Below are 115,526 nucleotides of genomic sequence, written 5' to 3'. Positions count from 1 at the left end.
TCTGTTTACACTCTGGTCAGCAAACACGTGTTGATGGACAGGCAGTCAATGGAGAAGAGACCAAACACAGGAAAGAGATACAAAAAGTGCTTACAAAAAACACAGGTGTAAAAAGAGACAGAGCCATTAAGATGAGGGGAGAGGTGGTGTGATATAAATCTATATCATTATTTTTCTCCTTACAACACTTATGCAGCAAACTATCATTGTTGAATATCCTAAACGCTACAATTACAAATGTACATGATGAGAATTTTCAAAGACTGGTTCAAAATGCCGTTTACTGATCCGTCGAGTTGAAAATGTCTTGTACAGAAAGACACTGAACACTAGAGGGCAAGAGAGATTCATGACCAATATGAGAATCTAACAGAATAGTGTACAAGACAAACTGCAAGCTAATATTATTAAGCTGAACTTGTTAGTTTTGCCAGACTATTTCTAAAACCTCCCCTGAACCCTTAGAATGTTTAAAGGAATAGTTCACCACAAAAATGATGTGGTTCACCACAGAAATGACAAAAAATCATTTATTAATATTTACTCACTCATATCATCCACCTTATTCTTTAATGCGAAAGCAAGCCTATGTACGAGCCCCTATTGTGTTCATTAGCCGCTATAGGGTAATAATGAGAAGAATAACAAGGCGCAGTAAACGGTAAAACTGTTTTCACTACAAACCAGTGTTCATAATTAAGACAATACATTGAAATAATATAGTAAGACACACCAATTTGTAATATAAAGCAGCAAAACGAGTTTTGTACAGCTAAAAATTAGCCAAAGGCAGTTGAGAACGGAAACCAGGTCCATAACATTTACAAAATGGCCGAGGTGGATAGCTGTATTGATAAAACGCAAAACTAAACGTCTTTAGCCCCAATAAAGCATAAACTGTCTGAATCGTTCCCTAACCTTTATATAGTGCACTAGTACTAATTCTGTGAATGAGAGACCGATTTCATCAGCTTCAGCGTATATATTTATAGTGAAAGGGGCGGGATGCTTCGTATTCTAGAGAGCATTTGATTGGACAGAACGTTTGATGAGAAGTTGAAGTGCAGGATAATGTCATTGGTAGTGACTAAGTTTTGAATGCTTAGTGTTGCCAAGTCCGCAATTTTCCCCCGTAATTGGGCTACTTTAACACTAGCTGCGTTTCCATTACAGATTTGCACAAAACTTCGGTGTTATTTTATAAATGTTGATTAAAAAGTATTGCGTAATGACGGCGTTTCCATTAACCGGTGTTATGCGACTGAAACGTAATTTTTCTCTCTCGTAATAAGTCAAAGCAATTTTTGTGTGATTTTGGTTATATTTAATCGAATGTTATCTGTAAATGCTGAAAAAACGTTTCCATTGCTGTTTTGCAAAATATTCCTTTTTTGAATTGCTTGAAAAACCACCTCATGCAAGCGTAGAATCTTTTTTGCGATATATGGGAGTTTTTGCGCAATTGACGCAGCTACTGTTGATTTAAAGTGACCCCAATAATGTGATATTTAGCCCCCGGAATACGAATTGTACAGAGGAACCCTGCCACAAGTGTATTTGACTCCACGGAATGCGATTTTTACTGAGGGTACCCTTGAAATGTGATTGGGCTAGTTTTGAGTAATAGCTGGGTGGGTTTTGTTATGAAAACCTGGCAACCCTGAATGCTTATGTCTTCTAAATGCGCATTTTGTCATTGTTTTGGAGCACATTAGCTTATAGATAACCTTAAGGCTGACATATTTATACTAAAAAAGCCAAAAAACTTTCTTCAGAAGTTCTCCTTTCGCATTCCAAGGGAAAAAATAAAGACATACAGGCAAGAGCAAGGGTGAACTATTCTTTTAAATGCACAACATGGCCGGTTTCTTTACGGATTTAGCCAAAATGCTGCAAATACAGTACACAAGTCTTATGATATGAAACATTTGGGATTACAAGCAACTATGAAAATTAGAAAATACATACTGACCTTTGGCCTTCACATATCAATTTGCAAAGAAATACACAGTCTGTCTTTTCAAAACTTGTCATACACACTATGATACATGTCAGGTCAGTCATTTGTGCTTTGAGGTTTATGTTTCCAGTAAACAGTTACAGTAGCTCTGCATCTACAGTGAAAGACATTGACAGCCACTCAACCGTTACTCATATTCATAGAAAGACATGCTGACGATTTGTTCACAAACTAATAATTGATTACAAGCACCATTCAGATGAGAGAACCGTTTTGGGTTTCATAATATCAGCCAGTCCTATCATAGCATTAATTATGAAAACAGTATGAGGTTATGTAATAATTGTACTGCCAGTACTGACTGACTACCAGAGGAAGCCCAAACTAGTTGAGATGCAAATGCATTGTGCAATAAATGATGATTATTAACATTAAAAATACTGACAGCATGCACAGTGACCCCAAAACACTTGTCACACTTAAAATGCACAAATTATATTGCATTCGATGCAAATATGATGTATATTTGATCTAATTTAATGATGTTTAGTGTGTCTAAATACAGTGATTTTGGGTTCACTGCATACAAATCAAGACTTAAAACTATAAAAAAAAAAAGACTAAAACTGAATCTGACTGTGAAACATGACATAAAACAACTCAGAAAAGCTCTAATTGTGTCTTGTATTTATATTTTACGCTTCCTTTGCTTCTATTTTTGCCTCCTACAGGAGGTCAGCTTGCTTTGTCTTATTTTTTGGGCCGCGCCCGTTTTCCTCCTCTCGGCTCCCTCCTCGGTTTTACTTTGCAAATCCTGTGCGAAGGTAAACAGCACACAATGCCTCCCTCACACACACAAACAGAGCTGGAACTCAGTGAACCTCAACATCTGCCTTGAACTCCCCTTGAATAACTCAAACGCATGGACCACACACCACACCAACAAAATACTGGACCTTTTTGTTTAGATATGTTTTACAGCCACTTGTATGAGAGCGTCTAAATGAGCCAGCTGGAACAATGTGCCAGAACGTCTAATGGAGCGACTGTGTTTTGTCCAGAGATGGGAAGCAGAGAGCCAATTCTCCAATACTACAGAACAGGCTGATTTTGGGTGATTTGGACGTGTTTTAAAGAGGTGAGGAGCAGAGAGGAGGAGTGGGCAAAGTGGCTCTTCTTCATAACACTCTTTCATTTACGAAGACCTGAAAAACACAAACAGACAGAGAGAAATGTTATTAGAGTTAACCAATATATTAGCTTAACAGATTTGGTTAGTATGTTGCTTTTTAATGTAATTTTATTTGGAGTTTATATTATTTTAAGAGGAACTTTTTGAGTTCGAATATGTATGTCAACTGCTGTCCCACAACCAAAAAACATTTAAAAAGCATTTAAGTATTAAAATCTTAGATGTTTACTAAGATCTTTTCATTATCTAATGAAACCCAATAATATTTGAAATATCAGCAAGCTTAATATATATATATATATATATATATATATATATATATATATATAATCATCATTTAGTAGGGAGGTGTCCTGAACCCTAACCCCTAAATTTTAACTTTTGAAAATCATATTGAAATAATTTTTGCGTTTTATTTTTAAATCTACGTTTGTAAAAATATATTTTTTTAAGTGAAGTACAAAAGAATATTTATTTCATATTTTCTTTGTAAACGATGAAACTTAAATGTAAAAAAAGTGTCCCAAATTTTTTAGGCACTACCGAAACATATGTTTTAGTCCATTCGGTGAAGTTTTGGTTGTAACATCATTTTGTTTTTTTCCTTTTCATACTTTTTGGTTCAGTTTGTATATAATGTATATATCAAAAGTCTGGGGTCATTTAAAAAACATTTAAAAAAAATGTGTACTTTTATTCAGCAAGGATGCAAAAAAGATCAAAGGTGACCATAACGACAAATAAATTAATAAATTAAAATAATAAATGTTTCCACAAAATTATTAAGTAGAACAACTGTTTTCAACACTGATCAAAACACAATAATAGCTGCTAAAATTCAGCTTTGCATTACAGGAATAAATTCAATTTATAAATATATTCAAATAAAAGACTTCAATAGTAATAATATTTCACAATATTACTGTTTTATTGTATTTTTAATCAAATAAATGCAGGCCTGGTCTTACGGATCCAGAACTTTCGCACAGTAGTGCATCAAAAAAAAAAAAAAAAAAACACTTTAATAATAACACAATTGATGGATAAATTTTTTGTTAAATGTGTTATAAAGTTTAGCCATCATTTTAAATTAAATGTAAACTTTTCATTCATATTTTGTTCATTTCATATTACCCACCATCTTATTTATTGCCTTATTGGCCTGTTTTCCCACTTTAAATATTGGTATTGGCAAAACCCACTTTCAATTAACCTCTAATTACACTACTAAAAGTTAAAACTTACTTGTGAACACACACACAGACACCTGCTGGGTGATTTATTAAACTACCTGTGATTGTGAAATGCTTGTGTATCTGGAGATAGGACAAGTACTTTCGCTCATTTGCAACTAGTCTGATTAAACTCTCATGAAAAATGTCCCTGGGGCAAATATAATGTGTTTAGCACCTCCATGTGCACATATCGAAACGGCTTCTTCTGCACACACTCATTACAGAGCCTGCATAATTTAAGGCTTATTGAAATGAGGCCAGGACCGGTCTCAGAGGAACCACTCCACTGATCCATATTCCCCACATCAAAAACCAAGATACTGTACGATCCAGGGTATATAGCAGCAGGTAGTGGGAGATTAAGACCCTTTCAGTGCAAAAATCATTTACACAGGGATTTATAGTTCCCCTCTAAGAGATGAACAGGCCTGTCACTCAGAACTTTCTTCTCTGGAGTAAAACATAAGTAGGTCTATAATACCTTGGGCAGTCACATTAATATCAGTGGCAGTTGCTTCAATGGCCTCCTTGAAGCGTGTGACCCGCGTACTGCCATCTTTGCTTGAGGGCATTCGACAGTTCTGAGTAGGCATGGGATGATAACCGGTTTCAAGGTTTACCGCGGTTTGAAAAAAGTCACGGTTTCAAAACCGGAAACAAAAAAAGTTATACCGTTCCTACGATATGCGCATTTTCTGTGTCAAAGTGAAAGCGCAGGACTCCCTAGGTTGTGTGTGTGCGTCCCTGCAGAGAAAACAATGCAGCCCCTCCCCCACCGGTTAGTGCTCAGGCGCGTGTCTGTGTTTGTGCACGTGATCCACAGTCAGTGAGATTCAGCAGTAATATAAGTTCAGGACGGCCAAAGGAGGTGAACCCCCACAACACAGAGTGGGGAATAGCAGACTATATGTACTAATTTTACGTTTCTGTGAACTTTAGCACAACAATTAAGTTAAAGTGAAATCATGTCTTTGCTTTTAAGCCTTCTGTCACGTTAAAGGTGCAGTGTGTAGGTTTTGTGGCATCTAGCGGCGAGATTGTGAATTGCAGCAGAGTACCGCTCACCCCTCCCTTTACAGAACTACGGAAGCCGATACAGGATTTAAATCTCACCTTTTTTTTGACAGCAACGAATAGTGAGATTTCTTTTAAAATGTAATTTAAGGAATTATATTAACGTTATCATTCAATAAAACTATGTTATTGTGAATATTACTTGTTCATCATTGTGTCAGTGTTTTTTTCGCAAGCTGATTCTATGTTAATAAAAACATAATGGTTAATTAAGGTCTTTATGCACCCCTGAAAACATAGTTATTGCACCACTGTCTAGAGATCATCTTAAATATTACACGGGGCACCTTTAACACAAGTGACTGCAATTTAATTTAATTAAGAAGATTCAATTATTTATTTTAATTATTTTGCCTTCTGTTCCATGTTACAAAATGTTCTATATGTTTCCTAAAATAAAATATACTGTAATCCGTTTGGGGAAAAAAAGGTTGTTTTTTTTACCCAGACATTTAAATGTAACATTGTAGAGCAGTGATTACAATACCGTAATACCGTGAAACCGTGATATTTTTATCCAAGGTTATCATACCGTCAGAATCTTATACCGGCCCATGCCTAGTTCTGAGGTAATTTCTTTTAGCCAGTCACCTCAGCCATAACCGTCATGTGACTAATCACTCACAAAAAATATTTAGGAGCACCAGTGCGACTGACCCAATCAGCATATTTGTGTTTGCGCTGAGGGGAGCGTTAAAGGTTTCTACATGTTTTTGCAACATTGAGTAATGTATCACAGATGTATCTGATGAAGCCTTTCATAAATAAAGTGTATAGACAGTTTAAATAATAGATTCATTGTGCAGCATAGAGAGCTTTGTTGTATGGCAAGCCGTTTTAGCCTAAAATATACTAAGCGTTACTTGTCGTAAATGCAATTCCAATTGCAGAGCTCTCTAATTCAATTCTTACTAGTAACAATTTCAATTGCAGAGCTCTCTAATTCAATTCTTCCTAGTAACAATTCCAATTGCAGAGCTCTCTAATTCAATTCTTCCTAGTAACAATTCCAATTGCAGAGCTCTCTAATTCAATTCTTACTAGTAACAATTCCAATTGCAGAGCTCTCTAATTCAATTCTTACTAGTAACAATTCCAATTGCAGAGCTCTCTAGTTCAATTCTTACTAGCAACAATTCCAATTGCAGAGCTCTCTAATTCAATTCTTCCTAGTAACAATTCCAATTGCAGAGCTCTCTAATTCAATTCTTCCTAGTAACAATTCCAATTGCAGAGCTCTCTAGTTCAATTCTTACTAGCAACAATTCCAATTGCAGAGCTCTCTAATTCAATTCTTACTAGTAACAATTCCAATTGCAGAGCAGTCTAATTCAATTCTTACTAGTAACAATTCCAATTGCAGAGCTCTCTAATTAAATTCTTCCTAGTAACAATTCCAATTGCAGAGCTCTCTAATTCAATTCCAGTTGCAGAGCTCTCTAATTCAATTCTTACTAGTAACAATTACAATTGCAGAGCTCTCTAATTCAATCCTTACTAGTAACAATTTCAATTGCAGAGCTCTCTAATTCAATTCCAATTGCAGAGCTCTCTAATTCAATCCTTACTAGTAACAATTCCAATTGCAGAGCTCTCTAATTCAATTCCAATTGCAGAGCTCTCTAATTCAATCCTTACTAGTAACAATTTCAATTGCAGAGCTCTCTAATTCAATTACAATTGCAGAGCTCTCTAATTCAATCCTTACTAGTAACAATTCCAATTGCAGAGCTCTCTAATTCAATTCCAATTGCAGAGCTCTCTAATTCAATCCTTACTAGTAACAATTTCAATTGCAGAGCTCGCTAATTCAATTCCAATTGCAGAGCTCTCTAATTCAATCCTTACTAGTAACAATTCCAATTGCAGAGCTCTCTAATTCAATTACAATTGCAGAGCTCTCTAATTCAATCCTTACTAGTAACAATTTCAATTGCAGAGCTCTCTAATTCAATTACAATTGCAGAGCTCTCTAATTCAATCCTTACTAGTAACAATTCCAATTGCAGAGCTCTCTAATTAAATTCCAATTGCAGAGCTCTCTAATTCAATCCTTACTAGTAACAATTTCAATTGCAGAGCTCGCTAATTCAATTACAATTACAGAGCTCTCTAATTCAATCCTTACTAGTAACAATTCCAATTGCAGAGCTCTCTAATTCAATTCCAATTGCAGAGCTCTCTAATTCAATCCTTACTAGTAACAATTCCAATTGCAGAGCTCTCTAATTCAATCCTTACTAGTAACAATTCCAATTGCAGAGCTCTCTAATTCAATTCCAATTGCAGAGCTCTCTAATTCAATCCTTACTAGTAACAATTCCAATTGCAGAGCTCTCTAATTCAATCCTTACTAGTAACAATTTCAATTGCAGAGCTCTCTAATTCAATCCTTACTAGTAACAATTTCAACTGCAGAGCTCTCTAATTCAATCCCTACTAGTAACATTTTCAATTGCAGAGCTCTCTAATTCAATTCCAATTGCAGAGCTCTCTAATTCAATTACAATTGCAGAGCTCTCTGATTCAATCCTTACTAGTAACATTTTCAATTGCAGAGCTCTCTAATTCAATCCTTACTAGTAACATTTTCAATTGCAGAGCTCTCTAATTCAATTCCAATTGCAGAGCTCTCTAATTCAATTACAATTGCAGAGCTCTCTGATTCAATCCTTACTAGTAACAATTTCAATTGCAGAGCAGTCTAATTCAATTCTTACTAGTAACAATTTCAATTGCAGAGCTCTCTGATTCAATCCTTACTAGTAACAATTTCAATTGCAGAGCAGTCTAATTCAATTCTTACTAGTAACAATTTCAATTGCAGAGCAGTCTAATTCAATACTTACTAGTAACAATTCCAATTGCAGAGCTCTCTAATTCAAATTTTATTAGTAACAATTACAATTAGAGAGCTCTACAAATGATTTTTTTACTAGTCATATGTCTCCATTGACTTCCATTCATTGTTAATTACAGAGCTCTACAACAGAATTTTTACTAATAACAATTACAATTAGAGAGCTCTCTAAATCAAATTGTACTAGTAATAAATCAACTTAGACAGTTCTCTAATTCAGCTACTAATAAGAACTGAATTAGAGAGCTCTTTAATTCAATTACAGAGCCCTGCAATTAAACATATCTTTAATGTGTTTTTTTACTAGTAAATTTGAATTGTAGAGCTCTGTAATTGCATTTTTACTAGTAATAATTAAATTAGAGAACTCTCTAATTAGAATTGTTACTAGTAAAAACTGAATTAGAGAGCTCTGTAATTGGAATTATTACTAGTAAAAATTGATTTATATAGCTTTCTAATTGTAATTCTTACTTAGTAGTGCATTCTCACTACTAAGATGGCGGTGCAGGCACACGCAGCAGCTTCTCTCTCTCCCGACCAAACAGTGTTTTCGTGTTTTTCGTCCTGTAAGTCGCAGTGTTTTTTTACGTCTTCGTCGCGTTTATGTGCCCTTAAGCGCGTTTATAGCTGAACATTTTTGCTCGACATCGGCAGAAACAAAGTTTTTAAGTTGAACTCTGTGGACGCTGAAGAGCTGAATGATCTGGGTCTGCTCCGGAGGCCTACTCAATCACCGACCCCCACTCCTGCACCTCGCCCACAATGGAGGCGCCTCAAGTGGTGTGAGAGGAAGCAGAAGAGGGGTAAGCGCGGAGGTATCCGAGCTAGGCTAGTGGCTAGCCCACACAAACCCGCCATCCCTTCCATCGTTCTGGCCAATGTACGCTCATTAGACAACAAACTGGAGTACATCCGACTACTACGTTCATCTCAAAGGAATGTAAAGGACTGTTGTGTTTTTGTGTTCATGGAAACATGGCTCAGCGACAGTGTCCCGGACCGCGCCATTCAGCTTGACCAGCTGACATGCTATCATGCCGACAGGGTTGTCGTCACGGGGGTAAGACCCGCGGTGGCGGACTTTGTGTTTATATAAATGACGCTTGGTGCCGCGATTCTGTTGTAGTCTGCAAATACTGCTCACCAGTGTTGGAATTTATGGTTATTAAGTGCCGGCCGTTCTATCTACCGAGGGAATATACAGCTATACTGCTGTGTGCTGTGTACATCCCTCCCACCTCCAACAACAGGAGCGAGGCACTAAATGAACTGTATCAGCACATCAGTGAGCAGCAGACAGCTCACTCTGATGCTTTTCTTATCGTGGCTGGGGATTTCAATCATGCAGACTTAAAGAGTGTGTTTCCAAAAATACAACAACACATTGACTTTCCAACACGGGGAAATAACACACTGGACCTTGTTTACACCACCCAGAGAGGAGCTTACAAAGCTTTCCCCCTCCCCCACCTCGGCACCTCTGATCACATCACTGTTATGCTAATGCCCTCTTACAGACCGCTTGTTAAAGTTCCCATATTGTCAAAATCGAAATTTCCTGGCTTTTTTCATGATAACTGAGGTCTAGGGGTTATGTAACTACCACATAAGTTTCAAAACAGTACGTCCACAGCAAACTGTACACAGCCTGAATAAGTAGCCGTTCCTTTTCACGAACCCCCTGTAACTTCCGTAAAAATATGACGTCCGATCTACTCAGTCACCGCCTTTAGTCACCACCCAGAGCAGCAACCACCGTCCCACCCTCCTTTTGTGAAACCCCGACAACTTCGCGTCCATGCCATTGCTAAGCAACAACAACACGAAAACAAGTGGAGAAAACCCTGTTCAGTCGATAGATGTCAAGCTACATCATTAAACAGGCTTCCGAACAACGTTAATATAAGAGACCAGTGGCACGTCAACATCAGCCTCTTTCACACAGCCATTCCGGAAAATACACGGATAATGTGTCCCACGATTTTTTCCGGAAATGCTTAATTAGGTTCATTCACAGTTGTTTTCCGGAATCTGTGTGTGCTTTACACACAACCCGTAAAGACGTGACATTTGGATGTGAGATTTAATGCGACGCGTACATTTCACTAAACTGAAACTAGTGAGGGGCTGCCTGATCGCTGCTTCATTCCACTTGCACGTATTTTTTCCGTTGTGAAGAGTCGTAGGGTAAAGTGCATCATCACTACAACACTGCCTTAATGGCATTTGGTTCTGGCTTTTGTTCACACAGCGCTCGTTCCCGTAATTTTCCGGAATCAGCGCGCATTGTGAAAGGGGCTTTACTAAAGCAACAGTTACGTAGCTTACTGCATTCAGTGTTTGAAAAAGAAAAAAACATTAATGATCATTCTGAAATATCAAGACACCGCAGGCCAGGCTCTGGGCTAGGCTACAGCATACAAGACCATAGTTACTTGTGGTTGGCCTGGCTGTGCGTCACTCAGAAAACAACAGGCCAATCAGAAGAGAGGCTCATGAATATTAATTAGATGGGCCAAAATCGACAGAGCTTGACAGAGCTCCTAAAAAAGGAGCTGTAAAAATATATTGAGATGGATTTTGGCACTTATACCGCAGATATATATTCTTAAGGACATCAACAACAAAAATAATCCTCCAGAAATGTGTACAATATGGGACCTTTAAAGTCACCAAACCGGTTTGTAAGCAGATACAAGTGTGGCCAGAGGGGTCTTCAGAGGCTTTACAGGACTGCTTTGACACCACAGACTGGAATATGTTTAAGCAGGCTGCCACTTACAACAACACCACTGACCTCCAGGAGTACACAGAGACTGTTACAGCCTACATTAACAAATGCACTGAGGATGTAACAGTCACCAAAACCATCACTGTCCGTGCCAACCAAAAGCCATGGATGACAGGGGAGGTCTACAGGCTGCTGAAAGCTCGGAACGCTGCCTACAGAGCTGAAGACGAGGCGAGCCTGAAGACAGCTAGGGCCAACCTTTCCCATGGCATCAGAGAGGCTAAGAGACAGTACTCCAGAGGAATATCTCATCGCTTCAAAGACAGTAGAGACACACGGAGCCTGTGGCGGGGCATACAGACCATCACGGATTACAAGCCCCCTCCACAGACCTGTGACGGCACCATCTCCCTGCTAAACGAGCTGAACACCTTCTTCGCTTGCTTTGAAGTGCAAAACAGCACCACAGCACAGAAGACCCCACCCCCTCCTGATGACCAGGTGATAACTTTGTCCCCAGACAGTGTGAGGAGATCCCTCAGCAGGATCAACGCTCACAAAGCTCCGGGTCCTGACAACATTCCTGGTCGTGTACTGAGAGACTGTGCAGAGGAACTCACTGATGTCTTCACAGACATCTTTAACATCTCACTCTCCCAGGCTGTCGTCCCCACCTGTTTCAAAGCAACCACGATCATTCCGGTACCAAAAAAGTCATCTCCTTCCTGCTTTAATGACTACCGTCCAGTTGAACTTACCCCCATCCTCATGAAGTGCTTTGAACGGCTAGTCATGCAGCACATTAAATCTGTCCTTCCCCCCTCACTGGACCCCTTCCAGTTTGCATATCGGCCCAACCGCTCGACCGATGATGCCATCTCCACTGCACTCCACTCAGCACTCACACATCTGGACAAAAAAAGACTAATATGTCCGAATGCTGTTCATAGACTTCAGTTTAGCATTTAACGCTATAATCCCCCAACAGTTCACACAAAAACTGGTCCAGCTGGGGCTCAACACCTCACTGTGTAACTGGCTGTTGGATTTCCTCACAGGAAGACCACAAGCAGTACGGGTCTGCAGTAACACATCCAGCACCATCATTCTAAACACGGGGGCCCCTCAGGGATGTGTGCTGAGCCCCCTCCTCTTCACTCTGCTGACCCCCGACTGCACTCCGTCACACAGCTCCAACCTCTTCATCAAGGGGATGACATGACTGTGGTGGGTCTCATTAGCAACAGGGATGTGACAAACTACAGAAGCGAGGTGAGCCGCCTGGCCACGTGGTGCGGAGACAACAATCTCTCTCTGAATGTGGAGAAGACAAAGGAGATTGTTGTTGACTTCAGGAGAGTGCACACTCAGCATGCTCCTCTGACCATCAACGGTGCGTCTGTGGAGAGAGTGAGCAGCACCAAGTTCCTGGGTGTGCACATCACTGAGGATCTCTCCTGGACAAACAACACCACTGCACTGTCCAAGAAAGCACAGCAGCGTCTCTACTTCCTCCGCAAACTAAGAAGAGCAAGAGCACCAGCCCCCATCATGTACACATTCTACTGAGGAACCATCGAGAGCATCCTGTCTAGCTGCATCACTGTGTGGTTTGGAGCCTGCAATGCGTCCTGCCACAAAACTCTCCAACGCATAGTCAGAGCAGCTGAGAGGATCATTGGTGTCCCTCTCCCCTTCCTCCAAGACATCTACAGCACACGTCTCACCAAAAAAGCCCTCTGCATAGCAGCCGATCCCACCCACCCAATGCAAAGCTTCTTCAGCCTGCTGCCATCAGGGAGGAGACTGCGGAGTCTCCAGGCCAGGACCAGCAGACTGAAGGACAGCTTCACCCATCAGGTTGTCTGGAAGCTCAACTCTCTCCCTACTCTGCCCCCACTCCCCTCACTCCCCTCTTCTGCCCCACAAACTTTCTGAACTCTGACACACACACACACACACACACACACACACTGACCTGCACCAGTCACTTTGTGCAGCATTGGTCTGCCAACTACCTCACCTACTCATAGACAGTTACAAGACTGCTCTGACACTTTTACACATTACAAGCTCTGTTGCACTATATTGTTTGCATGTTTACATGGTTTGCACTCTCTACCATGTGCCCTTACTTGTATATTGTGTTTTTCATTTTATATATTATGTTTATTTGTATTTATTCATATTTTTTTTAATTCTACCTTTGTATTTAATGTTACTGTTTGCATTTAATGTTACTGTTTGTATTTAATGTTACTAGTATGCACCATGGGTCTGAGAGTAACTCAATTTCAATTCTCTGCATGTCCTGTACATGTGGCAGAATTGACAATAAAGTTGACTTTGACTAATAATTAATTTGTAGAGCTCTGTAATTAAAAATGAATGGAAGTCAGTGGAGACATATGACTAGTAAAAATTTATTTGTAGAGCTCTGTAATTGGAATTGTTACTAATAAGAATTTAATTAGAGAGTTCTCTAATTGGCATTGTTATGAGTAAAAAATGAATTATAGCGCTCTCTAATTGTAGCCTGGCTAACGCCAGACCACGTTATGACTTCGTCATGATTCGTGGTCTGGGAACCACATGTTCATTTTCTCGTATTTTAGGCGTGGTTTACGAATGCCCAGAGCCGTTTATTGGGCGATACGAATGTCTATCAAAAGCGCCTGTGCGTAGCTCATAGCCAATCGTTTCAATTATACCGGATGACGTATGTAGAGCGTATATTTTTTCAAAATAAACTTGCGTTCTAATGTCATTTGTCGCGTCGGGTCGCGCCGCTCGCGTCCAGTGTAGACACGAAAGATAACTTTGTGTCTGCTGCCATGCTGGATCCTTCGGTGAGTCGCATAGAAGGCGTCATCGTCTTGCTGCTCCCTCCCCGTTCTGTGATTGGTTCCCTATCTTAGGTGAAAATTAGGTCCATGGTTTCCAGACTAGACTAGCAGCGTGAATAAAATCGCGCTGCGCAAGGCAGGATGGGGAAACCCAGGCTACTCTAATTGAATTGTTACTAGTAAAAAAACAATTACGACAAGGAACGCTTAGTATATTTTAGGCTAAAACAGCTTGCCATATCGTTGATTATAATAGAACTGTGTGAGATTTCGATGAACTAAGATGAGAGACAGCTCATTAATGATTTTTAAAAGGAGTTTGTAAATGAAATATTGATTTAATACAACAGTTAAACAAGAAGTTAATATTAAGTGACTTACAGTGTCTGACTATAACACTATTGCCTGATTTTGCTCCATTTCATTGTCAAAATAGTTTGAAACGAAGTCACAACTGAGCCGCTGAGAATTTCCATTCGTTTATGAATGAACATGCATTTTTAAATGAATCTAGAGAAATGATTCAATTTCCCATTCATAAAGACAGTCACTTGCTTTATTCCTGAAAGAATCAGCAGTTCAAACGAATCAAAAATTTCTGCCACCTACTGGCAGTTTATATATATATTTATTTATTTATTTATTTATTTTTTGACATAAAAGATTACATACTTTTAATAAAGTTGAAAAATGCCATTACAAAGGTAAAACTAAATTCAATTTAAGGAGTCACCTCCTAATGGGAAGACTCATTTTTGATCAGATTTTTTGATTATTGATTAGAAGGTGCTAAAATTTTGACTGTGCTCCTAAATTTTTTAAGCAAAAAGAAATGTAAGTATAGGGTCCTGACTCAGAAGCCACAGGAAAATGACATTGACTGGTTAATGAATCCACAAAAGCGTGCACACAATCGTTTCGATGTTTTATCCCCGTTTTATTCACTTGTATTATTCAAACTAAATCACAGACATGAGTTATTCTGAGCTTCAAAACATTCTAGCATATGGCCAGACACATTCACACGTCAATAACCCCTGTTCAGTTTTCAGCAGTCTGGCTCGTCCAGCCACAAAAAGCAGCGCTATTATTCTGAAGAAGATGCTAATATTCGAATTGGCACATAACTGATGATAAAAACGAGGATATTTGGCCAAACTTTGTGCCGCTTCCGGCTGCCAGCCTTTAAAACGAGATCTGACCTTAACTGGTTCTGCAGTACATAAACAATTAAAATGCTGTAATAGTTTTAATGTTAAAAATTAAATGAACTGGAAGCACATCAACAGTCTGGCACTTTTTCCATGTTCAACTAGAGAGCTTAAGCAAATAGTAACAAAAAACAATACAAAATTGTCCTAGTTGATATAAAAGCTCCTTAACTGTTCGACTGAGCTTCCCAGAGTTTGACTAATCCCTCACTGGACGAGATCAGAATGCTTGATGAATGGACTAATTAAGAACTTACACTAATTAAAAGAAAACTAACTTTAATTAATGCTTCAGATAAGGGGCAAGCAGGGACATGTGTAAGAGGATCTATTTTACTTAACTCGCACACACAGAGTGTGTTTGATTGGATTCACATTCACACGCACATTTTACTTTTAAATTGGGACATACAACAGACATCCAAATAGTTTTTTATTACAGCTGTGAATTTAACCTATTAAAAATTATGTATTTTATTTATAGTGTGTATATTTGACATTATGAAACCATTGAAACCGTTTTGAAACAGTCATGGTTTGGTCAGTTACTCGAATGTGCGGCCATATTGGCGATACTGGGTGTCTATTTTTATACTACAAACAATGTAATTATGAGTATCCAATTACTTGATTAATCGTCAGATTACGCAATTAATCACCAGAATAATCATAATCGTTAATGACAGCCCTACTTGGAAATGGTACATATTTGTTCCCACTAGAGGTGTGCAATATTGACAAAAAAAAAATCTCAATATTTCCAGGAATTTTATCGATAATGATAATTATTTTGCTGAGTGTGTTATGTGCTTGTATCTTCAGGATTACCATGGACAGCTGACTCCTGCAATGTTTGATATTCTTCATATTCTGTGTGGTGGTCAGTTCACACACTGATAGAAATTAATCTTTTACAATAAGTTTTAATTGATTTTTACCTTTTATGGGCATTTTAACCTTTAAAAAGGCATTTTTGTAAAGGTGTGCATTATCTTTCGAGTCATATTCTTACATTTAATCAGCGAATAATGGCGAATATTGGCTGTAACCAACCAAATGAAATTATTATCAACAAAATTCATCTTTGCAATGCAGAAGAAACACAGAAAATGCATCTGAAGTGGCATTTAGATGCATTTACACACTGTTTATTGCAGGTCATGAATGCATTTAAGCTGCAGTTACAAATGCATAAATAACGTTTTGATATATTAAACATAAAACGTTGAATACTGATATTTGAAATCATTTAAAAAATTAAAGATACTTTAAATGCGGAATTAAAATCACCAGTAGGGCGCAGCAAGTCACTGTAAATAAGTGAGTCGTTGCGATTGAACAGAGTCATTTAAACGGTTGATTCATTCAGGAACGAAACCCCATCAGGTTTCTCAGAGACGCATTATTTGCAATGATTTTTGTTGGCGAAACAGAGTGAAAACAGGCAAAATACTCGATAATGTAAAATCAAACATTGTTAAAACAACAATTACAAAATCATTGCAGACTATATATACAGTACAGACCAAAAGTTTGGACACACCTTTGAACCAAAGTTTTCTTTATTTTCATGACTATGAAAATTGCAGATTCACACTGAAGGCATCAAAACTATGAATTAACACATGTGGAATTATATACATAACAAAAAAGTGAAAATATGTCATATTCTAGGTTCTTCAAAGTAGCCACCTTTTGCTTTGATTACTGCTTTGCTCACTTTTGGCATTCTCTTGATGAGCTTCAAGAGGTAGTCACCTGAAACGGTTTTCACTTCACAGGTGTGCCCTGTCAGGTTTAATAAGTGGGATTTCTTGTTTTGTTTTGATTTTCAGTTGTGTTGTGTAGAAGTATATATAGTATATATAGAATTAAATATTTTATAGAATTAAATATAATTCCACATGTGTTAATTCATCTACAATTTTCAGAGTCATGAAAATACAGAAAACTCTTTGAATGAGAAGGTGTGTCCAAACTTTTGGTCTTTACTGTATATCGCACACTCCTATTTCCCACACACACACAGACACACAGGTACTTACTGATGCACGGGCTTTAACAGAAGATGAGATGGTTTCTCATTGACATGGTAGAGTGGGAATGGGTCAAATCCACCAATAAAATCAACTGAAAACCAAACAAAAGATGAAATTAAAGAATGAAACAAAATGAAACAGGAAAATGAGCCATGAAGAGCACAAATGAAACATGAAATGATAATCACTAAATGTAAAAACCACGAACAGACATAATGCATGACAAAAATATGAATAATGTGAACATTAACAGTGGAACATCGACTATGGCAATTTACATTAAACTATTCAGACATAATTATTAACAATGAACAGTGTGTACATATGAGATGTGATAACACTCACACATTCGTCTAAGTAAACTGAAGTTCAAGTACTTGAACAAGTTTTTTTCTGTGTATCTGTACAAAGCTCTATTTGACTTTACTCTCTCTCACACACATACACATACACACACATAGAGAGACAGACAGAGGAATGAATAACAGGTTTCTGAATGAGTGATTTTCATTATCAGATGTCTGGCCTCATTCAGCCCAGTGTGATAGACTCCACACAGAGAATACAGACACGCATACACACACTCTCACATTCCTAACTTATATACAGCAAAAAAAAAAAGAAAAAAGAAAAAAGGGAGAGACTATCCCCGCGTCCCAATTCCAATACCACCTATTTTAAATATAAATAAGTATGTGAGATTAGTTTGAGCCCCAGAGCACAGTATGTTGAAAAAAGTGTGCAAATGTACCCAAATCCTGTATGATTTCTGCTGGGAGTTTTGAAACATGCATCTGTTACCAACAATTCATTGCACTACATGAGTTAAAGAGATTGCCATCTTTTATTCACCCAATCTCATAAGACTTACATTCTATTGTGAACACAAATGGGCATTCCTGTCCATGTTCCATGTCCTGTCCAAAAATGTTTAATAAAAAAGGTAATGGCTTTAGCTAGACACTAATAAAAAATGGCTTGGTTATTAATGGATCACACATTTTAGTGTATACATGCTGTAAGCGAACATGTGTTTTAGCTGCGAAAGCACAAACACACCTTTCAGTCAATCCATAAAACCGCAACAGACGCAATCTCAGGAGCAATTTCACCTCCATGTTTACGCACATTAAACATAGGCTACAGCAGGCCTGAAAATAGCAGGGCTGGTTTATCAAACGACAGGCTTTGTGCTCATAATGTGTCATTAGTGTTTGCAGGATCCATGGAGCTCCAGAGACCATGAGCTGTGCTGCTATGTGTGGAATGCTGGGAAGGAAGAAGGTATTCCTACTGATGTGAGTAAATGGCAACTTCACACATACTTCATACTTTAAAGGGGACATCAGATGCCCATTTTCCACAAGTTGGCATGATTTTTTAGGGTCTTCATGAAATGTCTTTAACATACTCTTTACCTTTTACCTTGTCAGAAACAGCTCTCACAAGGTTCACAGAGACCTTTTTCGGTGCATGGCTCTTTAAATGATAATGAGCTCTGCTCACCCCGCCCCTCTCTTCCATTTTGTGTGTATTCGGCGGTGCGTTACCATCAGATACAAAACTAATCTACTGCTTCCTCAGTGGCTTTGATGTCAGGAGAAAATGAAAACTCTTATGTTCACTTTTACATCCAAATACAAAACACCCGCACTGCTTACGAGACATTGATGTGGCTACAACTGCTCAAACGCAGAGAAAATGGAGGACGGCATACAATTGGCGGAAGGCGGAAATATGCTAATACTGGAGTTTCCATCAGCAGTCTTGGGCGGGGCCTGAGCAGTATGATAATTGGGACTGTTTAGGTTTTTTGGGGATTTAAAAAAAGGAGTAAATGGATTTTTATCATTGTAGGGTGGTTGTGTTCACACACTGCTAAGTTAATGGCAACTTCACACATCATACTTTAAAGGGGAGATCAGATGCCTATTTTTCAAAGTTGGTATGATTTTTTAGGGTCTTCATGAAATGTCTTTAACATACTCTTTGCCTTTCACCTTGTCAAAAACAGCTCTGTTCACAGAGACCCATTTTGGTGCATGGCTCTTTAAATGATAATGAGCTACTGCTCACCCCGCCCCTCTCTTCCATTCTGAGTGTATTCAGTGGTGCGTTACAGTCAAATACAAAACTAATCTACTGCTTCCTCAGTGGCTTTGATGTCAGGAGAAAATAAAGACTATTATGTTCACTTTTACATCCAAATACAAAACACTTGCATTGCTTATGTTACATTGTTGTCTCTACTACGTACAACTGGCTGAGGGCAGAAATACACTAATACAGGCACAGTTAAACACTAAAAACATTCATTCAAAAGACAAAAAAATATACAATTAACTTTAAATGACAAAAAAAGCAGTGCACTACTAAAATTTGGAAATAGAAAAAAATCTTTTCATGTGCAGATCACTTTTTATGGTGAATAACGTGCCATGTACACAAATGAATCTGAAGTGAGAGGAGGTGGAGAACTGTAGTACAACTGTTCAGAAGACGTTACCCGCTAGGGCGCAATTCTCAAAAGAGACGTGGGTGGAACGAATAGCAGTCACAACGCTGTGAGAATACCTCAGATGAGTGAGAGAAGTTGAGTGCATGTCTGAATGTGTGCAGATCGGAGCCTTGAGAACGCTCTTGCCCTGGTCAGCTGCCTATATTGTCCAGGGATACAGAAATATTTTCATGTTATGGCCAACAATTGCTAAATTATATTAAAATGCATACTATTTGAATTAGTTTGCATAAAGAGATAAAAAAAACAATGTGACACTGGACCACAAAACCAGTCATAGGGGGCCATTTTTTGAGCTGAATAAATAAACATTTGTTAGTATAGGGCAGTATTTCTCTGAGATACATCTAAAATCTGGATTCTGAGGGTGTAAAAAAAAATCTAAATATTGAGAAAATCACTTTTAAAGTTGTCCAAATTAAGTTCGTAGCAATGCATATTACTAATCAAAAATTAAGTTTATGGTATGAAATTTACAAGATATCTTCATGGAATAGGATCTTTACTTAATATCCTAATGATTTTTGGCATAAAAGAAAAATGATAATTTTGAATATATTAGATATACCCGTGCGCCTTAAGACTGGTTTTGTGGTCCAGGGTTACATATTATACTAAAAACTAAAATGAACCTTTTAAATGGCTGACTTTCGAACTATATGTGAATTTAGGCATCACAACATTAGAATGTACATTACAAAAAATTTAAATTATTTGCTAAAGATTAAATTAAACAGTGTTTTAAAGATCAGTCTTCAGTGTCACATGATTCTTTAGAAATCATTCTAATATGAATTGATAATCAAAAAAAAACATTTCTTATAATCATGAATGTTAAACACACTTGTGCTACTTAATATTATTGTGGAAACCCCGATTTTTGTTTTAGGATTCAGTATTTATTTGAAAATGTTTTGTAACATTATAAATGTATTTACTATCACTTTTTTTTATCAATTTAATACATCCTTGCTGAATGGAAGTACTAATTTCTGTCCAAAAATAATCTTACTGACCCAAAATGTTAGTATATTATATAAAATAAATTCTCACTTCAGTCAATAACTGATATGGTATTAATATACAGTTGAAGTCAAATGTTTACATACACCTTGCAGAATCTACAAAATGTTAATTATTTTACCAAAATAAGAGGGATCATACAAAATGCATGTTATTTTTTATTTAGTACTGACCTGAATAAGATATTTCCCATAAAAGATGTTTACATATAGTCCACAAGAGAAAATAATAGTTGAATTTATGAAAATGACCATGTATAAAAGTTTACATGCACTTGATTTCTTAATACTGTGTTGTTACCTTCATGATCCACAGCTGTGTTTTTTGTTTAGTGATAGTTGTTCATGAGTCCCTTGTTTGTCCTGAACAGTTCAACTGCCTGCTGTTCTTTAGAAAAATCCTTCAGGTCCCACAAATTCTTTGGTTTTTCTGCATTTTTGTGTATTTGAACCCTTTCCATCAATGACTGTATGATTTTGAGATCCATCTTTTCACACTGAGGACAACTGAGGGACTCATATGCAACTATTACAGAAGGTTCAAACACTCACTGATGCTCCAGAAGGAAACACAATGCATTAAGAGCCAGGGGGTGAAAACTTTTGAAAAGAATGAAGATCTGTACATTTTTCTTATTTTGATTAAATATAATTTTTTTTTTAAATTTAGTACTGGCTTTCAGAAGCTACAGAAGATATTTGCATGTTTCCCAGGAGACAAAATAAGTTTAAATTTACCCTAATCTTCAAATTTCTTAAAATATCTTACTGCATCATGTTTCCTTCTGGAGCATCAGTGAGTGTTTGAACCTTCTGCAATAGTTGCATATGAGTCCCTCAGTTGTCCTCAGTGTGAAAAGATGGATCTCAAAATCATACAGTCATTGTTGGAAAGAGTTCAAATACACAAAAATGCTGAAAAACCAAAGAATTTGTGGGACCTGAAGGATTTTTCTGAAGAACAGCAGGCAGTTTAACTGTTCAGGATAAATGTTTTGATTCACATTAAAATAAATAAGGCATCTACTCTAACTGTTCCACTGAAAAGTTTAGGGTTAGTCTGAGATAATTTGAATCATCAAACAAGAGACGTCTATAGTGTATAGTATATAGTGTATAGCAGGAGTCTAAACACTGTCAACTTGGCCTTGCATCACAGGTAGAAATCACAGAGCTCACGCAATAAAACGATTCAAGCTCACATTAAAAATTCTCTTTGACTCTATACGGTGTGTGTGCGCCTCTCTGATGCCCCTGTCTCTCTCCTCCACTTCTACCTGTCTCTCTACATACGTACATTGGGGAAGCGTTCAAGCTAACATTCAGCTCTACACTATTTTGACCCACTTTCATAAAAAGCAACTCATTTTTTTTTTTTTTTGTTGAGTCTGCATAGGAATCTGCTCAGCACTGATAACCAACCAGACACTTGAGGTCCCACACACATTCTGTCTCTCCCGTCCCTGTCTCTGATGTGAAGCCAGGTTTGCGTTTTCGTTTGGTAAAAGCAGGTCTGAGAGAGAATCCGGGCTTAGATCAGAACCCAAGAGCCCACGCGTCCCCGGAGATGGTGGTGGGGCCGGTCTGTCCGCCGTGATTAGATTAGATTCACACCGCAGCGAAGTGACTGCTGCTGCTTTTAATGAGCCAGCGATAACAGTGGGACCATGACTACAAACTAATTATGGATGCAAGTCATTTAAAACAGAAAGAAAGAGCCAGAGAGATGAGAAGGAAGGGCGGACAAGGCAGAAGAAGAATCCTTGGATAAAAAATGAAGCCTGACACATTATTATTCAAATCACCTGTAGAGAGAGAGAGAGAGAGAGAGTAGGAAAGAGAGACAGACAGAGAGAGGGAAACTTCAGAGGCAAGGAAGAGCAGTGGAGAAATTAAATCCTCCACTTCAAATGAGCGTGTAAACGAACCACACACAGCTTCGCATGATAGAAAATAGACCCACTGGGCTGCTTACACACACACACACACACACACACACACACACACACACACACACACACACACACACACACAAATATCTCTGTACGTCCAACAGCAATATAGCACGAGAAAAGGGAAAAAGTGCTTCAGCCTACAAATTCAGCCACAAACACTAGTCAACACTCATCTCCTTAGATACATAAAATACATATTTTAGGAGAAGTACAGTGTCTGAGGTGAAGCTGGTGCTTTAATGGTCTGCAATTTACGTTACAAAACCACACTTCATTGCTTTCATGGATGAAAATGCCAGCTTGGCAGTTTAAAGTACCTCAACTATAGCCTAAAAAAAAATAACTTGTTGAAACCATAATTATAAAAACATAATGGTAAAGAGTAGCATTTAACTACATTTATGCTGTACACTTATTGTAATGAAACTAATGTCATGTTTCATGTTTGTTTACTACACTAAAAGATGTATTTTGGATCAAATGATTTATGTGAACTAGGGATGTAATGGTATTTTCAATATTGTGGTATCGCAATGGCAAAACTGTCTCGATATAATTGTGGTCACATGACGATATATATAACGACAGGTCTTCTGGTCAAAAAGTGTAGTTATTAAAATATACTTTAACTTCTTATTCTAACATAAAACTTCTTTAAAGCTGTGTTTTGGGTCATTATGCTTTGACACAATATCTTTCAAACAAACTAAAACCGAAAGCACAATACGGCGTAATCCCTTTATCAAGTCTGTTTTTGTTGTGCGTTTCAAAGCAAAGCGTGTGCTTATTTAGGCGATCAGCTCATGATCCGGTGTTTTCCATGCTTCAAAACGGCTCAGTTCACAGAGAATGCAGTGAACTCGTTTATTGCATTAACGCATGCTTGAGAACACAACAGCCACAAGTTATGCTTTATTTGCATGGCAGATGATTACAGCATTCACTAGATTTGTAGTGTGACTTGTTTTTGCAAGCCTGTTTTCACTGAAGCTGGAGTTTTCCGTCAAAATAAAAGCTCTACTGCCATCAAACACCTAAAACACCAGTGTGAACGTAACTTAGGCTGAGAAAGTATACCACAAATAAAAAGATGGTTGAGTCCCCATTAAATTTCAAGTACAAGTCAATTCACTGACTTTTTAGGAACATGGGTTGGAGCTCCTAATTTTAATCTCTCAAAGTGCATTAGATAGAATAATTTAACTTTAACCCCTTAACTGTCATCGTCCCCTCTGTGGGACGCCCAAGTTCACTTCACCATTTTACAAATAAATCCTAATCTAATCATGATAAACTATATATTACTGGAAAGGTATAAGGCTCCTAAATAGATATTTGTGTTACAAATTATGTAGGAAAAATAATAGATTAATTTATGACAAGAGTGCACCTCAAAAATCTACTTCCTAACAGGAGTTCTGACCTTTGTCACAAACAGACTTCCTCATTGCCTTTTCCCTATCACACTTTAAAAATCATAAGAAATTATATATCAGTTGAAAACTTGAAATCTCAAAATTCATCCTTTGAAAACCATTTTAAAAACAGACATTGCATTAATATTGAAAATATACATCAAAATCATATTACAAAATGTTTTCATTCATGAATTATACAAATTTAAGTTTGAATTCTTCATTTTCACGTCTTTGTTCAAAAACGGGAGTGACCGTTAATAGGCTAAAATGTACAAAATTTAATTTTTTCTCCAAGTCTTCATGTCTTTTTTTTTTGTAAATATCGCAATAATATTGTATTGAGGACTTCATATTGTGATATTATCGTATTGTTACATTCCTAAAATGACCCTGCATAAAGAGCAACGTAACTACCACATTTGAGGCCCAGAAAGGTAGTAAGGACATTGTTAAAATAGTCCATGTGACGTCAGTGGTTCTTTTTGCGCACAAACAAAACAAAAATAACTTTATTCAACAATTTCTTCTCTTCCGTGTCAGTCTTTGCTGCATGGAAGAGAAGAAATTGTTGAATAAAGTCATTATTTTTTGTTTACTTTGACACAAAAAAGTATTCTTGTAGCTTCATAATGTCACATCAACTATTTTATTGATGTCTTTACTACCATTTTGGGTCTTGAACGTTTCAGCTGCATCTTGTGGGTTTGAAACAACAAGAGGCTGAGTCATTAACAACAGAATTCTTATTTTTGGGTGAACTATCCTTTTAAGGTAAATAATGATTTCCTACTTGCTATTGCTGATCAGTAAGAAGGGTACCATCATTCTAGAAAGCATTTAATTGGACAAAAATGTAAGACTGTGTCTATATTTCTTCAACCCAGAAGATAATTTTTTTTTTCCAAATGCTTCAATGTGCTAAAAGTTTATTTTTAAAACTTTTAGAAGTGTAGTTCTGAGGGCACTAGATGCCCTCTGAACTAACAGGCATAAAAGCCACCAAACGGACATTTTGATTTCATGCGCTCTTTAAATCTCCTGGGCTATGAAGCAACCTCGGAGCAATAAAAATTTCTCTCCGCGCACTTACAATCACTTTGATGTTGGTAAATTGGTACAGAGCATATATATAGAGGTCACCCATGCACATGTGCACTATTAAATACAAACATTCACACTGCCTGCTCTCCGTGAATGATGGCACTCAAAGGTCATGGGAAAACAAAAGCAAACAAGAAATAACAGTAAAGGATGAAAGATAAAAGCTGACCAATTCTCTGCAATCTAATCCCTCCTGTACATGAGGTACAGTCCTCCAGGGAACGTTGAGCAGTAGTAAATGTAAAAACGGTATTTCCTACATTAATACAAACTTTAATAGTCAGCGGAGGGCTGGTGTTTGACTCGTTCAAACATGGCAGTGGCTTATCTCATCCCCTGGGCTTCACTCTGGTATGCTCCCACTTAGTAAGGTTGTTAAAGCCTATTCAAGTAACAAATAATCGTTGTGTATATGCACTTGAAACTCAAGTAAATTCCTACGCACCTATTAAATCCAGAAACAAAATTCCAAAGAAGTAGGAATTCCAAAATAAAACAGCACACCTATTACTGCTAACGGTATCTACACAACACTGGCAAGGACTTTCTTTATCTGGCAAACTCTAATCTGATTGGCTGTCTTTGTTGCTACTGGCATCTTCTAAGAATGTTATACACACATTCAGACAAAAACACAACCCAGGCTCACTGGAAAAATGTGCCTATGGTGATATTTCTATAATATATTAGAAAAAATAATAATAAGTTGCTTCTTGCATGTTTCATGACACTTTCAAAGTGGAATGTCCAGTGTCTAGTTTCACTTCTATCCAAAACAAGATGAACGTGAATCTGTTGACTCTGGTAGCATTTTATTACATTGGTTGTTGTATGTATCACAACAGTTTTTTTTATACAATTTTACTAAAAGGTTAATGCTCTATCATAAGCTACAATAAACCTGAATCTAAATCTAATAAAGCAAACTTGAGATAAAAGCACATTTGCAGGTCCAAACATGCCATTTTAGCTTGCTTCTATACATCTTTGAGTTATTTTATTATAACTTGAGGTTCACTGAATTCACAAAGCACTCAACATCACAAAGGCAATGCTGTACCGGGTGCGCTACAGAGCAAGTTTACTATGTCAGAAAAGCCATACATATGGAGCTGGTTATATGGTGCAAACATCAAAATATTAATTTTCAAATCAATATGGTAAAATTGTTTTGAGGTCATAACATAGTACTATGCGAGGAACCATGTGAAAATAAGTCTTTTTTTAATCAATGAAGTAATCCTAATTTATGTGGAAAGAAAGAAAAGTTGTCGCTTTACTGTCAAAAGTGTATCTTTTAGAATAAAACTAATTATATGTAAATTATCTGTGAACCTGGACCACAAAACCAGTCATAAGTGTCAGTTTTTCAAAATTGAGATTTATACATCACCTGAAAGCTGAATAAGCTTCCACTGATGTATATTTGTTAGGATAGGACAATATTTGGCCAAGATTCGACTATTTGAAATTTACAAAATATTTTCATGGAACATGATCTTTACTTAAAATCCTAATGATTTTTAGCATAAAAGAAAAAAATGATCATCTTGACCCATACAATGCGTTTTTGGCTATTGCTGCAAATATACTCATGCTACATAAGAATAGTTTTGAGGTCCAGGGTCACATATGTAGAGCCAAAATGTAACTAGAGGCACGTCGTTTTTCCATTGTGTGTTTGTGGCAAGAAAGTGCTTACAAATTGAAAATCAACTTAAACTTTTAGGAACACTTACAAAAACACCATTTTACAAACTGAGTAATGCAGTGTTTCTCACAAAAATGTATGGGAGCAGTGTGCTCCCCTTTCCATTGATCAAAAAAATGGGTTTTTACATCAACATTTCATATTCTTCAACATTGAAAACTCATACGGTTTAGATATATCTCACAAGACAAATCCAGAAGGACACAGAGCTTTAATTTCCTATATGTTTATGTAAGGCTACAATCAGACAGACATATTTCTTTAATAAAATTGATAGTGTCTGTTTTGGACACATAAACAGAGGAAAGAAAGTGTTGTTTGGACAGACTTGGCATTTTTCTCTTATCACACACACACTTTTTTGACCTGAGGAGACAGACATCAGCCCTCCACACCAGCAGAACTACCCAACCAGACAGATAGGAGAAAAGAGATAAGATACTCACAGCTGTCCTCCTCCTCTGTGATGACACTGATGACGTAGCAAGCGTAGATGAAACCCAGCAGCTGAGGAGGCAAACAAACACGTCAGTGTATCGACAGAGAATGACAGCACAGTCAGTGCAAATAACAGATTGACATCAGACTCCTCTTTTCACCTTTCACTTTCAACTCATGTCTTCACCTTGCATCAATGCATCATTGTTCTGTAGCTAGACTCTTATATTTCTGTGACTGCCTGTGCAAAAGCATCCTCTGTGATTCTAGGGTGATGTGGGTGGTTCTGAGTTGCTATGGTGTTCTGAGCACTTATCACGTTGGTATTTCATTTACTTCATGTTATGGGTGGTTGCTTGGGCATTATTAGGTTGCTAGGGTGTTGCTATGCAGTTGGTGGCCATTTTGAGTCATCTTAGTGGTTACTAGAGTATTTTGAGTAATTGCTAAAGCGTTGCTAGTAGTGGTTGCTAGGGCGTTGCTATGGAGATGCTAGGTGTTCTGAATGATTGTTAGGGCATTGCTATAGAGTTGCTGGGTTTTATGTGTTTTTAATGTGCTGTTTTATGGAGTTGCTAGATGTTCTGAGTAGGGCTGCAACAACTAATCGATAAAATCAATTATTATCGATAATGAAATTCGTCGACAACGATTCTCATTATCGATTAATCGAGTCCGCCCACAGTGTACGTACAACTTCAGAGGATCACGTCAAATTACAGCACTGAATGACGCATTTCTATAGACAAAATGCATCTAAAAATAGTGGAGGAAACAGACTGAGACGCTGCAGGAGAGTTACGTGATCCAAGCTGCCCAAAACATGAGAATTCCTTATTTTAAACTTGAACCTAATAGCGTGGCTTGCCCTGTGAGGCGCTTTGACAGATCCGTTTGCATCCTCAGCATGAAAACTTTCAGATTACATTCATATCCTTATCTGTAAATGTCACAAATTCACACGAGCATTTCCATTTATGCATAAAAGTCCATTCTGGCAGTCTGTGTTAAGTTTAAATCTTTACTGAATGAGCGTCAGGAACACAGACAGGGAGACAATTAACACTCACCGCAAACATTATTCACAAACGTGCGTGTTTATTTGAGTAATTTCGTCAGTGAATAAGCAGCCTACAAAAGCTAAAATAAGAAGTAATACATTTAAATAAGAAAGTAGTTTAAAAAAAGTGTTAAATAGGCTATTAAACAAACATTTGTTGCAAAAATTCCTAACAACCTCGACGGCTCATCAGAATTACTGGCCCGAGTCCGACTGGAACTGTCTTTTTTCTCTTTCTCTTCCCCATTGCACAGCTGCTGTTTTAATAGAGAAGTAATTACGTTTATTTTCATTTCTTTAGTTTATAAAGTTAATTTAGAAATATATTTGGAACACGTTTTGTTTGTGAAATTCAAGTTTTTGTTTTTTAAAGTAACGACCAAGCGGCCAGCGGCAGACACATCAATTTAGCCTTCTCAAGTCGTCACGATTTAAATTAAAATCCATAGATATAAAAAAACTTAAAGCATATCACAATATTAGTTTAACCTAGAAAAATGTGTACTAATAGGCGCATATCCAGTCATTTGTGCTGAGAGTGAAAGCTTTGTAGGACATGGAGGAGCCAGCGCCATGTGAAACTTCATTTTTGCTCATAAATGTAAGAGTAATAAATTTAATTTAAATTATTACTTCACTACTATAAAACGAAATAATTCAAATCGAAAACAAAACTCTTTCATTAGCTATAGGCCTAATCCATAAAGATGCATTTAGGCATTAGGTTGCTAGGTGTTCTGAGTGATTGTTATGGTGTTGCTAGATTTTCTGGGTGTTTTATAGTATGCTGATTTATGGAGGGGTGTTTCTACGGAGTGATTGTTAGGGTGTTGCTATGGAGTTGCTAGGTGTTCTGAGTGATTGTTAGGGTATTGCTATGGAGTTGCTAGGTGTTCTAAGTGATTCTTAGGGTGTTTCTATGGAGTTGCTAGATTGTCTGGGCGTTTTAGTGTGCTGCTTTATGGAGGGTGTTTCTATGGAGTTGCTAAGTGTTCTGAGTGATTGTTAGGGGGTTGCAATGGAGTTGATAGGTGTTCTGAGTGATTGTTATGGTGTTTCTATGGAGTTGCTAGGCGTTCTGAGTGATTGTTAGGGGGTTGCAATGGAGTTGATAGGTGTTCTGAGTGATTGTTATGGTGTTTCTATGGAGTTGCTAGGCGTTCTGAGTGATTGTTAGGGGGTTGCTATGGAGTTGATAGGTGTTCTGAGTGATTGTTATGGTGTTTCTATGGAGTTGCTAGGCGTTCTGAGTGATTGTTAGGGGGTTGCTATGGAGTTGATAGGTGTTCTGAGTGATTGTTAGGGTGTTTCTATGGAGTTTCTAGATCTTCTGGGTGTTTTAGTGTGCTGCTTTATGGAGGGTGTTTCTGTGGAGTTGCTAGGAGTTCTGAGCGATTGTCAGGGTGTTGCTATGGGGTTGCTAGGTGTTCTGAGTGATTGTCAGGGTATTGCTATGGAGTTGCTAGGTGTTCTGAGTGATTCTTATGGTGTTTCTATGGAGTTGCTAGATTTTCTGGGTGTTTTAATGTGCTGCTTTATGGAGGGTGTTTCTGTGGAGTTGCAAGGTTTTATGAGTGATTGCTAGGGCAGTACTATAGAATTGCTAGGGGTTGCCGGTGGGGGGGGGGGGGGTTTCTAAGTGCACTGTTTTATTGAGTTGCTAGGTGTTCTGAGTGATTGCTTGGACGTTGCTATGGAGTTGCTAGGTGTTGTCAGTGACTGCTATGGTTTTGCTATGGAGTTGTTAAGTTTTCTGGGTGTTTTTTAAAATACATTTTTAATCATTTCTAGGGTGTTGCTCTGGAGCTGCTAGGTGCTGTCAATGATTGCTAGGGTGTCGCTAGGTTTTCTGGTTGCTGCTTTATGGAGTTGCTAGGTGTTCTAAGTAATCGCTAAGGCATTGTTATGGAGTTGCTTTATGATGTTACTGTGCTCTGAGTAATTTCTAGGGCATTGTTATGGAGCTCCTAGGTGTTGTCAGTGAGTCGTTAGGTTTGCTGACTGATCGCAAGGGCATTGCTATAGAGTTGCTAGTCGTTCTGAAAGGTTTTTTTTAACATGCTGTTATATGGTTGTTAAGGCACACTTAGGTGCATGCTATGGTGTAGAGAGTGGTCACTAGGGTGTTGTTAGGTGTTCTGGGTGTCATTTGGTGTGCTGCTTTTCCGGTTGCTAGGGTAATCTGGGTAATTACTAGAGCATTGCTTACTGGCCCAAGTCCAAAGAGCCAAACTCTTTGAAGGAGAGATCATTTTTCTACAGGTTTATATTGTCCAGCAAGATAAGAATTGCTAGTGATGTTCTTTATTTGTCATTTTCAATAAAAGCATCCACTAAATTAATAACTGTAAATGTATATGCAAATGTAAAAGATTTGAGGTATCATTCATATTCGTGGGATTAGTTACTCAACAAAGTTTAATACTCAGCATTAGTGGTTCGTTGAAATCCCTAACCATAAGTGTGTGCAGCAGGAATGGCAGGCACATCTAATAAACCATTCATTATGAGAAACACATGGCCGATAATACATTAGTCAAAGAGACATTAGAGAGAGTTTTACAAAGTCCTGTGCCAAGTGAACAGGGGACGCTATGTCTGTGTGTGTGGATGATGGGCATATTGATGGGTATGAGTCTGACAGTGCCACAGTGGCAGATGGCACAGCTCTGCATGAAAACACACACAGGGCAAACTCAAGTCTCAGAGAGTGGCACTATTCCAAACCAATTAATCTGTCATTGGGCAGACTGCCCGCACACACCTACCCTGAAAAAAGAAAAGAAAAAAAGAATGCAGTGTGATTGCATATGAAGGAGCGAGAGAGAAACGGATACTGACAAAATCTTAAATACCTAAATGACAGTCTATGAGGTCCAAGAGAGGCTGTGATAGAGCGGCTGAACAGCTGAACACCACAGTGCAGGTAAAACACACAACTGCTGTGCAGTGCAAAGCTGTTCAGATCTCCAATCAGCTTCTATTACACTGAAGGAGCTGTGAAATACCAACTGCATCAGAGGAAATGTCAACAACCAGACTGCCAACTGCAGGGGAGAGCTAGCTTGATTAGTATGTTGTATTAACCTTGAATCTGTTGCTCTAGGTTGCTGTGTGTACACTGAAGGTTGTGGAGGTCATTTTAAGCCAGTAACAAAACAGTAATATTGTAAAAAAAAAAAATAATAATAATAATAATAAAAATTTATTTAAAGTGTTTGAATCAGGGAATCAGAGGGAGGCAAGTGCCTCCTCAAAATACTGGATGAGAAAACATCCCCAATATTACAAAATATAACATTAAAAACTTTATAAATCACTTGTTTTTCTAAAGAAACTTTGTCTAACAGCGACACCAGCAGGTAAAGTTACAGCAGAAGTTTGCGTCTTTCTCGCCCTCTCTGAGCCCACTGAGTTTTAACAGACTCCCGAAAGAGTGGGGTTAGTTTGGTGGGGAGTAATTGAGAATAAATGGAAGGCAATGTTATGATCGGCTGTGATTGGTTCAAACGATAAATCCCACTTCTTGTGTTTGTTTGCATTGCACCTTTGCACATCAGTCTGAATGAAAAATATAATAGTGTTCATTTAAAAAAAGTAACAACTAGATATAACCACTTTGTTACTTAAAATAAGACTTTAAAATGTCATGAAAACATGACCTGTGATTTATAAGTTGATGAGTTTTTATTGAGTAATCAGCTTGGTGAAATATTTAATAAATCTCTGCGTCTGTGACCAGTATTTACCAAGCTTTGATGACTGATGATCGGAAAAATTCAAAAATAGTTAAAAGTGAACTATTAAAAAGAATAGCTGAACATAAGTTCACAAAACAAATATATTGTTTAAATTGTTACTGCCTTGAGTTATTATTTTGGAATAAATGTAAAATACTTCAAAACACAAATTTGAAGAGATTCACACTTGGCTTTAAAAAATATTGATTACATTGTTAATCTAAAAATCTAATATATATATTTTTTTCTGATAGCGTAAGTAATGTTTATTTAAGAAACAGTGACTGGAAAATACAGTTGTGGCCAAAAGTTTTGACAATTACATAAATATTGGAAATTGGAAAAGTTGCTGCTTAAGTTTTTATAATAGCAATTTGCATATACTCCAGAATGTTATGAAGAGTGATCAGATGAATTGCATAGTCCTTCTTTGTGATGAAAAATAACTTAATCCCGAAAAAAACTTTTCAATGCATTTCATTGCTGTCAATAAAGGACCTGCTGAGATCATTTCAGTAATCGTCTTGTTAACTCAGGTGAGAATGTTGACGAGCACAACGCTGGAGATCATTATGTCAGGCTGATTGGGTTAGAATGGCAGACTTGACATGTTAAAAGGAGAGTGATGCTTGAAATCATTGTTCTTCCATTGTTAACCATGGTGACCTGCAAAGAAACGCGTGCAGCCATCATTGCGTTGCATAAAAATGGCTTCACAGGCAAGGATATTGTGGCTACTAAGATTGCACCTAAATCAACAATTTATAGGATCATCAAGAACTTCAAGGAAAGAGGTTCAATTCTTGTTAAGAAGGCTTCAGGGCATCCAAGAAAGTCCAGCAAGCACCAGGATCGTCTCCTAAAGAGGATTCAGCTGCGGGATCGGAGTGCCACCAGTGCAGAGCTTGCTCAGGAATGGCAGCAGGCAGGTGTGAGCGCATCTGAACGCACAGTGACGCCAAGACTTTTGGAAGATGGCCTGGTGTCAAGAAGGGCAGCAAAGAAGCCACTTCTCTCCAAAAAAAAAAAAAAAAAACATCAGGGACAGATTGATCTTCTGCAAAAAGTATGGCGAATGGACTGCTGAGGACTGGGGCAAAGTCATATTCTCAGATGAAGCCTCTTTCCGATTGTTTGGGGCATCTGGAAAAAGGCTTGTCCGGAGAAGAAAAGGTGAGCGCTACCATCAGTCCTGTGTCATGCCAACAGTAAAGCATCCTGAGACTATTCATGTGTGGGGTTGCTTCTCATCCAAGGGAGTGGGCTCACTCACAATTTTGCCCAAAAACACAGCCATGAATAAAGAATGGTACCAAAACACCCTCCAACAGGCAACTTCTTCCAACAATCCAACATCAGTTTGGTGAAGAACAATGCATTTTCCAGCACGATGGAGCACCGTGCCATAAGGCAAAAGTGATAACTAAGTGGCTCAGGGACCAAAACGTTGAAATTTTGGGTCCATGGCCTGGAAACTCCCCCGATCTTAATCCCATTGAGAACTTGTGGTCAATCCTCAAGAGGCGGGTGGACAAACAAAAACCCACTAATTCTGACAAACTCCAAGAAGTGATTATGAAAGAATGGGTTGCTATCAGTCAGGATTTGGCCCAGATGTTGATTGAGAGCATGCCCAGTCGAATTGCAGAGGTCCTGAAAAAGAAGGGCCAACACTGCAAATACTGACTCTTTGCATAAATGTCATGTAATAATCGATAAAAGCCTTTGAAATGTATGAAGTGCTTGTAATTATATTTCAGTACATCACAGAAACAACTGAAACAAAGATCTAAAAGCAGTTTAGCAGCAAACTTTGTGAAAACTAATATTTGTGTCATTCTCAAAACTTTTGGCCACGACTGTAAATTTACATTTGATTAAAAAAAAATTGAGGATTTTTTTAAATTAAAAACTAAAACTATTTTATATTAAAAAGCACTTTTGATCAATTTAATGCATCCTTGCTCAATATAAGACCCCAAACATTTAAAAGGTACTGTATTTATTATTAATTTTACAAACATATGTGACCCTGGACCACAAAACCAATCTTAAGTAGCACAGGTATATTTGTAGCAATAGCCAAAAATACACAGTATGGGTCAAAATTATAGATTTTTCTTTTATGCCAAAAATCATTAGGATCTTAAGTAAAGATTTTACATGTACATTACCTATCGTAAACATACCAAAACTTAATTTTTGTTTAATAATGTGCATTGCTAAGAACTTAATTTGGACAACTTTTTGCACCCTCAGATTCCATTCAAATAGTTGTGTCTAAGGCAAATATTGTCCTATCCTAACAAACCATACATCAATGGAAAGCATATTTATTTACCTTTGTGGCTGGTTTTGTGGGCTCTTGTAATAATAACTGGCTTACTGTACATTATCACTTGTTCCATACAAGAACAGTGCAGACTGAATCACACACACTTATTATTCAGCTATAAATATTAAATCTTTTGTTGAAGAGCTCTCTTACTCTGCGATCATGAGACAAATGTAACCCAAATTTAATAGATTCAAAACTAATTCTTGCTCAGGGCATCTCAGGCGAAGAATGAAACAGACAGACGGAGCGGCTTTCCACCTGAGACCTGCCCACTCTAAGCTCAGATCTACTGCATGACTTGATATCTCGTTAATTATGGTCATTAAAAAAACATAAGCTATTTAAAAGTCAAGGTCTTAAAGCCACGACCCCCTGTTTCACTGTTTCAGGCCTGCATAATCCTCCTCCTCCTCTGCTGATCTTCATAGTTTCTTGACTCTCTGGTGAAGTGGTGCAAAGTGATGCAGATTTAACCTGTTCTCTCTTCTCTGAAACATAAAGCGACAGAGCTGGCAGGTTGGGTTAGCTGTATTTCGGCTGTGTTTCATGGACTGATCATTCAGGTCAAAGGGTAAAGCTGCTGTAGAGAGACAAGGTTTCTGGGTCAGTGGCCTTCAACTCCCTCAGGGTGTTTCTCATGCTAGCTAATTCAGATTTCAATCTCTCAGTCTAGTCTTTATAATGCCTTTAATATGAACAGAATTATCTCTAAATTGTTTTTGTAATCATTGTGGAATCTGCCTTAAGAACAAACTAATCCTTAAAACTCTAAAAAATGTAATAAGAAACTAAAATGAACTTGGTAAAATGTCTGTGTCTGCACATTTTTGAGCCTGGGATTTCAGCCAATACCAAAGGCAAAGTCTAAGTGCTTGTAAAAATAGTGCCAAACCTCAAAAAGTGCTATAATTTTGCAATTAGAGACTGTTTATACAAAACCGCTTCACTACTTAGTATGTCAAACTACCTGAAAACCTTATTTTCAACAATCGTAGGCTTTCATTCTTCATTTTATCTTATGATGCTTATATCATTTTGAAATCTTTCAAAGAATAACCACAATTTAATTCAGGAACTGACTATTAATTGGTTCAAGTTAAAAAGAAGTTGCTTGTGATGAATCTCTGCAAATTTAGCTACATATACAGAAAGACTCAGAGAGTGAGAGATGTTCTGTCTGTATGAGTGACAGATCAAACGCCGCCTCTATGAACACGACCTGGATCTGTCATCTCAGCGGTTATATAGCGCTTCTGTTTGATCTGGGCTCTGGTACTACACACCTAAATAATGCTCGAGTTGGAGTTCCCTTGGAAATAAAATCTATATTAGGAAGGCCTGAATTTTTTCGTTTCACAGATAACAGAGCAAAGAACGCTTGCAAGAACTTCCATGCCATTTAAAGACAAAAGAGAAGAGAATCCTAACACACAACTCACAATCCTAACTCATAATGAATTGCACTAATAACATCTGTCCTCAATAAGCTATATGTGACCCTGGACCACAAAACCAGTCATAAGGGTCCGAGATACAACTATTTGAAAATCTATAATTTGAGGGTGCAAAAAAAATCTAAATATTGAGAAAATCACCTTTAAAGTTGTCCAAATTAAGTTCTTAGCAATGCATATTACAAATAAAAAAATTAAGTTTTGATATATTTACGGTATGGAATTTTAAAACATTTCTTCATGGAACATAATCTTTACTTAATATCCTAATGATTTTGGCATTTAAAGAAAAAATCGAATTTTGACCCATACAATGTATTTTTGGCTATTGCTACAAATATACCCATGCGACTGGTTTTGTGGTCCAGGGTCACATATGACTTGGCATTTCATTTATCATTGACTGCAGAACAAACAAAAGTGTAATACTTATAAGAAATAGATTTCCTTTTTATAGATTTTTTTAAATTATTATTTTAAAAAGTCTCTTATGCTAATCAAGGCTGCATTTATTTGATAAATACAGTAAAAAAAGAAGAGTCAGAATTGTAATATTGTGAAATATTATTAAAATTTTAAATAACGGTTTTCCATTTAAAAAAAACTTGCGTTGGCAAAGCTGAATTTTCAGCATCATTACTTCAGCCTTCAGTGTCACATGATCCTTTAGAATTCATTCTAATATGTTGATTTATTATAAATGTTGGAAACAGTTGTGCTGTGTCATTTTTTTGGGAACCTGTGATTTTTTTAGGACTCTTTGATTAAAAAGAACAGCATTTATTCAAAACAGAAATCATACTGTTGCTTTTTTTTAAAGAAACGAGTTCCAAAGATTAGTTAAATTGATTAAAAGTGATTGTAAAGACTTACATTATTACAGAAGAAAAAAAACTCTAAAGTTCAGCTAATTTTATTTAATATAAATTTAAACTAATATATTTTCACTAATATATCATCACATCCAATTCACACTTTAGTATATTATGTACACTACCAGTCAAAAGTTTTTGAACAGTAAGATTTGTAGTGTTTTAAAGAAGTCTCTTCTGCTCACCAAGTCTGCATTTATTTGATCCAAAGCACAGCAACAACAATACAATTTTGAAATATTTTTACTATTTAAAATAACTGCTTTCGATTTGAATAAATTATCAAATGTAATTTATTCCTGTGATTTCAAAGCTAATTTTTTTAGCAACATTACTCCAGTCACATGAGCCTTCAGAAATCATTCTAATAATCTGATTTGTTGCTCAAAAAACATTTATTATTATTATGTTGAAAACAGCTGAGTGGAATTTTTTCAGGTTTCTTTGATAAATAGAAAGTTCAGACGAACAGCATTTATCTGAAACAGAAACCTTTTGTAACATTATAAATGTCTTTATCATCACATTTGATCAATTTAAAGCATTAATTTAAAAAACTCCAAGCTTTTAAATAAAGCTTTTTAATTTATATAATGATGATCTTTGGATCTTTCTATGCAAAGAATCCTGAAAAAATGTATTCAACAGTTTTAAATATTGATGACAATAATAATAATAATAAAAATGTTTCTTGAAAAGCAAATCAGCATATTAGAATGATTTCTAAAGGATCGTGTGACACTAAAGACTGGAGTAATTATGCTGAAAATTCAGCTTTGATCACAGGAATAAATTACATTTCTGAAATATATTCAATTAGAAAGCAGTTATTTTAAATAGTAAAAATATTTCACAACATTACTGCTTTTGCTGTATTTTGGATCAAATAAATGCAGGTTTGGTGAGCAGAATAGACTTTCAAAAATATTACAAATCTTTTGACTGGTAGTGTATATTATTTCCATAAGAAGTACTTCTTTAGGAGTAGGTTCAAGTATACCAACAGCTGGAGCATTAGTCCTAAAACTCCACTTCCATTTCTTATTTGCTCTCAAGTAGTGTTATCTACTTTAGCTTCAGCTGGTTGAAGCCGAAGGAGAGAAACAAATAATAAGAGAAACTGCAGTAACACAGACCCAGAAACTATGAATACATGTCTGAAAAACAGACACATATCACAAAAAAACTAATGCTTTGACCCTCCACATAAACATGATGTTTGACAGGTTAATTATGTGCCAATGTCACCCCGCTGTGACAGAAATGAGTCCAGCTGATTGAGTGTGTGTGTATGGTGTATGGCTGTGCCTCTCCATATGTGCACACACACACTTACAGACTCCGTAAACAGCACTTCTGATGTCTCTCTCGCTCTCCTTCAGTCGGCCGGAGGCAGAATTCACAGCCGAATCACATCTGAATCAGAGCACTCACAACAACACTTCACAAAAGTGCTCTCGCCGCAACACACATGCAAACACACTTACAGCTCTTCACACCCACCAGATTGGAAAGCAGGCAAGAATACTCCACCTGTCATGGCCGCCGAACGGCTAAACAAACGGCTCTCAGATGTTTGCAACTGGCCACGTCTAATCAAAAATCCACTTACATTGGTGTATTCATGAAAAGTGATTAAACCACCGCAGGGAACGAAGGGAGACACTTTGAAGTGAAACTTTTCTTAATCATGTTCTCAGACATGCAGTCTGGATGGGCGTAAAACAAGCTGAATTTGTGATAACGCTGCAGAGTTTGAACGTGACCGTTTTTTAAAAGTGTGTTTGGGTGCTGAAGATAAATGAGCGGGAATTCACCCAGGAATCATACATTTTTAAACAGTTGATTTCTTAACGTTTAAAACATTTTAAAAATGCTGCACTTAAATAATTGAAGCCCTATCTTATGCCAATACCCAGAGATGAATTTCTCAGTAGTAGTAGTAGTCATGGTAGTAGCAGTAATTACTAATAGTAGTTCAATTTAAAGGAATAGTATGCTCAAAAATGAAGTCTGCTATTTTATTCTATATCATTCGATTCAAAATTCAAAATATAGAAGAAATCAGAATAAAATTATATTTGTTGGTCAATAGGTTCATAATGAAATTCATTGATGTTCATTTTCATTGTGTACTGGACATTCTGCTAAACATCTTCCTAAATATGGGATGGACTGAGTGAAGAAATGAATCAGAGATGATGTTTGTATCAAAATAGGTGGCGCGGCAGGTCACACGCATCTACTGACCAAGGTGTTTAACAGCTGGTACGATTTTTTTTTTGGAAAGTGTGCAATATTTGTGCTGTAATTGCGAGCTATAAAATCGAATTTTAAGGGGGGAAAAATATAAAATTGCAATTCTGACTTTTTGTCTAAGATTTGCATGATATAAACTCACAATTGTGAGAAAAACAGAATTTCGAGATAAAAACGTGCAATTCTGACTTTTATCTCCGAACTTTGAGATCTAAACTCATAACTGTGAGTTATAAATTCGAATTTTGGGGGGATTGTGTGATATAAAGTCAGAATTAAAAGATAAAAACTTGTAATTCAGACTTTTTTTCTCACAATTCCAACTTTTCTCGCAATTGAGAGTTTGTATCTCGCAATTCCGACTTTTTTCTCAGAATTGTAAAATCTAAACTTGTATTTGCAAGTTATAAAGTCGAATTTTGAGGGGGCAAAGACTTTTCTCAGAATTATAAGATAAAAACTCACAATTCTGACTTCTCACAATTGAGTTTGTATCTCGCAATTATAACTTTTTTTTCTTAGAATTGTGAAATAAACTCTTAATTGTGAGAAATAAAGTCATAATTGCAAGATAAAAACGTTTAATTCTGACTTTATTTTCTATACTATACTTATAACTCGCAATTACGAGTTTAGATTTTGAATTTTTTTTACTTTTTTCCTCACAATTCTGATTTTTTTTCCTCAGAGTTGCGTAATCTAAACTCGTAAACTCAAAACATTTTGACTTTTTTTCCTCACAATTCTGATAAAAAAAAAATTGAATTGTGAGAAAAAAAAAGGCAAAATGTTTCGAGTTTACGAGGTAATTTAAACTCATAATTGCGAGTTATAAAGTAAAATTTTGAGGGGAAAAAGATATAAAGTCACACTCCTGACTTTTTGTCTCAGAATTGCTTGATATAACTCACAAAATCATTAATCATCATACTTTTTTCTCACAAATGCAAGTTTACATCTCGCAATTCAGACTTTTTTCTCAGAATTGTGAACTCTTGTAATTGTGAGTTGTAAAGTTGAATTTTGAGGGGAAAAAATATTAAGTAGTAATTGTGACTTTTTGTCTCAAAATTGCATGATATAGCTCTCAATTGCGAGGAATAAAGTCAGAATTGTGAGATCAAATCTTGTAATTGACTTTTTTCTCAATTGCGAGTTTAAATTGTACAATTCTGAGTTCTTTCTTGCAGTTGCGACTTTTTCTCAGAATTGTGGGATCTAAACTTGTAACAGAGTTATAAGGTCGAATTTTGAGGGGAAAATATAAATATTTAATATAACGTCAAAAACGTTTTTTTTTTAGAATTGCATAATTATTTCTCGCAATTGCAAGTATCACCCAATTATAAGAATAAAAAATTCAGAATGGCAAGATATAAACTCGTTAATGCCAGAAAAGGCATTCAGAATTGCTGGAAACATGTCAAAATTGCGAGATATAAACTCGCAAAAACTTTCTTGCAATTCTGAATGCCTTTTCTGGAATTTACGAGTTTATTAGACTGTTATGTTATGTTGTTATGTCACAATTCAGATTTTTTTTCTCATAATTGCAACTATTTCTCAGAAAAGCAACTTTATTTCTCAGAATTACTAGCAATTGCAGGTTTGTATCATGCAATTCTGAGCAAAAAAGTCAGAATTGTGAGATAAAAAGTTGCAATTACCTTTTTTTTTATTCAGTGGCATAAACAGGCTTCCATAGTTTAAAAACACCAAACACACATACATACACACACACACACACACACACACACACACACACACACACACACACACACACACACACACACACACACACACACACACACACACACACACACACACACACACACACACACACACACACACACACACACACACACACATACACACACACACACACACACACACACACACACACACACACACACACACACAAAAGGCCACACCGCTTTGTGGCTGCAATGCATTATATAAAACTTTGCTACAACAACAACAAACTTTTTTGATATCTAGTGGATTTTCAGTGAGGATTGAATTTTGGGTAAAAAGTTCCTTGAATTTTACAGCCATCAATTGTCGCTCCCTTGGGAAGAGAGCTTGATGGAAAAGGAAGTGATGAATTCCCATACCATCCTGACAAGATATTCCTCTGTGTCTGAAGCAACTGCCTTATCTTGACTTTAGTGTTTTACTGAAGAAAGAAGCCACTGAGATATGAGAGGAAGAGATTTCAGACGAGAAAAAAAGAGGGAAAACAGTGACAGGCAAAGATGGAAGAGGAAGGAACTCATTCACCCACTTATGCTGATAAAACACAAATGGAAAAAGTTCAGCAGAGTCAAAACTGAGATGTTATGACAGCAGTACAGAGTTTTTTTCTCTTTGAAATGTGGTGAGTTACAGAAGGTGCTTAACTTCAAAATATACAGTTGAGGTCAAAAGTTTACATTCCCCTTTCAGAATCTGCAAAATGTTAATTATTTGACCAAAATAAGAGGGATCATACAAAATGCATGTTATTTTTAATTTAGTACTGACCTGAATAAGACATTTCACATAAAAGATGTTTACATATAGTCCACAAGAGAAATAAATAGCTGAATATATAAAAATGACCCCATTCAAAAGTTTAATACTGTTGTTACTTGAATGATCCACAGCTGTTTTTTGCTTGTTTAGTGATAGTTGTTCATGAGTCCCTTGTTTGTCCTGAACAGTTAAACTGTCTGCTGTTCTTCAGAAAAAACCTTCCCACAAATTCTTTAGTTTTTCAGCATTTTTGTGTATTTGAACCTTTTCCAACAATTATTGTATGATTTTGAGATCCATCTTTTCACACTGAGGACAACTGAGGAACTCATATGCAACTATTACAGAAGGTTCAAACACTCACTGATGCTTCAGAAGGAAAAACCATGCATTAAGAGCCAGGGGTGAAAACTTTTGAACAGAATGGAGATGTGTACATTTTTCTTATTTTGCCTAAATATCACATTTTTATTAAGCACTTTCCTTCAGAAGCTGCAGAAGATACTTGCATGTTTCCCAGAAGACAAAATAAGTTACATTTTCCCTGATCTTCAAATTTAATGCTTCGTTTTTCCTTCTGGAGCATCAGTGAGCGTCTGAACCTTCTGTAATAGTTGCGTATGAGTCTCTCAGTTGTCCTCAGTGTGAAAAGATGGATCTCAAAATCATACATTCATTGTTGGAAAGGGTTCAAATACACAAAAATGCTGAAAAACTAAAGAATTTGTGGGAAGGTTTTTTCTGAAGAACAGCAGACAGATTAACTGTTCAGGACAAACATGAGACTCATGAACAACTATCACTAAACAAAAAAAAAACAGCTGTGGATCATTCAGGTAACAACACAGTATTAAGAATCAAGTGTATGTAAACTTTTGAAAATTTCTATAATTTTAATTATTATTTTGTCTTGTGGACTGTATGTAAACATCTTTTATGTAAAATATCTTGTTCAGGTCAGTACTAAATAGAAAATAACATGCATTTTGTATGATCCCTCTTATTTTGGTCAAATAATTAACATTTATTGGAACTTGTAAAATATTGTCCTCATAATAAAATAAAATTTTGTGCACAAATATTTAAAGACGACACTAAAGTGTTAAACAAAAATGCTAAATCAGTCATTGAGGGAAACTCGACAAAGGATAATGAAGGATGAAAAACAGAAGAATGGGTTGCATCTGAAGGGCGAGGTTTATGAGTTCTCCACACAGGTAGCTCCCTTATGAGTTACACTAATGAGAAAAACAGATGGCGCTCTCACACGCACACCTCTCAGTTGTCACAGAGGGAGGGATTTACATGAAGCTCTGCTAATGACTCTTTCAGTTATTCGCTTGTCATCTCTACTGTGTGTCCTGCTCTACTCTCTGACTGTCCTCTTGTGACTCCTGTGATGAAATTCTCAGAAGCGTAAGAACATGACTATTCACTACAGCAGAAGTCTTTTTGATAGTGACCTAGTTTAAAGTCTGCAGTTAAACACACACACACACACACACACACACACACACACACACACACACACACACACACACACACACACACACACACACACACACACACACACACACACACACACACACACACACACACACACACACACACACACACACACACACACACACACACACGTTTAAAAATGTTTATGAAGGATCTGGCCATACTCGCTCACTCTATCGTTTACCCTCTCAAAACAATTTGCCACACAGGTGATAAACCTCTGTTCTCACAATCTTGCACACAAACACCAACTTGTCTTGTTTATGGGTGAATTTCATAAAGTCAAGAAATGTCTGAGTCAAATTTCTCCCAAATAAATAAATAAAAATACATTTTCCTTTGATTTTGTGGAGTAATCTGATTCAACTCTGTGAGACATTCACTTGGCCCTTTAGCTATCTTCTCATTCATCTGAGCATTTTCTTACTTCATTTTCATACTTCAACTGTGATGACAAGACCACAAGCTGAGCACTTTGGGCAATGGAGATAAAAATCTGTATGACTCTCACTAATCTCTGCATTCCCATTGAAGAGGCCTGTAGGAACTTGACTGAAGTGTGTGTTTAAGCATCCGCTTCCTGCAGGACACTTTGTTCAACACTCACCATGAAGTTAGCAGCTCATTGTTGGAGCATGAGCAGATAATCATCACTCTGAAGAAGCTTCTGGCACTCCTAAACCTACAGTAAAACACCGCCACCACCTCCACTAACACTTTTCCACAGATATTCAGTCCTCTGACAAACACTCGATAACAAGCATGAACAGATACAGCTTATATGCAATGGTAAGCAATATGCCTTCAGTCAATGAGCATGAAAATACAAAAGGACTATAATAACATAATATAATATATACTGTAATATAATATAATAATATGTAATACATTTTTGATCATGAAGGCTGCATTATTTAGTCAAAAATACAATAACATGATATACGTTTTTGAAAGAAGTCTCATGCTTATCAAGGCTGCATTTATTTAATCAAAATATAATAAAAACAGAGACGTTGTGAAATATTAGTACAATGTAAAGTAACGCTTTTCTATTTGAATATATTTTAAAATGTCATTTATTTCTGCGATTCAAAGCTGATTCTCCAGAAATCATTCTAAAGTGCTGATTTGCTTCTCAAAGAACATTTCTGATTATTTTCAATGTTGAAAACAGTTGTGCTGCTTCATATTTTTGTGGATTTTTTTTTTTTGATGAATAAAAGTTCAAATGAAAAAAATTGATTTGAAATAGAAATATTTTGTAAAATTAAAAAGCCTTTACTGCCACTTTTGATCAATTTAATGCATCCTTGCTAAATAAAAGTATTAATTTCTTTGGAAAAAAAAAGCAAAAAACAAACAAACATTTGAATGGTATATTATATTATATTATATTATATTATATTATATTATTTAGGGGTGCACATACATTTTTCAGTCTGGTTGATAAATAGTAATAACAGTCATTTTCATTTTTTTTGTACTATTAAAAACAAAATAATAAACTTTGATAAAACTATTTTTCAAAATAAATAAATTCTATAAATATATTATATTTTAAAATCAATCAATAAATAAAATATACATATATTTAAAAATATATATATTAATTAAATAAAAATACAATTATTTTATAGTACACTCAAAATTGCTAATATTTACATTTTCACTTTTTATATAAAATTTTATATATTAGTGCTGCTTCATATTTTTGCGGAAACTGCGACAGAAAGGAAAGTTGAAAAGAATAGCATTTGTAATATTACAAATGTCTTTACTGTCATTTTTGATCTATTTAATGCATCCTTGCTGGAAAAAAAAAAGTATTAATTTCTATTATTTCTATTATATTACATTATATTATTATATATTTAGGGGTGCACATACGTTTTTCAGTCTGGTTCTCATGAGAGACCTACAAAATAAAATAATTAATAATAATAGTATTATTGTTTTTTATATTAAAAACAAAATAATAAATACACTTATAATAAATAAATGATATAAATATATTATAGTTTAAAATATAACAATATAATATACATTTTATATTTTAAAATAAAAAATAGTATTCAATAAAAATACAATTATTTATAGCACATTAAAAAAAATACAATGCTAATATTTACATTTTCACTTTTTATATATAAACATTTTATTTACATAAACTTTTTAATAGGAATTTTTGGATAGGAATTTTTAAAGCTAAAGTCAGCAAGCTTTTCTAATTATTATCAATGTTGAAAACAGTTGCTGCTTCATATTTTTGTGCAAACTGTGACAGAAAGTAAAAAAAACAGCATTTGTAACATTATAAATGTCTTTACTGTCATTTTTGATCAATTTAATGCATCCTTGCTGAAAAAAGTATTAATTTCTATTATTTGTATTATATTACATTTAGGGGGTGCACATACGTTTTTCAGTCTGGTTCTCATTAGAGACCTACAAAATAAAAATAAAATAATTAAAAATAATAATAGTATTATAATTTTTTTATATTAAAAACAAAATAGTAATTAAACTTATAATAAATAAATGACATAAATATGATATTTTTAAATAAATATATAAATATAATATCCATATTATATTTTTAAATAAATAGCATTCAATAAAAAAGCTAATATTTACATTTTTACTTTTTATATATATACACATTTTATTTATATAAACATTTTTTAAATAGGATTTTAACATTTTTAAACCTAAAGTAAGCTTTTCTAATTATTATCAATGTTGAAAACAGTTGTGCTGCTTCATATTTTTGTGTAAACTGCGACTTATTTGAAATATAAATCTTTTGTAACATTAGAAATGTCTTTACTTATCTTTAATTTTTTTGATCATTGAATTGAATGAATTCTTGCTGATTAAAAGTATTACTTTTTTTTTTTTAATTAAAAAAAAAGGAAGAAACTTTTGAACCTAAACCTTTTAATGGTATTATATTATATTATATTATATTATATTATATTATATTTAAGGGTGCACATACATTTTTCAGTCTGGCTCTCATGAGAGACTTAATAAATAAAACAATTAATAATAGCAATAATAGTATTATTTTTAAAATTATTATTATTAAAAACAAAATAACAATATAACTTGAATGAGACTATTTTTTAAATAAATAACTTATATAAATATATTTTGAAATAAATACATCAATATAATATGCATATTATATATTTAAATAAAAAATAGTATTATTGCAATTATTTTATAGCACACTTTCATTTTTTATATATACAAATTTTTGACTTTTTTTAACGAATTTTCAACATTTTCAAACCTAAAATCAACAAGCTTTTTTTAGCAGCTTCCCAGCAAGTATGTATATGCACTGCCTGGGTTTAGTGCACTGCCTAGATTTACATTTTCAGTAAAAATATAAAACATATTCAGTATTACAATTAGTTCATCCAAAATGGTGCATTAACAGTTGTCAACCAAGTCTGTGCATAAATGTATTTGTTTTTTTGATCGTGCATGCACACAAAGACCACTTATGTGCACCCCTGATTATATTATAAATTAAACATTTGTTTGCAGATGCCGCTTTTGCTTTTTGTATCTAATGCAATAATTCAGACATTACAAGTGTGGCTTAAATCCAAATACTTTTGGAGGCCATTACACGCAGTGCATTGAAGTCAATAAAACAAATCCCTTTTCAGAAAATGAGCTCACAGTCCTTCTGCTCGCTGCCTGCTGATTATAATCCACCAAGTTTGCCCAACTAACCCTGGAGCCGAGCCAGACCTCAACTCAAGGGGCCACTTCAGCACAACAGCAGAGCTTCAGGACTCAGGCAGGGGCGCTTTACACATGTACGGTGTGTGGAGACTACACTTTAGACCACTGTGGTTTGAAAAGACTGGTTAAGTGTAGAAAGACAGCCAATGATTTCCTACGATAATGAAAAAGCATTAGGATGGAAGCGCATCTGGAAAAATGCGTATTATGGGACACTTTTAAACTGCACAGGTCTAAATGTAGTGTGTGGAGACCATAAACTAGAGTAAAAAGAGGGTTTGGGACTATTGAAGGATGCATGGCGTGGCATATAATTTGTTTGCCAGTGCATGTGTACATGTTTGGAGTGACTTACAGAGATAAGGATTTGGAAGCTGCTGTGCAGGACTTCAATGTACTGGTACTCCAGCAGGCAGCCCATGATGGATATATAGGACTGTGCGTCTGCACTGCGGTCTGCGCTGGCGGGGATCTCTCTTCGGACACAGCCCGGCCCGTGCTCGCTCCACCAGGAGTGGTGTGCCGAGATGTTAAAGGTCAAGAGATCGCTGTCCTGAAACGAGAGAGAGGAGGAGCTGTCGTCAGCCTCGGCCACATGTCAATATAAAGGATGAGGGAGTGACAGAGAGGCTGCACGCTGTAAAGCATGCATGCATAATTTAACACTGAGCTAACAAAAAAATCTGTTCCATAGACATGAGAGAGGGAGGAAAGACATGCATGCATATAAAAGATGGAGGAAACACACGATCGCTTTCGAAATGCGTTCATTGTTTATTTGTTGTGGTCATATTTGTGTCTGATTTTACACTTGAAACCGTAAAATTGAGTGAAACTGCAGTATGTGCACTGTAAAAAGTTTTCACCAGTTTCAACTTAAAAACTTAAGTTTAGCAGCTGCCTTAAGATTTTAAGTTAAATCAACTTAAGTCATTTAAACTCACAAGTTATATCAACTCATTTTTATTGTAATGAGGCAAAATAACTTAACTTATGGCAGCTGCTAAACTTAAGTTTTTAAGTTGAAACTGGTGAAAACCTTTTACAGCGTGTAAGTTTTTCCAAACAAGTTTTTGTTAAATCTCTTACATTATTTCCCTGAAATCTTTTTTTCCAGCTAAAAAATACAGTGGTTTACTACCAGTTAGAGCCAGGTAATTTATGCCAGTGTATTTTTTGACAATGTAAAATGAATCTACATTGTGAATTTTGTAATGATTTAAATATTTTATTTAGCACTTACGTTTAATTAAAACTATGTAGGTAACATTTATATCCAATTTATTTATACTTTCATTTATACTTTCTTGTTGCAGTGTATCAAATGAATCATTAGCTAAATAAAGTTCCAATTTTTTTACAAGCTCTATGAATTGTTTTTTACTGATCTATTTAAATAAAATAAATCACATAAAATAAATCATAAAGAAACAATGTAAACATTATTGAATAGAAAATTTTTGAATAAAGATTTTTTAAGAGAAGTCTCTCATGTCTATCAAACATGCAGATATTACATGAAAAATAAAGTAAAAACAATATTATTGTGACATTAATTGCTAAATTCTAATATTTATCAATATAACTTTTTTTACATTGAAAAATATTTTTACAATTTAAAATTTAGTATTACAATATAATATAATAAAATAATGTCATACGTTTTTGAAAAAAAAAGCATCTTTTTTGCCCAAGACTGCATTCATTTAACCAAAAATACAATAAAAACAGTAATATTGTGAAATATTAATTACTAAATTGTAATATTTTACAATATTATTTTTTTACATTGATTTTTTTTTTTACAATTTAACATTTAGTAATATAATATAATAATAATAATATAAATTATCTTTTGCCCACCAAGACTGCATTTATTTAAACAAAAATACAATAAAAACTAATATTGAGTTACTAAATTGTAATTTTTATAATATTACATTTTTTACATTGCAAAAATATTTGTACAATTTCAAATTTAGTGTTATAATATAATATTATAAATGTTGCAAGTTTTTGAAAAAAGTCTCTTATGCCCGCCAAGAGTGCATTTATTTAATCAAAAATACAATAAAAACAGTAATATTGTGGCATATTAATCACTAAATTGTAATATTCTAATATTACATTTTTTATGCAAAAATATTTGTACAATTTAAAATGTAGTATTATAATATAATTAATATAATAAAATATAACAATAATATAAATGTCGCAAGTTTTTGAAAAAAGTTTCTTATGCCCACCAAGACTGCATTTATTTAATCAAAAATACAATAAAATTAGTAATATTGAGACATATTATTTACTAAATATTATTGTAATATTTTACATTGACAGTTTTTAACATTGCAAAATATTTTTACAATTTAAATGTATTAATATAATAAATATAATACAACACAATATGATACAAAAAAATATAATATAATAATGTCATACATTTAAAAAAAAGGCTTAAGTCAACCAAGACTGCATTTTATTTAATCAAAAATAAACATTAATTACTAATTACTGATTGTAATATTTGACAATATTAAGTTAACATTGCAAAATATTTTTAGTATTTAAAATTTTGTAATGTACAATATAAAATAATATAAATATTTTTTGAAAAAAGTCTATTATACCCACTGCATTTATGTAATCAATAAAAACAGTAATATTGTAAAATATTAAAATTTAACATAACTGTTTTCTATTTGAATATATTTTCAAATGTATTTTATGCCTGTGATGCAAAGCTGAATTTTCAGCATCATTACTTCAGTCTTCCGAGTCAAAGTGAAAAATACAGTAAAAACAGTAATATTGTGACATATGACTAAACTCTAATATTCTACAATATTACAGCTTTTAACATTGGAAAATATTTATACAATTTAAAATGCTTTATTTTATAATATATTTTAAACATATTTATAATTGGTATTCTGTGCGCATAAGAACTTTTGTAGATTTTTTATTTGAATTGTGTTTAATATTTGTCATATTTTTATATCAATTTTAATAGTAAATAAACATAAACATAAATATAAATATATATAAATATATATATATAAATATGTGTGTATATAAATATATATATATATATATATACACACATACATAAATATTACAAAATATTTCAGCCATCATAAAAGTGTTATGGAGCTTTATGGCCCAGCCCTATCATTTTACGTAATTTATTCAGCAATACTGTCTTTTCAAATGAAGTCAGGTTTTCTGACTCCCGATTCACATATTCCTGCAAACAAAGGGAATACTTATGTAGGCATCTATGCACACAGTCCTTAACCTGAAAACTGCATTTGTGAAAGTGCTGTGAAGCACAAGTGTCACCTTAGAGTTATGCGTCTGTGTTGTTCCTCATATGCTCAGGGATACGTGTACATCAGATGTAATGGATTCTGTCAATCCACACAGTTCTCAGGCTGTATGAGATGAATGACACATGTCAAAAAGAAAACTTACGGAGCTTTCTATGCTTATTAGAGAGGAACTCGTCCTTGACCTCTTTCTGGCTAATGGAGGCAAAGAAGCGTTTGTCCCCTTCATCATCAGCAGGCATTATCATTATACGCGTCACTATATGTCATTGAGAAGATTGTGTGTGTTTGCGTGTTCGAGGAGGGGGTCGATACAGACCGTCCCGTCCCGTATTTAATCACAGCCACAGTGTGACACTGACAGCCACAGCCTGCGGCCATGCATGAGAGGACAACCCCACCAAAACACCTCAATCACGCAGACAGAGAGAGCAAACGAGTGTTTCATAAAGTGCCCAAGCACTTAATATGCCTTTACTCTTTGGTGAAAGTACGTGTCTCATGTTTAGAGAGTTAATATGGTTCTCCGTTATCTGAATGTGAGAGATTAATTTCACGTTCATGTTGTGTCAGAATTATTGTAATCATGAGATGACAACTTGGAGGTTCTTCTCTGAGCGTTTTGAGTCTTCTGAATTATTAGTTTCTATGGCAGCACTGAAAGCCAACATAGACTCAGCAAAATGCTTTAAGCCACCTCATAAAAGATTAAAGATCAAGGAAAGAGCACTGAGTGGTAGACTTCTAAAATGAATATTATTATTATTAAAAGTCACTTTTTTTATTAGCAATTAAAATATGTAAACACTGCAGAGTATTTAGACTGGCAGGCATTTAGGTGCATTTTATTATTTATCTGTTAAAGGGGTCATCGCATGCCTATTTTCCACAAGTTCATATGAATGAAAAATCTGTAATATACTTTGGTTAAAAATTCTCAATAGTAGTGTAAAAACACCCTTTTACCTTGTCAAAATCATCTCTGCAAAATATCAGATCATTTTATTGCATGGGCCCTTTAAATGTAAATGAGCTCTACTGCAGCCCTCTCTGAGCTGTAATGTTTACTTTAGCCGCATTTATCTGTAAAACTTGCCAACAAGCCCATTATTAAGAAAGGCCATTTGCAAAGATGCATAAAATATCCTTATATTCATCTCTGCTGTGGGTGAAGCTGCATCACGAATGATTCACATGAACATAGACGCATATGTAGATCGGGATCAGCGCTTTCCTTTTAAAAACGAAAGTAACGTTGTCCTCTGCCTCTTAAGCGGCTCAGATGTCGGGAGTAAATGACTACTGCTATGTTCATTATTACATCCAACAACAGAACACCTCAATCGCTCAATTAGAGTCTTCCTCTGCACCTGAGTCACACAATGGCGATCATAATTCGGACTGTTTCATCTCGGTGAGGGCGGGTCTAAGGTAAGGAGCTTATGTCAATCAACTGTGTTTCGTCAAAACGACAAGAAGCTGAGAATGACCTGATTTTAAAAAGGGGATATTACTTTTAAAGACAGAAGAAAAAAAAACACAGGGTGGATTTTTCTATCATTGTAGGGTGGTTGTATACACAAACTCCCAACACACATTAATGTTCAAACAACTTGTAAAATGTTCAATTCCTACAATATATTAGAATTTATATAGCATACAGGATGTATAATGGTAATTAAGTAGAACTACAATGAATAGTTATTTAAATACTTCTACCTATTGAGAGACGGACAGATAGACATGACAAACATTGTGAGACTGACAGACATAAATACTTTGCGAGGCTTAGAGAGCGGTGATGATCAACTCTGCGAGACAGATAGATAGACCTAATAAATACACTGCAAGACAGACATGATAAATACAATGTGAGACAGACATGAAGAAACTGAGACAGATAGATAGACAATTAGAGACAAATCAATTCTGAATCGATTCTGAATATTTCAGAGCTTGTTTTTCCCCCCGCATACGGCACGTGTGCGCACTAGAGACGCACTAGGCTTCATTGCACTGCCATTTTTATTTTTTTTTTTGCTTTAGATATGCTTTCATTCATGCCGTTTGGAATGCAGTACCATGATGCACGAAACTCACATACTGACAGACTTTCATGTGCGCTTTCTGTTTGTTCATCCTGAAGCTCGATTGCGGCTGCGGTTAAAAGCACTTGCATTTTCGAATACTTTTATACAAAATTGATGTACTCACAGTCAATTATGTTTTCAGAGCAGGACAAAACATCTGATACATCGAAATAGATCTGTGCATTAGTTTGAATGCAGCCTGTTAAAGCTGCCACTGTCTATGATCTCATCAGAAATAAACAAAAGGCAATAATGCGGAGGAAAAAAGAAAAACCAATAACTATTATTTGTAAACTTTCGGATACTTAAAGAAAACACACTTATTTTAAATAAGCAATTGTTTTAAAAAGTATCAAAGATATAAAATGTATATGAAAATGTTGCTATGTGCTAGTCTAGAATCTAGACGCACCCCTAGCGGCAGCAAATTACATTTGCTTCCAAGGGCAGTCTTGTTACTCTCAGTTCACTTGAGATTTCGAAAAATCCAAGATGGACCGGGCCAATCATGAGTCGGTGGGCGGGCTTAACATGATGACGACTGACTTGCGACCATAAGTTCCGTCACGCCTGTTTCACACATACTTCGTCTGCAGTGCGTATGCAGTCCGTGTGCGTTTCGTGTGCGATGCAGAAGCAGCACGGACTCGTTTTGTGGGTCTGGCTTGTCAGGCTAGCCATGTGCAGTAATACTGAAAAATGAGAATGTGACACATCTTGATATTTAGTTGATAATGAAATTCATAATTGAATTTAATCTTGAAACCAGTGAAGATTCAAACTGCAATTTTACAATTTGTTAAAATGTAAAGTTGTAAAGATGTTTTTGCACAGCAGCAAAATTAATTGGGGAAATAATGTAGATCAAGAATGGTTTTGGAATTGGACAGACAGATGTGATAAACACAGAGAGACAGACAGAGAAATATACTGCAAAACAGACAGACATGATAAATGCTGAGACAGACAGATATGATAAACACTGTGACAGACAGACATGATAAACACTGTGGAACAGACAGACATGATAAATGCTGAGACAGACAGACATGATAAACACTGTGACAGACAGACATGATAAATGCTGAGACAGACAGACATGAAAAACACTGTGACAGACAGACATGATAAACACTGATAGACAGACAGACATGATAAACACTGTGACAGACAGACATGATAAATGCTGAGACAGACAGACATGATAAACACTGTGACAGACAGACATGATAAACACTGTGACAGACAGACATGATAAATGCTGAGACAGACAGACATGATAAATGCTGAGACAGACAGACATGAAAAACACTGTGACAGACAGACATGATAAACACTGATAGACAGACAGACATGATAAACACTGTGACAGACAGACATGATAAATGCTGAGACAGACAGACATGATAAACACTGTGACAGACAGACATGATAAACACTGTGACAGACAGACATGATAAATGCTGAGACAGACAGACATGATAAATGCTGAGACAGACAGACATGATAAATGCTGAGACAGACAGACATGAAAAACACTGTGACAGACAGACATGATAAACACTGATAGACAGACAGACATGATAAACACTGTGACAGACAGACATGATAAATGCTGAGACAGACAGACATGAAAAACACTGTGACAGACAGACATGATAAACACTGTGACAGACAGACATGATAAACACTGTGACAGACAGACATGATAAACACTGTGACAGACAGACATGATAAACACTGTGACAGACAGACATGATAAACACTGTGACAGACAGACATGATAAACGCTGTGACAGACAGACATGAAAAACACTGTGACAGACAGACATGATAAACGCTGAGACAGACAGACATGAAAAACACTGTGACAGACAGACATGATAAACACTGTGACAGACAGACATGATAAACACTGTGACAGACAGACATGATAAACACTGTGACAGACAGACATGAAAAACACTGTGACAGACAGACATGATAAACACTGTGACAGACAGACATGATAAACACTGTGACAGACAGACATGATAAACACTGTGACAGACAGACATGATAAACACTGTGACAGACAGACATGATAAACACTGTGACAGACAGACATGATAAACACTGTGACAGACAGACATGATAAACACTGTGACAGACAGACATGATAAACACTGTGACAGACAGACATGAAAAACACTGTGACAGACAGACATGAAAAACACTGTGACAGACAGACATGATAAACACTGTGACAGACAGACATGATAAACACTGTGACAGACAGACATGATAAACACTGTGACAGACAGACATGATAAACACTGTGACAGACAGACATGATAAATGCTGAGACAGACAGACATGATAAACACTGTGACAGACAGACATGATAAACACTGTGACAGACAGACATGATAAATGCTGAGACAGACAGACATGATAAACACTGTGACAGACAGACATGATAAACACTGTGACAGACAGACATGATAAACACTGTGACAGACAGACATGATAAACACTGTGACAGACAGACATGATAAACACTGTGACAGACAGACATGATAAACACTGTGACAGACAGACATGATAAATGCTGAGACAGACAGACATGATAAACACTGTGACAGACAGACATGATAAACACTGTGACAGACAGACATGATAAATGCTGAGACAGACAGACATGAAAAACACTGTGACAGACAGACATGATAAACACTGTGACAGACAGACATGATAAACACTGTGACAGACAGACATGATAAACACTGTGACAGACAGACATGATAAACACTGTGACAGACAGACATGAAAAACACTGTGACAGACAGACATGAAAAACACTGTGACAGACAGACATGATAAACACTGTGACAGACAGACATGATAAACACTGTGACAGACAGACATGATAAACACTGTGACAGACAGACATGATAAACACTGTGACAGACAGACATGATAAATGCTGAGACAGACAGACATGATAAACACTGTGACAGACAGACATGATAAACACTGTGACAGACAGACATGATAAATGCTGAGACAGACAGACATGATAAACACTGTGACAGACAGACATGATAAACACTGTGACAGACAGACATGATAAATGCTGAGACAGACAGACATGATAAACACTGTGACAGACAGACATGATTAACACTGATAGACAGACATGATAAACACTGTGAGACAGACAGACATGATAGACACTGAGACACACACACACACACACACACACACACACACACACACACACACACACACACACACACACACACACACACACACACACACACACACACACACACACACACACACACACACACACACACACACACACACACACACAAACAAACAAACAAACACAGAAGACATGCAGACAGACATGATAAACACTGAAACAAAGGCAGACAGACATAAAAATAAACACTGCAAGGCAGACAGACATAATAAACACAATGCGAGACAGACTTGATAAACAGTTAAAGACAGGCAGACAGACAGACAGACATGATTAACACTATAAGAGAGATTGAAAGAAAAAAAAACGGCAAGACAGGCAGACGTAAGAAACAATGTGAGACAGACAGACATCAAACACTGCACAAGACACAGACATGATAAACACTACGAGAGACAGATAGAAAATTAACCTGAGACAGGCAGACTGACATAAACAATGCAACACAGACAGACAATATAAACACATTGACAGACAGACAGATAGATATGACAAATTACGAGAGGCAAACATACAGAAAAATAAATACTGCAAGACAGACAGACAGACATGATAAACACAAAGACAGACAGACAAGGTAAACATAATGCGAGACAGACATGATTAACACTCACAGAGAGAAAGACAGGCAGACAGAAATAATACTGACGGACGGACAGAGAGACAGATATGACAAACACATTGTGAGACAGACAGACAGACAGACAGATATTATAAACACTGACAGCCAGACAAATAGACATGATCAACATTACAAAACAGACAGATATGATAAACACTGCGAGATGGCAGAAAGACAGAAAGACAGAGAGAATCTAATGTTAGACTTTTCCAATTCTTCTCAGCACAATCATAATCAGTCTTACAGTAGGGGGTCCTCAGTGCAGCATGGCATTATCATATGGTGTGTCATTTGCCGTATGACAGTAAAGACAGCAGTGAGGCAGTCATATTTTAAGGTGGTTCATTGAGAGTTACTGTGGGCCACGTTTATGCAGGGGGTGCATGAAATAATGGGGTGTTATGGGGAGCAGGTGGCAGAGGGCCAAACTCAGGCATTAACCTAACAGATGGACACACCGCGCTCCCTCACCGCTACATATGGACAGCAGGAGGACAAGCGGCTGATGGAGAAAACACACACACATTTAAACACACAGAGACAGAAAAGAAAGAATCAATGTGCAAACTCCCTGCTTTCTGGACAGCAGATCTGTCTGAATCAGCTCATGAATATTCATGCATTGACTTTATAGAGGTGTGGGGGGTTTTGGGGGAAGGGTGTCCCACCTGTGACAGCACAGTAAGGAAAGGGAGGGAGTGACGGAGCGTGACTGTGTGAGACAGAGGAAGAGGAGGATGAGGACAAAAGAAAAAACACAAAAATCAAGATGGGATAAAAATGTAACTGAGCATATAAGAGTATAATAAATTAATAAATGAGTGCAAAAAGCGCTTCCTCATATCTTTTGTTGTTAATGTCCAAGGACATGAGTCCAATTACACAACTCTCTCATGAGCAAAGAACAAAGCTAAAAAGCTTCAAATGCATATATGAATCAGACAACATTAAATAAAGCTGATATAAATATAAGAATGATTTGTGCTGAATACATTATGCTTTGTGGGATGAATTATTGGCTGCTAAGAGCATGAAGCCATTGAAATTCAAGAGAGACAGAGAAACCAAACACTCAGTCTCTAAGATTTCTCAAAGTAAGATATATAAAAAATGAACTAGTATTTAGAAGTTTGGGGCTGTAAGACTTGTTTAATGTTTTTGAAAGAAGCCTCTTATGTTCATCAAGGCCACAGTTATTTGATCAAAAATACAGTAAAATACTGATATTACTGAAATTTAAAACTCTTTTCTACTTGAATATATTTTAAAATGTAATTTGTTCCTGTGATGCAAAGCATCACTCCAGTTTTCTGTGGCATGATACTTCAGAAATCATTTGAACATTTCTTATTATCAATGTTGAAAACAGTTGTGCTACATCATATTTTTTTATTTCATGATTCTCTGATGATTTTTTTTATATATTATGTAAATATTGTATAATATACATTATTATAAAGTTTAAAATAAGAGCGTTTATTTGAAATCTAAATCTTTTGTAGCATTGCAAATGTCTTTATGATCACTTTTGATCAATTTAAAGCTTCTTGCTGAATTAGGAATTTCGTATTGTAAGCAATTTTGTTACTGTGTTGTCTCACCACTTGATGTCCAAATTAAAATCTGGGTTATAAAGCAAAAAAAAAAAAAAAAAAAAAGCAAACCCAATATTTTACTACAGTTGAGGTCAAAAGTTTACACCCCCCCTCCCCCTCTTTCAGAATCTGCAAACTGTTAAATAGTTAACTGTCCTAAACAGTTAAACCGCCTGCTGTTCTTCAGAAAATCCTTCATAGTACCACAAATTCTTTGGCTTTCCAGCATTTTTTTGTATTTGAACCCTTTCCAACAATGACTGAGATCCACCTTTTCACACTGAGAATACCTGAGGGACTCATACGCAACTACTACAGAAGGTTCAAACACTCACTGATACTCCAGAAGGAAACATAATGCATTGTTTGCATTGAGAGCCTTTGAAAACTTCTGAAACTTGAAGTTCAGGTGTAAATTTAACTGATTTTGTCTTCTGTAGCCTCGGAAGGGCAGTACTAAATGAAAAAATGTGATATTCGGGCAAAATAAGAAAAATTCTCCATTCTGTTCAAAAGTTTTCACCCCCGGCTCTTAATGCATTGTTTTTCTTCTGGAGCATCAGTGAGCATTTGAACCTTCTGTAATATTTGCATATGTGTCCCTCAGTTGTCCTCAGTGTGAAAAGATGGACCTCAAAATCATACAGTCATTGTTGGAAAGGGTTCAAAAACACAAAAATGCTGAAAAACCAAAGAATTTGTGGGACCTGAAGGTTTTTTCCGAAGAACAGCGAGCAGTCACAACTATCACTTAACAAAAAAAGCACAGCTTTGGATCATTTAGGTAACAACATAGTATTAGGAACCAAGTGTATGTAAACTTTTGAACGGGGTCATTTTTATAAATTCAACTATTATTTTCTCTTGTGGACTATATGTTAACACCTTTTATGTGAAACATCTTGTTCAGGTCAGTACTAAATAAAAAATGACATGCATTTTTTATGATCCCTCTTATTTTGGTAAAATAGTTTTGCAGATACTGAAAGGAGGATATAAATTTTGACCTCAACCATATGCATGAATTCTGTATGAGTTTGGATGCATTTCTTCTGCAGTTCATTACACATGAACCAGATTTACTCTGCATGCATCTATGAGACTAAGATGATCTCGCCCAATCTCTCTCCACCTTCTGAAAGCGGATAAAAGCTTTTCATTGTGAGAACAAGAAATCTGAGTCCAGGAAACTGGCCAAGCAAGAGTTTTAAACAAGCACACACACAGAGAGGAGAATGTGTAAATTATACAGTGAGCTTGTTTCTCACTGCTAACACACTAGGGGCTAAGTGTTTGAATCCATGACCTGTCAGCACATGTAGACAGAAGTGTATCATGGGATGGGTTGGGAATAACACATCTACTGCTATAACCTCTGCTTTCCTAAATGCTTTCGTCTGATCCTCTATAAAGATACTCTGTTGTTTTATGTACCAGTTTCTGGTGTGTTCAATGCAAACCTAAGCATGACATTTGGCGACCAAAGAGGCAACGCTGTTGCTTTGTGCACTTCTAAATAAAGTTTTAGACAGACTGTAAAAACACCATAAAAGGTCCCATTTAGCTGTAAAATGAGGTCATTAAAATGCCTTGTACCCCTAAACACGACGGCTGACGTGTAACTTTAGGTGGGAATTTCTCTTACCTTTGATAGACCTCCAACCTCCAGGTAGAAGCAGATGATGAAGACATTCCAGGCCACCCACAGTGCTGTCCACACAGTATACTGTCAAAAAGATAGACAATTTATTACTCCAACAATTCATTCCAGCATTCAAACACAGGCTACACTGGTGCAGTCTCATTTACTGTTGCTTGATGAAACACAGGCAAAATACAGTCATTTCAATAGAGATTTGCATTCAGGAGTTTTGTGTGAGGCTGAAAACATCCCAGAGCAGATTTTGCGCATGATCAAGTTGGTCACATTAATTTTTCAGCACTGACCAACCCAAAAGCTGCCTAAAAACTCACAACTGTGACTTTTCTCAGAATTACGAGTTTATATTCTAGCAATTGTGACTTTTTTCTCAGAATTGCAAAAAATATAAACTCACAATTGTGATTTTTCTCAGAATTGTGAGTTCGTCTTGCAATTGTGACTTCATCAGAATTGCAAGTTTATATCTGGCAATTGTGACTTTTTCCTCAGAAGTTTTTCCTGACTTTATAACGCAATAGCGAGTTGTGATTTTTCTCAGAACTGAGTTTATTTATCACAATTGTGACTTTTTCCCACCGAATTGTGAGTTTATATCTCGTAATTGTGACTTTTTTGTGACTTTATAATGCAATCGTGAGTTAAGTCAGAATGCTGAGATATAAACTTGCAATTGTGCCTTTTTCCTTAGAATCGCAAGTTTATCTTGACTTTATAACGCAATTGCGAGTTAAAGGTTGTATCAGCGATTTCTAGCCTGAAACATAAAGTGTCAAATTCAGCTGACCTTTCATCACGATCCGCTCGCTGCCTGCCCCATAAATTGTCGGTGAAAAAAACGTGTCTCTCTGGTCAGCCTAGGGTCAGAGATATGCCAAAAAAACAATCGGCACTACCAACCTTTCCACAGATAAACAAACAGTGTTCCAACCAATCAGCGTCAGGTCCGCCTCCCTCACATCCCTGCACCAGTAGGAAAGTCCACAACACCAAACCCCTGACGCTGATTGGTTGGAACACTGTTTGTTTATCTGTGGAATAGTTGATAGCGCCGATTGTTTTTTTTGGCATATCTCGGACCCTAGGCTGACCAGACACAGACAATTTATGGGGCAGGCAGCGAGCGGATCGTGAAGAAAGGTCAGCTGAAATTGACACTTTATGTTTTAGGCTAGAAATCGCTGATACAACCTTTAAGTCAGAATTGGTAGATATAAACTCACAATTGTGACTTATTTCTCAGAATTGCAAGTTTATATCTCTCAAAATGTTGACTTTTTTTCCCTGAATTGTGTTTATATCTCGCAATTGTGATTTTTTTCTTGTGACTTTATAATGCAATTTTGAGATTTTAAATCAGAATTGTGAGATATAAACTCGCAATTGTGACTTTTTCTCTCAGAATTGCACGTTTATATCTTGTAGTGACTTTTTCTTAGGAGTTGAGTGTTAATATCTTGCAACTCTGACTTTTTCACACAATTCTGACTTTAATTCTGTCTTATGATTTACTTACCATCTTGTCATTACAAAATTGTATGACTTTCTTTGTCTCTATTTTTGTACAATGAAAGATCTAAAACTACTTTTGGACTAGGGCTGCACGATATTGGGAAAATATGCGATATTGGTGTTCAATATTGCGATGACGATATTTCTTGCAATATTACATTTCCCTAGAGAAATGCTTTAATAATTATTATTGTTATTATTATTATCATTATTATTATTATCTATTTTTTTTTTTATAATTTAGATATGTAATGATCATGCTAAAATAAACAGGTAATAGATATTCTTCTGTCATCCGAATTAAATCTAATTCAGGCTAAAAAAAAAAAAACTATATCAAGGAAGTTGCAAAAATTTTGACTTTAAATCACTATGAATTACTTAAAATCTCGGCAGATATTCTGATTTCTGGTTTGCTGTTACCATAGACCTGCAAACACAAAATGAATTGCTTTCAAACATTGTAACCATACACTCAAGAGCATCTTTTAAACTAAATATTTCCTTGCCTGTTATTTTATTTTATTTTTTTATATATATAAAACAAATATTATTAAACAAAAAGTTTACTATTAAACTTCAAAAAGTTAGGAGCATCAAAAAAAATTAGGAGCACCCAATTTCTTTTCAGTAATGCACCGATCTTGATTCTTCATGGCCGATTCCAATTGCCAGACAAATCAAATAGGCTGTTTCTGAAAGCCTCAGAATCAATAATAAAAAAAAAATACAGTACAAATAACAAAAAATAGACAACATTTGAAAGTCGGAGGACACCAACAGGATTTTGAAAAGCGAGTGGAAAATTCTCCCCTTCGTGAGTGCAACTCACCGCTGAGTTATCATCTGATGTGAATGTATGCCGCGTTGTACAGAACCTTTTTACTGTCCACAATCAAAAATAGTCAAACCACACACCCCTAATTGCAATGCAGTTTGTGCAAATCCGGGAACAGAGGTTTCAGAAAAAAAAACGTCCAGTTCCTAGTTCAGCGGTGCGCATTGTCAGTGACAGGAAGGCGGCTAATATCTCAAATCTTCATTAAAGGTAACAATAAAGATTAAGTTTAAATGGTTATGTAATGTTGGAGAGAACGGCGAACGCATCAGCTCACAGCAGTCTGTGCAGTAGTTAGGTTAACAAAAGTTTTGTAAAGAAATTAAACTAGGTCGCACCACAACAATTTCTCGCACAAATGCTCCCAAATATAATTTGAGGTTGCACAGATATAGAAGCTACTTGGGAGGCGGGTATAAAGAGAGTAAGCCCCCATCTGTTTGGTCAAATGAGGGCAACCTATGCATGCAACGCACAACCCTGCTGAAAAAACCAGCTAATACCAGCCTAGGCTGGTTGGCTGGTCTTAGCTGGTTTAAGCTGGAAGTAGCTGGTTTAAGCTGGTCTCCCAGCCTGGCCAGGCTGGAAAAGTGGCCAAAACCCCTCTAAAACCAGCCTGCCTTCCAGCTATGACCAGCTAAAACCAGGCTGGTTGACCAGCTAAAACCAGCCAACCAGCCTAGGCTGGTTTTAGCTGGTTTTTTCACCAGGGAAATGTTTGGCACATAAATTAAATGTCAATTATCGCAACTCTCTGCTATATTTATATGGCGTATACTAATATCGCGATAACGATAATTCTTCGATATATTGTGCAGCCCTATTTTGGACCCCCCTGACTTTCATAGCATAGACAAGATTCTGATGACAGAAAATTCATATCACATTACCTCAGTAAAATCATTCAGTAACAGTATACATCAATGTACCATAGTTTTAGCACCTGATACTACCATTGTACTACCACATTAAAGCACTTTAATTCAAGGGACAGCTGGCTAATACTCATCTAGAACAAGTTAAAACTCAACCCACTCCAGTACTAGTACCATCAGAGCTGTTGTAAATGGCAAACAGAAGTCAAGTAGATGCCTTGAAAACATCCGCAGTGAACGTGTTTAGATTTAGAGCTCAGTCTTGAGAAAAGTACCTTTTTTTAGGCTCTAATCTTCAGATTTGTATCTTTGTTCAGATTTGATCTTCTTTTTATAGCAGAACATCTCATTTGAACACCAAGCCTTTTGTCTTCCTGCTCATTTGTACTGTTGTTTACCACACACAAACACAATCAATTAGGATTTTACGAGCCTATAAATCCCATCGAAATGCTAATCTGAATTAGCGCTCCAACCTGAGCCGGCTGGCATATTAAACTCCCAGAAACAGATCCGTACATTCTTTTTTGTCAACAGAATGAAGCACACAGTGCTCATGGGGAGTTTAAAGAGCATACAGAAGTTTATGAGAGTAAAAATGGATCTCAGGTTTCCTGTCAGTCCCTTACAGAAGACCAGCTTGAGACGACATTATAGAGCAATTTTCTCCAAACTGCAAAAGAGTTTTTCAAAACTCCCTCCACTGGGATTTCCTCCACTGATACACAAAGACCAAAAGCCTACTTTGTCTGAGGATTTTTCTATTTTGGATAGTTTAACTGAGTTTCTAACAAAGTTTAAATGAAACAAAGTTGCGAAAGTTTACATGAGGCAAACTCCATCCACAGGAATTAAGATTCATATATTCACAGAGAAAAGCAGTCCTACCCTCAACAGACAATTTTACAATTTAACTTGCTTCAACAACAATATGAGCTTTACATTTCAGTTCATAAACTCTAAGATTCAATGAACCCATTGACTTCCACTGTAAGTTCATCATCTATTCAAAAAGTCAAGTTGTGTTTCACTCAAGAATACTCCTTTTAAAGTTAAAACTTCCTGTTTGTTTGACAGGCAACCCTATCCAAGTATGGCTCAAGATAAAAATACAAACAGGTCAACAAGACTAAAGCTTTAATGCGTCTATCTCTGAGAAGATAAATGTCTTGGAAGGAAATGATGCAGCTCAGACAGTATGATTCACTCGTCAAATCACTATTATGTGGTGACTGGTGTCATTTTAACCTGTTGAGAAGCAGAATGAGGCTTTGTAACACATGACAGGGACACAAGCCTGAGCAACACTCCTCGCCATTCCCAGGAGTCTCAGCACCGCAAGTCTTGTTTTCAGGCTCATCTATTGATCTCCAACACTTTCTCACGGCTTTGTTCCATTCTTTGCTTCTCAACGTTTTGTCACTTTGATTAACTTGATATTTCTACTCACCATGGGAGAATTTTGTGTTTGAAATTAATTATCATTACATTTTGGTGTAATCAAATGTGACCCTGGACCACAAAACCAGTCATAAGGTTAAATTTTACAAAACTGAGATGTATATATAATATGAAAGCTCAGTAAATAAGCTTTCTATTGATGTATGGTTTATTAGGATAGGACAATATTTGGCCAAGATACATCTATTTGAAAATCTGGAATCTGAGGGTGCAAAAAAATCAAAATCCTGAGAAAATCACCTTTAAAGTTGTCCAAATTAGGTTCTTAACAATGCATATTACTTTTCAAAAATTACATTTTGATTTTTATCTCACAATTCGACTTTTTTTCCCCCTTGCAATTGCGAGTTTACACATTTTCTGACTTTTTTTTCCTCAGAATTAACTTTTTTCTCAGAATTGCGTCATAAATTCGCTATTCTGACTTTTTTTTCTGAGAAATGTGAGATATAAACGCAGAATTTCGAATTATAATGTCAGAATTGTGGAATATAAACACAATTTCGAGAAATAAAGTCAGAATTTCAAGATATAAAATATTTTTTCCGCAATTGCGACTTTGTATTTTGCAATTCTGACTTTTTTCTCAGAATTGCATCATATACACTCACAATTCTGACTTTTTTTCTCAGAACTGTGAGATATAAACAATTTTGAGTTACAAAGCAGGAATTGCGGAATATAAACTCACAATTGCTAGATATAAGATTTTTTCTTTGCAATTGTGACTGTATCTTGAACTTCTGACATTTTTCTCAGAATTGCGTCATATAAACTCGCAATTCTGACTTTTTTCTCAGAACTGTTAGATAAAAATGCACAATTTCGACTTTTGCGGAATATAAACACACAATTGCGAGAAATTAAGTCAGAATTGCGAGATATAACGTATATTCTTTCACAATTGCGACTTTGTATCTTGCAATTCTGACTTTTTTTCTCAGAATTGCATCATATAAATTCTGATTTTTTTTATCAGAACTGTGAGATATAAACACAATTTCGAGTTACAAAGCAGGAATTGCGGAACATAAACTCACAATTGCGAGATATAAGATTTTTTTTTGCAATTTTGACTATCTTGCAATTCTGACTTTTTTCTCAGAACTGTAAGATATAAACACAATTTCGAGTTACAAAGCAGGAATTGCGGAATATAAACTCACAATTGCGAGATATAAGATTTTTTTTGCAATTTTGACTATCTTGCAATTCTGACTTTTTTCTCAGAACTGTAAGATATAAACACAATTTCGAGTTTTGCAGAATTGCGGAATATGAACTCACAATTGCGAGAAATAAAGTCAGAATTGCGAGATAACATTTTTCGCAATTGCGACTTTGTATTTTGCAATTTCTGACTTTTTTTCTCAGAGCTGTGAGATATAAACGGACAATTCTGTCTTTTTTTCTCAGAATTGTGTCATATACACTCACAATTCTGACTTTTTTTCTCAGAACTGTGAGATATAAACACAATTTCGAGTTACAAAGCAGAAAGTGCAGAATATAAACTCACAATTGCGAAATATAAGATATATATTTTTTTTGCAATTGCGACTGTATCTTGCAATTCTGACATTTTTCTCAGAATTGCGTCATATAAACTCGCAATTCTGACTTTTTTCTCAGAACTGTTAGATAAAAATGCACAATTTCGACTTTTGCGGAATATAAACACACAATTGCGAGAAATTAAGTCAGAATTGCGAGATATAACGTATATTCTTTCACAATTGCGACTTTGTATCTTGCAATTCTGACTTTTTTTCTCAGAATTGCATCATATAAATTCTGATTTTTTTATCAGAACTGTGAGATATAAACACAATTTCGAGTTACAAAGCAGGAATTGCGGAACATAAACTCACAACTGCGAGATATAAGATTTTTTTTTGCAATTTTGACTATCTTGCAATTCTGACTTTTTTCTCAGAACTGTAAGATATAAACACAATTTCGAGTTTTGCAGAATTGCGGAATATAAACTCACAATTGCGAGAAATAAAGTCAGAATTGCGAGATAACATTTTTTCGCAATCGCGACTTTGTATTTTGCAATTTCTGACTTTTTTTCTCAGAGCTGTGAGATATAAACGGACAATTCTGTCTTTTTTTCTCAGAATTGCATCACATACACTCACGATTCTGACTTTTTTTTTCTCAGAACTGTGAGATAAACACAATTTCGAGTTACAAAGCAGGAAGTGCGGAATATAAGCTCACAATTGCGAAATATAAGATATATATTTTTTTTGCAATTGTGACTGTATCTTGCAATTCTGACTTTTTTCAGAATTGCGTCATATAAACATGCAATTCTGACTTTTTTCTCAGAACTGTTAGATAAAAATGCACAATTTCGACTTTTGCGGAATATAAACACACAATTGCGAGAAATTAAGTCAGAATTGCGAGATATAACGTATATTCTTTCACAATTGCGACTTTGTATCTTGCAATTCTGACTTTTTTTCTCAGAATTGCATCATATAGATTCAGATTTTTTTTTATCAGAACTGTGAGATATAAACACAATTTCGAGTTACAAAGCAGGAATTGCGGAATATAAACTCACAACTGCGAGATATAAGATTTTTTTTGCAATTTTGACTATCTTGCAATTCTGACTTTTTTCTCAGAACTGTAAGATATAAACACAATTTCGAGTTTTTCAGAATTGCGGAATATGAACTCACAATTGCGAGAAATAAAGTCAGAATTGCGAGATAACATTTTTTCGCAATTGCGACTTTGTATTTTGCAATTTCTGACTTTTTTTCTCAGAGCTGTGAGATATAAACGGACAATTCTGTCTTTTTTTCTCAGAATTGTGTCATATACACTCACAATTCTGACTTTTTTTCTCAGAACTGTGAGATATAAACACAATTTCGAGTTACAAAGCAGGAAGTGCGGAATATAAACTCACAATTGCGAAATATAAGATATATATATTTTTTGCAATTGCGACTGTATCTTGCAATTCTGACTTTTTTCAGAATTGCGTCATAAACATGCAATTCTGACTTTTTTCTCAGAACTGTTAGATAAAAACGCACATTTTTTCGCAATTGCAACTTTGTATCTTGCAATTCTGACTTTTTCTTCTTAGAATTGCGTCATATAAACTCGCAATTCTAACTTTTTACCTCAGAATTGCGTCATATAAATTCACAATTCTGACTTTTTTCTCAGAACTGTGAGATATAAACTCACAATTGCGAGAAATAAAGTCAGAATTGCGATATAATATAGATATTTTTTTGCAATTGCGACTTTGTATCTTGCAATTCTGACTTTTTTCTCTCAGAACTGTTAAATGTAAACACAAAATTTTGAGTTACAAAGTTAGAATTGCTAGATACACAGTCAGAATTGTGGAATATAAACTCACAATTGTGAAAAAAAGTCAGAATTGTGACATAATATTTATATATTTTTTCACAATTGCAGTATTATATCTTGCAATTATGACTTTCTTTTCTTAGAATTGCATCATATAAACTTGCAAATCTGACTTTCTCAGAATTGCATCATAAATTCACAATTCTGACTTTTTTTCTCAGCACTGTGAGATATAAATGAACAAATTTGAGTTATAAAGTCAGAATTGCGGAATATAAACACAATTGCGAGAAATAATATCAGAATTACGAGATAATGTTTTTTTCTTTGTATCTTGCAATTCCGACTTTTTTCTCAGAATTGTGATATATAAACTCGCAATTGCAAGTTATTAAGTCCAGAAAAAAAGATTGATATGTTCACAAAATTGCAAATTTATATTTCAGAACTCTGACTTTATAACTTTATAACAATTGCGAGTTTAAATATCACGCAAATTGCAACGTTATTTCTTACAATTTTAAGTTTATATCTCGCAATTTTGACTTTATAACTCACAATTGTGAAAAAAAAGAACTGAGAAGTCATTATTTTTTATTTAGTGGCAGAAACTGGCTTCAATAGTCTACTCCCATTACCAGTTGTACATATTAGAGGTATTATTATTTACATTTCTGTGAAGACAAATGTCTTAAAGACTTCATTATGTGGCTTGTAATCTATGTCTGTTATATTTTGAGGCTATGCTTGTAGCTCAAATTATACAGTATGGGACTAGCAACAACAGTGTCATAGGTTTGATTCCCAGGGAAAGCAAGAACTGATAAAATGTCCACATTGAATTCAATGTGAACTTTTTATCACTTTGGATAAAAAGAGTCTGCCAAATGCATACATTTAAAGGATTAGTTCATATCCAGAATAAATGTTCCTGATAATTTACTCACAGGGGTGTCATCTAAGATGTTCATGTCTTTCTTTCTTCAGCCAAAAAGAAATAAAGGTTTTTGAGGAAAACCTTTCAGGATGTTTCTCCAAATAGTGGACTTCAACAAGGATCAAAAGTGTTGAAGGTCCAAACTGCAGTTTCAATACAGCGTCAAAAGGCTCTACATGATTCCAGCTGAGGATGAAGTGTCTTATCTAGTGAAAGGATCAGTCATTTATATACAAATTTATATACTTTTCAACCACAAATGCTCATCTTGCACTAGCTCGGCTTCACACATAATCACATAGAAAAAGTCAAGTGTGACGTAGGCAAAGTACCGACCTAGTATTTACAAAGCGAACGTGCAAAGAAAGTCAAACGCCCTTTACAAAAAAGGTAAAATCATGATGTTGAAGGATTTTGAAGTTGGGCGAAAAATGAGAGTTTTCATCATACCCTACCTTTTTTGAAGTATACAGATGAAGAACTAACCACACGTGACCTTTTTAACATGATTACGCAATGCGTGAAGTCGTAGACATACATCACAGAGATAGTTTAAGAAGTGCATATGTAGTTAAAAAGAACAGAATGTTTTTTTTTTGTTTTTTTTTGTGAAAATGACTGATCGTAGAAGCTGCATTGAAACTGCAATTTGGTCCTTCAACCCATTGATCCCCAATCCTGGAATGTTTTCCTCAAAAACCTTAATTTCTTTTCGACTGAAGAAAGAAAGACATGAACATCTTGGATGAGTAAATTATCAATAGTCTTTTTTATTCTGGAAGTGAACTAATCCTTTAAATTTAATTTATATGCTCATGTATTTACATATTGCATGAAATAGAAAAAATATTAAATATTTCAAAATATTATTATTATTATTATAGTATATTAATATTTGTAAATATTAAATTTGGAATAAGACCAAAAATATTAATAACTCATCTTCTCAATTTTACATCTTACTGTCTTTCAACGCAGTCTTTCAATGCCACCCAGAATAAAAATATAATATCAGGAAAAATGAATAATGCAATAATAATTGGAATGGAATACTAACTTAGTATTTAGAGCATAAAAAGCAATATCTTTTAACTGTAAGTGGAAAAACTCAGCATTTTGCGATGATTGTTTTAAAACAACAGTATTCGGCATTGATATTGCATGACTTTGTTTCTCACAGCATCTAGTTACCATCTCTATATAAAAAAATAAAAATAACCATATTCAATTCCATTGCGTTTAAAAATTACTTGACTTCTGTCAGCTTGATTAAACAAGAAATCAAAATAGATATAATTACTGTGGTTGATGTTACTTCTAGCTCAGAGAAGAAATTGTTGAGTATAGGCATTATTTTGTTTTCTTTGTGAACTATTTTAATGATGTTCTTACTACCTTTCTACAGTCGTGGCCAAAAGTTTTGAGAATGACACAAATATTAGTTTTCACAAAGTTTGCTGCTAAACTGCTTTTAGATCTTTGTTTCAGTTGTTTCTGTGATGTACTGAAATATAATTACAAGCACTACATGCGTTTCAAAGGCTTTTATGAACAATTACATGACATTTATGCAAAGAGTCAGTATTTGCAGTGTTGGCCCTTCTTTTTCAGGACCTCTGCAATTCGACTGGGCATGCTCTCAATCAACATCTGGGCCAGATCCTGACTGATAGCAACCCATTCTTTCTTTATCACTTCTTGGAGTTTGTCAGAATTAGAGGGTTTTTGTTTGTCCACCCGCCTCTTGAGGATTGACCACAAGTTCTCAATGGGATTAAGATCTGGGGAGTTTCCAGGCCATGGACCCAAAATTTCAACGTTTTGGTCCCCGAGCCACTTAGTTATCACTTTTGCCTTATGGCACGGTGCTCCATCGTGCTGGAAAATGCATTGTTCTTCACCAAACTGTTGTTGGATTGTTGGAAGAAGTCCATTCGCCATACTTTTTGCAGAAGATCAATCTGTCCCTGATGTTTTTTTTTTGGAGAGAAGTGGCTTCTTTGCTGCCCTTCTTGACACCAGGCCATCTTCCAAAAGTCTTGGCCTCACTGTGCGTCAGATGCGCTCACACCTGCCTGCTGCCATTCCTGAGCAAGCTCTGCACTGGTGGCACTCCAATCCCGCAGCTGAATCCTCTTTAGGAGACCATCCTGGCGCTTGTTGGACTTTCTTGGACGCCCTGAAGCCTTCTTAACAATGCAGTGGAAAGTTTTTTTCGGGATTAAGTTCATTTTCATGGCAAAGAAGGACTACGCAATTCATCTGATCACTCTTCATAACATTCTGGAGTATGTGCAAATTGCTATTATAAAAACTTAAGCAGCAACTTTTCCAATTTCCAATATTTATGTAATTCTCAAAACTTTTGGCCACGACTGTAGGTCTTAAATGTTTCAGTTCTGTTGCTGTCTATGCAGGGCCAGAAAGCTCTCAGATTTCATCAAAAAAAAACTTAATTTGTGTTCTGAAGATGAATAAAGGTCTTACAGGTTTGGAACAACATGAGGGTGAGTAATTAATGACAGAATTAGAATTTTTGGGTAAACTATCCCTTTAATGATAAATTACAATGCAGCAATCGTAAGAATAGTCTGTTACGCCATTTCAAACACCAGCCATGGATTCACTGAGCTATAATGTAACGGAAGACAACTGGTTAAAAAATAAAATTCTGAATGAGTATTAAAATTACAAAAATAGCTTGCTTCCTCTCTCATCAACTGAACTAAAGGCTTGATAATCCTGTTGAACTTGAAGTGAAGCTGCATCATGGATTGACCCAGTGTGGAATTGAAGAGAGCTGGACTCTAATCATTTAATTCAAGGTAATTAGTTGCAGATTTAGGGGATTAAAATGCCATACAATGTGTCAGAGTATAAGGCTAGTCCAGTGTCTGCAGTCCATTATCAGCAAAGAGCTGCATTCAATTCTGCTTCAGCGGCCTGCTGTCTTTGATCAACAGTAAGCAGATTTGCATGTGCTGCAAACAGTATTTGCATATAAGCATTTATAAAACAGTCTGTCATAAAGGAACAAATCCAAACTGACACTGTTATTAAACAGATTTTTAGCTTGCATGTTTGGGGGAAATCTCACAAAACCTGTCCAGACCATATTTCAAATTGAACAGAATGAGAAATAATATTTTGATAGATATTAAGCCAATCTTTTGGAGCACTATGACTTCTTTTTCCACCACAGAATAAAAAATAAAAAGGTAATAGCAATTGAGTTAAAAACTGAATTTTGAACTACAAAAAAATAGAGATATAACTTCAAATTTGTTAGAAAAAAAACCTGAACTGTGAGGAAAAAAAGTTACTTTTAAGCTTTTTTATTCAATGCCAGAAACGAGCTTAAATAGTAATGAAGACAAATTCAAATGTAAAATATCCAAACTTAATTTTGGTGATTAAAATGTGACCCGAACAGTTTTTGTGTGATTTACAAGGTCATCATAGTAAAGATGAATTAAAAGCAGCACTTACCACCACAATATAGCGAGGTCTGTATTGAATAGTGCCAAACAGGCCTAGGATGACGACCAGGATGTGAAAGAAGTTCGCAAGGATAGGAGCCCACTGGTAGCCCAAGAAATCAAACACCTGCCTTTCTAATGCCACCATCTGCAAGAAAGAAACAAATTTGATGACATGAATTTAAATGAACAATTCAGACGAGGGATGATTTGGAATAAAAGTTTAAGGCATGCTGTGACAACTAATTTGCATGATCATTTTTCCTTTTAGTCTTTGATCATTTGGTTTGAGGACTATCAAAGGATTTTGACTCAAGAGACTTCTTTATGTGTCAGACTCTTAAACTGCAAAACACTGTTTGCAGGAACTAGAACAACAGAACATCTCAGTAATGATTCTTTCAAACTGTGGTGATCTGTGAATTAATGATATTGTAGAAACATATGGTGTTCAAACACAACAAACAACACCTTTCAAAAATTCAACACAACATAATCCCTTATTGCCACACATTTGGAGTCAGTGAAAAAAAATGATCTATTAAAAATGGTATACTGTTCATTTTTTTTACATTTTGTTATGTTGCTGCCTTATGTTAAATTGTTTTAAATTACTTCTTTCCACATCACCAGCATCACAATGACAAAGCAAAAACAGAATTGTTACAACTTCATCAATTTAACAACATTAAAAAACTGAAGTAAGTATATTGCATAAGTATTCATACCCTTAACTCAGTAGCTGAAGCACCTTTACAGCCTCAAGTCTTTTTGGGTATGATCTTTTTGGGTACATCAACATTTGGCAATTATCTGCCATTCCTTACCTTACCTCTTCACCTCTCAAGCTCTGTCAGCTTGGATGGGGTCTGGCAGGCATTTTCAGGGTTCTCCAGAAATCTTTGATTGGGTTCAAGCCCAGGCTCTGGCTGGGCCACTCAAGGACATTCACAGAGTTGTCTATAAGCCAATCTTGCTGTGTGCTTAGGGTCTTTGTACTGTTGGAAGGTGAGCCTTCTGCCCAGTCTGAGGTTCTTAATTCTCCGGACTGGGTTTTCATTAAGGCCATCTCAATATTTTGGTGCACTAAGCTTTCCTTCTAATCTTTCCTTACCACCACACTTTACTGTTGGGATGCTACTGTGCAGGTGATTCCTCCAAACATGACACTTGGAATTGAGGTTCATCTGACCAGAGAAGTTGTTTCTCACAGTGTGAGGTTCTTTTAGGTGCTGTTTTGCAAATTAAAAGTTGAGTCTTGCCACACCACCATAAAACCCAGATTGGTGGAGTTTTGCAGCCATGTTTGTCTTTCTGTAAGTAAGTCTGGATATATGACCATGGAGCTCAACTAGATTGACCATCAGGTTCTTGGTCACCACTCTTAACCAAAGCCCTTCTTCATCAATTGCTCAGTTTGGCCAGAAGGCCAGCTCTAGGAAAACTCGTGGTTGTGTCAAACTTCTTCCATTATGGATAATGGAGGCTACATGCTTCTGTGAATCTTCATTGCAGCAGATTTTTTCTGAACTCTTCCCCAGATGTGTGGCTTGATGCAATCCTGTCTCTGAGCTCTACATGCAGTTTTTTTTTTTTACTTCAGGGCTTGGTTTTTGCTCTAATATGCTTTTTCAGCTGTTAGACGTTTTATTAAGACGTGTGCCTTTCCATATCATACCCATTCAAACTGAATTTGCCACAAGTTAATTTCACTCAAAGTATAGTAACATCTACAAGCAATATGAAAGCTACTGAGCTAAATTTGCTGAATTTAATGAGCTAAACTGTCCCAGATAAGGGTATGAATACTTATGCAATGGTATCATTTAAGCTTTTTATTTTAAATGCATTTGCAAAGATGTTTAAAACCTGTTTTTTTTTTTTTTGGCTTTGCCATTATAGCGTATGGAATCTACAATTGATGTGGGAAAAAGTTATTTAAAGCAGTTTAACATAAGGCAGCAACATAACAAAATGTGAAAAAAACCAAGGGGTATGAATACTTTACATCTGCATTTTACAGGCTTTTTAACCTAGACTTATTCATAAACTTTTAAAAATAAAGGTGCTTCACGATGCCATAGAAGAACCTTTCTTGTTTAAATGGTTCCATAAAGAAGATGGTTCTTTAAAGAACTTTTGACTGAATGGTTCTTTGTGGAACCAAAAGTAGTTCTTCTATGGCATCGTTGTGAAGAACATTTTAAAGCACCTTTATTTTTGAGAGTGTGCATTCCTGTACAGTCTAGTCTGGTAAGATGCTATATTGAATTTAATACTGATGAAAAGAAGCCTGTGAAGGAAGACTTACAGTCTTTATAATGGCATGCACTGTCTAGGTTCCTAGATTGTGTAATTTTCACAATTCAAACTTTCTTTTTTTCTGAAATATGTTTCCTCAGTTAAACAACCGGTATGTTTGCTAAACAACAGTACTATTCATTGAATGCACTGTACTTCTATCCCTCACAGCCTTGTTTTCGTTCCTGTTCAAAAACGAAATATGGCGCTACCCTAAGGTCTATTTAGACGCACATGGTGCATTTAGTTTAGAAAAAAAATATTGAACATGATGGCCGTTTTCCCATTTGTAAATTTTCTGTGCAAGGCATTTACCTTACCTTTACATTTACCTTTAGAGGACATTCTGATAAGGTTAATCACATAAAAACCTTGTTGTGATGAGACATTTCCACACATATTAAAATGTCTAGATATACTGCGCTTTCCAATGAACATGATTAGACTTTTAAATACGCAAATAAGTATGATAATGCAGAGATAACAAATATACAGTGTGGAATTTTATCACAAATATGATTCAGAAGAGATTTAGATACAAAAAAATCAGAAATGCCACGTTTTCCCATTTTTGACTAGACAATTTCCTAAGAGCGCTCTTTCCAAACGCACTTTACCTGGTTCTAAAGGATGTCCTCTGAATGAGAAATAACACTTGTTTTATTATCAAGCATCTCCAAGTGGCTCTTAAAACTCCTCACACATCAAACAGCTTGTTTTTATCATTCTAGCACTCTTTTACTCAAGAGTGTATTGACATAGTCCACTAATGCGTGGAACACAATGGTGGCCATTCGCCGAATCGCTGTAAAAAGGCCATTTAATGAGAATTCAGTGAGTGTGGCGTGTGTTGTGAGCTGGCAGGCCAACGACTGCATGCTGTGAGATGATGAAAGAGGAAAAGACACGGAAACCTGCACCGCTCGCAAAAAGGAAATAATGTTGTGATAGATGGTAATGAAATGGAAACGTCAATGTCGGTCTAATTAAACAATCCTGTTTTAAACTTTTATTGAACTCCACCGTTTCTGCACTCATGAATGCCAATTAATTGTCAAATAGAAGGATGGAGATTAAAATACTGTCTAATTCATCATGGTGATTCATTTCTGTTGAAAATAAAGGTTCTTTATTGACGTCTGAGCCTTTAACATTTATGGAATCATTCCCCTCCACAAAAAGGTTCTTTATAGTTCAAAAATTATGTTCTTCACACCAAGAAAAAAACTAAACTGTTTAACAAAAAGTTAATTGGTAAACCAAAAAATGATTCTATGGCTTTCGCTATGAAAAACACCTTTTGGAATCTTTTCTTTTAAAGGGACAGCTCACACAAAAACAAAAATTGTTAAATTGTTTTGTTGTTTCAAACCTGTAATACCTTCGTTCTTCTTCGGATCACAAATTACGATATTTTTGATGAAATCTGAGAGCTTTCTGACCCTGCATAGACAGTAACGAGACGTTCAAGAACCAGAAAGGTAGTAAAGACATTGTTAAAATTGTCCAAGTGACATCAGTGGCTCAACCGTAATTTTATGAAGCTACTCGAGTACATTTTGCAGTCAGAAAGCTCTCGGATTTCATCAAAAACATCTTAATTCATGTTCCACTTAAATCATGTTGAACGAAGGACTTGCGGATTTGGAATGACATGAGGGTGAAAGCTAATGACAGTATTTTAATTTTTGGGTGAACTATCCCTTAAAGAGTGCAGGAAAAATAGAAATGACTACAGCAAATTCAATGAGTTTGCCTACTATTTAAAAGGTATATTTTTTGGTTTAAGCGGATAGTTCACATACACTCTTAAAAATAAAGCTGCTTTAAAAGGCTCTTCAAAGCGATGCCATAGAAGAACCATTTTTTGGTTCCACAAAGAACCATTCAGTCAAAGGTTCTTTAAAGAACCATCTCTTTCTTACTTTTTTATAATCTGCAGAACATTCTTTCGCCACAAAAAAAAAAAAAAAAAAATTATGTGAAGTGGAAAGGTTCTTCAGATGTTAAAGGTTCTTTATGGAACCATTTATGGCGCTTTTCCACTACACAGTACCAGCTCGCCTCAGCTCACCTCGGCTCGACTCGACTCGGCTCTGTTTGGTTTTCCACTGTGTAAAAGTTGTACCTGTACCTCCACAATAGTACCTGGTTGTCATAGCGACGCTGCAAGAAACTGCCGTGATGTAATCTTCTACGCGACACACACCCGCTGTCTGGACCTCCTCGTTTGACCACGGCGTATTCTTCCGAGTTGCCATAATATGTAATGGATTGGATATGTCACGCAATCTCTGGCCAAACTTTTTAAAAATGGCGGGGTTATTCTGGATACTGTTGCTGGCGCGTGCAATGATGACGCAGTGAATAGTGACGATTCTCTCTGACCAATCAGCAGTCTGCTGTGTTTTCACGTCACATTTTAGTATCGCCTCAGCTCGCTTGGAACCTCGCCGGAGGTGGTACGAAAAAAAGTACCTGGAAGCCGGTACAGGTACAACTTTTACACAGTGGAAAACCAAACAGAGCCGAGTCGAGTCGAGCTGAGGCGAGCTGGTACTGTGTAGTGGAAAAGCGCCATTAGACAAAAAGGGTTCTTTTATTTTCACCTTTATTTTTAACAGTGTAGATGAAAATTTTGTCATCATCAAAAGGGACACAAAAATTTAAGTCACATTTGACTGAAAAGTAAGCCCGGTTTTTACTCTTGACTCTCATTTTGCCTTTACACACTGAAATGTGGTATGTAAAGATGCAGCAAGCTGTCTTATACACGATTATGATTAAGTTTGAATATGTGAAAATGCAAATGAGATTTGAGACCTACAGCTAATAATAAGATTTTTCAGTCTGTTCTTCAAAACAAAACTATTGTCTGATATCACAAGACTTGGAATATACAGTGCACAAGTTTTAAGATTTTAAGATACTTTTTGTCATTTTGGTCACTTTCATCTTCTATTGTATGGAAAAAAAAAACGCATGAAAATTCTTCAAAATATTTTACTCTTATAAAGGTCTTATTGGCATCAATGGTTTCAACTAAAGGTTGTTTATAGTGGAAAACGATTCTTTAGATTATTAAATCTCTTCACACTTACAAAGATCAGTTCATTTGAGAAACGTTCTTTGGGGAACCAAATATGGCTCTTCAGTGGTGTCACTGCTAAACCCTCTTTTGAAACCTTCATTTTTAAGAGTGTAGAGAAGAAAATTCAGTTTTTAAATACTCATCCTCAGGTTGCTTCAAACCTGTAATTCCTTCATTCATCTTTGGAACACAAATTAAGATACTTTGATGAAATCAGAGAGCAATAGACAGGAACGCAACTGACACATTCAAGACCCAGAAAGGTAGTAAGGACATCGTTAAAATTGTCAAAGTGACATCAGTGGTTCAATTACGGTTCAACTGTAATTTTATGAAGCTACTAGAGTACTTTATGCAGTCGTAAAGCTCTCGGATTTCATCAAAAATATCTTAATTCATGTTCCACAGATGAACAAAGGTCTAGCGGGTTTAGAATGATATGAGGGTGAATACTAACAACAAAATTTTTATTTTTGGGTGAACTATCCCTTTAAGAGTGTAGGAGAAATATAAATAACTACAGTAAATTCAGTGAGTTTGCCAACTATTTAAAAGGTATTTTTTGGGTTTAAGCGGATAGTTCAAACATTGCTGAAAATTTTGTCATCATCAAGAAGGGACACAAAAATTTAAAAAGTAAGCCCCATTTTTACTCTTGAATCTCATTTTTGCCTTTGCACACACTGAAACATGTGTGAAGATGCAGCAAGCTGTCTTATAGTCTCGCGTAGCCAGACCTTCTGACTGACGGCTGAAGGTCTGGAATTCATGGCAGCTTTAATTGGCCAAGGCCCGCCCATAAGGCCGTTTGACCGACATGCCAAACAGCCAATCACAGTTCGTTTTGTTCAGCGTCACGTTTCGGTGCATGGAAATGCCTCAACAACAGACTGGCGTGCAACAAGTCAGTCATTGAAATAACCAGTTAAATAAGAAGAGGGAGAACAAGCAGTACGTCAGTAATTTGTTTGCGAACGTCGCAAAAGTGTATAACAACAATCGCATCTGCATAAGCACCTTTCAGCAAAACGCCGAGTAAATCAGTCTGGGCTTTGTTTCCCGGAGGACCAAAAGCAAACGCGACACTCGCATATCTCGAAAATCCAGTCAAATTCAACTAATCAGATGACGACTTCGACATTCCTGAAGTGTTTCCAGTTAAGTGTACCATATGCATCAGACGTTTAGCCAACGTTCCGTGGGCGTGACGTCTGAGGCTGAGACTAGCTGTCTTATAACCGATTATGATGTGCCAAGTTAAAATATGTAAAAAATGAAACTGAGATTTGAGACCTACAGAGAGACTCTTGTAGCCTGGAAAAATCCAGACCCTAATCTATTAAGATTAAGGGTCTGGCATCGAGCAATGAGAAGTGTCTAACTGGAGGGGCGGCACCAAGCATGCATTTGAAACTCTCACTGCACGCAATTGGATAATGCCACGACCAATCACTAAGTTTTCACTAAGCCCCATATGCTCAGCTACCAGCGGAGCTAACTGATGGATTAAACTCTTGCCGTATCCAGTCGGCAAAACAGCAAAAAAGTCCTTCTTACAAAGGAACGATTCGAGCGCGGTTTTCTGTTCCTCTTTTATATGAAAAGCCAAGTCTAACTCGTTCATTGTAGCGGCCAAAGCCGTTTCAAACAACTGGTGTTCATCTGTTTACTAAATGTTTCCGGACGTCGAAGTGCTGTTGACGACGTCGTCATCAGCTTAGCTCGCCTCTGGCCCGCCTACATCAGATACACCGATTAGATTGGTTCCCAGAACTGCTTACGTAATGCAGTAATGTGGATCATTGCTCGATGCCAGAGTGTCTTGCAGAGACAATTCAAATTGTGCTCTCGCGAGACCTCTGGATTTCCAGGGTAAGACTTTGTCACTTTTAGTCACTTTCTACTTTTATAGTATGGAAAAAGGCAGCATGTAGCCTGGGTTTCCCCATACTGCCTTGCGCAGCGCGATTTTATTCACGCTGCTAGTCTAGTCTGGAAACCATGGACCTAATTTTCACCTAAGATAGGGAACCAATCACAGAACGGGGAGGGAGCAGCAAGAAGACGCCTTCTATATGACTCACCGAAACAGTTTGTTAATAACTATGGATCCAGCAATGGCAGCAGATGCTAAGTAGTTTAGAATGTAAGTTTATTTTGAAAAAAGAGCAACTTTTGGCGTTCACTCTACACCGGACGCGAGCGGCGCGACAAATGACATGCTGTCTACACTGGAAGCGGCGCGGGGCGGCAAATCCCCGACAGTAATCTGCTGCGGCGTTCTATTTAAGACGTGCTCACACAAAGTTTAAATGATTTGCAACGGTCGCCTTGTCGTGTCCAGTGTAGACAGACTTTAGCTGTTGCGGCGCGGCAACTGTCGCGTCCGGTGTAGACACAGTGTAGTGTTCGTAGTAGTTTAGAACGCAAGTTTATTTTGAAAAAATATTAACTTTTGGCGTTCGCTCAACATACGTCATCCGGTATAATGGAAACGATTGGCTATGAGCTACGCACAGGCGCATTTGATAGACATTCGTATCGCCCAATAAACGGCTCTGGGCATTCGTAAACCACGCCTCAAATACGAGAAAATGAACATGTGGTTCCCAGACCACGAATCATGACGAAGTCATAACGTGGTCTGGCGTTAGCCAGGCTAGGCAGCATGGACATTCTTCAAAATATTTTGTGTTCTACACTCTTAGAAAGGTCTTATAAAAATTAAGGTTCCTTATTGGCATCAATGGTTTTAGCTAAAGGTTGTTTATAGAGGTAAAAAGATTCTTTAGATTATTATATCTCTTCACACTTAGAAAGATCAGTTCATTAAGAAACGTTCTTTGGGGAACCCAATATGGTTCTTCAATGGCATCACTGCTAAAACCCTCTTTTGTAACCTTTAGTTTAGAGAAGATGACACGAGAGTGAGCAAAAAATGACAGAATGCTGTTTTTTTTTTAATATATTTCCGCTGTAGGAAACCACTGTATTGAAACCACAACACAAAGTCAATCAGTAAGACTGAAAAATGAATCTTCAGCCAAAGTGGCACCAAATTATCAAAACAGACACTGTGTCCTCAGACACCATCCAAAGTCAGTAATTTAATAAATAAACCTGAAAGCTTGGATTCTGCACTTAGGAACTAGTCTCCTTCTATTTACATCCTGTCTGTCCTGCTGACATTTCAGAGCTAAATGCCAGGAAACACAGTATCCCGCCTGACAAAGACCAGCGGCCTATATGAGCACGAGTGCCAGGGGATTGTGGGCACATCACAGACCTGGCAGACACAATTAAGCAACTGCCATGATGGCTTGATCAGAGCTGAACATCTTGGACAATGTGTGGAGCAGACAGCAGGAGTATATCACACACACACACACACACACACACACACACACACACAGAGGAGTGCGGTGGGGGTTGGTTGTGACAAAAAAGAAAGGGAGTGGGTGATGGATGAGGAGAGAATGAGTACAGATGAGAGTGGAAGAAAGGATACAATGAGGAAGATGAAGTGGTGGGGAAACAGACGGGTGGGACGTCATTGAAAACAAGTGACAAATGACACAGAGAGGAAGAGAGAATAAAGGAGAAGAGTAGTGAAACTGACAGATAAAACAGAAGTCTGTCCCATTCTAATCAGTGACTGAGAAAGTGATGACTTCCAAGTTAAAGTTTTTGCAGCCTGGTCTCATGACGAAAACGTACCTGTGGGGACATTACCGCAAGACGTGAATTTTTTTGACGTGACATTTTAAAATAACATACCATCTGCACTACACCTAAACCTACCCCATAGTATGCACAAAAGCAAATGTGATGAAAAAGCACAATCGCAAGCATGCTGCTTTAGCTAGTTTTTTGATCTCTCATCTTTCAGCTCTTTCTTTCTGAGTCATGTTTTTCACGGGATTTGTACCCAAGGATTCTGCAACCTAAGTCCAATTCTGTGCCGGCTGAGCTACTGAGCAAGCTTGTTACTTCCGGAAAGCGAAACAGCTGTAATCATAACTGTGTACAAAAATGATTACAAGTAATCGCTGTTTTACCACCTCCAGTGTTTATTTCTGTTGGAAATTGCAGTGATATGTATTTATTGGTACGTATTTCACGACTCGCAAAAAAGTTACCACAGGTATGTTTTCGTCATGAGACCAATTTGTCTTTTTGAATTTTAATAGTGGTGTGGCAAAATACTTTGAGTACAAATATGTCTTGTATTTTAATTAATATGACCATAAAAGCACGTGGTCATAAAAAAATTTATTACACTAAATTAAATTTAGTGATTAAGTAAATTTAATTTGTTGATTTTAATTTAAAAAACTGTCTTCGGAGGATTCTTTTCAGTATTTTAGCATTGTAACAACTTAATTAAATTAAATATGAGTGTAAAAATTTAACTGCGCAAAAAGCAACATCTATAAGTTAAAAAAAAACTATAAAAAAAGAAAGCCATCACTTTTTAATTATCTTTTTGCAGCCTGATCTCATGACGAAAATGTACTTGTGGGAAGACGTGAAATATACTGATATATTCGAAATGAAATGTTCACCGAGTATCGCTAAAAGAGCATTCCTTTTTTTCCCCCACAACAGATGAACGTACATATGGTACATTTTATGTGACGTTGGTTTTGTTCGTGTAACTGTTCTGATTTGAAATATCCATTAAGTGGCACTATAACTCTAATGCTCTGTGATGTTTTAAAATAACGTACCGTTTGCACTACACCTAAACCTCCCCGATAGTATGAACAAACACAAATGGGATGTAAAAACACAAATCACAAGCATGCTGTTTTAGCTTGAGTCATGTTTGTACCCAAGGATTTTGCATCCTAAATCCAATATTGTGCAGGCTGAGCTATCGAGCAAGCTTGTTACATCCAGAAAACGAAAGATATGAAGCTGCAATCATAACTGTGTATGAAAATGATTACAAGTGCTTGCTGTTATACCACCTCTAATGGACATTTCTGTTGGAAACTGCAGTAATATGTACTTATTGGTAGGTATTTCGTGTCTTGCGAAAACGATCCCACAGGTGTGTTTTCGTCATGAGACCAAGTACAAATATGCCATGTATTTTCTTAATTAATATGACCATGAAAGCATGTGTTCTAAAATAAAATATTGTAATAAAATGTAGAATGTAGCAATTAAGTAAATTTATTTTGTTGATTTTAATTTAGAAACTGTCTTTAGTATTTTAGCGTAGTAACAAAATTTTATTTGAGTGGAAAAATGTATTTGCACAAAAAGCAACAAAACATCTATAAGTCTAAAAAAAACAATCCAAACACATAAGCCAAACAATATTATGCTGTTTCATTTGTTTCTGGGGTGAAATATGGCATGTCTTTGTTTGATTTATCTGTCTGAGATAAGCCACATGTAGTGAGCATATGCAAACATGTATTTTACCTCATTTGATTCATCAGAAGGATTTGTCTTGTTCCATTAAAAGGCATAAGTTGAGTCACACAGTATGACTATTTCAGCAGTCACCTTATATTTCCATCATTACAGCATAATCATTCTGATTCTGGGTCAGCCCCACGTTTTAGCACATACTTAATGCATCTGAAGAAAATCTCTGAAAAGTCTAAGTGTAATTTTAAGCCTTTTAGGTACACAAAGTTAAAAAAGGCCATGCAGCACTTGACCGTTGAAAGCTTTAGTGACATCAGCCAAAAAAAAAAAAAAAAAATGAAGAACAAGACATGAAGCAATTTTGCAGAATTAGACATGTGCTAAGCAAGCAATTAAAAATCCTATTTTCCCAATCCAATTTTCATTTCATGTTGACTAGGTTACAGTACTGCAGATTTTTAGCGACTAGACTCTCACTCGCCAGTGAGAACCACTGAATATTGACCACCATCCAACTGTAACATTCACAAGCTAATGGCGTCCAAGTTTCCCACCGGAGAAAGAAATCAAATCAACTCTAACGACACACAGGAGGATAACACAACCGGACTACTGATAGCTTTAGTAACCATTTGAGAAGCCAAAATTGGGAGAAACTGTTATTAGTCAGTGCTGGAATTAGACTAATCAGGAATTTGGCAGGTGGTGTGATTGTGCTTGTGGAGGTTTGGAACGGCTTCAGTGTTGGACTGTGATTTCAATCCAGGCTGTTGAGAAGTGTGCTGGGTTGAGTTTTGGGGTCGTCCCGGAGTATGAACAGATTAATGGGAGAAAATGTGGTCAGGTCAGCTGGGGCTGAGGGCAGAGATCTCAAACTAAATGAGACGTCAGACTGGAGAGCTTCAGGCAGGGGTCTTGACTTAACTGCAGTACAAAATCAAGATATGAAGCTCTTAAAGGGATAGTTCACCCAAAAATGAAAGGGTTTACTCACCCTCAAGCCATCCTAGATGTACAGTTTAAGTCAAAAGTTTACATACACCTTGCAGAATTTGCAAAATGTTAATTATTTTACCAAAATAAGAGGGATCATACAAAATGCATGCTATTTCTAATTTAGTACTGACCTGAAAAAGATATTTCAAATAAAAGATTTACATAGATCACAAGAGAAAATAATAGTTGAATTTATAAAAATGACTCTGAAAGTATACATACACTTGATTCTTAATACTGTGTTGTTACCTGAATGATCCACAGTGTTTTTTTTTTTTTTTTTTAGTGATAGTTGTTCATGAGTTCTTTGTTAGTCATGAACAGTTAAAACTGCCTGCCATTCTTTATTAAAATCCTTCAGGTCCCAAGCTGGTCCCTCCAGCTCAGGACCAGTTTAGGACCAGCACATGATCATCTTACACCAGCTAGGGACCAGCATAAAACCAGCTAAGGACCAGCTTAGACCAGCTAAAACTGTCATCCCAGCATCAAAACCTACCTAACCAACATATGCTGATTTTTCAACAGTGTCTTGGGTTTTTCAGCATTTTTGTGTATTTGAACCCTTTCCAACAATGACTGTATAATTTTGAGATCCATCTTTTCACACTGAGGACAACTGAGGGACTCATATGCAACTATTACAGAAGGTTCAAACACTCACTTATGCTTCAGAAGGAGAAACAATGCATTAAGAGCAGGGGGTGAAAACTTTCAAACAGAATGACTATGTGTAGATTTTACTTACTTTGCCTAAATATCATTTTTGTTTCATTTAGTACTGCCCTTCAGAAGCTACAGAAGATGCTTGCATGTTTTCCAGAAGACAAAATAAGTTAAATTCACCCTGATCTTCAAATTCCAAAAGTTTTCAACCCCTGGCTCTTACTGCGTAGCGTTTCTTTCTAGAGCATCAGTGAGCGTTTGAACCTTTTGTAATAGCTGCATATGAGTCCCTCAGTTGTCCTCAGTGTGAAAAAATGGCTCTCAAAACCATACAGTCATTTGGAAAGAGTTCAAATACACAAAAATGCTAAAAAAAAAAAAAAAAAAACTAAATTTGGTGGACCTGAAGGATTTTTCTGAAGAACAGCGGGCAGTTTAACTGTTCAGGACAAACAAGGGACTCATGAACAACTATCACTACAAAAAAAAAAAAAAACTGTGGATCATTCAGGTAACAACACAGTATTAAGAAAACCAAAGCGTATGTAAACTTTATAAACCGTGATCTCTAACTTCCGCTAACTGTCGTATACTAACTGTTTGCCAATGTTGACAACTGTATAGTGAATACACTACATAATATAAAGGGCTATAACAATCACACACTATTGTTGTGACTGAGCATGCACTTTACTGACTTTAATGGTTAAACACAAACCTCTAGTTTGAAGTAATACAAGCGGAGAGATGGCATGTTTAGCGTTTAGCACATGCAGCAAACAGCTAATGATGAAGGAGAACACATCCACTCTCTCTCTTTCCTTGACTTGTGGGACTCATTAGCACGTGCAGGAATGGTGGAATGCTTTTAGAGGCTGAAAGATGAAGCAGAGGTTCCTGGCAAAGTATTCCGATCTCCATCATATCAGATTCACTCCCGCTCCTTAAACCAGCCATTTCCCCTAGATTAGCTTCAGCTAGCCCACAAATCAACTTGTGTAATGCACCTTTTTTGTCCCTGATCGATTACCACGAGGCCGTGCTCCGCTGCGGTAATCATCTGTTTAAATTGGAGCTAATCCCATAAAGTGTGTGTGTAATCCTTCAAATCATTCGGAGAAGATGTTACGGGTGTGTCAGCGGGGGTGAAGTTGGGAATAAAAGTCCAATATGAGAAAGAAAGAAGTTTATCATTTCTCTAAAGCCTAAGTAACAATCAAAAAGGCTTTTGTTCATCACTAATAAATCCGAACAGCTGCTTAGTAAACACTAGGGAGAAAAATCTCATTATATAACCTTATTTTATACAGCACGGGAGCATCAAATTGATCAAAAGTGACAGTAAACACATTTATAATGTCATAAAGATTTATATTTCAAATAAATGCTGTTCTTTTAAACTTTCTATTCCATGAATGCTGAAAAAACCTATTGATAATGATAATAAATGTCTCTTGAACAGCAAATCAGCATATTAGAATGAATTCTGAAGAATCATGTGACGCTGAAGACTGGAGTAATGATGCTGACAATTCAGCTTTGCATCACAGAAATAAATTACAATTTAGGATATATATTTAAATAGAAAACATTTACTTTAAATCGCAATAATATGTCATTATTTTTAGTGTATCAGAACAACCACACAATGCTTTAATTTCATTTGACGCAGCTTAAATGCACATCGAACGCATTTCATTGTGAATATGGCATAAGATGTATATTATACTATTCCAAATCAAAGCTATTCATGCACACACACCACCCTCTGTGTTTCTAAATGATAGCGAGGGTGTGATTTCCGGCCTGTGACCCGTGACGGCATCCATCTATCCTTCCATTCCCCTCTTCCTCCTTCCTGACCCACATCAGAGAGATCAGCCAAACCCTTGGGGAGGTCACCTCTTTTTCTGCCCCATTCTTCCTACTGATAAAGCGGTGGCTGTTTTCCATCCTTGATAACAAGCCTGCTGTACAAACATCACAGATGAAAGCTAAAGCAGATCATCTGAACTATTCATAGTCCTTTCCATGACCCTCCATTTTGAGTTTAAGTATTAGTTCACTTCCAGAATACAAAATTCCTAATAATTTACTCACCACGTCATCCAAGATGTTCATGTCTGCCTTTCTTTAGTCAGAAAGAAACTGAGGTTTTTGTGGAAAACATTCCAGGATTATTCTCCATATAGTGGACTTCAACGGGGATCAGTGGGTTAAGGGAACATGCAAAGAAAGTCAAATGCCCTTTACAAAAAAAAGGTAAAACAATGATGTTGAACAATTTTGAAGTTGGAGGAGAAAATAAGATTGATGAGTTTAAGTACCCTACTTTTTTGAACCGGAGCACACAGACGAAGATCTAACCATGTGTAAACTTCGCAACGCAATTACAGAATGTAATTCTTTTAGAAAATGAGCGATAGTTTCACTAGATAAGACTCTTATTCCCTGGCTGGGATTGTGTAGAGCCCTTTGAAGCTGCATTGAAACTAGGGCTGCTCGATTATGGCAAAAATCATAATCACGATTATTTTGGTCAATATTGTAATCACGATTATTTAACATGATTATGACTGCGTCCAAAGCTTTTTATTAGTGATTAAAGGCGTAGTTCACTTTCAGAACAAAAATTTACAGATAATGTACCCTTGTCATCCAAGATGTTCATGTCTTTCTTTCTTCAGTCATAAAGAAATTATGTTTTTTGAGAAAAACATTTCAGGATTTCTCTCCATATAATGGACTTCTATGGTGCCCCTGAGTTTGAACTTCCAAAATGCTGTATAAATGCCACTTCAAAGGGCTCTAGATCCCAGCCGAGAAAGAAGGGTCTTATCCAGCGAAACCAATGGTTATTTTCTAAAAACATTTACAATTTATATACTTTTTAATCTCTACACAGAGTACACACAGAACTAGACAAGATGAGCATTTGAGGTTAAAAAGTATATGAATTGTAATAAAAAAACAAATAATAATAACTGATCGTTTTGCTAGGTAAGACCTTTCTTTCCCCGACTGTGATCGTTTAGAGACCTTTGAATCTTCATTTTGGAAGTTTTGGAAGTTGGAACTCGGGGGCACCATAGAAGTCCATTACATAGACTCCTTAAATTTAAAGATAGCAATACAACAGAAAAAAAGATACAAATGAAAAAAGTAGTCTAACAGCCCACTACATGAATGTAATTATTTGAATGTAAAATAAAACAGCGTCTTCACTGTAAGAATTAAACATGCGTTGTTTCTTATTAAAACTAAAAATGTTCTTTATTCAACAGCAGTGAGTGATTTTTCTATTTGTTTTTTTATGTTTCATGAATATTAAGCACAGAGACGGCAGACCAGTGTTGTTTTCGTCAACGATGACGATGACGAAATCATTTCGTTGACGCCACTTTTTTTCATGACGATAACGAGACGATGACGAGATAAAAATGGCTCGTTGATGACTAAAACATGACGAGACGTGTGTGAGTTTTCGTTGACGAGACGAGAATAGACGAAAATGTTAGTGGGTGGTCCGTCAGACGTTTAAAATGCATGACATTTCCGCTTATTGTGCATGCCAATAAAACTTAAAAAGTATCTGACGCTATGGCAAGCCGTTTTAGCATTAAATACTCTTTGCTATACTAGTATGGCAAGCCGTTTTAGCATTCCATCCTTGTTTGTCTTTTATGTTTTAAAACATTCCTTCATTATTGTAATTATTGGTGAAAATAGTCGATCCAGAAGCTCACATTGTGTTGAACTATAGATCTGCTATTTTCAGAACTTACAAGTGACACTACCCAACAGCAAAATACTTCCTGACCTACATTAATTTGTTAAAAGACTACTTTTTTCCCTTTTTTTGACTAAAACTAGACTAAAACCTTTTTGACTTTTCGTCGACTAAAATTGGACTAAAACTATCACATATAGAAGTGACTAAAATTTGACTAAAACTAAGAAGCATTTTAGTCCAAAAGACTAAGACTAAGACTAAATCTAAGATGGTTGTCAAAAACAACACTGCGGCAGACGAAATATTATTTGTTGCCGCTTTAAGAACCACACGGATCCAATAAACTGTTAAACATGTGTTTTCATTCTCAACTGTTTAATGGTCATTTAAGACATAACTGACAAGGGTTTACATGAATAATCACCAAGCCCCTCGTTTTGAAATATTTTGGCGTGTATTTGACCATTTTGGCGCACCTTGAGCTAAAAGATAACTTTACATGTCCGTGTTCTGCTCCGTCTCTGAGCGAGTTTTTTTTTTCGCAGTTTTAAAACACAACATCAAAGAAACAATAAATCAAGCACGTCCCGTTTTATAAAAGTCACGTTACATGATTTTGCTGATTTGCATGTGAAATTAGGCTTTTATGGAGGAGCAAAAGCGCACCACTGGAAAGGGGGCGGAATGGGTCGCAATAATCGTTTAATCTCGATTACTGTATTTTAATGATGGTTTAAAGCCAAAATCAAAACTGAATTTCGATTAATTGCACAGCCCTAATTGAAACTGCAATTTGGTCCTTTGACTGTAACTAATCCTGGAATGTTTTCCTCAAAAACCTTCGTTTCGACGGAAGAAAGAAAGACATGAACATCTTGGATGACATGGGGCTGACTAAATTACCACAAAATTTTTATTTTGGAAAAGTGAACTAATTCCTTAAACTTTCCCCAGTTGGAAATCTACTCCATGAAGAGATTTCTACATTAGCCTTATCCTCAGAATGCATATCTGATGCAAATTGCACACAAAAATAACAATGAGTGGCTGAAATCACCATCATCGACATCATCTGTTTGGCTGGCTTCACACAACTTGTGGAAGTAAGAGCACCAGAAAATGGGACAAAAATGCTAAATGAATTTGCAACATCTGCCAACCCATAAACAGAACATTTGAAACAAAATGTTTAAAGTTAATGAACTGTAGTTGGTCACTTTACAGTCTCTGTGGTTTTGGGCTAAAATAAAGTACAGCTTAGATGCAAATAAAAAAAGAACAGATTTGAAACAACATGAAAAGTAAAGAAAAGACAGTATTTACATTTTGGATGACCTATGAACTATTTAACTAAAGTAGAGATTAGCTTTGGTTTTTCATATTAAAAATCACAATTAGATGCCTTCAAGAAGCCAGAAAGCATTTGAATAGAGAGTACTTTCATTGCATACAATAATATTGCTGTTCTAAACTAGATCTGTGGGAATTACTTCAAACGCAAAGAAAAATTACAAAATTAATTTTTATTTCACAGACTATGATAACACTGGAAAAAAACTATTGTAATGCATTCCCTTAGAAGCTAAATGCTACCACTGCATTTTTTTTTCCAAGCCACAGCGAAACTGCAACAGCTGCCAGGATGTTTTTCATCAAAGTGTGTTGTAATTAAGTCCCTGTGGCATTCATCATTGTAAAATCCATCATAATTCGTCTTTATTTGCGGTAATTAACTGCTCCAATCACAGTCAGCTGTCCAGTTGATAAAGCCGTTAATTACAACATCAAAACGTGCGATTACAGCTTGTACAACATAGCCGGCAGCTTTCAGCCAGTGAATTTGTTCAGACCTGTGAACTCTTGAGTTAATGACATACTGACAAACGTCTCTCGATTTTGCATATAAAAGACTAACATATACGTCCAGTAAGAGAAACATGGTGGGGACTTGTTTACTGCTTTTAGTAAGGCCATCTATCCACGATGTGCATTGCATATACAAACACTCTCTCCCCCCCTCTCTCAAGCCCAAACACATGGAAGATTTACACAGTTCAGTGATCTCAGGGTTAGCAGGAAATCAATGAAGAACTGAACAAGCTGAAATGATAATGGACGTGCATCTGGAGGCCTGGAGATGTCCACAGGCTGTTTAGTTTCACATAACCAGACCTTTGACTATCAGCATAAGGTCTGGTCCACATTGCAGACAAGACTTGTCCGTTTATACAGGAAGAGACAATCTGACATGCAAAGGTCCATTCACACCAAAAACAATTACTATATTGGCATCCATTTTTTTTCAATTAGTACTGCCCTTCAGAAGCTACAGAAGATAGTTACATGTTTCCCAGAAGACAAATTAGGTTAATTTACCCTGACCTTTAAATTCCAAAAGTTTTCAACCTCAGGGTCTTAATGCGTCGTGTTTCCTTCTAAAGCATCAGTGAGCATTTGAACCTTCTGCAATAGTTGCATATGAGTCCCTCAGTTGTCCTCAGTGTGAAAAGTTGGATCTCAAAATTATACAGTCATTGTTGCAAAGGGCTCAAAAACACAAAAATGATGAAAAACCAAAGAATTTGTGGGACCTGCAGGATTTTTCTGAAGAACAGCAGGTTCTGGACAAACAAGGGACTCACGAATAACTATCACTAAACAAAAAAACAGCTTATTCAGTATTAAGAATCAAACAGTATTAAGAATCAAATGCATGTAAACTTTTGAACAGGGTCATTTTTATTTTTTATTTTTTATTTTTTTTCATTTTTAAGTCCACTATTATTTTCTCTAGTGGACAATATGTAAATGTCTTTAATGTCAAAATTTTAAATTTCTTATTCAGGTCAGTACAAAAAAAAAAAAAAAACATTTCTACTAAGTTCCTCAGACAAATATCTTTCTCAAAATCACATTAACCACAACCCAATTCATTTTTTACTCTCTTCATCTAGTTTCATGCAAATCATGTTGGGAACTAAAAATCTCTATTGCATATTAAACAAAGTTGAGTTAAAAATATTGTAAGCAGCAGTCCCAACACAAACTGATTAACTATAATTATAAACTGCAAACAATTAAATTAATCTTTTTTTTCTAATGTATCAATAAATTTTTTTTTTCAGTTTAATAATTTGCACTGATTTGAAGATTCTATTGTATTATCATTAGGGATGTAACGGTATCAAAACTTCACGGTACGGTAATACCTCGGTATGAATGTCACGGTACGGTATTTATTGAATCATTTACAGGGAAAAACAAAACTAATGAAGAGACTCGAAAAAAGTGCCAGAAGTGTTTATTAAACAGTTTACATGAACCCTGAACATATCCATGGCATACGAATTAGCCATCTATCTGTAAACTTTTAAACAGGAACTTCAATTTTTCAATTTTAATAACAAAAAAATATTAAACCATGTAACCACGTTACTTTTTTCGCAGTACTTTAGCCTACTTTGTGTAGTAACGAAAACATTCATTTCAGTGGAAAAATAAGTTCAAAACTCTGTTTTAACATTTTGAACAATGGGGCTCCACAATCTTTTGCTTTTTTTTTTTTTTTTTTTTTTTTTTAAATTCTTGTGTGTTTTTATTTTTCTGATAATCAAATGAAAGAATAAACATTTATTTTTAATCAAATGAAAAATAAACCCTTTTAATTTTTGGCAAACAAACAGAGGTTTACTGTTAAAATCAATACATGGAAGAAAAATTATATTCAGTTTAAAACGTTTAAATAATAATTGTAGTATTTTTGTTCTACAATTAAGTGGTTAATCTTGTTGTAATATTTATTTTTTATCATATATATTGTTTTATGTAAATTATTTAAATAGGAATATATACACACCTACATTAAACTGTACAAAAGTAATACAAAACTAATATTGTTCTGTTACATGTTAAACCGTACTTTTATTTTGACAGGTTTTCTGTGTGTATACCGTAGTATGATATGATGCAAGTTTTCTCAAACGAAACGGGAAAAGTGACACTCACAGAGTTTTGGAGACTTTGGAGTTATCTGTTCATGTGAGATGCAAAGGCCAAAAATAAGCGTGAGCGTCACGCATGCTTCAGTATGAGTGTAGTAAAAAAATAAACGTGTCTCCTCCATTCATACACACAGAGGCAAACGGAACATGCAGGATTCATATTAAAACGGTCTTTCTCCATTTCAGTTTTCACAGACACTAGTCCATATCGCGATTTGAATTAAGTGAAAGACCATCTTTTGTTTATTAATCCAATAATCGACAAATTCCGTGGCATTTCGCGCTACAGTAAATTCCATTTTTATGAATGGAGTCTGCGATCCAGTCCGTGTTTTCACGGAGGAGACATTGTAAATGCGCGAACATGTAGAGATGCCTTCGTGTAAATAAGATAAATAACATAAGGCAATTTAGTTTGTTTAATAAAAGAACAATATATAGACCTGTTCTATAGGAAAGATATCCTTAAATGACTTCTATTGTGATCTGGCGCTATATCGAAAATAAAATGAACTTGACGTTCAAGGGGGGCGGGCAACAGACCGCAGAGGATGACGGCCACATCTGGGCTGATGGGAATTGTAGTTCCCGCTACCTCCCGTTCGCTCCATTCGCTTGAGCAAACTTTTCTTAGAAGACTTATGGTTTTATCGAGTCATGCGACCACGGTAGTATCGAAAAAATTTGCTATACGCCTTATTCAGCCCGCTGCCATTTTGAATCGAAAACGAGGCTGTGAGGGATAGCAGTCCAGCAGCGGCCACTGTGGCGCATTGTTGCGTACCGGGATGTAGATCGTATAGCCGTAAAATAATAGGTCATTTCACATTTTTCCACAGGAAAAAGAGCTCCAGAAAACGTGGATTGATCGACAGGACATATAACCTCACTTTCAGGTAACAATATTGCATTTAAGAAAATGACTGTGGAAACTAGCCGGTTGGCTAATTGCTAATTTATAATGCGAGCATGTTTATCTTCCTTTAAACGTTTACGCAGAGCTAACATGTTATGTACTACTACAACAACTAAACTAAATATCTCCATTTTGTATAGATTACAAAGAACACAAAAGTGCTCAACATTTTACTCAGGATTGTTTTTCAAAAACACTGACTGGAATTAGGACGCTTGAGGAGGGTTCAGCTCCGTCTGTGTTTACCTGGACTCTAAGACCTCACGAAAAGAAAACCTTGCGATTGTAAATGAAAAAGATATTCTTTTTAAATGATGTTTTAAAGATTAACATGTTTAATAGTTTGTGTTAAGAGCCTGCAGTTAGATCGTAAGCCTCTTTCAGACAACATGTTAAGTCATACAAAAAACAGTGGGTTGAAAGTTTATTTTTATGCAAAGCGATCAAAAGATAACATTTATTTATTAGTTTGCCATGTAGTGTTTGATGTCAACCCCTTTTAAAATCGCAAAATGATATTCAGAACATTATTTTTTTTGTTTCTGTCTTGCTTTAGACAAGGAAAATGTCATGTTTATCGTAATTTCATAATAAAGGTCGGGAAGACGCTTATGACCTAGCTGCAGGCTCTTAACACAAACCATTAAGCATTTTAATCTATATAACATAATTTGAAAAACTCTGTGTAAGCGTTTAAAGGAAGATAAACATGCTCCCATTAGAAATTAGCAGTCTTTCCACAGTCATTTTCTCAAAAAAATGCAATATTGTTACCTGAAAGTTAGGTTATATGTCCTGTCGAACAATCCACGTTTTCTGGAGCTCTTTGTCCTGTGGAAAAATGTGAAATAACCTATTATTTTACGGCTATACGATCTACATCCCGGTACGCAACAATGCGCCACAGTGGGCGCTGCTGGACTACTATCCCTCACAGCCTCGTTTTCGATTCAAAATGGCAGCGGGCTGAATAAGGCGTATTGCGGTACGACGGTATTTACAATACCGTTACATCCCTAATTATCATCACTTCACTTAAAGGGATAGTCCACCCAAAAATGAAACCTCTGTCATTAAGTTCTCACCCTAAGCGTTCCCAAGCCGTAAGACCTTTGTTCGTCTTCGGAACACAAATTAACATATTTTTGCTGAAATATCTTCATCGAATAAAGATGTTTTTACATTGAATACAGTTGTTTTTTAGGGTATTTTCATAGCTTCGTAAAATTACGGTTGAACCACTGTTACATGGACTATTTTGTCAATGTCCCTACTAGATTTCTGGGTCTTGAACATTGTAGTTGTGTTGCTGACTTTGCAGGATCGGAAAGCTCTCGGACTTCATCAAAAATATCTTAATTTGTGTTCTGAAGATGAACGAAGTTCTTACGGGTTTGGAACGACATTAGGGTGAGTAATTAATGACAGAATCTTCATTTTTGAATGAACTATCCCTTTACCTCCAGGCCCCTCCTCCTAATTTTGCATTTTAAGACCATATCCCTCACAATAGCCTGATTTGCCCTGCATAATTTTGGGGGGTTGCTATGGGAGCCACTCCACTGGCCAGTTAATAGAAGGTGCTTATATGGAGAGAGAGCACTCTGATCTCTGCATTCAGATTCATAATTGGTCCTTCAACAGTGAAGGTGAGACGAGGAGGAGCGGAAAGTCAGCACACTCCACCCTCCGTCCCTCTGTAAGCCCCCGGCACATACGATAAATCACACTCTACAATCAATAATTCACACATGCTCAAGGAGGGGGAGGAGGTCAAAGACACAATTAGAGACAGACCCAGATAAAGAGAAGAGCATGTGGAGAGACAGTGGTGACTAGGGGATCTCTTTTACATTTGAACGTTATGTTTTTGTTTTTATTTTTTGGGTATTCAGTATTCTAGCATAACCACTCAACAACTCTGCAGGAAGTTCTTCAGAATGGAGATATTGAGAAACAATTTAAAAACCCATGTGAGCCATTTGCTCTCGAAACAGGAAGTTTGGGCAGGGCACGTTAATGGGCACACCCAATTTAATGTAGCCAAAGGGTTAGTTCACCCAAAAATGAAAATTCAGTCATTACTCACTCACCCTCATGTCGTTCCAAACCCATATGACCTTATGACCAATACTTTTTGTGCGCATAGAAGTTAGTTGTGTGGCTGTCTTTGAAGAGTCAGAAAGCTCTCAGATTTTAAAAAAATATCTTAATTTGTGTTCTGAACATGAACAAAGGTCTTACAGGTTTGGAACAACATGAGGGTGAGTAATTAATGACAGAATTTTCATTTTTATGTGAACAATCCCTTATGATTGAAAGATCACACCTGAGTTTGCCACTTTCTAATAGCCACGGATACATCTAGCACACAGGTATTGTGTGAAATTGTGCAACAGATGTAACTCTCCACCGTGTGCTCGTTTTCTCCGTCTCCTTCACTTCTTTAGAGTTTCATATGATCAGTCACCTTTCCCCTCAGAGCTATTGATCAGCATCTGGGTGAATGACTGGCCTGCTGTTGCGCTCAACACAGGGGCTTCAGTTTTTCACAGTGCGCTCAATATTCATACTCAAGGCATCAATCGACCCAATTCAGGAACATCTTGTTGTGGACTCAGCACACAGGTGGTCTAAATCAGTTGTCATGACTGAGTAATGATCCAAAAAGACCAAATGCACCACTTAGCTAAGGCTGCTAGCTTAGCCACAATGCATTATTCACAAAGCAGCCCAAGTTAACCTGATTCATCTGTTCTAAACAGATACTTTATTTTGCTGATATCAGCAGCTGTGCATGTGATTTATCAGTCAGTGTTTTCAAAAGATTTACTCACATTTCCATTTAGCCCGTTATTGTTCTGAAGATGCTGTTTGGTGGGATTACAATCAATGTAAATGTTCTCAGAGAAACACTCTGGCCAGTCTTCACAGTCAAAGGTCTGACACAATCAGTTTGCCGCAATATGGGACGTCAAGATTGAGATAAAGAAACAGAGCACTTCTTCTCCAGCTTAAGGTGGGCCACAAAAGATCTGTAACTCAACACTGATGCTCACAATGGGAGATCAGGATGTCAGTAAATGTAGATGGAGGTCAGGGGTCGAAGATATCAGTTGGGTGTTTGCTTGCTGGTGGGACGTTGATAAAGCAGCGATTTATATGCATGGACACAGTAGCTGCGTTTTCATTACCTTTCAACTTGCAGAAAGTGAAAGCGCGAATTGAAAATACGGCCAATGGAAACATGTCAATTGCATGAAAACTCCAATACAGTGAGAGAAAAAATTATTTGATCCCCTGCTGATTTTGCATGTTTGCCCCCTGACAAAGAAATGACCAGTCTATAATTTTAATGGTAGGTTTATTTGAACGGTGAGAGAATTGATTTGCAAAACATGACTTAGTACGTGGTGGCAAAACCCTTGTTGGCAATCACAGAGGTCAGACATTTTTTGTAGTTGGCCACCAGGTTTGCACACATCTCAGGAGGGATTTTGTCCCACTCCTCTTTGCAAATCCTTTCTAAGTCATTAAGGTTTCGAGGCTGACGTTTGGCAACTGGAACTTCAGCTCCCTCCACAGATTTTCTATGGTATTAAGGTCTGGAGACTGGCTAGGCCACTATAGGACCATAATGTGCTTCTTCTTAAGCCACTCCTTTGTTGTTGTTCTTGGGGTCATAGGCAGCATTCCTTCTCTGAATCATACAGATGTTAACTAGAAAACTTCAGACGGGCCTGTACATGTGCTTTCTTGAGCAGGGGGCCTTACGGGAGTTGTAGGATTTCAGTCCTTCACGGCGTAGTGTGTTACCAATTGTTTTCTTGGTGACTATGTTCCCAGCTGCCTTGACATCATTGACAAGATCCTCCCGTGTAGTTCTGGGCTGATTCCTCACCGTTCTCATGATCATTGAAACTTCACAAGGTGAGATCTTGCATAGAGCCCCAGACCGAAGGAGGTTTAAAGTTATTTTGTGTTGCTTTTATTTGCGAATAATCACACAAACTGTTGCCACCTTCTCACCAAGCTGCTTGGCGATGGTCTTGTAGCTAGGGCTGGACAATATATCGAACGATATTGTGAGGCGCCTTTAGTCAATGAAGCCGGTACTTTGATTAGTAGTAAATCTCCATCACGTGCGTTCCGCTCAGGTTCCGCTGGAGCAGCAATTAATACAGAGACGTAAATCTCTGACAAGCTATGCCATATCGAGCTTAATATCGAATGCGATATTGAGCGCGATATGGCGTAGCTTGTCAGAGATTTACTACTAATCAAAGTACCAGCTTCATTGACTAAACCAGCGGTTCCCAATTTCAGTCCTCGCGACCCACCGCTCTGCACATTTTGTGTGTTTCAAGCATCGCTTCCGACGTTTGTTCTATTCCAACGTTACTGCCCTTCGAAGTGGACATCACAGGATATTCCGCCATTATTCATTAGTTCGAAGCGAGCGTATGTGTTCCATTTGAAGGTCATTAAAGCATGCGAGACGTAAATTTAAAATGCATTTATTTACAGATGCACTTATGTCACACTTCTCTAGTAAGTTTCATCTGTGTATGAAGATGCTACATGCGCTGACGTAGCGCAAATATGTGAATGAATGTTTCGAAGTATAGTAAACAGATTTCCCCCGCTTAGGGAGCAGGGAGCAATTAACACTTTGCAGGGACCATGTCAATTGGATCGCAGTTCCTGCACGGACCTCACTTCTAATGAGCTGGTTATCTGAATCAGGTGTGTTAACTAAGAGAGACATGCAAAATGTGCAGAGCGGTGGGGCGCGAGGACTGGAATTGGGAACCGCTGGACTAAACGCGCCTCACAATATTGTTCGATATATTGTCCAGCCCTACTTGTAGCACATTCCAGCCTTGTGTAGGTCTACAATCTTGTCCCTGACATCTGATTGATTGATTGCTTCTGTGGACAGGTGTCTTTTATACAGGTAACAAGCTGAGATCAGGAGCACTTTCTTTAAGAAAGTTTATAACTTTTTTGAAAAGCGTTTTTCTGCATTTTTTTGTTATTCTGTCTCTCACTGTTCAAATGAACCTACTATTAAAATTATATAATTTGTCAGTGGGCAAACAGACAAAATCAGCAGGGGATCAATTAATTTTTTCCCCTAACTGTACGTGTACGCTCTAGAGTATAAGTGACTTTCCTTATTATTAATGCTTGTGTAAGCCATCATTTACACTGCATTATGTCTCCGACACAGCCAACGGAGCTGATTGTGGCCACTCTAGTCAATGCTTGTGTTTATTCGGAAGCGTCCGTGCTGCTTCTCTAAAGATGCATGCCATGCCTCCTTCGATTAAAAATAATGGCTAGTGTGGTCGCTGAGATATACATGAACCTACCAACATCTGTCACATTGACTTATCGCAGAGGTCTCAAACTCAATTCCTGGAGGGCCGCAGCTCTGCAGAGTTTAGCTCCAACCAGCTCCATCTCACACCTGCTTGGAGTTTTTAGTGATCCTGAAGAGCTTGATTAGCTGGATCAGGTGTGTTTGATTAGGGTTGGAGCAAAAATGTGCAGAGCTGTGGCCCTCCAGGAATTGAGTTTGAGACCAGTGACTTATCGTGAGATATCGTGAGACTTATCTCGCCACTAGAGGGTGCATATTCAAAACAAACAAAGTACCAAAGGCGTAGTTTGATGACGCAGTGATAGTGTTTGGAATCATAGGAATTGTCGTCTTACACATTCTGCTTTTAAGTCTTAAGGAGCATGGGTATTATTTGTAGTAATAGCCAAAAATACATGGGTCAAAATTACTGATTGTGCTTTTATGCTAAAAATCATTAGGATATTAAGTAAAGATCATGTCCCATGAAGATACTTTGTAAATTTCCTATTGTAAATATATCAAAACTTAATTTTTGATTGCTAAGAACTTCATTTGAAGAACTTTAAAGGTGATCTCAGTAGATTTTTTTGCACCCTCAGATTCCAGATTTCAGCCAAATATTGTCCTATCCTAACAAATCATACATTAATCAAAAGCTTATTTATTCAGATTTCAGATGTATAAATTATATCAATTTCAACAAATTGGTTTTGTGGTCCAGGGTTACATATGAACTATGAGATGATCCAGAGAGTTTCAACTCTTTACCAGCTTACATAGACTGATGCCCTAAGCGCAAGGTATTCTTCAGTTTGACACAAAAGCTTAGTGTTTGCATACAGCAAAATGCATAGTCTTTCAAAATACACTTCATTTGCACAGGTGCTTGGCACACATGCACTAGAAAGTTTCTTTGTCTAGAGTCTGCACTTTATCTGTTAAGAAGTTACCATGATAAAACGTTTTCGTATTTGTTTAAACTAGCATCTCCAAAAGTTTTTTGCTGTTTCTTTTTAATAAAGTTGTTTGTTTTCTTTGAGCACAATAAGTATTCTCGTAGCTTCATAACATTATGGTTGAACCACTGATATCACATTGACTGTTTCAACAATGCCCTTACTACCTTTCAGGGTCTTGAACACGTCAGTTGGATTGCTGTCTATGAAGAGTCAGAAAGCTCTCAGATTATCAAAAATATCTTAATTGTTCTGAAAATGAAGAAAGGTCTTACGAGTTTGGAACAACATGAGGGTGAGTAATTAAGGGTGAGTAAGTAATTTAACACTGGTACTATGTTGAAATTATTTTGGCCTAGATCTGCTGCAGTCCATCTCTTTATTGGATCCTTCAACAGGCATGTTCTCCATTAACCCACACCAGGCCTTCCTGAGTTACGCATTCGCATTAGGCGGGAAAGTGCTTGTGTGTGTGTGTGCCTTTCCGTCTTTTTCTGCCATCTCATTCTGATTCATTCCACTAATTACCCTTAATAACAGCCTGAGTGCATTAATGAAAAGTTGTTAAATCAGAGTGCATAGACTGTGTGTCAGTGAGAGAGAACGGAGGGGGTGGCGTCCTTTGTTTTATAAATATTCATCTGCTTGTCTGGCTGGGGGATGCACATTGGGTGTTGGGCTGAATCATATGCAAATCAGCTGATAAACAGCGCCGCACATCCCTGCCTCCATTTGTCTGGGAGATAGAGGCCGCCCTCAGCTCTCGTAAAACCGCCGGGCGTTTCTATCTCCCCTAGCTGTCGTGAAATAGCCAACAGGGGCAAATTAACCTTTACAGGAGGGCAAAAGGTTCCATCAACATAACCAGTGAACCCCTGTAGCCCCGTAATGACACCTCGCGAGCAAATTAAACCACAAATTACCCCGTCCTCACGTTCTTTTCTGCCCTCCCGCGAGAGTCTTTGACTTTGTGGAGGCAGCTGGTGGGCTGGTGGATGTTTCTGCGGCTTTGTGTTTCCACAGGGAGCGCTGTTTGTTTAGATAATCTGGCTCTCAGTGGAGGGTTAAGAGTAAAAACACATGACATGTCAACTTTACTTGTTCTTACAGATGGACCCAGAGAAAAGGCATGCTGGCTGGACTTTTATTAAGCATGTGTGTACATTAAAGGAATGTTGGTTCAATACGAGTTAAGCTCTTGTGACAGAATCAGTGGCATGCTGTCGATTACCTCAGAAAATCATTTCATCTCATCTGTCTCATCTGCAAATTACACTTAAAGCTATGTACTTATGTAATAAGACTATAAGGCAAGGCGCTTGACCTGAAAAAGTTAAAATACACATCGTTTTAACAGTATAACCATTAGCAGGGTTGAGAAGTGTGAAATTGTTCCATTTTGTAAATAATAAAAATACTAAAACCGAATGACTCTCCCAACAGAACACTGTACTATAATATGAAATGCTAATAAATATTTCCTGCACTATTTTCAAGAGTCACGCAACACAGATTGTGAAAACCAGAGCGAATTCTTTAACACATGACCCTTAAGGTCATGACGCACCAATCTGACAGTTGGTCAGTGTTGGGTTGCCATTAGCTGCGTCCCAATTCAGAGGCTGCACCCTTCAAAGGTTGCATTCCAAGGCCGAAGTCATCACAAAGGCATGTCGAAGACTGTTCCACTTCAAAGGAGCAAATGCATCCTTTGATTTTGGGCCATGCAGGATACAACTAATGGATTCTTTGCAGCCCATACAATCCCAAGATTGCTTGTGTGCCGATGACAGCAGTTTTTAATTTTTTTGAGAGTAAAACGCTAGATTACACTTTTAAATGGGTTACTGGGTTTCAACATACTCGAGTACAGTTGAGGTCAAAAGTTGGCAGAATCTGCAAAATGTTAATTAGTTGACCAAAATAAGAGGAATCATACAAAATGCATGTTATTTTTTTTATTTATTAATGACCTAAATAAGATATTTCACATTAAGGATGTTTACATATAGTCCACAAGAGAAATGAATAGTTGAATTTATAAAAATGACCCCATTCATAAATTTACATACACTTGATTCTTAATACTGTGTTGTTACCTGAATGATCCACAGCTGTGTTTTTTAGTGATAGTTGTTCATGAGTCCCATGTTTGTCCTGAACAGTTCAACTGCCTGCCTGCTTCAGAAAAATTCTTCAGGTCCCACAAATTCTGTGGTTTTTCAGCATTTTTGTGTATTTGATCCCTTTCCAACAATAACTGTATGATTTTGAGATCCATCTTTTCACACTGAGGACAACTGAGGGACTCATATGCAACTATTACAGAAGGTTCAAACGCTCACTGATACTCCAGAAGGAAACACAACGCATTATGAGCCTTAAGAAAACTTATGGAATTTTAAAATTAGGGAAAATTTAACTTATTTTGTCTTCTGGGAAACAAGTATTTTCTGTAGCTTCAGAAGAGCAGTACTAAATGAAAAAAAAAAGATATTTAGGCAGCAAAAAAAAAAAAAAACTACATCTCTTCATTCAGTTCAAATGTTTTCACCCCCCAGCTCTTAATGCAATGTGTTTCCTTCTGGAGCATCAGTGAGCGTTTGAACCTTCTGTAATAGCTGTATATGAATCCCTCAGTTGTCCTCAGTGTGAAAAGATGGATCTCAAAATTATACAGTCATTGTTGGAAAGGGATCAAATACACAAAAATGCTAAAAAACCAAAGAATTAGTGGGACCTGAAGGACATAGGCAGTTTAACTGTTCAGGACAAACAAGGGACTCATGAACAACTATAACAAAACAAAACAAAACCAGCTGTGGATCATTCAGGTAAGAACACAGTATTAAGAATCAAGTGTACGCAAACTTTTGAACAGGGTCATTTTTATAAATTAAACTATTATTTTCTCTTGTGGGCTATATGTAAACTTCCTTCATGTGAAATATCTTATTCAGGTTAGTACTAAAAAAAATAACATGCATATTGTATGATCCCTAAATCAAAAATATAATGCCTTTAATATAAGTTTTTGAATGAAGAACTTCCCTTTAATATATATGTAAAAAGTCCATCTATCCAACATTCAGGCCTGGATTTGCAGTGTGTATGCGTTGACGGGTCAAGAGTCAGAGAGTATCCTCCTCCTGACCTCATTACCGTATCTCTCCACAAGCCTCTCTGCCATAAAGAGGTCAAAACCACTGCCATTTATTACCCACAGTCCATCAGTCACTTTCTCTACTCAGGGGCTGTCAAACACACACACACACACACACACACCATTAGGTGTGTCTTTTTTTCTCTAGTCAACAGCGTGTATAACACCGCAAGAACAACTCTCTTTCTCTGACTGATTAGTCCTTTTTTCTGGCTCACTTCAAAGCGTCTCTAGATTTCTGTCCTAGTTCGTCTCGTCTCTTAAGGAAAGAGATACTGTAGAGGAAATTTATTGCACAAGGCAGTGTTTTGTGTATGTGCAAAGACTTTCAGACATAATCTCCACCTCTAACATACTTAATGGATTACTTCAAACAAAAATGAAATTTACTCACACTCATGTCATTCCAAATCCGTGACTTACTTTGTTAATGTAAATAAAAAATGTTTGTGCATAAGAAATAATGCACCGTAATAGTCCATATGATAAATAAGATGATAAAATGCTTGTCTATTCTTTGTGTTTGTGTTTATCAGAAGAAAGTGAGTCATACTGGTTTAGAACGAGGTGAATTATTCCTTTAAGTCAAAGATAAAAATTCAAGCTGCTTGTTAACAAAAGAAAGAATTTTTAATCAAGAAAACCTCATTATTAGGCTTTGCCTGGATACTGATTAAATTCCTCCCAGGTTAACCATGAATCCCCTACACGGCTCAGTCATGCAAGAAAAGTGGTAATGAGAGATGGTTCATGAAGGAGAACTTGATAACTGTCCAATTCATTCCAAACATAGTGATTTCCAAGTTAATCCAAGTCTATGTGGAGAATGTCTATAAGAAAAGGCCAGATTAACTCAGCACCAGGGAGTCTTTAAACCAGCTGCTGACAGTTTCATGTGCTTTTAAACAAACTCCTCGTCTATTACTGCTAGAGCAGAGATATGGAGGAGGAGGAACCAAACCAGATGTTCCTCAAGAGCTACAAAGGATAAAGTTCAAAACATTTTCAATGTGTGTGTCTACCTGTGTCTCCCATGCTCCTCTCCTTTCCTTATTCTGCACAAACAGGTGTGTACAGCTCTCATGAACAACATTGCAATCATTGAATCATCTCCAATGTGTGAAACTGAAAAAAACCGAAAGATCCTTAATGAAAAATGATCTGCCATGATGCTATGGCATTGCTAGATGGTTTTCTGGGTAGTTTGCTTATTATTGGACTCACTCTCAAGTCTATGTGATATTCTGGTTAGGGATGCAACAATATTAAAAGACTGAAATGAAAAATAAAAGGAAGTGGTGACAGATCTCTCCCATATCTATGGGAATGAACTATGGAGGCTTGAAAATTAAGATTTTGAAAGGAAAATTGATTAAGAATGAGAATCTAGAAGGATATTAAAATCTCTTGAATACTTTTAGAGCTACAGGCATGACAACGTTGGAAAAAGAACATTTATGGCACTTTAAGGTATGTTCTATGCAATTGCGTTGATGAAAAATCACGAGATACATGTTTAGTTTCATTACTTGTTCTTCCAGATATTCCTAGCTTTCTGCCATTTTTGAATTGTCAGCATTGGTATATAATGAAGCAAAAATTACTAAAGTCAACAGATTTTACTAATAGACCTACCAATCTGTGTAAAAATACAATAACGAAGCTGCAGATTTTTTCAAATCATTTTAACACCCTGTAAATCTCTCATTTTTTTTATATTGTATTTATGTTCCATGAAGATTTTTTGTAAAATTCCTACTGTAAACCTATCAAAATGTAATTTTTGATTAGTAATATGCATTGCTAATAACTTAATTTGGACAACTTTAAAGGTGTTTTTCTCAGTATTTTGATTTTTTGCACCCTTAGATTTCAGATTTTCAAATAGATGTATCTCGGCCAAATATTGTCCTATCCCAACAAACCATACATCAATAGAAAGCTTATTTATTGAGCTTTCATATGATGTATATATCTCAGTTTTGTAAAATTTAACCTTATGACTGGTTTTGTGGTCCAGGGTCACATATAGTCCACAAGAGAAAACAATAGTTGAAATAAAATTAACCTGTTCAAATGTTTACATACACTTAATTCTTAATACTGTGTGTTGTTACCTGAATGATCCACAGCTGGTTTTGTTTTGTTTAGTTATAGTTGTTCATGAGTTGAACTGCCTGCTGTTCTTCAGAAAAACCTTTTAGGTCCCACAAATTCTGCATTTGCAACTATTACAGAAGGTTTAAACACTCACTGATGCTTCAGGAGGAAAAACAAAGTATTAAGAGACGGGGTGAAAACTTGTGAACGGAATGAGGATGTATACATTTTTCTTATTTTGATTAAATATAATTTATTTTTGCATTTAATACTGCCCTTCAGAAGCTACAGAAGATATTTACACGTTTCCCAAAAGACAAAATTAGTTAAATTTACCCTCATCTTCAAATTCAAGTTTTCACCCCCGGCTCTTAATGCATCGTGTTTCCTTCTGGAGCATCAGTGAGTGTTTGAACCTTCTGTAATAGTTGCATATGAGTCCCTCGGTTGTCCTCAGTGTGAAAAGATGGATCTCAAAATCATACAGTCATTGTTAGAAAGGGTTCAAAACACAAAAATGCAGATTTTTCTGAAGGACAGCAGGCAGTTTATCTGTTCAGGACAAACAAAGGACTCATGAAGAACTATCACTAAACAAAAAAACACAGCTGTGGATCATTCAGGTAACAACGCAGTATTAAGAATCAAGTGTATGTAAACTTTTGAACAGGGTCATTTGTACAAATTGAACTATTATTTTTTCTTGTGGGCTATATGTAAACATCCTTTATGTAAAATACCTTATTCAGGTCAGTAATAAATAAAAAATAACATGTATTTTATATGATCTCTCTTATTTTGGTCAAATAATTAACATTTTGCAGATTCCGCAAGGTGTATGTCAACTTTTGACTTCAACTGTACATCTGTAGCATTTAATATTTTGTCTTTCAACACTGTATGTGTTTGTCTTTCTACAGCCATTTGAGACAGCTATATTTTTACATTATTTTAATCTAATATACTAATAGCGATTTATTAAAAAAGCTCTAACATTGGCCAATAACCAATACGGCAGCAACATATTGCATATCCCTAATTTTGATCTCCAGATAAGACTCATGTGTTCCTTCAGTGAAAATCCATGACATTTTTCATCTGTTTTATAGTCCGCCAGGCAAAATTCATCTGATCACTTGAAAGTAATACCACAAATCTCCTCAACAAGCCACAGCGAGGAACGAATTACAAGTTGAAGTTTATTACTTAGCGAGCGTTAGGGATTTCTTCAAATCTCTAACCTTAAGTATGAGAAATAGAGAAGTTTGTCTTCTCAAGCATCACTAATACATAGCAAAATCAATCCACCAGTCATCCAGTAAATGACTAATATTCCCAGTTAGCCTAAAAGAGTTGTGTGACATCTTTCCACTGAGAATATCAAGCATGGAAACAGCAGCTCGTTGGAAAAACTCTCTGACATCAAGATAATAAGATCTCATAGCAAGACACAGAGCAGAAATACATCAAAGCACAGCAATGTTTCCCTGAGGTGCCTAAAATGAAAGGAAGATGGACCCTGTCAAGTTTAGGAAGGGCCAGAGGTCTGACAGTAGCCGAGTGCGTGTGACGTGCAAACATCCATGTGGCCCGAGGTGTATGACACGTCTGTCCTTAGGGGGCAGCAGGTGTCAGCATTTCTTTAGTGCCTCTGTCAGAGAGCATTGTGGGAAGAATAGACAGCATTACACAGGCACAGCCACAGGTACCAGAAATAAAAGAGACGGCTACGTTGTCAAATTTGAATAACGTGCAATCAGTCTCCAGCAGCTGTTTACCGGTGTAGGCGTCCAACGCCTGTTTACATCGCTGCGGGATCGGTTTAGCTGTTGAGACTGGGATTGTGAATGGGGGAGGTTGAGTGAAACAATGCAAAAAGCAGCTGCAAGTCTTTCCACATGGAAATGAGGACACCAGCAACTCACTGCAGAAAGATGATGGCAGAGTTCGAAACTAATATAACATTTCACTGACAAACAACTTAAGATAGGATGGAGTATCCGATGAACCAAAGCGGGCTGCAATAAAGATTAAGCGACAATTACTGTATAACAGCTTCTTGGAGAGACGAACATCTCTCTCTTTGACAGGAACATGGGTAGATCTAACTAATGACTAACCACTGAAAGCTCCTGCCAACTCTATCTGGAGTGTAAACAGATCAATTTAGTGCCGAGGGGCACGCCGTGGGGTCTATGGAGTCTTCGTTATGCACTTTCACATACTAAACCATTGTTCAAAAACATGTAAATACAGTTTCAGCTGTGTCAACACAGTCAGACATTTATGGAAAGTTCATCCTGAAGGGCCTCTTTCCATTTTTCACCTGCTATGAGTTCAAGGCCACAAAGTCGGTAAGTTTTGGAGTTTTTTAGTAGTATACTAATTTATTGGATGGAGGCAGATGGGAATGTGAGCCTGCAGTCAATTGAAATAAAGTTTAAGTGTTATAACATTTCGTTTAAAAAATATGAGGTCAAAAAAAAATTAAGCATTCATAATAAGATCTATAAATGTGTATAGAAAATAAATTGGGGAATTTATTGGGGTGCAGATATGTTGATGTCACAAACATGACATGTCGACTCTGTCACTCAAATTGTGAAGAAATTATTTTAGATAATGAAAAATTAATTTAAAAAATGACTACTGTGTTTAATTCATGCTTGATATTCAAAACACAGTTATATTGTCAACATGTGAGCGAACCTGTACCACAAAACCAATCTTTAGTAGCATGGGTATATTTGTAATCAAATTTGTAATAAAAGCCAAAAATACATTGTATGGGTCAAAAACAGCCATTTTTCTTGTATGCCAAAAATCATTAGGATATTAAGTAAAGATCATGTTCCCATGAAGATAATTAGTAAATTTCCTACTGTAAATATATCAAAAATTATTTTTGATTAGTAATATGCATTGCTTCAACTTCATTTTGACAACTTTAAAGGCGATTTTCTCAATATTTAGATTTTTTTGCACCCTCAGATTCTAGATATTCAAATAGTTGTATCTCGACCAAATATTATCCTATCCTAACAAACCAAACATCAATGGAAAGCTTATTTATTTAGACGATGTAGAAATCTCGATTTAAAAAAAATTGACCCTTTTGACTGGTTTTGTGGTCCAGCGTCACATTTATTGTTTAATAGTTCAACAAATGAAGTTGAAAACCATACTAGATGTTTTATATTATTAAAAATAATAATCATCATAATTAAATACAATTTAACAATATCTCAATGTGTACATTACCCATTTGAAAATAACATTTAATAGTATTTTATAATATTTATTTAGCCTACTACACTTTTGACATGTCATTGGTATATGGACTTGTTTTTAGTCCTGTTTCCTGTGTTGTCCTACTATTAAATTAGTATAACAGCATGAGAAAAGTTCATCTGGGTTGAGGGAAGTAGCGCAGAAGCAGAAGCATTAAACTGCCCATAAAAGTGTTTTACAACTCTGTGTTATTTTATGAAAGGGCCAACTACTTAAACACATGTTCAAGCTTAACTCGGATCAAGACAAAAGAGTTCAAGCACACAGTGTTTGAACAATGAATTCATTATGTACAACAGCAACATAACAACAAAGCAAAAGGCAGCGTATTTTAAACTATCAAGCTTACATACACGGCATAATGATCGGCGTGAAATGCACATTAAACACAAAACAAACTCACCAGCTGAAACGTGCACAGAAATATAAGGGTGCACCGTCCGCTGCAGCAGCCCATTGTGTTAAAGCTTGATAACGAGATCCAGAATATATATGAGTCTATCAGCAGAAAGTCCTAAACAAACACAGAGAAGCGCCTCAGTCTCTGTCCGACACAAAGCGGCTCCATTCCCATTGTTTCCGGCGGCGCTCAGTGAAACACGCGTGGAAGTGTGAAGCTGTTCACTGGTTGCGAGTAGCGGGAGGAGTGTGTATGTGAGACTCGGGTGTGTGTGATTGAGTGAAGTGCGAAGAAAGAGGGAGAAGAAGAAGAGGAAGAACAAGGGGGTAGACGGGGGTAAGGGGGCGGGGGTAGTAGCCGGAGGGGGTGTATGTAAATCACAATGGCTTGTTCTCATATACACGGACGCGGCTGTGTGAAAAAGCCACGGTGCGTGTTTGTTGTTGATCCGAATCCAGAATACCCAAGAACCAGGCATTCTTGAAAATAAAAACTTAAACCAAGCCAGGGCTGGTTGTCTGTTTTATTCTGACCTCACAGACTGGTCAGTCAGCTGTTTTAGCTGGTTGGCCAGCTGATATCAGTGTCTAACCAACTGGTTAAGTGCCCAAACCCTCTTAAAACCAGCCTACACATCACCAAACTGGGAGACCACCTTAGACTAGTGAACAAGCATAAAACCACAGCTAGAGACATCATTCTCGCTGAAAAAAAAAATAAAAAATACATAAACCAGTCTATGATGGTGTGCTGGTCTTACCTGGATTAACATGGTCTCTAAGAAACTGAAAGTGCTGAAACCCCCTCACAAACCAGCCTGCATAACCAGGCCTGGAAACCACCTAGGACCAGCAAACAAACATATGTGACCCTGGACCACAAAACCAGTCATAAGGTTAAATTTTACAAAACTGAGTTGTATATATAATATGAAAGCTCAGTAAATAAGCTTTCTATTGATGTATGGTTTATTAGGATAGGACAATATTTGGCCGAGATACATCTATTTGAAAATCTGGAATCTGAGGGTGCAAAAAAATCAAAATCCTGAGAAAATCACCTTTAAATTTGTCCAAATTAGGTTCTTAACAATGCATAGTACTAATCAAAAATTACATTTTGATACATTTACAGTAGGAATTTTACAAAAAATCTTCATGGAACATGATCTTTACTTAATTTCCTAATGATTTTTGATATAAAAGAAAAATCAATAATTTTGACCCATGCAATGTATTTTTGGCTATTGCTACAAACATACCCCAGCGACTTAAGACTGGTTTTGTGGTCCAGGGTCACATATAAGCTATATGTCCTGTCCTATATCCAAGCTAAGGAGCTGAAAGTGACGAAAAACCCTCTAAAACCAGCCTATTTAAACAGGTTTGGAGTCCAGGTAAGACTAGAAAAACAAGCTTAGAAACCATATTTAGAGACAGCATCTCTGCTAAAAAAATATAATAATAATAAAACATAAACCAGCCTACAATGGTGTGGTGGTCTTAGCCGGTTTATTTTGGTCTCCTAGGCAAAGAAGAACTGAAAGTTAGAAGAAGAACTAAAACCAACCTACATATCCAAGCTGGGAGAGCACCTTAGACTAGCAAACAAGCAAGCACAGGAACCATATCTAAACACCACATCTTTGCAGGGGGGAAACATAAACCAGCCTACAGTGGAGTGTTTGTTCTTAGCTGGTTTTAAATGGTCTCCTAGGCAGGCTAGGAAGAACAGACAGTTCTAAAACCGGCTTACATAACCAAGCTGGGAGACCACAGTACAGGAACCATATCTAAAGACCACATTTCTGCTGGGAGTGAGGGGGGTTGCATAAACCAGCCTATAATGATGTGCTGGTCTTACCTGGTTTAAAATGGTCTCCCAGGCTAAGAACTGAAAGAGCTAAAACCCTAAAACCAGCCTAGATTGAGAGGGGTTGAGGCACTTTCAGCTTCGTAACCTAGAAGACTATGGTAAACCATCTAAAACCAGCAAATCATCATAGGCTGGTCTATGTTTTTGTTTATTTCAGCAGGGTTGTGGTCTTTAGATATGGCTTCTAAGATAGTTTCCTGGTCTTAGGTGGTCTCCCAGCATGGTCATACAGGCTAGATTGAGAAAGGTAACCAAGCCGGGAGACCATCTTAGATTAGCAAACAAGCATAGAAACCTATCTAGAGACTGCATTCCTGCTGAAACAAGCAAAAGCATTAACTTCTTAGCTGGTCTTAGCTGGTTTAAGAGAGTCTTTTAGGTTAGTAAACTGAAATCCAGCCTACATAACCATGCTGAGAGACCACCTAATATTAGGAAACAAGCCTAAGATATAGTCTCCTAGGCTATAAAGCTGAAAGTGTCTAAAACTCTAAAACCAGCCTACATTACCAGGCCTGGAGACCACCTAACACCAGGAAACAAGTTTAGAAACCAAATCTAGACCCCATGTTCCTTCTATAAGAAAACGAATAACATAAACCAGCCTACAATGATGCCCTGGATTTAGCTGGTTTAAGATGGTCTCCTAGTTTAAGAAGCCACAATCTTAGAAGCCATATCTAAAGACCACAACCCTGTTGAAACAAACAAAAACATAGACCGGCCTATGATGATTTGCTGGTTTTAGAAGCTGAAAGTGCCTAAACCCCTCTCAATCTAGCCTACATAACCAGATCGAGAGACAACCTTTACCAGGAAACAAGCTTATAAACCATATCTAGAGACCACATTCCTGTTGAAAACAAAAAACAAAAACATAGACCAGCCTACAGTGGTGTGCTGGTCTTACCTGGTTTAAGATGGTCTCCTAGTTTAAGAAGGTGAAAGTGCCCAAAACCCCTTCAAGACTAACCTACATAACCATGGTGAGAGACCACCTAAGACCAGGAAACAAGCTTTGAATCTAGAGCCCACATCTTTGCAAAACAAACAAAAATGTAAACCAGACTAAATGTGTGTGCTGGTCTTGGCTGGTTTAAGATGGTTTCCCAGGCTTTCCAGCTAAAAAATGTAAAGTTAAACTAACTGATCCCCCTTAAAAACAACGAAAACTAGTAAACCAGTTTAGAAAGTGTGTTTTTCAACCATGACAACACAATGATTGTCAGTTTCACAATCTGACAAATAAATCAGCCTTAGGCATTAACAGGGGTTTACAGAATATTTTTAGATTCTTATTATGATTAAAGATACATTCTATGTGATCATACTTTATCATTATTTATTTGTTTATTCATTTATTTGACAGTGATGGTGAACACCATGTTCCCACCATGTGCAGCAATACTGACTTTTTCGCTTTTTCACCTTTGATTAATGTTTTGTACAGTGTGCGAGAGTGATAAATAGCTCAGACTACAATATTTTACTGTCACGCACTTTGGACAACACAATGTGCACTCTGTGATTTTTGGATAGCAGGAACCAATGTTAACCTCATTGAAGTCTATTACCAAATCCAAGGCGCCATCTGCCGGCCGCGTATCAAAACTACATCCTACTTACTTTTTAAAAAATGTATGCTGTGAAAATTGCCACTTCGTTTTTCACACTAAAATAACAAGTTAATTTACTCAGCATAATGTTTTACTATTCTAACTTTTTTCACATTTAAATCTATTGTATGAAAAGGAAATGGAAGTGACTGGTCTAATTTTTTTGTTGCCGTTACGCACATACAATGGAAGACTATGGAGCAATATACACAAGGACAAAAATAACTATCAATTAATAACTGTAATTGTTCAGTCTGTTCAGGGAGACACTGCATTGATTATGCTGATATGTCCAACTGCCTAAAGCTATATTGCTGTTTCCCTTTCATAATCAGATCCATATTTATTGACATGATAAACAAGGACATCCATTGCCAAACCTCTGTAAATAGCATAATAACATATTAATAATAAAGGTAATGTTGATAATATCACTTGTTCTTTGCTAACCCTTGTCTTCTATCCATGACAGCTGTGGCTCTGTCTGTGCTGATCCATTATAGAAAAGCCGTTAAAAGCGGTTCCTCCCCCGTGCTGCTCGGCTTCTTCCTCTCTGAACATGAAGAAGAGTGATGAATCTTTTACAGGTTGCGCCTGTATTCCCATGGAACACTTCACTTCTCATTACATCACTGTAGCCTCTGCTCCCTCTCTTAAAAGCTTCCCTCCTCCCTGTCACACACACACACACACACACACACACACACACACACACACACACACACACACACACACACACACACACACACACACACACACGCACGCTCAAACACAAAGTGCTATAAATAGTTTTTGGTGATATTTTTGGATGCAAGAACTGCAGACACTGTTCTTTGAAGAACATTATTCTTTTGTAAATATTTCATTTGTATGAAGATGATTTGATAATATTATGCCTTGAAATTTTTTATGACACATTTGTGCACTTAGTTGGTTTGTTTGCTTGCTTGTTTGTTATCGTTTTTTATTTATTTTAGCTTTATAATGATTATTTATTTTGTTTTGTTTTGATTGAAAAGATTATTCTCTTGTAAATACTTAATCCTAATGTACAAAGATTATTTAAGAATATTAACAATGACATTTGTGCCCTATTATTTATTTATCTGTCTGTCTGTCTGTCTGTCTGTCTGTCTGTCTGTCTGTCTGTCTGTCTGTCTGTCTGTCTGTCTATCTGTCTGTTTGTTTGTTTGTTGTTTTTGTTTGTTTTCATTGAGGAATATTCTTTGATAAAATATTATATAATAAAATTCATGTTTTGTAAAAAATCGATGAGATATTTGTGCACAATTACTTATTTATTTACCTGTTTATCTGTCTGTTTGTTTTTTGTTTTCATAAAATAATATTATTCTGTAAATATATTATGTAATACAATTCATGTTTTATAAAAAATTGATGAGATATTTGTGCACTATTTTTTATTTATTTACCTGTTTATCTGTCTGTTTGTTTTTTGTTTGTTTGTTTTCATAAAATAATATTATTTGGTAAATATATTATGTAATACAATTCATGTTTTGTAAAAAATCTATGAGATATTTGTGCACTATTTTTTATTTAGTTACCTGTTTATCTGTCTGTTTGTTTTTTGTTTGTTTGTTTTCATAAAATAATATTATTCGGTAAATATATTATGTAATACAATTCATGTCTTGTAAAAAAATCGATGAGATATTTGTGCACTATTATTTATTTATCTGTATCTGTTTGTTGTTGTTTTGTTTGCTTGTTTGTTTGTTTTCATTGAACATTATTCCTTGGTAAATATATGAATATATGAAAAAATAATGGTTTGTCAAATTGTTTTTTTTGTCATTGGTTTTTTTTTTTTCGTTGAAGAATATTCTTTGGTAAATATATGACTTAATAACATTAATGTTTTGCAAAATTTGATGGTATATTTCTGCACTATTGTTTATTTATTTATCTGTTTATCTGTATTTTTGTTTGTTTTTGTTTTTTGTTTGTTGTCATTAAAAAATATTCTTTGGTAAATATATAACTTAATAAAATTAATGTTTTGTAAAATTTAATAAGATATTTGTGCACTATTATTTATTTATTTATTTACCTGTTTGTCTGTCTGTTTGTTTGTTGTAATTTGAGAATATTCTTTGGTAAATATATTATGAAATAAAATTAATGTTTTGAAAAATGTAATAAGATATTTATGCACTATTATTTATTTATTTATTTATTTATCTGTTTGTTTGTTTGTTGTTGTTGTTGTTCATGTAAGAATATTTGTTGGTAAATATATTTACATTAAAATAATGTTTTGTAAAAAAAATTGTGCACTATTATTTATTTATTCATCATATATTATCTATCTATCTATCTATCTATCTATCTATCTATCTATCTATCTATCTATCTATCTATCTATCTATCTATCTATCTGTTTGTTTGTTTTTTTCATTGAACAATATTCTTTGGTAAATAAATTATTTAATACAAATTAATGTTTTGTCAAATTTGATAAAATATTTGTGCACAATTATGTATTTATTTATCTGTCTATCTTTTTTGGTTTTGTTGTTTGTTTGTTTTCACTGAAGAGTATTCTTGGGTAAATATATTATTTAATAAAATTTAATGTTTAGTAAAATTCTATACGATATTTGTGAACTTTATTTGTTTGTTTTATGTATCTGTTATCATATTGTATTTATTCATTCATTTTTTTTGTTTTAGTTTATTTTCTTTAAAAACATGTAAATATCCTTTGTAAATATTTAATTTTAATGTACAAAGTGGCTTGCAACATTTTGTGAGACATTTGTGCTTTATTTATTTACATATTAGTTTATTTGTTTTTGTTTTGTTTTGTTTTAGTTTGCTTTCTCGGAAGAATATTACTCTTTAAAATATTATTTTTAATGTGCAAAGATTATTTAATAACATTAACAATGACTTTTTTGATTATAAATTTGTTTTATTTGTTTATTTTTTCAACTGTTTGTTCGTTTTTATTTATTTAAATTTCAGTTTTGGTTTGTTTTAGTATGTTTTTCCATGCTTTTGTGAAGTGAAATCACTTAACGTTGTATCTGCACAGCTTCTCTCTTGCTAGCTCTGCTGGTCCCCACAACATGGGCAAAATGTGACTCACACAAACACCAGCAATGGAAAAAAGGTCACATTGGGTTACATCAGTAAGAGTATCTGATGCAATCCTAGGGGTCCACTGCTCATCACCTCCCTCCAGTTAAAGTGTGTTGATGTGTGCTCTTCTAAAAGGAGGCTCGGGCCTTTCTATTGTACACTTTTCAAACCGCAAGACCTAATGCAGACTGGCAGACCAGTTAGCAGACGAGACCTGTGCTATGAGCCAGACATAAATAAGCACCACAATCAGACTCCAACAAAGACGGAGGAGTATAAAACCTGCCCACACACACACACAAGCACAAGAGCACTCAGAGAAAGTGAGTTCCTCATTGATTGTTTTGGTGAAGACCCACAGTCATAAAAGAGCTGTGATACAGTAAGTGTTGCTACATCTAGGCCAAGCTTAAACACAGCCATGTCTATTTTAGTGTATGTTGCCCGAATATGAACCACCACTATCTGTGCTTTTTTGAAAACTGTATATATTCTAATAAATTATTTTAAATAAATAAATTTAGGTATCACTATACGTATCAGTTACCATGTTATTTACACTGAATCCACAGTAGCAATAACATTTTGCATTTACAAGCTGCTTCAGAAAATAAACTCATTGCTCATTAGTCTTACCCACCTATGTGTACTGATTAATGCTGTAATTACATCGAAACATGAACTCTTATGTAAAGTGTGAAAGCTATTATTTGATTAAAACTATTGATTTCTACAGTGCACATTACAAGAA

At 36.1% G+C, this 115,526-nt stretch overlaps 1 protein-coding gene across 2 annotated transcripts; it reads right to left on the bottom strand.

Annotated features, from left to right (window-relative positions):
* Positions 1 to 1,827: 1,827 nt before the first annotated feature.
* nkain4 (sodium/potassium transporting ATPase interacting 4) lies at positions 1,828 to 108,446 on the bottom strand. Of its 2 annotated transcripts, XM_073822989.1 has the most exons (7): positions 108,180 to 108,446; positions 71,820 to 71,957; positions 59,345 to 59,425; positions 47,172 to 47,369; positions 27,323 to 27,383; positions 17,158 to 17,242; positions 1,828 to 3,165 (listed from the first exon to the last, which is right to left on the bottom strand). In XM_073822989.1, exons 1-7 carry the CDS (start codon positions 108,231 to 108,233, stop codon positions 3,156 to 3,158), a joined length of 627 nt encoding a protein of 208 aa, XP_073679090.1. In that variant the 5' UTR covers positions 108,234 to 108,446; the 3' UTR covers positions 1,828 to 3,155. The 2 variants fall into 2 exon arrangements, with proteins under 2 accessions (XP_073679090.1, XP_073679091.1); XM_073822990.1 differs by lacking the exon at positions 17,158 to 17,242.
* Positions 108,447 to 115,526: the final 7,080 nt, after the last annotated feature.

This window comes from Garra rufa, chromosome 18 (genome assembly GCF_049309525.1).
Source record: "Garra rufa chromosome 18, GarRuf1.0, whole genome shotgun sequence".
Lineage (NCBI taxonomy): Eukaryota > Metazoa > Chordata > Actinopteri > Cypriniformes > Cyprinidae > Garra > Garra rufa.
Note: the sequence above shows the minus strand (reverse complement) of the source record. Positions and strands in the feature narration are given on the sequence as shown.

Bases quoted from the DNA above. Each gene is read 5' to 3' on its own strand.
- nkain4 (XM_073822989.1), bottom strand. From the start codon at position 108,233: ATGGGCTGCTGCAGCGGACGGTGCACCCTTATATTTCTGTGCACGTTT. The intron at 47,370-59,344 runs GTAAGAGAAATT...CTCTCGTTTCAG, and splicing joins AGGTTGGAGGTCTATCAAAG to GACAGCGATCTCTTGACCTT. The intron at 17,243-27,322 runs GTGAGTATCTTA...TTTGGTTTTCAG, and splicing joins CACAGAGGAGGAGGACAGCT to TTGATTTTATTGGTGGATTT.